This window comes from Pelobates fuscus, chromosome 4, assembly GCF_036172605.1.
Source record: "Pelobates fuscus isolate aPelFus1 chromosome 4, aPelFus1.pri, whole genome shotgun sequence".
Classification (NCBI taxonomy): Eukaryota; Metazoa; Chordata; class Amphibia; order Anura; family Pelobatidae; genus Pelobates; species Pelobates fuscus.
In genome coordinates, this window is record NC_086320.1 from 78,012,954 (window position 1) to 78,131,797 (window position 118,844).

At 43.6% G+C, this 118,844-nt stretch overlaps 1 protein-coding gene across 3 annotated transcripts; it reads right to left on the reverse strand.

The window, feature by feature from the left end:
• Positions 1 to 43,214: 43,214 nt before the first annotated feature.
• On the reverse strand, positions 43,215 to 115,050 carry LOC134607815 (lymphocyte antigen 96-like). 3 transcript variants are annotated; one of them, XM_063450379.1, is made up of 7 exons: positions 114,931 to 115,050; positions 99,532 to 99,606; positions 97,141 to 97,253; positions 57,860 to 57,946; positions 50,760 to 50,888; positions 45,079 to 45,131; positions 43,215 to 43,345 (listed from the first exon to the last, which is right to left on the reverse strand). In XM_063450379.1, the coding sequence occupies exons 3-7, from the start codon at positions 97,247 to 97,249 to the stop codon at positions 43,256 to 43,258; spliced, it is 468 nt and encodes a 155-aa protein (XP_063306449.1). In that variant the 5' UTR covers positions 97,250 to 97,253; positions 99,532 to 99,606; positions 114,931 to 115,050; the 3' UTR covers positions 43,215 to 43,255. The 3 variants fall into 3 exon arrangements, with proteins under 3 accessions (XP_063306449.1, XP_063306447.1, XP_063306448.1); XM_063450377.1 differs by having other exon boundaries at positions 97,141 to 97,269; XM_063450378.1 differs by lacking the exons at positions 97,141 to 97,253; positions 99,532 to 99,606; positions 114,931 to 115,050 and adding an exon at positions 62,184 to 62,313.
• Positions 115,051 to 118,844: the final 3,794 nt, after the last annotated feature.

Here is a 118,844-nt window from a genome sequence, read left to right on the forward strand (position 1 = left end):
ACATAACATTCACAATTAATTTCGCTACATTCTCTGGTCCTTGATATGCTTCTTTTTAGCTGCTTCCATTACTTAATTTTTTTAACAGTACCTGTACCTTCAACATTTAACAGAAGCATCCAGATGATTTGTTTTGTCTGTTTGTGTGCCTAGGTATACCGTATGCTTTCCCAAAATCCTATTTCACATGGACAACGATATCCCTGGACACCAATATCCTGAGGACATCGCAGAAAAAGTGCTCTGTCGTAGTATGCATAATTCATACTCCGCAGAAAGTAATCAATTAGTTAATCAGGATAGAACGGCCTTGGTTAATATACTATTTGCTCTCCAGCAGTAATTCAATTATTTTGTGTTTTCGCAAGTGTACAATAATACCTGTCAACATGAAAAAGTGATGTGTGTCCGGGAGAACATGATGAACCTACATCCAAGTCAAAGGAGTTATTCTCTAAAGTTACAATCCGCATTACAAATAGTAGGGGAAAGGATATGCCTATAAGAGTTGGAGAATTTTCTAGATCACCTATTCAGAATATAATCTGCTACATATTGGCATTTAGTGAAAACCCAGCTTGCATTTCATCGACTCAAAAGATATGTTATAAAGTAAGCTTTTTTTTTTTTTTTTTTTTTATCATTCTTTATTTATCAGTTTTGTGTTTATAACAATGTTCAAGGGAAGGGATCCACTCAGGTTTGTACCAACGCAGGGTACGGTTTGTGATACTGTAGTACAATGGTAAATATTGAAAGTTTGACTAAGATAGCCATTAATTATTGACACATTGTTCGTTTGCAGCTGTGAGTCTATGGCCATCCAGTCTGGTACACCTTCAGCGTGGTGGGGTTATTGAGGTGCAAGTCGCGAGAGCGGCTGGGGTGGGGGTATATTGTCCTGTTGAAGTTAGCCATTGGATCCCAGTCTAGTGTGTTGGTCCGAGTCAGCTCATTCGGAAGTGTGTCCCCGGGCCGTGACTCAGTGGTCCCCCGGTTCGGTAATGTGGGTCTGGGGTGTTGGGGGCGGGTTTCAAGAGTTGTCCTGTTGCATCTCCCGTTGTCGGGCCCGTCAGTCTTCTGTCAAGTGTGGGGAACCACTGCTGGTGTCTCCCATGTACCAGCAATCGAGCCCCAGCAGTGGTTCCCCCCTTTCAGGTCTGTCATTGCTCTCGTTCCTGAGGTGGTCGTCGCAGTGTTTCCCCGGTTCTAGGGTGTGTGGTGCTTCTGGTCATGTTGTGGATGGTTGGGACGATGGGGTTAGATCCATAGGTTGGTGGTGACGTAGGTGGCCTGGCTATAGTGGGTTGGATGGAAGGTTAGGGTCGCAGCCTGTGGACCGCCCAGGGCACAGTGCCCCCACGTTTGGGTTCGGGAGGGGCCGGAAATCAGTGGGGCAAGTGTAAGAGTCATGGTGTAATATGTTAATTGAAAAGTCACTTGTGGACGGCTCAGTTATCAGCTGTGTTGTCGGCTGGTTCTCTGTTTGTGTGTGCAGGTTACCAGGGAATGGTTGTGTCTCCCTCTAGCCATGGGTCCCAGACTTTGTGAAATTGTTTGGGGGTGTCTCGGAGTTGTGCTGTCAATTTGTCCATCTGTGAACTCTCTAATATTTTTCTAGTTATCATTTCTTGTGAGGGGATGCGGGTCGTAGACCAGAGTTCGGCTATGACTCTACGAGTAGCTAGCGCGATTCGGGCAATTAGTTTATTTTCTGATCGTGTGAAAGGGTCTATGGGCTTGGATAGCAACAGGGCCCAAGGGTCTACTGGGCATGGTTTGTGTAATAATTTGGCGATTAATTGGGTGGCGCTTTGCCATAATGGTCGGAGTTTAGGGCACGTCCACCAACAATGGAGGAACGTCCCCGTCTCTCCGCATAGTTTCCAGCATGTGTTGGATGGCGTCAGGTGCGTGGTTGCCAGGCGTTGTGGTGTGAGGTACCACCGAAAAAGCATTTTATATGCCTGTTCGGTGTGAGTTACGCAGATAGAGACGGAGGCTGTTGCCTCCCATATGTCTGACCAGTCTGTCGTTTCGGTTGGTGGGCCCAGGTCTGCCTCCCACGCTGATATGTATGGGAGGGAGCGTTGTGTGGGGTGGTTAGCTAAGATTGTGTACAGGTCCGAGATTTGACCTTTTCTGTTGGGGTGGGTCGTGCATCCGCGCTCCAATTTGGTGAGCGGTGCCGTCCCCGCTTGTTTGATGCTCGGGATTGTTGCAAAGCTACGTAGTTGGATGTAACGGAAGTGGTCAAACGTTGTTAGGGACACGGAGTCGTTGATTTCAGAGTATTGGATAATGTTGTTGTCCCGATAGAGGTGTCTAATCCTGGAGATGTCCCTTTGCTCAAACTTGGCGAAATGTTTGGGTGTGAGACCCGGGAGGGAACAGTTTGTTCCTCCAAATAGGGGTCATCGGGGAAAGGAAGGATGAGAGATCAAATTTGTCTTTCGTCTTATCCCATTGATCTAGTGCGTGAGTGATCGCGGGTGCCGTCGGCGGTGGTAGGGGTCTGTGTGGTCTGGGTGTCCACATGTATAGGGACGGGTGGTCCCAGCCGAAGATCAGATGTTCTAAATCTACCCATCTTTTCCTCCCCAGTGGTACATGCCAGTGCTGGATCTGTGCTAAGTGTGCCGCTGTGTGATAGTGTAGGAAGTTCGGTAGGCCTAGGCCTCCGGACTTCTTAGGGACATATAGCGTACTCCTGCGCACCCGCGGCTTGCGTCCGTTCCATATGAACGTGTCGATAGCCGATTAGAGGGTTTTGAAATCTGGTTTGTGTAGTGGAATTGGGAGGGTTTGGAAAAGGTAGAGGAACCTAGGTAGGAGGTTCATCTTGATGGAGGTCACGCGTCCTATCCAGGATATGCCCAGGGGTTTCCATTTGGCCAAGTCTTCGTGTGCTTTGAGTAATATGGGGGTGTAATTCCTGGCGTATAGGGATGTAACGTCCACTGGCAATTGGATCCCAAGATAGGGGATTGACGAGTGGCAGATCCGGAGAGGGAATGTGCGGCGGATCCTGTCTAGTGTCCCGGAGTCTATTTGTATAGGAAGCAGTTCAGATTTGGTCAGATTGAGCTTATAGCCCAAGATTTCGGAGTATTCCTTCACTATGTCTAGGAAGGGTCCTAGGGAGCTCGCTGGGTTGGTCAGGGTCAATAGGATATCGTCGGCATACGCCGAGATTTTGAATGTTTCCCCCCTAACCGTGATCCCCTCTACCTCTGTGCTGGCGCGCGCCATCTGGAGTAAGGGCTCCAGGGAGAGGGCGAACAGCAGGGGTGACAAAGGGCATCCCTGGCGCGTGCCATTAGTGATGGGGAATCGTGGCGGCGGGATATTGGGCAGGAGGAGTGCCCCTTGGGGGGTGTGGTATACTGCCTTTAGGAACGAGGTGAATTCTGGTGGTAGTCCTATGTGTGTTAGGGTTTGGTGTAAGAACTGCCATGTTAGGCGATCGAAAGCCTTTTCGGCGTCGAGCGATATGACTGCAGTTGGGATGTGTCTGTGGTTGGCGAGCCAGATGAGGTCGATGGCTCTTCGAGTGTTATCTGCTGCCTGTCTATGGGGTATAAACCCCACCTGGTCCGGGTGTATAAGTGATCCTAGGTACGGATTTAGTCTGTTCGCCATGACCTTGGACATGAGTTTGAGATCAATGTTGAGTAGGGAGATCGGCCTATAATGGGCAGGTTCCAAATGGTCTTTTCCGGGTTTGGGGAGGAGGCAGATGTGAGCACTAGTCATGTCAGGCGGGAGGGTTTCCCCCCTTAATGTGGCGTTGAATACCCTGCATAGGTGGGGGAGTAGGATAGGGCTGAATTCTTTGTAGTACAAGGCCGAGTAGCCATCGGGACCCGGGCTCTTGTTGGGCTTGAAGGATCCGAGGGCTAACGCCATCTCCTCCACCGTGACCTCTTGTCCCATCGCAGCCCTGGCTTCCTGGGTCATGGATGGCAGGGTCGCTTTTTGTAGAAATGTGGCTATGCGGGTGCGTAGGGGCTCGAAGTTGGTTTGGGTGTGTCGGGTATGGTTATATAGATCGGTGTAGTAGTCTCGGAAGATGTTGCCTATACGGGTTGGGTCATTGCTAACATCGCCGTCTGTGGTGCGTATAGCTGAAATCCGTTTGGATTCGATCCGTTGCTTGAGGCGGCGGGCCAACATAGTGTCTGCCTTGTTCCCTTTTTCATAAAACGTTTGCTTTAGCCACATCAAGGCCCTAGAGGTATCTTGTTGTGTGAGGGTTTTGATTAAGTCCCGAATTGCCGTCAGTTTAGTTAGTGTGGTGGGGTGAGGGTTCTTTTTAAGTAGGGTTTCTAGACGGCGGAGGTCCGTCAGTGCGTTGGTGATTTGTTGTTGTGTGCGTTTTTTTTTGTGTGAGGCTAGGCTGATGAGGGTGCCTCTAATGACCGCTTTATGAGCGGCCCATATCATTGCGGGTGCGGTGTCTGCCTGTGTGTTTAGCTCTAAGTACTCTTTCAGTGCTTTAGCAATTTTGTCGGTGATTGATTTGTCGTGCAGAAGGAGGGGATTCAGTTTCCACGTCCATGGTCGGTATATCGACGGTAGGGTGAGGGTAATGGCTATTTCCGCATGATCGGACCATGATATGGAACCGATTTCTGATTTGGTGATTTGGGGTACTAGATTTGGGGTCACTAGAAAGTGATCTATGCGGGAGTACGTGCCATGTGGGTGGGAGAAAAATGTATAGTCTCTGGTTGTCGGGTGTTGCGCCCTCCATATGTCTATCAGATTTTGCGACGTCAGGAATTGGTAGAATAGGGAGTCGTTCTGCGATGGGCGTGCGCGTGCGGTAGTGGTAGAGGTCCTGTCAATGACTGGGGTGTGGACTGCATTGCAGTCGCCCCCCACCACTAGGCGTGTAGTTGAGTAAGTGTTGAGGTGTGTTGTCAGTTGTTGCCAGAATGAGGTATCTGGTGCCGTGGGTGCATAGATTGAGGAGAAGGCGTAGGTTGTGGTGCCCACTTTCCCTTGGATTGTGACATAGCGTCCCTGTGGGTCCCTGTTGCAGGTCACATCTGAAAGGGGGCAATTGGCTCTTAGGATGATGGCTACTCCTTTCGTTTTGGAGTCTGGGGAGAGAGCCATATAGCTCTTCATGTAATATCTGTTTGTTAGGGGGAAGGCGCGCTGGACCGTGAAATGGGTTTCCTGTATAAGAAGGATATCTATGTTTTGTTTGCGTGCCCATCTCAGTATGCTGTGTCTCTTGGTGGGTGAATTTAATCCTTTTGCGTTAATGGAGACGCACCGTAAGTGCGTAGGCATTATGCCTGCGGTGTGCCTGTGAGGCTCAGGGGCGGGGGGTGTGGGTAGAATGGGGCCACGTGCCCGGGCGGTCCAAGGCTACGGGGATGGGGGGAGGGTGGAAGGGGGGTGTAGGCTCTCTTGTCCAAGGGGGATAGAGGCAGGGAGGGAGGATCCGATGGGAGTATAGGGGTGTGGGTTGGGGGTTAGAAGGGATTGTCTGCTGGGCTTATATCGTTGCCAGCAGTATACGGGGTGAGCGTCTATCCGCTCGGTGGGTGTACTTGTCCTAGTGGTGTCGTGTTGTCAGGGGTTGGCGATCTCTCTAGCAGAGTCGTCGGCAGGCAGTTTGGGTGTGGAGGCGTATACGTTGGTAGGTGGTGGTCGGTCCGTGGGTTGGATGTTACAGTTAGCGTTATCGTTCCTCACCTCTTGTGAAGGTATAGGCGGGAAGGTCAATGCGTCGGTGCCGCCAGGACATGGTGACATATTTGTAGCGTCCAAGTAACGTCCGTCAGGTCCATTGTCTGTGTTGCCCCCTGTGTGTCAGTGGGTACCGTCCTTGGTGCGGTCGTTGCTTGTCCTAAAGGGGAAGTTGTAACACAACAAGGAAAAACAAGACATTGAGGAAAGTAAACGTAAACATGGCATGTAGAACAGTAACAATCATTGCTTCAACATTGTGGGTGTATCATAGTATGATTTGACTTTATATTCGCTGTGCGGTAGGAGCCAGAGTATCCCGGGGGCCTGTCGGTACGGAGGAAAGGTGCCCATGGACGTCTAGTGCAGAATGTCCCGGGTTCATGTATGGAGTGACTAATTTTCGTGGGCCCCCCAGTAGGGTTAGCCTCATTAGGTTGGTTTAGCTCCAGTTTTGTCTGTGGGGAGGCTTGCTCATCGATTGGGGATCGGTGGCCTGTTTTGCATTTATTGGCTCATGGGCAAGGGTGTACAGATGCGTAAATTTAGATATATATCTATATGTTTAAAAAAAATATTTTTTTATATCTATATTTTTTGTCATTAAATACATATATATACTTCCTTTTTTTATGTATGTTTTATGTATATTTTTTTTTTTTTTGGGGGGGGGTGGGGAGGGTGGTCCCATATAGTGTCTGATGCGCTGTGTGTCTACCCCTTTGGGTTGCGGTTCATGTGGCTGGGGTGTAGTGCCCTCAGTGTGGTGTGGGGTTATGGGGCTCACTGGGTCTATGAGGAGGGTCCGTGCTCCTCCGTGTGCCTGGTCATCCGGTAGATTATGCGTGTGAGGATCCTTGGGTGCCTGAATGCCTTTGGTCTAATGGCGATGTCGCCTGTGTGTGCGTTGGCCCGTGGGTGAACCCCTTGGGGTGTGTCGGATTAGCGGGTTCCCATGTTACCGGTGGCTAAGTGATGTGGGTTCATGCAGGCGTTTCTTGTCAGGGTCACTAGCAGGTAGGCCCGTAGGTTCAGTTGGTGTTTTTTTTTTTTTGTTTGTTTTTTTCCATTTTTGTCCCTCCCTCTCCCCCCTCCTCGGTCTCCCATCTAGTGAACGACTGTAAAAATAAGACTATAGTCAACAATTGGAACAATTAACGTAGGATTGTCACATAGTAAGAAATAGTGCTTGTGTGTTTAGTGTCAGGTTATATCTTATCTGGTTCTGGACGGTGGGGATTCTAATAGTTCGTAAACTCCTGGCGGTTGAGCCCATGGTCTCGGTGGTCTTGATGGTGCATCTTCAGTTGTCCTGGCGGTGTGATGCGGGTGAGGTTTGCTGTGAAGGTGATAGTCCATGTCTCAGTGTAGTGGCCGTCTGGTTGCATTTAGTTGGCCGGTGGAGGGCAAGAGCCGCCGGGTGCTGGAGCCCTATTCGGGTGCGGTGTTGGGCCCCTGGGAGAAAGCCTTCCTGTAGGTCGTCTGTCAGGCGGTTCGGTAGTGAGGTCGATAGCGGGAGGCCCAGGCGTTCCCCAAATTCTGTTGCTTCAGAGATATTGTGCAGGGTGAATACACGGTTATTTTGTCTGACTTGCAGCTTCAAGGGGTGTCCCCATGTGTATCTTATGTGTCTCCTGGTCAGTTCCAGGGTTAGGGGTCTCAGTTCCCTTCTTTGCGGAGTGTGCTTGGGGCTAAATCTTGATAGAAGCTTACTTGATGTCCCTCTATCTGGAGTGGGGTGTCTCTCGCCGCTCTCATCAGTGCTTCTTTGATGTGGAAATAGTGCATACGGATAATAATATCCCTGGGCTGGGTTGCGTTGGGGAGAGGGGCTTTAAGGGCCCTGTGGGCTCAATCTAATAGGAGCTCGGCCGGTGAGGCCTCTGGCAGTAGGCCGCAGAAAAGCTCTCTCAGTGTGGAGGCCAGTGTGTCGATTCCTACCGTCTCTGGCACCCCGCGAATCCGTATATTGTTACGGCGGGAGAGGTTATTGAGATCCTCCTGGGCCTCCTCCAGCAGGCGTACCTGGTCCTGCAGTGCTGAAATGGCTGTCTCATTTGCCTGGACCGCGTGGAGGTTCAGTCCAGCTGGTCCACAATGGCGGTGGTTCTGCGTGTAAGATCATTGAGGCTGTCAGTAATGGGTGTCAGGTGCCTTGAGAACTCTGCTGCCATGTTTAGTTTAATCTCTTGCAGCAGGTGCCTTAAGTCATCTCTGGTGAGAGGTGTCGAGGTTGCTTTGCGGCTAGTATCACTTGCCGCTGAGTCGGAGTCTTCCTCGCGCCCATCTTCCCCACGTGTGGAGCTCTCCTCCCTGCGGGCGCGGAAGATCGGAGCTACCTCCGCTCCATGCTTCGTTTTTCGTCCTCCTCCCATATCAGGTCGGTTGGGTGCCTTGGTAGGGATGTTTTGGACCGGGTTTGCTATTCGTTAGTCGGGTATACGTGCCGTTAGAAGCTGTTATAGTGCCTGCCGGGTTGGAGCTCTATCAGAAAGCAGCCATCCGCACCGGAAGTCAGGCGCCGCCCCCCCATAAAATAAGCTTTTTAAAGGGCAGCTTTTAAGTAAATTCCTTTTTAAAAGATGGGTAATTATTTTTCACTTTAAACTTTCACTTTTTTATCTGACTGAACAGCCATGTTGGGTCAGATTCTGCTGTTATCTGACTAATTGCTGCAAAACCTAACTTGCCTGTTGCTGCGAGCAGAGCTGCCATCAGAAATTTTGCGGTCCCTTAACCAGTTCAAAGTCTTGGGAGTCCACCCACAGAGACTGCCTTCAGTTCCACCCACAAGGAGGCAGTGCGCGTAGTAGAGTGGATACAGGATGTGTGTTTGTGTATTGGATGCAGTGTGTGTTTGTTTATTGGATGTGGTGTGTATAAAGAGGACACGGTGTGTGTTAGTTCATGTGTAGAAGATGCATTGATGGTGTGCAGTAGATGCAGTGTTTGTAGGGTGGATACAGTGTGTGTATATTGTGTATTTAAATATATATATATACAGGTGATACTCGAAAAATTTGAATATCGTGAAAAAGTTCATTTATTTCAGTAATGCAAAGTAAAAGGGGAAACTAATATATGAGATAGACGCATTACATGCAAAGCAAGATAGTTCAAGCCGTGATTTGTCATAAGTGCGATGATTATGACTTACAGCTCATGAAAACCCAAAATCCACAATCTCAGTAATTTAGAATATTACATGCAATCAATAAAACAAGGAGTGTACATAGAACAATATCGGACCTCTAAAAAGTCTAAGCATGCATATGGACTCAGTACTTGGTTTGGGCCCCTTTTGCAGCAATTACTACCTCAATGCGGCGTGGCATGGAAGCTATCAGCCTGTGGCACTGCTGAGGTGTTAAGGAAGACCAGGATGCTTCAATAGTGGCCTTCAGCTCTTCTGCATTGTTCAGTCTCATTTCTCATCTTTCTCTTGGCAATGTCCCATAGATTTTCTATGGGGTTCAGCTAAGGCAAGTTTGCTGGCCAATCAAGCACAGTAATGCCACAGTCATTGAACCAGGCTTTGGTGCTTTTGGAAGTGTGGGCAGGTGCCAAGTCCTGCTGGAAAATGAAGTCAGCATCCCCACAAAGCTCGTCTGTGGAAGGAAGCATGAAGTGCTCCAAAATCTCCTGGTAGATGGCTGCGTTGACCCTGGACTTAATGAAGCACAGTGGGCCAACACCAGCAGATAACATGGCTCACCAAATCAACACAGACTGTGGAAACGTCACACTGGACTTCAAGCATCTTGCAGTGTGTGCCTCTCCATTCTTCCTCCAGACTCTGGTTCCTTGGTTTCCAAATGAGATGCAAAAGCTGCTCTCATCAGAAAAGAGGACTTTGGACCACTGAGCAACAGACCAGGTTTGTTTTTCTTTAGCCCAGGTAAGATGCTTCTGACGTTGTTTGTTGTTCAGGAGCGACTTGACAAGAGGAATACGACATCTGAAGCCCATGTCCAGGATCCGTCTGTGTGTGGTGGCTCTTGATACACTGACTCCAGCCTCAGTCCATTCCTTGTGAAAGTCCCCCACACTTTTGAATGGCCTTTTCCTCTCCAGGCTGCGGTCATCCCTTCTGCTTGTGCACCTTTTTCTTCCACACTTTTCCCTTCCACATAACTTTCTATTAATGTGCTTTGATACAGCACTTTGGGAACATCCAACTTCCTTCGCAATTACCTTTTCAGGCTTTTCCTCCTTATGGAGGGTGTCAATAATGGTTTTCTGCACAACTGTCAGGTCAGCAGTCTTCCCCATGATTGTGATTCCTACTGAACCAGACTGAGAGACCATTTAAAGGCTCAGAAACTCTTTGCCGATGTTATGGCTTACTTAGCTGATTAGATTTGGACACTATGAGCATAGAATATTGCACCTTTTCACAATATTCTAATTTACTGAGATTGTGGATTTGGGGTTTTCATGAGCTGTAAGCCATAATCATCGCACGTGTGACAAATCACAGCTTGAACTATCTTGCTTTGCATGTAATGCGTCTATCTCATTTATTAGTTTCCCCTTTTACGTTGCATTAATGAAATAAATTAACTTTTTCACGATATTATAATTTTTCGAGTATCATCTGTATATATACAGAACAAAAAAAATCAGCACTCCCAGGTCCTTTCACACAAAACTTCTTTACTGGAAAAGTGTCAACAATCAACGTTTCAGTTCTGACTAGGAACTTTCATCAAGCTGCCCCGTTCGCCTTATTGGAAGCGCCGGCAATGCCCTCCTGTTTCTTGCCTTTTGGGTACAGGAGGGTGGCTGGGGCTGTTGGGAATCTGTCTGGCAGCTGGCTATCCCCTACACACTGCCTCCTCCCTCCCACGTGGAGTAAGCTAAACACTAGTTATCAGTTCCTTCCAGCACTGGCTGTGGCAGCCATTTTTAAAGGGGCCCAGTCAAACTATTAAAGTGCCGCAGCACTTACCAGGTCCCTTAAGACATATGCCCATCGAGTAGTCCTATAAGTGCATGGGCCACCTGATGGGCCCCATCTGTGTGCAGGCCCTGGTGCAGTTGCACCAGCAGCAGTTCCACCACTACAATTCAGGAATGTGGGACTAAGGCAGCCGGGTCCCCCAGGATTGCTGGGCTCATGACAACCGTCATGGTTGTCACCACATAATTACGACCCTGGCTACAAGTGCTTTGTGTGGAATATCGGTAAGTTAGGTTGAGCATCATTTGGCCTGATAACAGTAGAGTCTGACCCAACATGACTGCTCATCCAGATTTTAAAAAGTAACATGTTCTCAAAAATATCAAGTATACATCATTATTTTAAAAAAAAATATTACGTTTTTTTAAATGTAATAAACTTTTAAAAACAAGAAATGAAGTTTGATGACAGTGGTCGTTTGCAACATTTATGCATGTAGTTAAATGGAGGCTGCTTGCACATATATACTACAGTTATATATAATCTCCCATTTACTAGATTAATGTGTAAGGAAACAGCTGAACAAGTGAGTAGATGTCGCCAATTTGTAACCTAGTACATACATGTTCACTAATTCTTCCGTCGTGTCACAGTCGTTCTTGATTAGAGCAATAATGGACTGGGTTAAACGAGCTATCGTAAGCCTGCCGGAGAAAATATGAACATAATTTAGTGTGTTTGTAAAATCAAAAATATATTTTTAATGTATTATTATGAAACTAATTTTGAAATCTTTCATAGAATATCCCTTTAAATACTGCGATAGCATAATACCTGGCTATAAAGTGTTCGATTCTTATCCTTTTCTTAGTTGCATAAGTTGAAGATTTACATTTTTTTAATTGCAGAATGTTTTTTAATAATAATAAAAAAGTGCAAGAACAAGTGGCCGTCATTTAAACTTATCGAATTGTACTTGGCTAGGTGAGGAAGGCTGAACTTGATGGACACAATGTAACAATATGTAACAATAGCTGATATGAAAAAATTCTGCAACTCAGCTGTAGTTGCAGAATTTTTGTGTAAATGTTGCTATTTGGGATTCACTTTGCCACAGTTTGGACTTTAGTGAATAACCGTGTTATACAACAACATATATGCTTCTGCAATGGTAGTGCTGGGGATGAATTGTGTGTCTGTGTGTGTGCTGGGGATGTAGTATGTGTCTGTGTGCATGCTGGGGAAGTAGTATGTGCCTGTGTGTGTGCTGGGGTTGTAGTATATGTCTGTGTGTGCTGGGGATGTAGCGTGTGTCTGTGTGCATGCTGGGGATGTAGTATATGTGTGTGTGTGCTTGGGATGTAGCGTGTGTCTGTGTGTATGCTGGGGATGTAGTTTGTGTCTGTGTGTGCACTGCAGCCAATACTCTTATCTATACACAGTGTCTGTGTATATGCATGTGTGTCAGTGTCTGTATCTGTGTGCCTGTATCTGTAGGTGTGTCAGTGATTGTCTCTGTTTGTCTATGTATCTGCATGTGTGGCAGTGTGTGTGTGTGTGTCTGTATATCTGCATGTGTATCAGTGTGTCTGTGCAACTGTATGTGTGTCAGTATATGTATCAAAAAAGACACACTAATATGCCTGCAGATACACAGACACACAGACATACAGACATACACACAGACACATATAGACACTTACACATACAGATACACACACTGCCATCACATGCAGAAACACAGACATACAGATACACACACTACACACACAGGTACACATTACACACATACAGTATACACAAACTACACACATACAGACACACACACACACTACACATACCCAGATACACACTACACACACAAACACACACAAAATGCACATACACAGAGACACACATAGAAGCACACACTACAAACATTATACACATACAAACAGACAGATACCCACACTACATACAGATACCCACACGACATACAGATACACACACTGCACAAAAACACATATTACATTCATACAAACAGATACATACACTACACATACACGGATACACACATTCAAACACACACACAGATACACACACTACACACACTTAAACACAAAGATACCCACACTACATACAGATACACACACTACCCATATACACATACAAAACACACAGATACACACACACAAACACACAGATACCCATACTACATACAGGTACACACACATTACACACATACAAACAGATACACAAACAAAGACAAACACACACACATTAAAAAAAATGAAGCCACCCAGCAGGTTCTTACCTTCTGCTGGCTGTGGCTGGTGGGAGTTGGGGGCCTGCTCTCCCGATACGGCCCCATCCTCGCGGCTTCCTCCTCCTCCTCCCACATGGTTGTGTGAGTGAACTGGGAGGAAGTGATACGCTGTCACTTCCTACCAGCTCTCTGTGCACGATAGAAGGGGCTCAGTTGCGCCGCTAAAGTGCCACAGTCCACGATTGGGCCCCTCATTGCATATGTCCATCGGGTGGCCCTAAGGGCCCTCACACAGGTTCCCAACCCGTGCGGTGCTGCTGCACCACCGCCAAGGGTTGGAAAAACCTATTTTAGATTATGACAGGGGCGGCAAAATGCCACCCCTGTCAGAGTGATGCCTGGAGCCGTGGCTCCAGCGCGGTCTATGGACGAGCTAGCCCTGGTTGGGGAGGTTTAGAGTTCTAAGTGCTCATGATCTGTATCAGGGGGATTGGATGAACCAAAATAAAAGAAATTTGGTTGCAATTTAGTAAATTGAGTATATTTATATGGAGGTTCAACTAATTTCGGCATACAACAAGGTTGACCAGTTCCTTAGCCCTTCATCACCAAACTGTAAAATAAACCAACCCCCTAACTCCATACCAGACTTCAAAATCATATTTAAACTTATCGCTTCCTTTAAACCTAATATATGGACTAGGGAAAGACACAGAAAAGTGGGTAAGATACACAAATATGTCAAAAGGATGGGTAAGAGGGCAAAACTGGGTAAACAAACACACAGGCAAAAAGGTGTGGAAATGTGTCTTCACCTGTGTAGCCAAAAATCCTTGGACTGGTTAGGTATGCTCTTATAGATTGCTGATGACATGCCATCAGTTCACAAGATAACACCTACAACTGGATCTTCTCCCTTTCTTTCCAAATGCGCATGCAGGGGCCGGCGGTAAACTGGCCGAGTTTCGAAAGCTGTCTGCGAGTAAGGGGCAGGGCTAAGTACATGGTGTGCGGAGCTAAAGGGCAGCAGAGCTAAATGCAGCTTGGATCCACTGCTCTGTTACTGCTGCACACTCTGCACACTGAGGGGTAAGCAGGAAGGAGTCCATGCTTCCCCAACAACTTTACACCAGGGACTCCAGTGAAACTCCAGTGAAACCACTCCCTCCCCCAGTGCCCAGGAAAGACGTAACTGTACCTGTGTGCGTGACTTTCTGTCTTTAAATGTGTGTGTGCCTGTGTGTGTGTGACTGTCTGTGACTATGTGTGTGACTGCTTACAACTGTGTGTGTGACTGCTTCCAACTGTGTGTGTGACAGCCTGTAACTGTGTGTGTGACTGTCTGCTTGTAACTGTCTGTGTAAAGGTATGTGACTGTGTGTGTGACTGTATGCTTGTAACTGTGCATATGTGACTGTCTGTGACTATGTGTGTGACTGTCTGCCTGCAACTGTGTGTGTGTGTCTGTATGCCTATAACTGTATAAATGTCTGCCTGTGACTATATTATTGTCTGCCTGTAACTGTGTATGTGACTTTCTGCCTGTCCATGTGTGTGTGTGTGTGTGTGTTTGTGTGACTATCTGCCTATACCTCTGTGTGTGTTGTTTTTGTGTGACTGTCTGCCTGCCACTGTGACTGTGTGTGCTACTGTCTGCCTGTAACTGTTACTGTTAGTCTGTAACGTTGTGTGTGACTCACTGCCTGTAACTTTGTGTGTGTGACTGTCTGCCTGTAACTGTTTGTGTGACTATCCTCCTGTAACTGTGTGCATGTGGCTGCATTTGACAGTATCTGTGCATAGCTGTGTGCATCTGACTGGGTATCAGACTGTAGCACTATGTGCATGTGACACTGCAAAAATGCACATCTGCATTCACACAAAGCCTACATGCATTAGTTTTATCTGAATTAAATACCCATCACAAAGGGAAGGGGGAATTATTATTAGTTCTTTAAAAATAATTATTAATTTAATAAATTCCTATACAAAAACGCTATACATGGATGAGAGGGTGTGACCAGGGAGAGGCGCTGTGAAGATTTTAGCACAGGGCTCCTAAAGGCCTAAGGCCTATTCACTGTTATAAATATCTGTTAGGGCTCCTTCCTTGGAGTGTGAACCCTATTGCCATGTACTGGGTTTCGTTTTGTTGTACTGATCCCTTCACCAAAAGCCAATGGCTGTCATCAACTAACTATAAAATAATTTCTATTTATTAACTAACGCTACTCATCCTTGTTTTTTTTCAACAGTCCTTACTGACAATTAACTCGGAACGCATCCTCCGGTCTTCTTTTCCCACAGATGCTACATTTCTAGTGGATATGATTTGTGCATCTGCAAACCTTACTTGGAATAGGTGATCCAACCCACCTTGAATCCTGTGTTCATTTATCCCATGGGTGCTTGATGTCCAATACTTTTTCTTTCAATAAATCCCTGCTTCGATCAACTATCTCAAAGTTGTAGGTCTCAACTCACTTTGCCAGACTGAGCTAAAGTTGTTTCAAGTCAAGGCAATATAACAATCACTTGTGGTCGGTTAATATCGATACTGTGAAATACCTTGTGATTGGAATTAAGTGTGGTGTGCCAGAACCGACATAGGGGTAGACCTGTAAAAGGGGGCCCTCCCGAATGGATTGTATAAGAGTGTGAGGTGGTTGGGGTGAACAGCGTGCATATCTGGAAAGGTAGGAAGGGGGGAGTAGCGTTTATATAGGAACGCTAACTCCTCCCACAAATACAGGCCTTCGGCCTTAAACTTGTCACACAGGGATATTTCAGCATGCTATATAGACATGAGCCAATTAAAAACATTTGTGCAGAAAAGATCATATATATATATTATTTATTTATTCATTTTCAATGAAATAATCTTTAGATAAGTCAACATAGGCATCAAGTTTTGGGATTGTGGGATTACTTTCCTGATTTTGCATCTTGCAGCTGCAGGAAGTCCTGCGTTCTTAGAGAAATGTCACAGAAAGAGACAGGAGGAAATAAAACGCATTCATTTGATGAACTTTTTGGTAATTTCAGCAAATCGAAATACACTGATCTATAATTCAAATTATAGCCAGAGACTATAAAATGCACACACAAGGACAAACTGAGCATCCTCCAGGCTGTTATCATAATGCTGGCTTCTTGGATAACAAATTGAATAAACAGGCACACAGCATGACTTTCCTGTTCATTTTTCTCTTGTAATTGTTTATTTGTAAGTAAAATTAACTAGAATTAAAGCCTAACTCTCACTTGAAATTCTCTTTCTTATCTGGCTTGTCAGAGTGTGAGACAATCATACTCCTGTAATGCGAGAGGTATCCTGGTAAATTTTCGCAAGGTTTAGCAAAATGGTTGTGTTTATCCTGCTCAGATCAGTGACCTGCACACAGGTCATGCAATCTGCTAGATACACAACACGGACACATAGCAAACACAATAACAATGACAATGTAAAGGCACTGCTCAACAAACAAGTTTCAGCATTCAGACATTCAGTGTCTCAAATATTCACAACCCTTCCTACTCTTCTGGCATTAGTCTAGGCACCGGATATAGTGTGCCAGTGTGATTTCTAAAAGAAGCGCAGTAACTGCGCTCCAATGCCAGATGTTGCATATTTAGGATTTCCAGACAAACTTAGCTTTTATCTCAGTAGACGCTGTCTTGGAGGCCCCAAGGTTTGCATTTTTTTTACCACGCCAAAAGTGGTAAAGCGAGTGACAACTGCAAAGTATCTTTCTTTGAACTCTTTTTTTATTTTATTTTCTGAACCATCACTGACAGCTGTAGAACAACAAAAACAACACACACATAGATGCATATGCTAAGCAGTAGAAAAATAAGCTGAAGTGCTTTTGTATTCTCTAAATATTTTAGTGTGTACGCTGCTAAATGTCAGGTGTTTCACTTCACTTATTTACTTGATCCTCTCTGCAACCATCATCACTGCAATATAGGTTCCCACTTCCAAAGGCATCCATACGTAGCCTTGTTGAGAAACACAGCTATGGCATGAACTCCATTGGACAAACAGGGTCATGTCTCCAGTAAGGACACATAATACAGATTAGGTTACAGTGCACACATAAAAATGCATTTATAAATCTTATGAGGCTACTTAAAATTGCCTATCTCAGCAAACAAATATGGAGATGTAGTTGCAACATCTGTCCATATTGTGTTAAGCCCACCATTACTTCACAATACCCCAATGTCGATGGGTGCTACACTAATTCCAAATGTGGAAGACAAATTAAAAAATGCAAGTGCTAAATAAGTTAACATGTATTTAAAGGGACACTGTAGTCACCAGAACAACTACAGCTTATTGAATTTGTTCTGGTGAGTAGAATCATTACCTTCAGGCTTTATGCTGTAAACACTATATTTTCAGAGAAAATGCAGTGGTTACATTACAGCCTAAGGATACCTTCAGTGGCCACTCCTCAGATGGCTGCTAGAGGCGCTTACTGGGACAGTGCTGCACCCTCAGCATGGAGACACTGATCTTTCCTCGTAGTGTTTCAATGCATTTCTATGAGGGGATGCTGATTGGCCAGGGCTGTGTTTTACTTCTGCTGTCTCTGCCCCTTATCTGCCTTCTTGACAGTCTCAGCCAATCCAATGCTTTCCTATTTGAAAGCATTGTGATTGGCTCAGAACACCACTTTTGATTATGTCAGCCAAGCAGGCAGATCAAGGATAGTGCCAGTAGCAGCAGACTGGGTAAGATATATATTTATGGGGGCAAGGGAGTCCAGGGGGGCTAGATCGTGATTTTAACACTATAGGGTCAAAGCATTGTGAGTATATATAATGCAAAATTAGTGTGAAAAAACAATTAAAAACAGTGTCAAAACTAAACTATTAAATGATAGTGCTTGGCTGAATATACTCACAATGCAAATTATATATCTGCTCAATGAAAATGACATTACTATCCCAAAACTCCTCAAATATATACCTGAGGTCACCTCCAAAGGGGGCTCTGAAGCTGGGGGCTGGGTGGGGTGCTTAACCCCAAAGAGAATCTGGTCAGGATTCCAAACTTACAAACTTACATAGTAAAGACAAAAAGGAATTGAGGGCACACTGGGTTATGAGATTTTTGAATCACTTTTTTATAATTAGCCTGGTTTTGAACATGCACCATTTGCTATTGACCTCTCTCTAGTGCACCAAAACATAAAAAAAAAATCTGAATCTATTTATCCCTTTTCCATTTTTTTTTTTTAAAAAACATTTTTTTTGCTATTTTTTTCTTGATGATTTTACCATTGATTGTATTCATAAAGATAAACAGATAAGTAATGTTGCTAGGAAAAAATAGTGCATAGATTGTCGCTCAAATATATTTGCCTGTCTATTGTTTTGGTTTTATATCACTGTTAAATAAATTGAGCTTTGCATGTATGCATTAGATGTGCATACATTTGCATTACTTACAATACCTATACCAGTAAGATCCTAAAATAATAATTTAGGGTTATTCATTAGACGGTGATTTTCCTTATTTTAATCACATTGATTTAGGCCGATATGGCAATGTGGAAATATAGCATTTAACAATGTCACTGTTTTGCAAATAAACCCTTGGACATCCATAATGGTGATGTGTCTGTTATAACAGCTTTACTAATACCAGCAAGATTATGCAAAACCCACTTTGTATTTGCTATCAGATCACAATGGCTCAGTGTATTTAGATGATTTCCCTAATCTTTACAGTTGTCTCCTAAACTGACCTTACCCAGTCTAATATTCTATTTTAGAATTAAGCATAGCTTTTTTTTTCATTTTTAGAAAAAAAATAAAAAATGATATGAACTGCCATCTAGTGGACGAACGGTGAACTCGGTTATTCCAAGCGTTAAAGGTATTACTCAATTTTTTAAGGTTTTAGCAATTGCTGCTTTACCCAACCTCTCTCTTTCTCCATCCTTGCCCCTTCTAGTAAATACTTTCATCTAACTGTGTTTTCATTTTAATTTCTGTCTGTAGGCATGCTCCCATCCACCAAACCATAAACAGAAAAAAGGAAAGCTTTATTTACCTACCTGCCCTTTATCCTACCTAATCCCTTCTTACTTTATAGCATGCTTCAGTAGCTGTTTGAGATCTCACTTAAGTATCTCCTCATTTCCTTTACATGATTCAAGTTTCTGCATTGATCCATTTAATTATCTCGGGCCATCACCACCACATTCCACTTGCTACCTCTTGTCTCACATCTTCATCTTAACCTTTAGACAGTAAGCTCACAGGCTACCTAGCTAAGTAAATTGTATAATTGATTTTTAACTGCTAGATCTCAGCTCACAGGTAGGTATTAGTGTTGGTGCTTTATAAACACCAGTAGTAATACTACTACTACTAATAATACTAATACATGAATTATTTATTAGTCAGATCATAGTAGAATGACTTTCAGCAAAACTATATTTTTCTCTGTTAGATACACTGATTACATGCCAATTTAGAACACATGTTATGCACTAAATGGCCCTGTACCAAATAGGGCAAAACCATCCGGCTGCATACAGGATCATTTAGAATGCAAAATCTAGACATTGTTATGGAATTCCTTAGTGTACAGATTTTATACATGAACATGCCTGAATGGGACAGATTTCATCTGGACCGAATACCGCCAGACAACTGAAATCCAGATCAAATGTTGGAAAGCTGGGCCCAAAGAATTGAACTCCAGACCCTGATTTAAAAAAAACAACAACAACAAAAAAAACTGTTTGCTAGCGAGCATGTACAGTTGGAGCCATATCTATTAAACATTAAAAACAAGTGACGACCAGGCAGTTATGAATACTTGCTTGAAAAGGCCCCATTGGGCCTGCTGGTCAGGGCTACTTTAAATATTCAGAGGTAGGACCTAGTGTCCCCCCCCACATGGGATGATGGATGTTGTCTCCAATATTCATAGGGGGGCTAGTGTCCCCCACACATGAGTGGCGGACCATAATAAAAAACTAAACAAATGTTTCTTAAACTAGATCTTCTCAGTACCAGGGCCATGAGACCCCGATGAGGACGACGAGCATGCAGATGAGCCTTTGGAGACGGCTTAGGGTAGAGAAATGAACATTCAATTCACGGCCAACAGCTCTGGTGGACATTCCTGCAATCAGCATGCCAATTGCAGGCTCCCTCAAAACTTGCGACATCTGTGGCATTGTGCTTTGTGATAAAACTGCACATTTCAGAGTGGCCTTTTATTGTGGCCAGCCTAAGGCACACCTGTGCAATAATCATGCTGTCTAATCAGCATCTTGATATGCCACACCTGTGAGGTGGATGGATTATCTCGGCAAAGGAGAAGTGCTCACTAACACAGATTTAGACAGATTTGGGAATAATATTTGAAATAAATAGGCCTTTTGTGTACATAGATCTTTGAGTTCAGTTCATCAAAAATGGGGGCAAAAACAAAAGTGTTGAGTTTATAATTTTGTTCAGTGTACATATGAAACCAGGAGGCTGTACTCCCCTGAACATGCATACATTGCATTGTATGTTATATATATATATCTCATAAGCTGAATTTAAAATTATTATAACACTGATGCATTAATATACAAGTATAAATGAAGGGACTGTGGAGGCAATAGTGAGGAAACTGGCCTTGGGGTGGCAAGGAGGATAAATCTGTCCCTGCCCAGCACAGCTGCTGTCAAGTTATGTGTTTATTATAGCACCAATCCTGGTAGTGATGCTTCGTCCTTTGTGGCTGCATCACTGAAATGATTATGTTAGAGCTAACAAGTGTGCACGTGTCGTGGGCTTACAGTTTTAATTTGTATATTTTATTCTCAGGTTGGGTCAGCATACTCAGATGTTTTATTAAGTTCAATAGAATGCTGTAGCAGATGTTACAGATCAAATAATTCTGCAGGTCATTTTTGTACTGTAGGATTTCCTTTTTTGCAAGTACTTTGTATAAAAGAGCATTAATAGCTAAAGCCCAGCTCGCAGCATGGCTCTCTTTACCTTTTGTATTAGTTTGTGTGTCTTGTACTGTCTTTCCCCCCCCAATTGTAAATCACAGCAGAATTTGTTAGTAATTTGTTAGTAAATGGCTGTAATAATAAAAATAATAGATGTAGATTTCCGTGTTGGTCAATTCCACACTCCCACCTCTGATGCTCGCCTCTAAGACTTCTCCAGGGCTGCACTTTTTCTGTGGAACTCCCTTCCCTTCTCCGTTTGACTTTCACCCAGTCTCCACTCCTTCAAAATATGTTTGAAAACACACTTCTTCAGGAAAGCAATCAATTAAACTGTTAGTGGGTTTTCATACCCCCCCCCCCCCCCAGGGCCGCCATCAGGGGGTGAAAACCATTCATGGTTGTCACGGGCCCGGCGGCCCTAGGGGGCCTGGCCACCTGGGCCCCACGTGTAGCGGCGGAACGGCCACCGGTGCAGTTCCACCGGGGCCCACACGCTGATGGGGCCCATCGGGTGGCCCACGCACTTAGGGCCACCCGATGGGCCCTATATCTTCAGGGGCCCGGTCAGCGCTGTGGCCGTGGCATAGCGCGACCGAGCCCCTTTAAAAAAAAAAAAAAAAAACGTAGCCACAGCAAGTGCTGCTGGGAGGAAGTGGTCACTTCCTCCCAGCTCACTCCGCGCGGGAGGAGAGCCAGTGAAGAGGGAGAGCCGCGCCAACTCCCAGTCCCATCAGCCCAAGCCACCCTCCTGCAAAGAAAAGATAAGAAACAGGAGGGTGGCTGTCTGTATGAATGTATGCATGTCTGTCTGTATGTATGTATGTCAAAATGTATGTATATATGTATGTCTGTATGTATGTTTTAATATGTATGTCTGTCAGTATGTATGTATGTATGCCAGTATCAATGTATGTCATAATGTATGTCTGTATGTCTGTCAGTATGTCTGTCTGTCTGTATGTATGCAAGTATCAATGTATGTCATTATGTTTGTCTGCATGCATGTATATATGTATGTATGCCAGTATCAATGTATGTCTGTATGTCATTATGTATGTCTGTATGTCTGTCAGTATGTATGCATATATGTCTGTATGTCTGTCAGTATGTATGTATGTATATATGTATGTCTGTATGTCTGTATGTATGTATATATGAATGTATGTATATATGTATGTATGCAAGTATCCATGTATGTCAGTATGTATGTATATATGTCTGTATGTCTGTCAGTATGTATGTATATATGTCTGTATGTCTGTATGCATGTATATATGTATGTATGCCAGTATCAATGTATGTCTGTATGGCATTATGTATGTCTGTATGTCTGTCAGTATGTATGCATATATGTCTGTCTGTATGTATGTATATATGTATGTATGTCAGTATCAGGGGGCCCAGACACTGAGCTGAGTTAGGGGCCCCAACATTTCTGGTGGCGGCCCTCCCCCTCCCCCCCCCCCCATGACTCCTCTCCTGCAACTGTCAAAAATAACCAAAGTTCTCAGTAAATACTTTTCATTACCCCTACTTATACCCTTTGTGTCACTGTATCCCATTCCCTCTAGCACGTAAGCTCATTGAGCAGGGCCCTCAATGCCTCTGTTCCTGTGCATCCATTTGTCTGGTTACAATTACGTGTCTGTTAGTCCACCCATTGTAAAGCGCTACGGAATTTTCTGGCGCTATATAAATAATAAAATAATAATAATTAAAGCTGCACTGTTATACAAAGATGATGGAGCATGAATAAAGATTTGGAACAAAAAAGTGTAATAATTAATTTACATAAGAATTATATAGTAGACTGTGTTGTTTTTATTTATTTATTTATTTATTTTTTTGGACAGTGCAGCCTTGAGCTAAGTGGTCTCACACTGGATAATAACCTGCTTGCTGCCGTGGATGAGTAGAAGATTTGATTATGAGAAAAACACACAAGACAAACATTCATTTGTCATTCCGTTTCTTTTGCCATAGGGATATATCCACATTACTAATCAGTGAGCGTTAATGAGTCACCAGCAACATGTTCCTTCATCCAACTCCCTTGTCCTCAATTAAAAAGCTTCACTATATCCCATGGAGGGATGAAATCAAATGATATAGATTTTGCGTCAGTTTAACCTCAGCTTCATTCATGGTTACTGAAGCTTGCATGGCACCACTAGTGTTATATTTCTGTAGGGCATTTAGCTTTATGCAATGTTTTTGTATGTGGGGTCAGACAAATTCAAAGGTTTGTTATGTACAAGTGCAACCTGGGATGAATTTACATTATTGTAGTTCAGCATCTAGGAAAATACCTATAAAAAAATTCTTTAGGTATTGAAAGTTTGTATATTGAATGTCCTACAAGCTGCCAAAAGTAAGGACGTAAAAGGAAATGTATTCACAGAAATGAGTCTTTAACCCGATTTACTTTAATTTCTTACCATTGCATTATCATATAGTAAGTTGTAAAAAGATGTTTATTGGCTAAACTTTGAGACACTTGAGATTTGCCCATCCAGGACTATCTCTCGACCCAAAGTTTAACTAGATTTGATCCACAATTTTATTCTTACATGAGCATTTTGCTAGGTTGGTGAGTTTCCCAGGAGGAGGCACCAATTCCTAATTTGTATTCCATACCCATTAGTTGTGCATCACAGCATCACAGCTGATACTACTGACTTTCCAGCTATCAACCAAGGGTAGATCCTTGCATTACAGCTCTTACATCAATTGAAAACTAGAAATGGAATTGGCAATATTTAATGCATGTTTATCTTCTTGAATACAATTCCATTGAATTTAATACAGACCCCGCGATTAACATGCTGGATGAGTAGACTGGCTGGAGGGAGGATGTGCTGTGCCCCCCTAACGTCTTAAAAGACCTCCTTTTGTAGGACAGCAGAGCACACCCTAACACCGGGGAGGGGTTAAGAAAGTTCTTTGTTGTGAAAAACAAAAGAAACTTTAAAAGTCCAAAATATAAATCCAAACGTATCCATATAAATATGTCAAAAACACACCTGATTCAATAAATTTTACAGAGTAGCAGGAATGTGCAAACTAATTATACAATAAAATAAAAATAGATGTCAATAAATTGCTAGTTTTCTTTGTATAGCGAATATTAATTGATAAATCAAATGGTTGTTATTATGGTACAAATGTCACAACTGCACAAATATAGTCATAGAATAAAGCTGTTTTAGAATAAAAGACAGATTCCATAGTTAGACATAAATATACATGGATTACTTTAAAAAAAAACTATCGGGATTAATTACAAAAGTTGTTAATAACAAAGAATTAACAAGGGGTGAAAAGTTGAAAGTGGGATATTGTTGTGTTAAATATATGCTGTTTAGGAGATCCGTTGGAGATATTTGGTATCCTCAGTTTTCTTGCTATACATCCTGGCAAAAGCTTATCAGACGTGTTCATTTCTGTCAAGGACATAACATGTTGATTAACCTTTTATTGATCCATTAGCAATATTTCGTATTGTTTTTATGTAATAGTATTTGAACATTCTCCAAAGAGCAGACTGGACAGTTATTAACCATTGTTTTATATACCTTTATAGTGTTGTACAAGCGTAATGCTGTCACACAATGCTGTCAGAATGTAAGTTGAATTATTTGAGTAAGTGTGTTCATTGTTTGTCAACCATCTGCAAAATCTTCCTCTTTGAGGTCTGTGTTCTGACTGTGAAAAGATTGCTTTGTCGTGGAATCTGAACAATGTAAACTTCCTCACAGCTGCCATAGTATATGGTAATTTTAGATGTACAGGATATCTGGTCAAAATAGAAGTGTTCTTATCACATGTTCATCCCTACTTGTTAGTTTTATGAAATTATTTAACCCCTTAAAGCTGGACGCAATTGTCCAAGTTCTGAACCAAAACAAAACCTTTAAAGGGACACTGTAGGCACCCAGACCACTTCAGCCCATTGAAGTGGTCTGGGTGCCAACTTCCATCTTCCTTAACCCTAAAAGTGTAATTATTACAGTTTTTATAAACTGCAATAATTACCTTGCAGGGTTAAGTCCTCTTCTAATGGCTGTCTAACTTTTGGTTGTCTAAACGAGGCTGGACGTCCTCACGCTATGCATGAGGACCTCCAGCGTCGCTGGAATCCCCATAGGAAAGCATTAAAAAATGCTTTCCTATGGGGAGGTCTAATGCGCACGGCCATTGACGCGCATGTGCATTAGGTCTCCCATGCCGGCGGAAGTCGGCAGAGGAGGAGCGTGAGGGCGGAGCCTGACCCATTGCTGAGGGACATCGGCGCTGGATTCAGTTAAGTGACTGAAGGGGTTTTAACCCCAGGGATGTGGGATGGGGGCACTCCAGGATTCTACAGTGCGAGGAAAACATGTTTCAGAAATTATTTTTTTTTGTTATATTCTATGTTGATCAGCTCTGAAAGGGTTTTTAAAAACTATTCTTATTTTATTTTTTATTTTTTTGTTTGGGAGACCCTTGCCTCAAATCAAACTGAAAAAAGAGAGGGGCAGAGAAAAAAATAGAAGGAATTTTGTAACAGTGATCGTAGCACGCCCTAACATCAGGAAGGGGTTAAGAGAATTCTTTAAATGTGAAAAAAAAAAAAGAAATTTGTCTCCATATAAATATGTCCAAAAATAAGAACACACCCGATTCAATAAAGAATATATAGTAGCACGAATGGCCAAATTAATTACACAATAAATGGATGTTAATGAATTATTATTTATTAATTTTGTCAAGTTACAATAGTAATTAATAATCAAATGATTCTCTTTGTGGTAAAGATGTCACAACTGCACAAATATCCTGGTAAAAAACACATGTATTACTTTAAAAAACTATTGGAATGAATTACAAAAGTTGGTAATAATAGAAAATTAACAAGGGGGTGAATAGTTCTAAGTTGAGAGTGGGATATTTTTTCAAATGAACTTGGCCTTTTTCAAGTTCTCCGCAACTCCCTCTGAATTAATTTATTTCTTGTGATTTGCAAAACTAGGGCAATAGTGGCCGGTGGGAAACACCTAAGTGTTAAGCAGTTGTCCACTGCAGTTTATTGTTTCATTACTGGTTCATTCAGAAAATGGAAGCACATTTTGCAAATAGATGAATTCCTATTTTTTTTTTCATGAATGGAAGTTCCGGCAGCAGCACATTCACACAGCTGAGGTCCAAGCTCCTAAGGAACGCTATGAGCAAATCCACGTAAGCCACATAACAGTTGTACAATAAGTGGAATGCAAATGCCATATAAGATTTCATATGAGTCAAGGAAAAACAAAGCTCCCTTCATTACATTAGATAACGAGGAAATGAGTCAGTCTTTATAGCATAAGTTGTTATGGTGCTTGGAGAGTTCCTCTAATTCGGCCTAGATAAGAATACAATGTTGCAAGCTATGTGAGCCAGGCAATATCTTCCATAGAAAATTTTACGCAGTTCCATATTTAGGTTATAATGTCTAATGCGATTTGTTTGTAAAAAAACAAAAAACTAAAATGCAGTATAGAGTGAGGATCGATGCATTGTATTGTTAAATAATGTGAATTGGGGATGTTAGCATTGTTCATTTTATTATTATACACTCGTCTTGGGTAAATTATTAAAAGCTTCATACGTATTATATATCCTATACATGAAGCCTGTGTTGTGTTTTTTCAGATTTTTGAGGAAACACTTGTACAGTCTAATGAAATATCTGTTGGACGATGCACATGTTGTCAGCACCCAGCATTGAATAGAACAGTTGCTACATCCAGGTCATTTGATGATAAGAGCAAGGTCACTAGATTACACCATGAGCGTGTGTGGTCAATGAGTTAGAAATGTCGATATCTCAGCATTCAGTGCCGGGAGCCAACGGAATGTGTGACAAGTAACACTGTGAGTGTCAAAATAGTGTGCACGAAAATATGCTGCTTAACTTGATGGTATACTCACAAGGCTATTTATTCACTAAAATGAGAGTTCAAAGTGAATTCAACATGCATTTCTGATATAAGGCAAGAGGAGCCGGACTGGAAGCATAACTGACTTAGAGAAATTTTCCACTTTGACAGCAAATTTGAAACGAGTCTGGTTGATAATGTTTATAAAATGGTCCAATTTTCCACACTTTTGAATACAGGACGCTGATACTCTATTTTATATCATGATTGTATTCATGACACCTTGATGTTTTGGCAGCTGAATTGAAAATAAATAAATTACAAATTCATCAAAAATATGTTTGCACTTTTTTGTTCAGTATCTCATTAAAAAATTATGGGCATTAAAATTAATGTAAAGTCCTCTTGCGTGCTATAACAGCCTTCACTCTTGAGAATACCTTTCACAAGATTTTGTAATAACGCCTTAAAGCCTCCTGGATGGACAAGCAATGTCTGAAGACTTTCTGGAGGGTGAGGCATGCAATGCCTGAAGACATCCTGGTGGGGGGGGGGGGGGGGGGGAAGGTGGGAGCGCAAACAATGACTGAAAAAATCCTGGTGGGCAGGGCATGCAATGCCTGAAGACTTTCTCGAGGGTGAGGCATGCAATGCCTGAAGACTTCCTGGTGGGTGGGGCATGCAGTGCCTGAATACTTCCTGGTGGGTGAGGCATGCAAAACAGACGACAGCTCTGCCTCACCTCACCAAAATAACCAAACTATAACAACAAAGGTCCAGACTCAGAATGATCCTTTATTATGTTGTTAAGATAATAGGTCATGTTTCAGCCTTGCAAGGCCTTTATCAAAACTTTAGATGAAGGTTTTGTTTGGCTGAAACATTGCCTTTTACCTTGACACCACAATAAAAGGTTATCCTGATGATTGTACTGGATTTTCGTAGTGTTTTTGCTTCTGAGATAAATACTCAAAACAAAATGTGCACAGTAAATATCGCACAAAATAAGTGTTTTAGGACACACCAACATGTTAAAATAATTATAATCGGTAAATCGGTTTGGGCTGTTATCAAATTTACTAAATTCTTCCTATTGAATGAGCAGATTAGAACTCTAGCATTTGTAAGTGATAATTTATTAGTATGTATTTATTTTATCATTATTAGTATATGTCTTTGTTTCCTGTAACTTGTTCTAAAGATCTATGAAGCATTTTCTGTCTTTTTTTCCTTTGCTGTTTCCTCTTATTAAAGACAGTACCAGCAGGAAAACTACACTTCCTGATGATCAGGGTGATGTTAATGTCCAAAGTTAGTCTTCATTCTCTTAGCACATATGTTAAACTGCTCTTAAAGTCACCATCAGTCTGGAGGAATCCTGTCAGATTGTAGTTTAAATCTCCCTAAACATTATTTAAAAATTACTGAAAGAATTTTCAGGGCTATTCTTTCAGCAATCTTTAACATAGGAACATTTGCCAGCTGTGTATATTATACGTCTAAAACACAAGGATTTTAGAGGAAGTATGTGAAGAGCCCTGAGGAATTGTACTTCCAACCCCATCTGTGCCGTTAGTGTAGGAAATATTCCTGTCATTCTAAGGTCTAATTTACCAATAGCCTGAGGGTCTTTGAAATTATTCATAAAATCAGCAATTGTTGAGAAATAACAATTATAATACAGGGCATATTAAATTGGCTCTCTCTTCCAAAAAAAAAAAAAGGCTTCAAAAAGAATAAATGCTCATAAAAACTGGGTTGAACTGTCATTAAAATTCCAAAACAGTCAAAAGGTATGATAAAACAAAGTAGGGACTTATGGTAAATCTCTAAATTGAGAAAACTGAAAAAAAGCAAACCTACCGCTGTCAGGTTTTGTCACTTCCAACAGCTATCGTTAGCAAAGGCTGTGAGTGTGAGAGTAAGGCATTGTTTTGCTCATACTAAGAGAATATCTCGTGGGATTCTCCAGAGACATCTGTTCTCTTGCAATTGTGCCAGGAGCGGAATACATAAGTAACCGGCCAACACTCCCCAAGCAAAGATGACACTATCCAGGATTTTTGCACTATATGCAAAGACCCCAGAAGGTGACAGTGCCGCTTCAACAATGCTACAAATTTGTATACTGAGAGATCGGGTTTGAATTCAATTTTACATTTAGAATTTATTCGCTAAACACAAGAATGTAGCCCCATGTAGCCAAAAGCACAGCTTAAGCGGAACAGGGCCTTGACAGGGGTTAGGAGGCGGGCCTAGGAGGAACAGACAGGACAGGTGGGTTGTGGGATATGGGGGTTTGGCTATTTAAATGAGGAGCCATTTTGTAGTGTTCCCTTTTAATTTCCTACCCGGTTTAGTTTGTGTGCATCTTGTGCTCTCTAAACTTGCTGGGTAGGGCCTTTTTCCTCTTTTGTCTCCTCTGCAGGGCCATGGATGATGTGGAGAAGCTCTTGGAGGGGATCAGAACAGCGGCGCGGCAACAGGGAGCGGAGTGGGTGCAGGCCCAATAGGGCCCGGTCCTTGCTGCAACGGCCAGACGGGATGCTGGAGGTGCGCGCCCGGCGCGGGCCAGGAGGCCCCCGAGGCGTTTGAGCCCAGGTGGAGAGCCAGAGGTCGGAGGCACAGGCGTGCGGGAGGCGGCTAGTGAAGGCCTGTATTACACTCAGTATCTGTATACTACACACCGTATCCCTGTATTACACTATTTCCTCCCACCTGGCCCCCACCCCTGAGCGGCGGGTGGGGGTCCTAAATACTAAAAAGGGGGGGACCTAAGGTCCTCCCCCCTGGCCCCCATCCCTGAGCGGTGGGTGGGGGCCCTAAATACTAATAAGGGGGGGACCTAATGTCCTCCCCCCTGACCCCCACCCCTGAGTGGCGGGTGGGGGCCCTAAATACTAAAAAGGGGGGGGGGACCTAAGGTCCTCCCCCCTTACCCCCACCCCTGAGCGGTGGGTGGGGGCCCTAAATACTAATAAGGTGGGGGGACCTAATATCCTCCCCTCTTGCCCCCAACCCTGAGCGGTGCGTGGGCGCCCTAAAAACTAATAAGGGGGGGCGTAAAGTCCTCCCCCCTGGCCCCCACCCCTGAGCAGCGGGCGAGGGCCCTAAATACTAAAAATGGGGGGGGGACCTAAGGTCCTCCCCCTGGCCCCCACCCCTGAGCGGCGGGTGGGGGCCCTAAATACTAAAAAGGAGGGGGACCTAAGGTCCTCCCCCCTGGCCCCCACCCCTGAGCGACGGGTGGGGGCCCTAAATACTAAAAATGGAGGGGGGACCTTAAGTCCTCCCCCCTGGCCCCCACCCCTGAGCAGCGGGTGAGGGCCCTAAATACTAAAAATGGGGGGGGACCTAAGGTCCTCCCCCCTGGCCCCCACCCCTGAGCGGCGGGTGGGGGCCCTAAATACTAAAAAGGAGGGGGACCTAAGGTCCTCCCCCCTGGCCCCCACCCCTGAGCGGTGGGTGGGGGCCCTAAATACTAATAAGGGGGGGGACCTAATGTCCTCCTCCCTGGCCCCCACCCCTGAGCAGCGGGTGGGGGCCCTAAATACTTATAAGGGGGGACCTATTGTCCTCCCCCCCGGCCCCCACCCCTGAGCGGCAGGTGGGGGCCCTAAAAAAAATGTCTCCCCCCAGGTGACTAGTGGTCCCCAAACCCCTTGTCTCCCCCTCCCCCCCCCCAAAAAAAAGTATCCCCCTACCTACCCCCATCACCCTAAAAATAATGAGGGGGGACCTTTAACTAAGAACCTGTAAAGAAAAAGAAAAAAAACTTACCATTGGATGTTTTCTTTCTTCTAAAATCTTCTTTTTTCAGCCCCAAAAAAGGCCAAATAAAAAACCATAATAACCGACGCAATTAAAAAAAAAAAAAAAAAAAAAAAAAAAAAAATTAGCCATCTTCACCCATGGAGGGCTCTGCGCAGACCGAGTTCGCAGGGCGGGGGAAGGCTTATAAAGCCTTGCCCCACCCTGCAATTAGGCTCAGAGCACTCTGATGGGTGGGTTTAAGCCATCCAATCAGAGTGCTCTGACAGGTAAATGAAGAGATTGACAGGTAAGTCTCTACATTTACCTGTCACAGCACTCTGATTGGTTGGTTTGAAATCCACCAATCAGAGTGCTCTGTGTCATTTTACACAGCGTGGGAAAGTTCTTTGGAATTTTCCCACGCTGTGTAATTTGACTTATAACACTCTGATTGGTGGATTAAGTAACAGTCTGCGCGGAGCCCTCCATGGGGGAAGATGGATTTTTTTTTTTTTGCACTCGTTTTTTTTTTTTTTTATTGCGTCCGTTATGTTTTTTTATTTGGCCTTTTTTGGGGCTGAAAAAAGAAGATTTTAGAAGAAAGAAAACATCCAATGGTAAGTTTTTTTCTTTTTCTTTACAGGTTCTTAGTTAAAGGTCCCCCCCTCATTATTTTTAGGGTGAGGGAAGTAGGTAGGGGGATACTTTTTTTGGGGGGGGAGGGGGTGACTAGAGGTTTGGGGACCCCTAGTCACCTGGGGGGGACGACGTTTTATTTAGGGCGCCCACCCACCACTCAGGGGTAGGGGTCAGGGGGGAGGACATTAGGTCCCCCCCCTTATTTTTGTTTAGGGCCCCCACCCACCGCTCAGGGGTGGGTGCCAGGGGGGAGGACATTAGGTCCTCCCCCCCAACTTGTGTTTAGGGCCCCCACCCACCGCTCAGGGGTGGGGGCCAGGAGGGAGGACATTAGGTCCTCCCCCCCTTACTTTTGTTTAGGGCCCCCACCCACCACACAGGGGTGGGGGCCAGCGGGGAGGACATTAGGTCCCCCCCAAACACAGGTTACTGGCTATGGGGGGATAATGTATAATAAACACAGGTTACTGGCTATGGGGGATAATGTATAATAAACACAGGTTAATGGCTATGGAGGATAATGTATAACACAAAAAAAAATAATAATACAAAAAAAAAATGTATGCAGCTGCCGAATTAATCTAAATTGTATGCTGTCTAGGAGGTGGGAGGGTCTGGGAGGGAGGGTCTGCTGCTGATTGGTTGGAATGTGTCTGCTGACTGTGAGGTACAAAGTTTACTCAATGATGACGAATAGGGGGCGGAACGAACATCGCATATGTTCGCCATCCATGGTGAACGCGAACATGCTATGCTCGCCAGGAACTGATCGCCAGTGAACCGTTCGGGACATCACTAGTTATCATTGTCTCTTGGGAGAAGAAGATATGGGAGATCAGACTTAATTATATGTGTTTAAATCCCTCATGTCATGTGATATTGTCTTTCTTTTGGTTCAGGTTGGTGTCTCACACATTCTAGATCAAGCCCCTACAGTCTTACTGCTCAATTCTCTGCCATTTAGGAGTTAAATCACTTGTGTTTGTTTATGCAGCCCTAGACACATCTCCCCTTGATCTGACTCCAGGGTCCTGCAGGGTCTAGCAAGCTATTAACAGAGCAGGAGATAATACATTTTAAATAAACAGAATGTGCAATCAAGGAAGTTTAAACATTAGATGACTCTTTACAGGAAGTGTTTATGAAGGCTGTGTAAGTCACATGCCAGGAGGTGTTACTAGAGCTGCATAAACAAAGCGATTTAACTCCTATATGACAGAAAATCAGTAAGACTGCACTGGCATGATCTATACACCAAAACTGCTTCATTAAGCTAAAGTTGTTTTGGTGACTATAGTGTCTCTTTAACTTTCACATGTTGTAGTTGTGGAAGCTTCCTCAAGGACCTGTTGTACTGTCACCAAATGTTTTGTATGACCTCTTTCTTTTTAGTTGCTTATTGTAATGGCTATATCCATGATCTTGGACTTGGTCACCTTCAGTGCTACTTTTTATGCTAGCACTGTTTTTTTTATTACTACCTATTTTTCAATTATGTAAAATTTTGTATATATTGTGCATTAATAAAATAAAATAAATAAAATAAAAAATAATATTATTTTTGTATTTTATTGTACCCTAATGTATCAATGCAATATTTTGTGGACCCAGGCCATACTTGAAAATGAGAGAAACCTCAATGTATCTTTCCTGGTAAAATATTTTATAAATAATAAATAAATAAATAAATTAGATTTCCATCAATTGCTTGTTGGTCTTTTTACTGTAAATTCTTATATGGGGAAGGATTTATCCAGCGTTCCCATTTTTTTTCAATAGGTTGTGGAACATATTGCGTATCAAGTCTACAATGGTCATTTAGGATCCTGCCTGGAGTTACATTTACAAGGTTTTAAGGGGTAAAAGTGATACTACTCTATGATGATGTATTCTTAACTTCACAGATTACTGTTTTCCTCAGCTTACATTGTTTATCTAAAAACCATTAAAGGACCACTCTAGTGCCAGGAAAACATACTCGTTTTCCTGGCACTAGAGTGCCCGGAGGGTGCCCCCACCCTCAGGGACCCCCTCCCGCCCGGCTCTGGAAAGGGGAAAGTGTTTAAAACTTACCTTTTTCCAGCGGTGGGCGGAGAGCTCTCCTCCTCCGATCCTCCTCTTCTCCTCCCCGTCGGCTGAATGCGCAAGAGCTGCGCGCGCATTCAGCCGGTCACATAGGAAAGCATTCATAATGCTTTCCTATGGACGCTTGCGTGCTCTCACTGTGATTTTCACAGTGAGAATCACGCAAGCGCCTCTAGCTGCTGTCAGTGAGACAGCCACTAGAGGAAATAGGGGAAGGCTTAACCCATTCACAAACATAGCAGTTTCTCTGAAACTGCTATGTTTATGAAAAAATGGGTTAACCCTAGAAGGACCTGGCACCCAGACCACTTCATTAAGCTGAAGTGGTCTGGGTGCCTAGAGTGGTCCTTTAAATATGTTTTATTGATATTGATATTAAATGATAAAATACATATTTTAGCATTAAAGATTATTAACCTATAATCTCTGCTTGAATGAAAAGACTCTGCCTTTGTGATCATTTTCTAGATGCCAGTGTAGAAATTATCACCCATGAAAGACTGCCATCTAGTGGAAATTATAATGTAATGCACTCAAAGTGGAATATCACAAAGAAATTGCCTTTGCCGAACACAGCAATTTCATATAAAAATTAAGCAAAAAAATATCTAAAATGTAATTGTTCTTATATTTAAAGGATTAATCTATGCACCATAAGTACTTTGTATCATTTCGCAGTGCAATCTGAGCCCACTCTTTTTTTTGAGAGTGGTCTGTAGCTGCAGCAATTTGTCTCTATGACTAGTCTCAGTTTTTCCGTGATTTAATCAAGTCTACTGATTTTGAGCTAGCTAGCTCACTGTAATGCAATGTAAGAGACCTCCTGTTCTGCTCCACCCAGAAAATAATCCCATGCTTTATGCAAATATACACTTTTGTTTAGAATGATTTGTTCAGTTTACGGTACTTTATATTAGGGCTCAGAGACTGCCTGCTGGGTGTTTTATATCCTTATATCGTCTCTATATTTACAATAATAATCTAGCCATGCTTGGGAGCACATCAATCACATTTCATCATAGGTTTGTCATATAATATTACTTTGCGACCACTATTAAAGTATTTTAGTCTAATTGTATGAAATAATCAAAATTTCAACGGAAAGGGAAATTATTATCTCTGTGTTTGAAAAACTGAATCAGGTCCTGGCTCACTTCTGGTTATTGAAAGAAAACACCTGCTCTTTGTTAACTTTTCTATGAAATTCATTTGAATTGAAGCTTTGAATTGCCCACATTTTTTGGCCCACAATTGCCACAGTGTTTCATTATTTTGGCATGTTTTTGTTGTTTTTGAGGGAAAATGGCATGCACTAAAATGGTGATGCTGCACAAACAGTGAGTGTTACTCGCCAGCTCCCTTGCTGCTCTCCCTTCAAGTTGTTGGTACGTGCATCAGTCCATCCTTGCATGCTCACTGGCTGATTCCAGCCTCATCTTTACTCCTCATATCAGGTCTGTGGCCAACTCTGGCCAATTTCACATTAAAAACATTGCCCGCATCTGCCCTGCATCCACTGCTAATGAGCTTGTTGTGCTCTTGTAATTTCTCACATTGATTACTGTAATCTCTCTTAATTGGTCTTTCCACAAACCATACTGCCTCTCTACAGTCCTTAACTGGATCTGTGCAATTTTGGGCACCTGTTCTAAAGAAGGATATCATGGCACTAGAAAAAGTGCAGAGGCGGGCTACAAAATTAATAAAAGGAATGGAACATATCAGCTATGAAGAAAGGTTAACAAATTTAAACCTATTTAGTTTAGAAAAACGTCGCCTGAGAGGGGATATGATAACATTATACAAATATATTCGGGGCCAATACAAACCATTGTGTGGAAATCTATTCACAAACCGGACTTTACATAGGACACGAGGCCATGCGTTTAGACTGGAAGAAAGAAGATTTCGTCTAAGGCAAAGGAAAGGGTTTTTTACTGTAAGAACAATCAGGATGTGGAATTCTCTGCCTGAAGAAGTGGTTTTATCAGAGTCCATACAGATGTTCAAACAGCTACTAGATGCATACTTGCAAAGACAGAATATTCAAGGATATAATCTTTCAATGTAGGGAAATAACTGCTTGATTCAAGGATAAATCTGACTGCCATTCTGGGGTCAAGAAGGAATTTTTTGTCCTAGCTTGTTGCAAAATTGTGCTTCAAACTGGGTTTGTTTTTTTTTTTTTTTTTTTCTTTTGGATCAACAGCAAAAAACAGGTGTGAGGAAGGCTGAACTTGATGGACGCAAGTCTCTTTTCAGCTATCTAACTATGTAACTATGTAACTATAGTGCCAGGAATACAAAGCTGTATTCCTGGTACTGTCTCTCCTTCTACCTCCCCCCCTCCCTCAATCCCCCCTCATCCCCTGCCTGGGTAAATAAAGGGTTCATTTATTAAAATTGACTTACCTTTTCCCAGCGCCGATGTCGATGCTCTGCCTTTTCTGACATTCCACAACAAGTGGGCGCTAATGCTCATGTGCGGCATATGCCGCACGCACATTAGACCTCCCCATAGGAAACTTTGAATCAATGCTTTCCTATGGGGAAAACAATCTGAGGCTGGAGGTCCTCGTGCAGAGTGTGAGGACGTCCAGCGTCAGATACCGGACCAAAATCCGTTTCGATTCCGGAAGCCCTCTAGTGGCTGTCTGGTAGTCAGCAACTGAGGGCAGACTTAGAGCTGCAATGTAAACATTAGAGTTTATCTAGAAATGCAATGTTTTACATTGCAGCACTGAGTGCAAAACGGACACTGCACCCAGACCATTTCAATGAGCTGAAGTGGTCTGGGTGCCTACAGTGTCCCTTTAATAAATGCTGCTGCCAGGCTGATTTTCCTCTCATCGATCGCTCCTGTCACCACTCAGTCAATCATTAGATTCTCTTCCTGTACCCAATTGGATTCAATTATAAATGTTAACTCTTGCATACAGAACTCTCAACAACTCAGCCTCCCACTACATTTCCATGCTAATATATAGATACATCCCTTCTTGGCCACTCCACTCTGCTGGTGACATTCTCCTGTTCACTACTCATACTGCTAACTTACATTTACAGGATTTATTATGGAACAGCCTGCTATCCCCATCAGACTCTCCCTTAATCGTCAACACTTTAAGAATTCCATTAAAATCCACCTCTTCAGAATAGGCTGTGGGCTCCGAGGGTAACTGTCACTCCTGTGTGTCCATTCTCCACTTTACTCTCCATTCTCCACTTCACTCTCTGTTTCCAATTCTTTTACTTTCCCACCCTGTCACTTTTTTTATACCCCACCTTCTCTAGATTGAAAGCTAGTTTCATGCAGAGTCCTCATTAATCTAGTGTCCCTGTAAAAATTGTAATAGTTTGTCTCATTTGTTGTTAAATCCCCCTCTTTATAACATTTTAAATTAAGTGCAGAGGAATAAGTTGGCACTTTTTAAATGCTAATAATAAAAACTGGGTAAAAAGTGGGGTTGACTAAATTGTTAAGTTCTGAAAAACCACACTATTGCAGAGTATGGAAGCTGTCCTCTGAACAAAGACTGGGACACCTAGAATGTACATTCAATCAGTGGTGGATGGTGAAGTTTTAAGATGCCACCACTCTTCTCCCAGAATTTGATTATGCCCCCTTAACTATGTAGGCATCTTGTTATGACCAATTGCAATTGCATCTGTCCACTTACCCCTATGTACTCAACATCTAATGGTAGTTATTCATACTGTGCTCAAAGCTAGGTAAAATAGAGAGATTCCGATACAATATACAGAAATGACAACAATACAGAGATACCCATACAATATGCAGAGAAAGATACTCTTACAATACACACAGCTGGGCACTGCACCAAGATAACTATAAAATACACAGAGTTGGTACAATACAGATATTAGACATGTGCAATTCGTTTCGGTCCGAATTTAAATTTTGATGAATTTCGGCAATTGGGACATTCAGATGCATTCGGAAGTGCCGAATTTCGGAAGTGCCTAAACAAACCGAATTGCCGAAGTGCCGGATTTCTGAAAAGTGGCAAAACAGGAGAGGGAGGGAAAATTAAGGGAATGATAAAAGGAATCTAACCCTAACCCTACCCCCAACCTAACCCTACCCCTAACCTAACCCCAACGCTAACCCTACCCCTAACCCTAGTAGAGGTCTGCTGGCGGCCGCTGGGGGAGGTCTGCAGGCGGCCGCTGGGGCAGCTGGCTGTTCTGGCTCTGCTCCCCCGCCCTCGCGCACAGCTTAATGAGACCGGGGCCGGAATATGCTGACGGCCCACTGGGAAATTTCCCAGTATCCCGGTGGGCCAGTCCGGCCCTGCCTGACAGTCCCCCTCCCTCCCCTGCACAGATCCCCTCTTTCCCTGCACAGCCACCCCTCTCTGTACTCTGACAGTCCATCTTCCTCCCTGCACAGATCCCCTCCCTCCTCTGTACAGACCCCCTAACCCCCTGCCTCCCCAGCACCCTGACAGTCCCCCTCCCTCCCCTGTTGAGATCCCTTCTCCACTGCACTGTCCCCCTCCCTCCACAGATCCCACTCTTTCCCTGCACCCTCCACACACACCCTCCCTCCCAAAAATGTGTTTCTTTTTACCCCAATAAAAAGTTAAATATACTGAAGCGATTCAGTAACAATAATTATTTAAAGGAACACTCTGCCCAAATGGGCAAAACCCCAACCCCCCATAAAATCCCAGTTTAGTAGATATGCCCCCAATAAATTACATGCATGATTTTTTCATGCATGTATTCATTGGGTGTATATCTTAAAATAGCTTGAAAAGGTTGTAAACTGTGTGGGACTAGAGGCACTGAGTACTTAAAAGAGGTATGTCTGGTGCAATCACGGACGTCCACGACTGCACCGGACATGACATGAGTCGAGATAGGGGCGGCAAACTCAGGGACAGCCCCAGGTGGCAAAAGCTCTAGCTACGCCACTGTCTCTCTCTCTCTCTCTCTCTGACTATCTTCCTAGCCCTTTGGTAGCTCCAGTGGTGTATTTAGGATTTGTGCTGCCCTAGGCAGGATGGTGCCCGGGCTCCCACCTCCTAATTAAAATTTTCCCCACCCCTTCCTGTCAAGGCCGCACTTTGACTGACAGACGCACACTCACTGGCAAACGCATTAACTCATTGACAGACACACACTCTCATATACACTGACAAACAATGACATACACACACACTCACTGATTTGACACACTGATAGACAGACACACACTATTACTTGGACACACACTGACAGACTCACACTCACTATATGAATAGAGTAAGGAGCACAACCAAATCTTTATATATACGAAAAAAATCTTTATTAAATGGGTATATACTATAGGAATGTCTCTATAGATATTCTCAACAAGAATACAAAGTCATATTATTGTAAAGTATATAACAGAAAAAAATTCTGGACATGTATAAACACGCAATGTGTGATATGTAAATGAAAGAAATAACATGCAAACAGACCACTGTAGTACTAGTATAAACAAAACCCAAACATATAACAAAATACAAAAAAGCATACCAAGTTCAGTGAGAAGCAGGGACAGAGTTATGTATTCTGGGTTCTTTAGGGGATAGAGCCTTATGTGGGTGAGCACCCAGTACTTACTTAGTTTAGCCTCTTTTTTGGGGCCATTTTTTCGTTTAGTCGAGTGTGCCCACCTTATCTCAGACTCACACTCACTGACAGATGCACACTCACTGACAGACGCACACTCACTGACAGACGCACACTCTTACTGACAGATGCACACCCTCACTGACAGACAGCCACACAGTGACAGACATACACACAATCACTCAGATACACACTGACAGACATACACACACAACCACACACACACTGACAACCAGACACGCACAATTACTCAGACACACACTGACAGCCAGACACACACAATCACTCAGACACACACTGACATACACACACTGACAGCAAGATACACAATCACTCACACACACACTGACAGACCCCTCCCCCAACATTAATTAATAAAGATAACTTTTTCTATTTTCGTTTAAATCCACCCAGCCTCCCTACCTTTGGAAGAGCTTGGAGGATTTTTTTTACCTGAGGTCCAGTGGGTCTTCTTGCAGGGAGGGAGGCAGGCATTTGGGCAGCTAAGTAGAAATCTATGTGGGCGGGCGGCACTGGCGACAGAGCACTGATTAGTGAGCTGTCTCTGCTCAACTCCCTCACGCGCTGCAGAGTGATGCCCGGAGCCGGAATATGACGTCATATTCTGGCTTCTGGCATCACTCTGCAGCGTGCGAGGGAACTGAGTAGAGAGCTCACTAATCAGTGCTCCGTCGCCAGCGCCGCCCGCCCGCCCGCATGGATTTCTACTTAGCCGAATGCGCCAGGCTAACAAGGTATTTGCCTGGGCATTTGGGGGCGGCGTTTTTTGCCGCCCCCTGGAAAGTGCCGCCCAAGGCAAATGCCTCGTTTTCCTTGCGGCAAATATGTCCCTGGGTAGCTCTCCTTCTAATGATCTCATCTTCAGTGCTCCATAGATTCCCAGGACTGATGAGGAAGGGGGGGAATTACTGCTGCCCATAGTAAAGAGTGAGGTAGTTAGGGATACAATGTTGCAAATATTGGACAAAATAAAAAGAGAAAGGATGGGTGAGAACCCCACAGTTGGAAGAATAAGTGTAGTGATCTGTTCTGTTCTTTGCTTTGTTTCTGCCAAGTATCTCTAATAATTTTATTTTTTTAAATCTCAATTTAGAATAATTTTAGAGCAGAGATCTCTTTACCAGTCTGCTGTCAATGTCTGTGTAGTGGTAGGAATGGCTTCAGTTTCCAGTTTGGGGCAGGAGCTGAATAAGGTTTTCAAGGATGGCGGTAGTAGGGCCAGAAGGTCCAGTCCTCCTATGCACCTTTTTCTGAGCCTGGTTTGATGAACTGGCTCTGAATCCAGTGGGAGAGCCTGGAGAGACTGCAGTGTATTGGGTAGCTTATCACAGGCTTTCAGAAGGCAACATCAGGCAGAACATTTGGCCATGATGCAGGGCCAAGATGGCGGAATAAGGCCGAAGCGCACCAGGAATCCTGCTTCTTTTATGGTCTAGATGGAAATGAGGTTAGTGCGCAGGATGCCAGTCACTGGAAGAAAGTAATTGCCGGAAGTGACATGGGAAGTGTACGTGGTGTTGACACGTCAGAGTGTTCTGTCGTCACAGGTTCGGCCAGTTTTACACCCAGAAGTTGGGCCAAATAGGGGATCGGAGCTCCCGGGGAACGTGGAAGAGAGTGGTGAAGACAACCGGTGGACCAGGCGGCTACAGATGGAGGAAGGACAAATGTCAAATTCGGAGACGTAGCAGGAGGAGCGCATTGAACACCATGCTGAGTGGGTCACTGCTGCAGCTCAGCTGATGGATGAGATGGCCTGCACTAGCTCTTGGGGGAAGCATAGATAAGAGTAATGTTGGGTGTAGCGGACCTTGTTTAACCCGTCTGGTTACCTCCGCTATTAATAAATGAGGAGACCCATTTTCCCCCCAGTAACTGGACGACACACAGTTCCAGGGGTACAACAACACTTTATTGGCCACACTCGGCTTTTATACTCTCCCCATGCAAGGGTGAGATCACAGGTAAAATGTCCTCTCCCAGGGTTCTCCCCCACCCAAGGGTCGCATAATGGAACCGGAACCCCAGCCCCTTTGTACCCTGTTCCCGCCACTAAGTGTCCCCTCCCAGGGTCCCTCCCCTGCCAGGCACTTCCTGGCGGGAACGGAACACTAGTCCCTTTGTCCCCTGTTCCCGCCACTAAGTGTCCCCTCCCAGGGTCCCTCCCCTCCCAGGCACTTCCTGGCGGGAACGGAACACTAGTCCCTTTGTCCCCTGTTCCCGCCACTAAGTGTCCCCTCCCAGGGTCCCTCCCCTCCCAGGCACTTCCTGGCGGGAACGGAACACCAGTCCCTTTGTCCCCTGTTCCCACTACTTAACGTCCCCTCCCAGGGTCCTCCCCCTCCCAGTGATCTCCTTCCCAGTGACAGACGTTCTAATTGATTGGTGTGAACATTCTAATGGGCGCTGGGGAGGCGAATGCTCCCCCTGGATGGCGTTCGTCTAACAAATGGACTGGCACCCAAAGGGAGGCACACGCCGAGGCTTTCCTTGCGGTCTGCGGTTTTGACACCTCATTATGAGGTGCAAACGTTCTAAAACCACATTCTAAATGGGGTTTTGTGGTGGTCCCTGTTCAGGAGGTGAACAAAGGGGTTAGGTACACAGCAACTTCACAGTAGCCCAATGTCGGTGGGTACTACACTAATTCCAACATGGGAGACATATTAAATAGTGCTAGTACTAAATGAGCTAACGTGTATTTTAATAATCTGTTGTAAGAGCATTGGGAATATATATAATGCAAAATGAATGTGATTCAAAAAAATATGAAGTGTAAAAACTAAACAATTAAAGTGATAGTTCTTTGATGCAACCAGCACACCCCCACCGCCCTCCTCCCCTCCAGCTTTATATTCCCTTTTGAAGGTTAGCCCAATATGGCTGCATTCTTCTTTCTCCTGTGGGCACTGTTACTCCATTCCCTGGTGCTATCAGAATACGATGGCCCATGAATAGAGAGGCCAACAGCATGCCTCCATTGATGGGCAGCAGGCCCTGCTGCCCAAATGACAATTGAATGAAAGGCTCCTGAAATTCCTTTTTAAAAGAGACTAACAATGTGCAAAACTTCTGAAACAGGGCAGTTTTCAACCTTTTTTTATTTTTGACATTCCTAGTTGGCCTCACGAATGTTTCTCCACATAGCCACCAATGAGGGTGCGAGGGCCCCTGCACTATTGAAACTTTTTACACAATAAAAGAGACACAGATTTGTTTTGTTTCGTTTTTGTTTCTAAACTATTGCAAATATTTTTTCCCCACCTAAATTTGGTGAGGCTCTTCCACAAATGCATAAAAGGCACAGAATAGTGTGGCAAGATAGGGGCGCTTTAAACTCTTTAGTTTATATTTGGTTTAGCAGCTGGATACACTCCGTGCCTCTATGGAAGAGCTTCCACTGCATTCAATAACTAGCAATACACTGTGATTGTAAACGAAGAATATTGGTGGTCATTCTGTTGCATTCCTCATTCCTATATCTTTGCTCTGCAAACATTCTACAATTTGCAAGCAGTATTACACCATCAAAAACATCTTTGATGGAGTCAGGCATTTAAGCCATTAGCAGAAACATGGCTTAGAATAGATGAATTCACTCACCATTGGTTTAATCCAAAGCAATAATTAAGTCCAAAAAAAATCTGAGCTTGGTCATTGTACCAGATTCCCACACATTGTCTTTCCCAAAACATGTAAATTTTAGGATATTCCCATGACTACATTAGCTAAGCAAAAGGAACCCTACAGTGTTAGGAATAAAAAGTTGTATTCCTAACACCATCAAATCTTACTGCCCACCCCACCCTGCAGTACTCAAGGGGTTAAATAACCCTTCAAAACACTCACCTTATTCTAACACCGAGGTCTCTTGACCCTGGATCCATCTATGCCTCCTCCAATGTCATCACTAAGGGGAACTTAATGTGCACGCAAGAGGCCTTTCCCATAGCAAAGCATTGAATCATGGGGATTTCGAAGACCTTGATGTTCTTATGCAAAGCAGAAACATGCTTTGTATGAGGATGAAGATGCCCAGCTTCTTTTCACATAGTTAAACCTTATGAAACAACAGACAGCTACCAGAGGCAGTCTTAACACTGCAGTGAAAACTTCTCGAAACCTGCATTGGTTTACATTGCAGGGTTAAGGGGACAGGGACACTGCACCCAGAGCACTTCATTCAGATGAAGTGGTCTGGGTGCCTTTAACTGTGGGAACCTGAGTAGCTTTACAAAAGATTAAACATAGGTATGTAAGCTGAAGAACAATCTGTGAATCCGAGAAGCTCTATCAAAGGACTATATTATAGAGCAGGCTTAGATTAGTTACACATTGAGAGAAAATACATAAATATATCATTTTAAAGCAATCTTTATTTACTTATTTATTTTCCATTTCAGACTTTGATGGTTAAATTAATTGTACCACAGAAAATACATTCTTCTTGTTCACCAGCGAATGCATTAAAATTGATTGTATATGTGCCCTAAAAAAAAACAAATATTAGAGAAACATTGGTATTTACAACTAATTGCATGTAGTAAGTCGATAAGTAGTAGTATAATTCAAACGGTTATAGTAACCAGATGTTACGTTCTGTTGCATCTGTTTGTTTATTGTATGGGTATATATAATACAACTCAAGCATGCAAGTAATGTAATACATTGTTTATAAAATGCTTCATAAACATTCTATAAAAAGCTGGCTAATGTAAAATGAAAAATAATAAAAAAAAACCATAGATATCATCCTTTCCTCTGCGTGGACTATAGTGGTTCAGGGCCAAAGAGCCCCACATCCGAGATTCAGCCCCCAAAGACCCACCTGAGCAATGCATATGTGGGAGGGAAGAAGCGTGCAGGGCACTCCTGGCTCCATAGCCACTACAGTGCTCTGTAGTAGTTATGGTGTTTGGAGTGTTCCTTTAAAGGGACATTCTAAGGTTAAAAAGAAAAATATGTTTATTTTAAACTTAGTTTGTTAATTTGTGTCTGATTTCAAGGCCAAAAGGCAAACAATTTTCACCCAGGATGCTGTGAAACCCTAAATTAGTGCTAATACCTAGGTATATTTTAAATTTAAATGTTTTTGTGATGAGACCAATCTCACCACTGTGCATTGGAGGAGCCTGGTTGCCCGCCTGCTGCCTTTAGACTATGGCCCCATGTTGAAACGCTTCATTTTCCCCTGCAAAGACACGAAAACCGGGTCATTCGGTACTTGCCCTATTTGAACAGTGATACCCCAGATAGCTATGCCATGGAGCCCATTCGTATAACGAAAGACTATGTGAAAGACTTTGGCTCCATGGCAATTGAACTGTATGTATGTGATCTGAGCGCCATTCAGTAATAATGTGCGCTCAGATCTAAGCAATCTGGGGATATGTTGAATGAACCTGTTTTATGCAATAGCTGCACAGTTATATATTTTTATGTATTTTATTGTCTTTTGCTACCATGTGTTCAATTGAGTTTTGCCTCTGTCCTTGGAGATAATTGGATTACTTCCCAATTATCTCCAGGATAGAAGACTCTGTTGAACTGGTTTTGGGCAGAAAAGCCATGCTTTATTTGGTCACAAAGGACTTCGATCTATCTTTTGAACCAGTGGACCAATTTGGATGATTTTGACATATGTTTGTATTGGGAGTGTGCTGATTCTGAAAATGTACATGTGAATGAAGTATGTGAATGTGATGTATACTTTTAAAGTTATGAATAATGTGGAAAAACTGTATTTCTCTGCCTGTGATAATTACATTAACCCATTGTGTAAGGTAATTGTATCACAGGCAGAGGGGAGGATTTTGTGTGGGAGTGTCTGAGTGTATTGTATGTGTTTATTGGTTGTTTTACAAAACCCTGTGGGTGGTACTAATGTGTAAGAATGTGTATATAAGAACAATAAACCCACAGCTCTGTCTGTTCCTGCTTGACCCTCCAAACGGAGCCTTGTCTCGTTCTTGGGGGGGATTTATTGTATGCTGTTCCAGTTCAACTGCTAGGAGTGTAAACCTATTTGCATGGTTTTTCCTATTCGGCTGTTTACAGCATTCGGATGTTTGAGAGCATTCGCAGCATGCTTTTCCGGCTCGGTGGATTGGTGTCTACAGTAGCTGCCTGTATATCTGGAAGGGAATATCTCCTAAACGGCTGTTAACCCCTTTTATGCCTGGGGGTGCCGTTACAGTTTTTAATTATAAAGTTACACAGTACCTTCGCAAAATTGAACTGTTTAAAACGTCCTTCGATCCAAGTGTGGACTGTTTCTGGAGAAACAAAGACATAATTAGAAAGATATGGAAAGAAAAACTTACAGAAACAGACAAATATGTAAGTTTATCTGGACAGACATACAAATTCTTTACCCATATGGTTTTATATATACCTGGCCTGAGTCAGGGACTAAAGTGCACCTGTAAGCAAGGCTGATAAAGTATAATTGAAGTATTGAAACTTTGGGGTAAGATTTAGCAAGCTGTCGCAGATAGTGTTATGATGTTTTTTTTTTAACAACAATTGACAATTTGATGGAGCAGTATATAAATCTGTATGGTGTCATTTGTTGCTTCTTTTGTTCCCTAATCTTTTATATATTTTTGTTTATCCTATTTTGATATATCAATATTTCTGTCACGTGTTTCACCAGAAAAATTTTCTTTTTCACTTTTTTTTCTGCCAATTTATTGATCTTTACTGAAATGGATACTTATGCAAAAACTTGCATCATTTAGCCAAAAATAAGCACATTTTAAGCCATCTTTAGAACAATTTAATACTAATGTTGCGATTAAAGTTCAAAAGTAAAAGATACTTCTGAGTACCGTTTAATACATTCCCCTCATTTTGTTAAATGGGTACATGGTGCTCCATTTGTTGGCTACATAAAGGCACAGTTTTTAGATTGTGGTTCCAGTTATAAATGGGTGTAAATTGTATAGATTGAGTAAATAAAACCAATTTATTTTAAATGTGGTCTTGGTATTATTATAGAATGTGTTACATGGAGCAGCATGGAAGTGGTATAATGTTCAACATGGTGTTAGGTTTGTTTATTTATAGGGACATATATAGCATTGGCAAATCTAATCTGTGAGTTCAGCTGTTTCTGGGCTGCAGAAGGTATTCACTGAGGCTCTCCTCATTCATGGCTTCCTTTGAATCTTTGGGAAATAGTGATCTGTTGTCATATTATTATTATTTTTATTATTATATTTATATAGCGCCAACAAATTCCATAGCGCTTTACAATGGGTGGACTAACAAACAGGAAACTGTAACGAGACGAGTTGGACGCACAGAAACAGAGGGGTTCAGGGCCCTGATCAATGAGCTTACAAGCTAGAGGGAGTGGGGTAAAGTGACACAAAAGGTAAGGGAAGTATTAGGGAAGTAGATTGGTAGAATAGTACTCAATGAAGACTTAGTGTGTTTTTTTTTTGGAGCCATTAACAATTTAATTGATATGCTTTTGTGAAAAGGTGTGTTTTTAATGATTTTATGAAGGAGTGGAGACTGGGTGAGCATCTAACGGAGAAGGGAATGGAGTTCCACAGGAATGGCGCAGCCCTAGTGAAATCTTGAATGCGAGCATCAGAGGTGGGAGTATGAAAAGAGGATTGACACAGGTCTTCAGCAGAGCGTAGGGCCTAGATGGGACATACTTGTGTATTAGGGAGGATAGATAGGTGGGAGTAGCATTATGTAAAGATTTGAAAGCACGAACTAGAGTTTTATATTGAGCCCTATATCTTACGGGAAGCCAATGCAGGGACTGACAGAGGGGTGAAGCATGAGAGGTGCGGGCGGACAAGAAGATGAGCCTTGCCGCCGCATTCATTATAGACTGCAATGGGGCAAGTTGGGAGCACATAAGACCACTGAGTAGCGGATTGCAGTAGTCAAGGCGAGAGGGGACAGTGGCATGGACCAGCACCTTAGCCTCATCTGACGTTAAGTAGGGCGGATGTGCGCAATGTTTTTGAGATGGAAGCGGCAGAATTTTGAGATCGACTGGATATGAGGGATGAAGGAGATGTCGGAGTCAAAGAGAACACTTTGGCAGCGAGCCTGAGTGGTGTAGCTGATGGTAGCACCATTAACGTGGAGGGAGGCAGAGACGGGAGTAGCAGCACTTGAGGGACGAAAGACCAGAAGTTCTGTTTTGGGCAAGTTGAGTTTAAGGAAGTGGGCAGCCATCCAGTTAGAAATAGCAGAGAGGCAGTCAGAGACACTAGTCAAGAGGGGCAGCGAGAGATCAGGAGAGGATAGATAGATTTGCGTGTCATCTGCATAGAAGTGATAATGGAAACCAAAGGAGCTGATGAGTTTACCAAGGGAGGCAGGGTAGATCGAGAACAGTTGGGAACCAAGGACTGAACCTTGGGGGACACCAACAGAGGAAGAGGCAGAGCCAGAGAAAGAAACACTAAAAGAGCGCTGGGTGAGGTAGAAGGAGCACCAGGAGAGAGCAATATCTCATAGACTGAGTTTACGGAGGACGAGAAGAAGTTGTTGATGATCAACAGTATCAAAAGCAGCGGAAAGGTCAAGTAGAATTAGGATAGAGTAATGACCATGAGATTTTGGTAGGAAGTTTAATACTTTGGTCAGAGCTGTTTCCACAGAGTGCTGAGCGCGGAAACCAGACTGAAGTGGGTCAAGCAGAGAATTGGACTCAAGGAAGTCTGTCAATCTCACATACACAAGTCTTTCAAGGATCTTGGACACAAAAGGCAGTAGCTTGATAGGGCGGTAGTTGGGGTCAAGGTTGGGCTTTTTTAGAATCGGGGTTACAGTCCCATGTTTGAAGGGTAATGGAAATATGCCAGATGAGAGGGAGAGATTGAGAATTTTAATGAGAGGCAAAGCAAGAGAAGGAGACAGAGTACGGATGAGATACGAGGGAATAGGATCAAGGGAGCAGGTGGTGGGGTGGAAGGAACGGATTTGACCAGAAGCCTCTTCCACTGTAGCAGGTGCGAATGAACATAGAACAGCGGAGGGAGTGAGGTTGGGGTAAATATTGTAAGGGGAAGGAGAGAGATGAGAGATCTCTTCCCTGATTGTAGAGATCCTGTCAGTGAAGTGAGTTGCAAAGTTTGTGGTGGTTAAGTCGGTAGGAGGAGGAGGAGCAACAGGGTGAAGAAGAGAGTTAAAAGTGTATTTTTGGTGGTATCAAGTCAGCTTGGTGTGCCAAGGTTGTAGTTGGGGGCGCTTGCTGCATTTAAGTATATGAGGTGCCATGACGCCTAGTTGAGAGGAGAGGGTGGAATTAAAGAAGGAGATTGCAGAGCTAGGGCAGGTGAGGCTTGAGATAGGTAAAATGAGAGTTTGGAGGTTAGTGGAGAAGCACTCTAGGCCAAGACATTATGTGATATTGATGTGCTGAGGGTGATGTCAGTTGGGTCTTGGGTGTGCTGATGTAAAAAGTCAGCGGATGGCGGTCAGATAGAGGAAAAGGAATATTGGAGAGATTATAGGCGGTACAGAGGTTGGTGAAGGTTAGATCTAGAGTGTTTCCCGCTGTATGGGTTGCTGAATAAGACCATTGCGTGAGGCCAAAGGAGGAGGTAACAGAGAGCAGACCAGAGGCATCAGTGCAGTTGGGGTTTTTAATTGGGATATTAAAATCACCAAGTATAAGGGAACGAGTGCTAGAGTGAGGTAGCCCGGAAGAAAAGTGCTCAATAAATAGCCTAGGATGTCCGGGGGCGGGGAGGGGATTGATGACAGCAATTCTTAAAGGAGTGGGTTTAACCCCTTAAGGACCTAACTTCTGGAATAAAAGGTAATCATGACATGTCACACATGTCATGCGTCCTTAAGGGGTTAAATAGGCGGACTGTGTGAACTTCAAAGGAAGTAAAGGATAGGGCAGTAGGAGATTGGTTGAAAGGTACATTGGTGGGAGAGAAGGATGCCTATACCACCTCCTTTACAGTTGTTGGGTCTGTGAGTGTGGGAGAATTGTAGTCCACCAAAACATAAAGAGGCAGGAGTAGCGCTATCAGAGGGGGAAAGCCAGGTCTCTGTGAGCACTAGTAGTGTGAGTGAGTTTGAGATGAAAAGGTCGTGTATGGCTGTTGATTTCAGATTGCTGCAGGCAGAACGGCCGTTCCAGAGTGCACACTGAATGCTGGCAAATGCGGGTAAAGGGCAGAGTATTGTGATGAGGTTTATGTGGTTTCTGGTTGTCTTAGTGTGTGCAGAGTAGGTAACAGTCCCTGGGTTGGGAGAGACATCACCAGCTGCTAGAAGAAGGAGGAGAGATGGTGACAGGAGGTTTGAGTGGGTTTTATATGCATGGAGTTCTGGATGAGATCGATTGTGGATAGGAGAGAGGGAGCAGAAAAATGAGTGCAGGGCATGAGTTGAGAGAAGGGGGGGTAGCTGAGAGGGGGAAATGTAAAGGTCATTGGGGGGGTGAGGAAAGTGGGTGTAAGGAGAAATTTTGATACTGAGGGAGAGGGAGTAAATGAAGAGGAGGAGAAGACAGAGCATTGCTAAACTGGGAAAAAAACAATTTGGATAGAAAAAAATGGAATATTAAAAACAGGAGTAGGAAGGGTAAAAAAATGAAGTTTTAGGAGTTAAGAAAGTGCAGCAGTGCACTGATAAGGAAGGTGTGTGCACCTGCTGTTTCTGCTTATCTAATATTTGTGTGTGACAGACTATCTATAAATGTAATAATGAGCTTAGGGTACAATAATGAGCTTGGGGTGGGCAGGTATCAGACTTTCTTTCAGCAGTAATGGGGCTGGAAAGTTTGGAAATCAGGTTGTGGAAGAAAGGTATGTGAGGGTCAGATCGGCCTGCAATAAAGCTGAGGGAGGGGGATATGCATCTAAGCACAGAGATGAGGGGATGGTTATTCAAACAAAAACATTTGAGTTGATATCAATAAAAGAAGCGAGGGGTCAGAGGGCAAAAAATGAGAGGGTAATAGAGATATGCATATATGTGAATAAAACAATTACATACAGGGCTAATAAAACTACACTTTAGCATTGCATACAAGACATAAATGTAAGAAAATATGCAATACACCAAGAACGTATAAAATAAAGTTTACAGGGTGGTTACGTTATAATTAAATGAAAGTGTGCAGGATAGAGTCTTAGTGTGGTCCTCCAGAAAGCTACGTTGGCTTATTGCAGATCAGCAAATGTATCACTGACTTTCTTGCAGCAGTAATGGTCAGTCTCCAGACCTTAATCCCATAGAAAATCTGTGGAGCGAGCTGAAAGTTTGAGTTGCCAAACGTCAGCCTCGAAACCTTAATGACTTGGAGAGGATCTGCAAAGAGGAGTGGGCACAAATCCCTCCTGAGATGTGTGCAAACCTGGTGGCCAACTACAAGAAACGTCTGACCTCTATGATTGCCAACAAGGGTTTTGCCACCAAGTACTAAGTCAAAGGGGGTAAAATACTTAATTCAATAATTGACATGCAAATCAATTTATAACTGTTTTGACATGCGTTTCTGGATTTTTTTTGTTATTCTGTCTTTCACTGTTAAAATACACCCACTATTAAAATTATAGACTGATCATTTCTTTGTCAGTGGGCAAACGTTCAAAATCAGCAGGGAATCAAATACTTTTTTCCCTCACTGTATCTGTCAGGGCGGATATTAATTGCAGTAATCTACAAACTGTGGCCATGTAGCTTTAAAACTTTTTGCCATGTTTTTGGCCACGGATATCGACCAGCTGTTAGCAATAACAACATTGTTAATTAGTACTCTGTTATTTAAAGGGTAATTAATCATTTTAAACAGTAAAGCAAACCAGGAGAACTGTGTCCATGTAAGATAAATAAGATGATCTAGTAATAGGTTGATTTGATGATTTGCTCAATTACAGGAATGATTTTATTAACATAGCGTATAGTACCTCCTTTCAGTGTTCCACAAAAGTCAAATTCATCATGCTCTCCTGAACAAAGAATCGTTCTTCTTTCTGAAACGGTCATGGGTCCATACCATATGTCAACAGAAACTGATAAGCGATGTAAATTCATTTCTGAGAAAAAGTACAAAACTTTCATGTTAAACTATTATTAATAATTACTTTAAAGGAACACTCCCACCCCATAACAACTTAAGCTTATTTAAGTTGTTATGGTGGCAGGAGTGTCCATTTCTCTTTGTAGTGTAATAAGAGCAAGGGAGAGCCGGATGCACACTCTCAGCCTATCAGTTGAGAAAAAGCCATCAGCCCCAAATTTGTGGTTACACCATTGTCAAACTATTTAACCCCTGATAAGTAGATGGCGCCCAGACACTCCTAACTACAAGAAGATAACTCTATATCCCCGCTGTTGATGTTAATATTGTTTTCGTTGTTCCACACACTCTGTTAGCGCAGTTACACTCCCCACTTCAGACAAGGGCGGACCAGCAGATATTCAGGGACACTACCCCTCCCTACAACACTCCCCACAAACCAAGGGCTACAGCATCCCCCCTCATAATGGGTCGAAAGGAACCCATAAGGCTATCTCAAGCACAATAGACCATCTACATAACTTAAACCCAAACGTCAGGAACTCCTTCACCTGGCATAGACTTTTCACCCTTGCGGCCCTAGGAGTCATGCCACTGGAGCATCCACCACACACACACCCTGCCCTTCCTGTGGTATACTGGCCTAGACATGCCGGACAACACCCTACTAGCTGGGGCCTCACACCCCACGAGATATAGGGGTTGTGAAGGACTTTTATGCAATTGCCTATATGCTTCAGTTTAATTATCTCCCTGCTATTTTAAGGTCTATATTGTTCGGTTCCAAATGTCAAGAATGAATGTATTTTAAAGTGTTTTATGTCTTTCTGTAACCATGTGGTTAATGGAGTCTGCCTCTAGCCCTGGATAATTGGACTACTTTCCCCTTTGTCTCCAGGGCTGAGGCCTCTGTGGGACCTGTCTAAAACAGATTGCCATGCGGCCAGTGGGGGACAAAAGATACTTTTACTAACTTTTGAACCCCTGGTCTGATTCATGCCATTTTTTTATATGTTGTTCCCCTGAATGGATTGATTGTGAATATGTAATTTTTATGTGAGTGTGATGTATGGTTTTAGAGTTATGAATGTTAGGTAAAAAGTATGTTAAACTGTAAATGTTCTGGCCAGCAGATAATTGAGCTATGTATATTGCTGAGACTCAATTATCTAGCCTGGCCCAGAGGAGGAGTTTTGTGTTGCCTAAATTGTGAGTTCTGTGTGCCAGTAAATCAATCAGTCTTGTTCCAGCATTAAGTTTTGGCTCATGTGTGGATTATTCGGCGATTCCAGGGATATTTCTACTTGTGGAATATTGGGTGATTTTACTTTTATGGGAAGAAGAGAATGCTTGACGGGGATATTTTCTACTACCGTCACAACTGGTTGGCAGCGGCGGGATTTTCCCTTCTACTTTCCTTTACACCAGGATTCCAAGCAGACACTGGGAACAGTGAATGGAAGGCTGGTACACCCTGCTTAAAAGAAATACACTGAAAGAACTACTGGAAGTCCGTGGAAGGATTGCTAGCAACAAAACCAAGCGGGTCATCATAGCAGAATTAATGGAGCTAGACCAGGAGAACTTGGTTGCAGCAACGCCAGCAGTACAAGAGATGGAGACACCAGTGATTCAGGAGGAGGAATCACCAGCCAACAAGGCAATGAGAGAGAAGCTAGCATGGTTCAGTCCGAACCCAACAGCGGATGTGGTGCTGAAAGTGATGAACCTGTTAGCGGAGGAGGCTAAACAAATAAGAGACGCAAAGCTACAGTTAGAACTGGCAGCAGTCCAACAAGCAGCCACACATTCTCCAAACAGTGAGTACAGCACAGCAGACACAAGGAAGATTCCGTTTAGCGCTTTTAAAGCTTTTAATGAAGAAGACTGTGAAATTGATAATTACCTGGCAGATTTTGAGTGACAATGTAACCTGCACCGAATAGATAGAGGAGAGTGGGTTTCAATATTGTCCGGCAAACTGTCAGGCAAAGCTTCTGATGCTTTCCGGACCGTGCCAGAGCAGGAGAGCCATAGCTACACCAGGGTTAAAGAAGTGCTCCTGGCTCGTTATGCAGTAACCCCAGAGTCCTACCGACAAAAGTTCAGGGACTCACGCAAAACCACGAAAGACTCTTACGTGGAATGGGCATGCCAGTTATCCCTGTCGGCCTCTAACTGGGTTAACAGCAGCCAGGCCACCACCACAGAGGACATTTTGCAACTAATGCTCCTGGAGCAATTTTACGATAACATCCAGACGGATGTCAAAGACTGGGTGAGAGATCGCAGGCCCATGACTCTACCAGAGGCCGCTAAGTTGGTGGATGAATATGCGGATACCCGCAAGACAAACCCAGTCACGCCACGGGTACAACCTCCACGACCAACGGTGCCCTACCACCCACCAGCCGCTAGATACCAACCTCCTAACAGACCGGTGACATCTAACCCTCGCTATCCACGCCAGGAGGACAAGGAACAATGCTGCTTCCAGTAACAACAGCTGGGTCACATCAAGCAGAATTGCCCCATGGACAACAACACCAGGTCAAATTGGTCTCGACCTGGTTACCGCCCACCAGCAGCAGCCCATTGTGTAGACTCGGCTTGGGATCCCCAGGAGCTGGGTCAGGAAGAACCATTGGGCACCCTTTATGAAGCCCTCATGGTACAATCTGTTATTACGGACAACAGGAAACACCATTGTCAGCTGGTCATGGTTCACGGAAAAAACGCCCGGGGATTAAGAGACAGTGGGGCGACCATCACGTTGGTACAAAGACACCTTATTAAGGCATCAGAGAGACCGGGGAAATCAATTGCTGTGAGAGTGGCAGGGGGGGCAGTATACCGTATTCCTACTGCACAGGTACACCTAGACTGGGGTGCGGGAGCTGGCAATGTTCATGTGGGCGTCATGAAAGACTTACCTTCTGAAGTCATCTTGGGCAACGACATTGGCCCCCTGACTTCGACGTTCACCTCTACCCCCGCTCAGGAGGCCCAGACAGTAACCACCCGAGCACAAAGTCGCGCTGCCGAGAGCCATCCGATTCCTACTGAGACCCAGGTAAGCCAACCCAACCTACCCTTGACTGTAGAACCCCTACCCTGGGACACCCCAGAAGACTTTGGGCGGGAGGTGACCAGAGACCCTTCCCTCAGAAAGTATCGAGAGAAGCCAGAAGCCAGGAGGGGCCAAGGGGGGTTGGAGAAGGAGCAATTTATCTGGGAGAAAGGCCGCTTGTACAGGCTCACCGAGACCCGGGGTAATGCACCAGGGCCTAAGCAAAAATGCCAGCTGGTAGCTCCCCGGAAATACCAGCAGGAGTTGTTGAGGATTGGGCACGACGTACCCTTGGCAGGCCATTTGGGAATACGCAAGACAGGGTATCGGATAACCCAGAATCTTCTTCTGGCCTGGCGTATCCGACGACGTCAGGGCGTATTGTCAAACGTGCGAGGTATGCCAACGTATAGGTAAAATGGGAGACCACCCAAAGGCTAAACTAGTTTCCATGCCCATTATTGAAGAACCATTCACAAGGGTAGCCGTGGACATTATAGGGCCCCTGGCCCAACCTAGCTGTTCCGGCAAGCGGTATATACTCACCATAGTAGACTACGCCACCCGTTACCCCGAAGCGGTAGCTCTCTCGAACATACAGGCTGAGACCGTAGCAGAGGCCCTAGTTAAAGTATTTTCCCGAGTAGGCTTTCCCAAGGAGGTTCTGTCCGACCAAGGTACCCAATTCACGGCCGGGATAACCCAGCAGATATGGAAAACCTGTGGAGTTAAATCCCTGACTAGCTCCCCATTCCACCCCCAGACTAACGGCCTGTGCGAGCGCTTCAACGGAACGCTAAAGCAAATGTTGAAGTCGTTCACGGGGGCGTACAAGGATTGGGAGCGATTCCTGCCACACCTTCTCTTTGCCTACCGAGAGGTGCCGCAGGAATTGACCGGATTCTCACCCTTCGAACTTCACTATGGGAGGCGGGTGAGGGGGCCCTTAGATCTCATCAAGGATCACTGGGAGGGGCAGACAGAGATTGAGGGGACCCCGGTTGTACCTTATGTCCTGGAGCTGAGGGACCGCATGGAGGAATTAGCCCAGACAGTGCGAGAGAACCTCCAGGCGGCCCAACAGCGCCAGAAGGTATGGTATGACCGACGGGCTAGGCACCGGAGCTTTCAGATAGGCCAAAAGGTCATGGTATTAAGGTCGGACCGAACAGACAAGCTCCAGGCCGCCTGGCAGGGCCCCTATAAAGTTCTAGTTCAGATATGCGACACTACCTACACGATAGCCAGCTGCGAGGATGAAGATGTGAAACGAACCTTTCACATCAACATGCTCAAGGCCTCTCAGGAACGGGCAGAGGAGGTAGCCGCTATCTGTGCACCAGCAGGAGAAGACACAGAGACCCTACCCCTTCCAGACCTATTGGGCAGTAACGAAGGGATGACCCAGATAGAGAAAGTCCAACTAGGTGAACAGCTGGAGCCGCACGAGCGGGCTCAAGCTATCCGCTTACTAAAAACAAAACAGGCCACATTCTCTCAGGAGCCTGGATACACACTCCTAGCCATACACAAGGTGGAGACTCCAGGACAGGCACCCCTGAGACAGCCTCCCTACCGTATCCCCGAAGCAGTCCGGGAAGGGATGCGGAAGGAAATAGATGAGATGCTTCGGCTAGGCATAATCGAACCCTCAGAAAGTCCTTGGGCCTCGCCGGTAGTCTTAGTGCCAAAGAAGGATGGGACAACCCGCTTCTGTGTAGACTACCGGCGCCTCAACGACAAGACAGTTACGGACGCCTATCCAATGCCACGGATGGACGAGCTGCTTGACCGTATCTCTGCAGGGAAGTATCTGATCACAATAGACCTATGCAAGGAATATTGGCAGATTCCCCTAGCAGAAGATGCCATACCCAAGTCGGCCTTCATCACCCCGTTCGGTCTATACCAATTCCGGGTTATGCCGTTCGGGATGAAGAACGCCCCGGCCACCTTCCAACGGATGGTGGATCAGTTACTTGGGGGTCTCCAGAGCTTCGCATGCGCTTACCTGGATGACATCGCCATCCACAGCGATACATGGGAAGCTCACCTAGAGCACGTAGGGGTGGTATTAGATAGGATCAGGGGGGCCGGGCTGACCCTGAAACCCGACAAATGTCATTTGGGTATGGCGGAGGTACAATATTTGGGCCACCGAGTAGGATGTGGTAAGCAACGGCCGGAGCCGGCTAAGATCGAGGCCGTTGCCAATTGGCCCACTCCCCACACCAAGACACAAGTCATGGCTTTCCTGGGCACAGCCGGCTATTACAGATGCTTTGTACCCGACTATAGCGCCCTGGCCAAACCCCTGACCGACTTGACCAAAAAGAAGCTACCCCGACAAGTCCTGTGGTCCCTGGAATGCGAGGTGGCTTTCCAAGCACTAAAGACTGCTCTGGTTAATGCTCCGGTGCTGGTTACCCCAGATCCTAACAAAAGATTTATTGTCCACACAGACGCTTCAATGTTTGGACTGGGGGCAGTACTAAGCCAGATCGGGGAGGATGGAGGAGAGCACCCGGTGGCATACCTGAGTCGGAAGCTGTTACCAAGGGAGGTCAGTTATGCCACCATTGAAAAAGAGTGTTTGGCCTTAGTATGGGCACTCAAAAAACTCACACCTTACCTTTATGGCCGGGCTTTCACTCTCATCACCGATCACAACCCCTTGGTGTGGCTTAACCGGGTTTCAGGGGACAACGCCTGGTTGCTACGCTGGAGCTTGGCCTTACAGCCCTATGACTTTACGATTCATTATCGCCCAGGCAAGCAAAACGGGAATGCCGATGGAATGTCACGCCAAACGGATTTATCCTCGGACTAAAAGCTCTGAACCCGTCAACCCTACTGGACCAGGAAAGGTCCAACCGAGTTGCCGGAGCAGGGAGAAAAAGGGGGGCCATTGTGAAGGACTTTTATGCAATTGCCTATATGCTTCAGTTTAATTATCTCCCTGCTATTTTAAGGTCTATATTGTTCAGTTCCAAATGTCAAGAATGAATTTATTTTAAAGTGTTTTATGTCTTTCTGTAACCATGTGGTTAATGGAGTCTGCCTCTAGCCCTGGATAATTGGATTACTTTCCCCTTTGTCTTCAGGGCTGAGGCCTCTGTGGGACCTGTCTAAAACAGATTGCCATGCGGCCAGTGGGGGACAAAAGATACTTTTACTAACTTTTGAACCCCTGGTCTGATTCATGCCATTTTTTTATATGTTGTTCCCCTGAATGGATTGATTGTGAATATGTAATTTTTATGTGAGTGTGATGTATGGTTTTAGAGTTATGAATGTTAGGTAAAAAGTATGTTAAACTGTAAATGTTCTGGCCAGCAGATAATTGAGCTATGTATATTGCTGAGACTCAATTATCTAGCCTGGCCCAGAGGAGGAGTTTTGTGTTGCCTAAATTGTGAGTTCTGTGTGCCAGTAAATCAGTCTTGTTCCAGCATTAAGTTTTGGCTCATGTGTGGATTATTCGGCGATTCCAGGGATATTTCTACTTGTGGAATATTGGGTGATTTTACTTTTATGGGAAGAAGGGAATGCTTGACGGGGATATTTTCTACTACCGTCACAGGGGTATATACACCCCATGGCCCAACAGCACACAAACAGAAGCGTAGGGGTTTAATACTCCTTCACTACTCTCCACTCACATTTAACGATACTATTCTTCTCACTCAACATCAACCTAAGTAACTAAGATGGCAACTGAGAATACACACCGAAGCCCAACAAAATACAGATAGACGCATAGAACACAACAGACCAGGTTGCTAAGTATTGCATATAAACACCTCGTTTCCTCAACATAAAAATGTGCAGGCTTGGATTTGCAAGCCTGTTTATACCACCACGCACAGAGAAATAAAGAATGATAAAAAAAAAGGGTGTTTATAATAAATGCATACTTGGTATCCATGATATTGAAGTCCTGAATTTTCCATTAATGCTGTAGACACATGGTTCAAATAATATAATTGGTGGATTCCTTTCATCTAAAAACAAACAAAAATGCAATATAATTAAATGTTTTTATTTTTCTATTATTTGCTGCCACATAACATCTCCCTGGATTGCTTATCATGTCGTACAATACTTTAGAATTAGAAATGTGTAGACTCTATTATTCCAGTATGACATTGAAGTACTTAGAAAGTACACTATGGAGTACAAATATTTTAAGATTGCCACATAATATGAAAGCCACATGGGAAACTCAAAAATTATTTTCTGAGGAACTAAAACTCAGTTTACTGGTAGTTGTCACAGTGAGAACAACTACAAGACCTTAAAGGGATTTGATTATGTATTGAATACAGTTGTAAAGAGTAAAAAAAATAACCTTTAGCCTTTTGAATATATTTTCAGGATGCAATATGCATAATTAAAATGCATCACATTGCTATTAACAACAAATCACTGGTAAATATTGTGTTAATACGCCAATGATTCCATTTCAATCACCCAGTGGTGAAGAACTGAGAAGACTAACAGTTTGACTCCATTAAATCTTCATGCTTCGATGTCCAGCATTTTCAGAATCCCGATAGGAAAACATTGAGTCAATGCTTTCCTGCGGGGAATGCCCTGTTTGGCTGACATTGGCAGAGGAGGAGCCTGATTCACCGCCGAGGGACATTGGCACTGGAAATCCGAAAGCATTTAATCCTTTATATCGCCGGGGGGAGGGGGAACTATGAACTAATGGGGTTCTTGAAAACTGGGTTGAGGATTGGGATCAACTGCCATTGAGTGTTCTGATTCTGCAACTCAGATCTATGATGATGACAATTTATGTGCAATACTACCTTAAGTCTGTTTAAATTTTGAATCGTTATAGATAGGCAACTCTAAACTGAAGTTTTCCTTTGAAACTTAAAGGGACACCATATGCACCAAAACAAATTTAGCTTAAAAAAGCAGTTTTGGTGTATATATCATGTCCCTACAGTCTCACTGCTCAGTTTGCTGTCATTTAGGAGTTAAATCACTTTGTTTCTACAGCTCAAGTCACACCTTCTTGCATGTGACTGGCACAGCCTTCCTAAATACTTCCTGTAAAGAGAGATCTAAAGTTTAAACTACATGTATTGCATTTTCTGTTTAATTTAGAATTTATTGTCTCTTGCTCTGTTGAAAGCCTTATAGACCATACTAGTGGGTTAGGAGTACTAAATAGCATGAGTGTAGGTGGAACAGTTGAGACTAGCAAGAGAGATAAATGCAAATCTCAGCCTGGGCTGTTTGGCAGTTAGTTAAAGTGACATATAGGGGTTGAAACCTTTTTTTGTTTTTTTACAGTGGGATTGATGCTGAAGATTTTTTTTTTCCATGAGCGTCAGGTGGGGTCCGTAAATGAAAAATTTAACCCCCCAGGAGACTAGGGGTCCCCAAGCCCCTAGTCACCCCCGCACCAAAAAAAATGAATAAACCCCTAACCCTAAAAATAGGTAGGGGGAACAATAAAACTAAATCCCTGTAAATTAAAATAACTTACCATTTGATGTCTTTTTTCTAAAATCTTATTTTTCAGCCCCAATAAGGCCAATTAATATCCGTCAGAATTTGAAAAAAAAATGTAAAACCCGAGCGCCCCCCAAAAAACGACGAAGAAAAAAAACCTAATCCTAAACGCTAAAAAAATTATCCATCTTCACCCATGGAGGGCACAGCGCAGATTGAGCTCCGCAGGGCGGGGAAAGGCTTATAAAGCCTTTCCCCGCCCTGCAATTTGTCTCAGAGCGCTCTGATTGGTTGGTTTAAGGTAAATGAAGAGACAGACAGGCAAGTCTCTAAATTTACCTGTCACAGCACTCTGATTGGTTGGCTTGAAATCCAACAAGCGTGGGAAAGTTCTTTGGAATTTCAAACAACCAATCAGAGAGTTATGAGTCAAACTACACAGCATGGGAAAATTTACTAAGGATTTTTCATTTTTTTGGGTGGGGGGGTGACTAGGGGCTTGGGGACCCCTAGTCACCTGGCGAGTTAACATTTTAATTTAGGGGGCGGAGCCTGGACACTGAGATGAGCAGACGCGTCTGATATGAGCTCCTGCTCGACGGGCTGAAAAAGGGGGAAAAGCGGCGGCCATATGGCCCAAGGAACCTCAAGGGTGCACCTCCCATGTCGGGGGGGCACCGCAAAACAGAAAGACACCACCCCGGGGCCTGCCGGAGCAGAGAAAGCAAAGATGCTGATCCCCACTGGACCAATCGATCAACCGAAAAGCGGAGAAGCTAGCTCTACAGCATGCAGGGGCATCAGGCCACCAAAGCTCTACGAAAATGGCCGCCCAGCACAGACCTCAAGAACGGAGCACCCACTCCAAGCCGTTTACACCTCTACAAGAAAACCTTGAATGGCTCTGCAAAAGGCTATGGGACACACTGCACAGCCGAGGATCAACCTACCACCAGACGGAAACAATAGTGGCCTCATGGATCAGACCGGTGGCACAACGCAGCCACTACAGGTGCTTACCCCGAGCCTCCAAAGCGGCGGTCCGGCAACGCAGGTTCCAGCAGTCCTTCAGGCGGGAAAGAGTGCCATGTCTATCCAACGCACGCTCCTACCTGCTGACACACAAACCTGGGACTACCACACAAGCTCCACGTGCGGGCATTCAAAACCAGCGCAACAGGATCCAACTTAGTACCGGCAACGCTGTAGCAACAGGGTCTGTGCGGCTGCACACCCCACAAGGTATAACCGGAGCTGACTTCCAGCGTAAAGACACCAGGCCTAGGGGCCTAGGGACTCACAAAGGCAGTAATCAGGACTTTTCATTAAAGGGAATAGGCTGAAACACCAACCGCTCAGCCTCCTAAGAGCCACACATTAGATCTAATGGGGTTAATGCGGACTGCTACTTTTTGCCTTAAACTCAGCCCGGTGTACACCTAGCCATCATACCCACTAACAACCCAGATGTTGATCCCAATAGCATATCACACGAAGCTTAAGCCCCCCTGCCACAAGCCAGAAAGAACATAGAAAGTCAATCTTGTTCAAACCAGATCCCAGTGGCTATGTACTCACTGTCTGACTAGCTTTTGACATAGCATAATAATACACTATCTAGAAAGCAAAGCAATGTTATGTTATTTTTATTTTATATTATGTAATGTTTTCAAGATGACTAAGCAACATAAATCTGCACTGTTTATATCCTTACTCAAAATATGTGCTAGACCTACCATGTACCTCTTATTTTAATCTGTTTATAATGCGCTTGCGGACTGCCTTCGGGGTACCTTTCAAGCAACTGTTATAATCATACGCACTACAAAAATAAAGAATAAAAAAAAAAAAAATTCATTTAGGGACCCCACCCGCCACTCATGGGTGGGGACGGGGGGGACAATAGGACACCCCCATTTTTATTTAGGGCCCCCACCCGCCGCTCAGGGGTGGGGGCCTGGGGCAATAAGTAAACTAAATTTACTTAGTATTAGTAAATTTGGCTGAAAGACCAATTTAGGTCTTTCAGCCTTTTGGTAGATAGCTCCCTGATACCGTGGGAATTAGGGAGCTATCTACTAAGCGGCTGCAAGATGCACACTTTGCTCCTCCGCTGGTCAAAGCTGGTCAGGCTTAGGAAACCTCGATAAGACAAAGTAGTCCCTTCTTTGTCTTATGTTTTATGGAAAACAAGAGCAGACAGGAAGGAATGAAGAACAGATCCTAACAGAGGGAGAGAAGAGGAATCAATAGGGGAAAGGTAAGTTCGGCATGACAGTGCCGCTTTAAGAAGCCAGCACTCAACAATATACTGACAAATAAAAGAGCATCTTCCACGGTCCCTACCTTCAGGCCATAATTTTTGATTTCACATTTTATTCTACAGTATATGAAAATAGCTATGAAGATACAAGTTGAACATGACCTTTGCGTCGATGACTAGACACTTACAGTAGTTGGAACAACAAGAAGTGGCTTGTTCAGACAAGTAGGCATGCAGTGTTTGAATTAAAAAGGAAACTAAAACACGTTTAGTAGGAAATAACAAAATTTAAAAGTACTCAACCAATGATTGTAATATCTTCAAAATCAATGCAATGAAGAATAAAAACAAACAAAGTTAACTCTGCCTAAATGAACCGTGAACAGTTTCTGAAGATAAAGTGAGGTGAAAAAGAGAATAGAAAGGAAACACAGGAAGCTGCAATAGAATTATAACATTTATACTAAACATAAAACGTATTAAACATAAAGTTATTTTATACCCACCGCACAGTGTGTAGCTGATATCCATGGTTGGAGATTGGCAAACCATGTACGTTTTACATGTCGCCAAAATGAAAACACCAGACAGAGACAGCCACCTTAAATATAATAACATGTCTGAAAGATTAGATGTGAAAAGATGGGGATCCTATCTTGTTATAAAATAGATGAACGTTAAATTTGCAAACAGGAAGGATGTGTGGTATGATTTCTGTGATATCCCTTTTTATAGTATCGCTGCGGACTATGTGATGAATATTTCTTTATAAGGGTTGGACAGCAGTATGTGCAATCAGGTGGCAAGTCACACATTGTTAGATATTCTGGGGAAGGACTATTTATCATTTTATTTTTTTAGGCGTAATAGGGTAGATCCAAACATCAACTTACCGTCAACTAGTGTTTTTGTTTTTTAGTTAACTTGTTCAACATTTTAACCATTTTGTAGACTAATTTTAAAAAAATCATTATGTGGACGATGCAGACCAAATAAAAAAATATATATTTTCCAATTTTCTGCATTTGTAAGTGTATATTCTAATGTACCACATTGAACTTTTATACTAATTTATAACTGTACATTTTATTTTTACTCGTACTCTTAACAACTTAACTAGAAATAGTAAATTTACTATATCATCCCTTAGCATAATTTTGTTTTAGATACTGTAATTAAAGATTTTTTATATAACTTCAGTTGCCCACTGTTCTCCCAATATTACTTTACAGTGATTTCATGTGCTGGGTTGTATGCACTTATTAACAATTAATGAGGCTGAAGCACTTGAACTCAATAATTAGAAGTGGTGTCCACATGCTTTTGTCCATATAGTGTATGTTTTAATTTGTTTTATGAGAACAAATAAATGCACTGTACTAGTGAGTTTTATTTAAAAAAAAGTGTAAAAATGTCCTCGTAAATATTCATTGCCTGTCTGTGTTACAAATATGCAGTATACAGACAAATGCATAGTATCGATAATAATAATAATATGCAATTATTATATCTAACAAGTTACAAAACTTCAAAAGTAAATGTCTATGTAAAGACTAAAATACAGATTTTCCCACAATATGGGTGTACTCTAACTGTTACTGATACAAGGTCTGTAGTTGTCAAGTTGGGGCAATCCCTACACACAGAGAATAGGGAAACAGTAGCTAGTATGAAGGAAAAGATAACGTGATACGTATACCGGAACTGAGAGTGACCGGGTTTAACATGTGCCCAAGACTGGTGAAAATGCAGTGTCAGAATGTAAGCCTTTGTCAAGGATTCCAGACGTATTCATGAAATGATTAAACAAGGTTACAGAAAATAAGAATGGTCAACATGAAGCCGGGTCAGTAACAAGAACACCAAATAATCAGAGCACACTCTTGGGCAATTATAATCCACGACAGGGTAATAATCCCAAGGAAGAGGGAAGTATATATTGGGATAACCCCAAAGCTATGGGACAGCATCATCACCCTTCGTCAAATCAAACAAAGGGGTGTGACTTGAGAAGGGAAAATGATGTGTCCCACAAATATGACCAGATGAAATGTTACTATAAATTAATTTAGAATTACAGGGTCCTGTAACTTTAAGGACTCTTGTAGAAACATAGAAACATAGAATGTGCCAGCAGATAAGAACCGATTGGTCCATCTAGTCTGCCCAAATTTCTAAATACTTTCATTAGTCCCTGTACTTATCTTATAGTTAGGATAGCCTTATGCCTATCCCACGCATGCTTAAACTCCTTTACTGTGTTAACCTCTACTACTTCAGCTGGAAGGCTAGTCCATGCATCCACTACCCTCTCATTAAAGTAATACTTCCTGATATTATTTCTAAACCTTTGTCCCTCTAATTTAAGACTATGTCCTCTTGTTGTGGTAGTTTTTCTTCTTTTAAATATTGTCTCCTCCTTTACTGTGTTGATTCCCTTTATGTATTTAAATGTTTCTATCATATCCCCCCTGTCTCGTCTTTCCTCCAAGCTATACATGTTAAGATCCTTTAACCTTTCCTGGTAAGTTTTGTAGGCGGTACAAGGTTGCCATGATGACTCAGCAACCTCGCAAGATCATTGAAGTGCAGAACATGTTCTGCTCATGAAGCAGAGGAACACCGCGCAGCCTCCGATTCCAACTGGAGCCTGCAAGTTCCACATGGCAGCCGGAGGTATGACCGTAGTAAGGCTTTGGTGCCAAGTAAAATCCATTTATAACTCTTTCACTAAGAGGACCTGTCACGGCAAGGGTGCATAATTTATTATTACACCCTTGGAATATTATCCTTTAATGTAATTTGTGTAGTAAATGGCACAAATTACAGAGATGTTATTGCTGAGGTCAACAGGGGTTACATCTTTTGAAGCTGGGACCCCCACAGAGGTCAGTTGACAGTTGACAGTTGACAGTTGGCTCCCAGACTTGGTGTTGTCTAGTCATTGGGGAAGAGGGATTATTATTACGCTGCCTGTGTTTTACCTGTTTTTATCCTGACTACCAGCGGAGATACCGTGATTATACTGCTACTCCGCTACAGTAATTAGGACTTCTGTATTTTATCCTTTTTGTTTTTATCTGTTGTTGGTGTAAATAACTTGTTTATCATGTATTGTTATATGCACTGTGACTATTCTTTGTTCATAATAAACATTCATTTATTAAGTTCTGCCTTTGTCTGGTTAAGAATCACGTTACCTGAAGAGACTAGTTAGTATTTTTGTAATTCCTAATATTGTACTAAGTAATATTTGGTGGGTTTTATTGTTGATTAACCTGGGGGACCAATGCACCCCATTTATAAATTGTCTTGGTGGTGGCCGCGTTAAAATAGTAATGGTTATATCATTATGTTTAAGTGTGGGTAGTGTTAAAAAGGGGGATTTTGTCATTATTTCCGGTCTAGTGAAGACAAATAGTGTACTTTAACCCTTTCACCACCACAACTACGTCACGCACACTCTTGGAGTAGGGTGCGTTCGTGACAGGACCAATAGGAAAAGAACATATCAGAACAAGCACAGGAATGAGTGTCAAGGAAGGATCAAGCTCCGCAGTAATGGGGGTCAAAAGAAGTTTATTAAGACATGAGTGCTGAGACAATACAAGTGCAGTACAGGAAATTAGGATTATTTGCATTTATTTACACTTTCAAATAACACTAAAACTCTAAAAAGTCACTCCCAAGTAAAATGATATTTGCTAAAGATGTGGTGCACAGACTGCAGATTTTATTCACATTTGGTGGAAATGTAACCCACCCCAGCTTTTCTGGCAAATGATTAGAAGAGGAATAGAGATTTTAATGGGCAAAAAAATTAGACTTTAAACAAGAAGTGTTCTTGTTACACTTGAATTTAAAAAAAAAAAAGATATCAAAGATAGAAAAATAATTCATGATACATATTTTTATTGCGTCTAAATACCGAATAGCAAAAAATTGCAAAACAACATTTACACCTCGTTGGTCTATAATTAAAAGCCAAATAATAAATCAGTTTACCATGGAAAGTGGTATTCAACAACAACAACAACAAAATGAGAAAAATGGCAAGCTAAGATGTTTCGATGAGTTTGTCTGTTAAATGATAAAAATAACTAGGGATTTTTTTTTTATTTTCCAGGATTGATGGTTGTCTGTTTTGGCATTTGGCTCCTTTCCCCTCCGCCCTCCCTCTCTGATACATCTTTTGGCAAATTGTCTTTGTTAAATGTCTTTCTGTATGTCAGGATTGTGTAAAGAAGGGGGCGTGGCTAACTGGAGAGCCACATGGACTTGTCCTGCTGAGCTCCCGGCTTACAATGCTAAAATCCCGGTAATTGAAGGGCTACAGAAGTGCCATAGGTAACCCCAAGAAGGTCCATTCAAGCCACAACACCTGAGGAAAGACCCCCAATGCTAAAGGGGGCTCCCCTACTAAATATTTCCAAGATTCCTCGGACCCTCACTGCCGTACCAATGGCAAATATACTACATAGTCCGCATTTCTTCCCGGTTACTATGCTAACAAAATATTTTATAATTCCTGTTCCATTCCCTATGGTTTTGCATGCCTTACAGGCCAAACAGCCTATGAAGCCCTCAAATTGGTAAAAATTTTTGTGATTCTTTCTGATATGTTTAATACTGTAACTCGTTAAGGAGTTTTTTTTTATTTATTTTTATTATTGAAGGGTGGTCAGGGAGAGATGGACCTAAGATCCTATAAAACTCTGCCTCCATGACATCTCCTATGGTGACATGGAAAGCCCACAAACGTGTGATACGTGGAGTCCTGATTGCCATAGCATCCCCCCCTCCCCCCAAAAAAGCAAAGAAGAGAAGCAGAAGCAAAAAATTATATCTCCATGATCAGGGACCTCGAAAACAAACACCAAGCCATGCTATCACTAGCAGACTATAACAGTCTGATAACGTGAGATCCAAACTACAAGTTCTGCTAAACGCCCAAACAAAGCATAAGTTATTACTAACCGGGGGGGACGGAGCTAGCCAGCGAACAAGGCAGACGCACATGCCTAGAGCTCCGGCGAGAACACTGATAATAACAACGATAAATCGGATGAAATTGTCTGACTGTCACCCAAAAGAGAGCCTGACACTATGGGGAAGAAAACTAAATAAAGGAAAATCGATATGACCTCCTCTTCCCAAGATATCGTCACTCTGCTCGGGGTCACTCCACGGCTGCAGCCTGCCAAGATGGTGCCTGTGAGAGGGGACATCGACAGCGGTTCGGAAGAAAGTGAAACAGAAGCCGTCCCACACCCCACCATACAGGGTACCCACCTGAAGGGCGACAGGCAAGATCTACCCTCAGCCTGGAACAAACGCCGGCAAGCAAAGCTGATATACAAAACTTGCTTAGGGAAATGAAGACCCTATTTGCTGCAGACATTGCACTGGTCCGGAAGGACTTGGGGGTAATCACTGCTCGAATTGCTGGAAGACTCTGGTGACATTGCACAATGCCGGCAAGATGCTCAGCAGTCCGAGCTGGACAAGCTCAAGCAAGCAAATCTCCTCATGGAGAGCAGAATAGCAGTGCTGGAAGACTCCAAGAGACAGTGCAATCTTAAGACTTGGGGTGTCACTGAGGATGTTACGGACTCCGAAATCCCTCACTACCTCCGCTGCCTGCTAAGCAGCATACTCACAACATCCAAAGCCAAAGCGATCCCGCTGGACAACTACTTCAGGATCCCAAAGCCAGCTAAGGCCCCGGACGTGGCTCCCAGGGACTTACTAATATGCTTTCAATCAATGCGCAGTAAACAGATGGTACAAGCAGCCACCCGCGACGCTCCTTCATACCATTTCGAAGGAGCCGACCTTACCTTCTTTAACAACCTGATGCGATCCACTATGGTCTGGCGGCAATCACTCTGTCCAGTAACCCAGCACTTGAGACATCACGAAGTGGTATACCGCTGGGGTCCTGGCCGCAAGCTTACTGTGCTCCACGACGGGAAGAGAGTCCAGCTACAGCACCAATCGGACGCAGGGAAACTCTTCAGGACACTGGGACTGCCTACCCAAGAGGCCCTACAGGCAAACACTCCAGGTGCGGACCCCGAACCATCGACCCAGATGTGGGATGTGAGAAATGCCCTTCTACCTGAAAGCCAGAACCGCGGCAGCGGAGTCAAACCTGGTCGGCACATGAAATTCGTCTCCGGTACAGGGAAGTTCTAACAACCCTCGGACGCTCACACTACTAATACAGATTGTCTTCAGTTTACTACAACCTATTTCAATGTTATTTGTTCTTGCTAATCAATGTTTCTCCATAATTGCTCTCACCTGCGAATCAACCTTCTCTCTCCGCCCCCACCCCCCTATTGCAAGCAAACTACTTTAGAGTATAGGCTACTCGTACTAAAAAGTGCAATGTTAAATTGAAAAGAACTAGACTTATGACAGCCTCACAGCATCGTATTTTATATATCACTTGATATCACTTGACATGTGCAGCTGTTAATGATTTTCCTTGTCTGCACAAATTTTTTTAGCATTATATGCCTTCCACAGTCTGTATGGTTTCTATATGCTACAATAAAATATAAATAAAATAAAATAAAAAAGTTATTACTAACCAAACATAAATACTGCACACAAGGGGGCAATTGTGGAAACTTACTAGCTAAAGCCCTGCTAAAGACCTGCTTTACATGGTCTCCAATCCAATAGACAGAATACCACACCTCTTCCAAGAAATCACAAGCTATAACGAATTCTCGAACTTCCAAGTTAACTTTGCCAAGAGTAAACTCCTGGCACTAAACATAACGTCAGATACCAAAACAGACATCTTGCAAAATTGTCTCTTTAAATTCTGCACTTACTACAAGCGCTTCAAATCTCTTTTCCAAAATCTTTTTTCACAGAATATAAAAAACTTTCACTTCATTAGTATGGGCTGATAAACATCCCTTTCCTCACTCTGAACAGGCCTAAATCCCTAGGGGGCTGGGCCCCCCTAACATTGAAACATATCAAAAAGCAGTATGTCTAACAAGGGTTTATGAGTGGTCAATCCCTAATACCACAAAAAAATGAGTGAGACTGGAAGCCTCAATGTTCCGGATACCAATATACACAATTCCTTGGCATAAATTGGGCAGGGCATTTGTACACCCACAACACTCCACTCACCCAACTATTATTCCCACCCTGAGAGGCTGGATGAGCATGAGAAACCTAAAATCGATCTCGACACACCCATCTCCTATATATCCGCTAACCCAGAACCCTCTATTTCAACCAGGGCTCTCTCCAACCGCATCTGAAACATTTTATACCTTGAGATGCCTGACTCTGGGAGCTCTGCAACACACCTCAGGGATTACCCCGCTTACTACATTACTACCAGATGGGAATCCAACTGCGCTGCAACAGTTTAGATACACTCAACTGACACATTTCCTCATGTTCACACCTGACATCACCCAGTTCGAAACATATTGTACAACACACAAGCCAACCTGTAAACACCTCATCTTCTATGCGCTGATTTGTCAGGACTCTTTACCATACACTTCCATCATACACCCAATCATGGGCCAAAGACCTAGCGATGGACAATATATTTCTTTGAATACAAAAATCATCTACCAATATGCCAAAAAATAACTCATGAGATGGCACTACGCGCCAGCTCGTTTACACACCCTGTTACCAACAACGTCCGACAAATGTTGGCGTTGTAATCAGGATAATAGCACTACAACTCACACCTGATGGACATGCCAAAAAATGACTCATGAGATGGCACTACGCGCCAGCTCATTTACACACCCTGTTCCCAACAACGTCCGACAAATGTTGGCGTTGTAATCAGGATAATAGCACTACAACTCACACCTGATGGACATGCCAAAAAATAACTCATGAGATGGCACTACGCGCCAGCTCGTTTACACACCCTGTTACCAACAACGCCCGACAAATGTTGGCGTTGTAATCAGGATAATAGCACTACAACTCACTCCTGATGGACATGCCCCAAAATTGCTAAATATTGGGAACACATAACTAAACTTCTCCACACCATTGCCGGGGTCCATATCCCACTTGACCCGAGGCCTGTGCTGTTCTATCTATTCCAAATGCAACTGCCTAGACACACATCAATGTTGATTATGCACCTCCTGTCAAATGCCAACCTCCTAATTCCCTTGCATTGGAAGAAAACCCGAAGCACCCACGATTCGGGAATGGATCCAAAAAGGATCCTAATATGTCATGATCTATCCTATGTTCCCTCCAGACAGAGTCTTTGCATATTCCTATATCCCTCTGCCCTCACACCCACCCTCCTCTCTTCGTTCCTGCTCTCGTCTAAGACTCACAATAGTATGGTTATTCAGATAATTGAGATTGATTATTATTATTATTATTATTGCCATTTATATAGCGCCAACAGATTCCGTAGCGCTTTACAATATTTTGAGAGGGGGGGGATGTAACAATAAATAAGACAATTACAAGAAAACTTACAGGAATAATAGGTTGAAGAGGACCCTGCTCAAATGAGCTTACAGTCTATAGGAAGTGGGGTATTAGAAACATTAGGATAGGAAATATCAAGTAGGAGTGAAGCAGAGCTGGAGGAGAGAGCAAAGCACTATCCCATAGGGACAGGTATGTAAGGGAGAGATTACTCTGGGAGGCCATACGCTTTCCTGAAGAGATGGGATTTAAGGCCCTTCTTAAATGATTGAAGACTAGGGGAGAGTCTGATGGCAGTAGGCAAGTTATTCCATAGGAGAGGAGCCGCCCGTGAGAAGTCCTGCAAGCGTGAGTATTGATGTATATTGATGTATTGATGTATATATATACCTGATAGCCTACTTTCCTACCTCTCTACGCTATTGAACTGAACTTCAATACTTAAACTTTTTCTTATACTACCCCCAGCCCAGTACTATATACATCGTTGTCTAGGTTACAACATAAATATTCAACCTCTGTCAATCATTACTCAACACATTAAAGACATAGGTTACTCGAAGAACACACTTTGTTATGTCTCAAGCACCAATTACTGATTGTACAGATCTTCCTTTGATAGGTCAAGTTGCACTTGATGATGGATGCAGACAGATGTATGTTTTATTCCTCTTGTAATCATAATTCTTTACCACAATAAATGTATTTATTTTTTTTAATGTGTAAAGAAATATAATGATAATGGATGAGATAATTCTCTAATAATGTTTTATGTAACTTTATATATTATGTACAATTTTTCTACACTTAGCATTAATTAAAGTGAAATAATTTTAAAAAATGAACACTAAAACTCTAAAAAGCCATTGTCAAGTAGAAAAAGAGAATAATAATGTAATGTGAATTGAAACTACACAAAGAAGAGGAAGTAGAGACAACAAAAAGCTTTCAAAAAATAGAGTCACACTGAGGTCATGCTAGGTACTTCACATGCTTATTAAATTAGTGTGATATGTTATATTTCTTTGATTTTTGTTTTGGTTTTCAAATTCATATTTTATTGGCAGTTGGGATGTATAACAGAGGAAGAGAAGGCAAGAAAAATAAACACATTGGAAGCATCTGATTATAGGGCACTGTCTCACAAAAAGAGAAAGGCATCAAAACAAATTTGTCACGTGGTTTGTTCCAAAACAAAATATCCAAGAGATTGTAATCTTGATTGCTCAACTCATTCCTAGCAGTGGATAGTAGAGTGAGACTCTGTGTCAGCTTAAAGGAAAATTGTAGGCACTTTAGGGACACAGCATCAGTAGTAAAAGAACAGCATGAAGGAAAATGTCTGTCATGTGTCTTTAAACTTAAGCTAATTGAAAGAAGAATATTGCAATATACAATATGTCACTGGTTCACAACTCTATCCTCACAAACACAAGGAATTTTGGCTTTCGTAATTTCTCCATTTTCTCACTTAGGCTGGCTCAGCATCATGAGAAGCATAGTTGACAGACATCTGGAGTGCCAAGGTTAGCTACCATTGTTACAGAATCTGAAACAAGAGACGCATGATATTAAATGTATGCTTACTAATGCAAGGAGCCTAAATAACAAAATGGGGGAACTAGAGGCATTAGCATACACTAAACAATATGATATAATAGGCATAACTGAAACATGGTGGGATGAGACACATGACTGGGCAGTTAACTTAAATGGGTACACATTATTTAGGAAGGATAGGAAAAACAAGAAGGGTGGTGGGGTATGTTTGTATGTCAACCATGATTTAAAGCCAAATCTTAAGCAAATTGAATGCGATGAGGAAAATGTGGAAGCTTTATGGGTAAATATCTGCTTGGGGGAAAAGAAGGGAAACCAACTATTGGTTGGGATATGTTATAAACCACCTAATGTTAATATTGACGAGGAACAACAGCTGTTTGAGCAAATTGAGAAAGCTGCAAATCTTGGTAACACTTTAATTATTGGAGATTTTAATTACCCAGACATAAATTGGGACATAGGGACTGGTAGCTCAGCAAAGGGAATTAGGTTTTTAAACTTGTTAAATGACAACTTCATGTCACAACTTGTACAAGCACCAACTAGAATGGACGCTTGTCTGGACCTGGTTTTAACAAACAACGTTGATCTTTTGACCAACATTCAAGTAGGTGAGCACTTGGGAAATAGTGATCACAATATAGTGTCCTTTGAAATAAACTCAAAAAAACAAAAGCACATGGGGTATACTAAAACATATAATTTTAAAAAGGCCAATTTCAATAAGATAAGGGAAGCTTTACAATATATTGACTGGCATAAACTCTTTAGTGAAAAGAACACTGAGGATAAATGGATCATCTTCCAACAAATATTAGAAAGGTACATTTCTCAGTATGTACCATTGGGAAATAAGTATAAAAGAAACAAATTAAAACCAATGTGGCTTAGTAGAGAAGTAAAACAAGAGATTAAAAATAAGAAAAGGGCATTTAAAGCATTTAAATCAGACAAATCAGATGCATCTTATAAAAGATATAAGAAAGCAAATAATGCGTGCAAAAAGGCAATTAAACTTGCTAAACTTCAAAATGAAAAAATGATAGCTAAAGAGAGCAAAACCAACCCCAAAGCATTTTTTAAGTACATAAATTCCAAAAAACCCAAAAATGAAAGTATAGGTACACTTAAAACTGAAACGGGGGTGTTAGTTAATGAAGACCAAGAAAAGGCAGGAATTCTAAATAACTATTTCTCCTCCGTATATATTAAAGAAGAACCCATGGCAATAGATGTGCAAATGATTGCTACTAAAAACTTGCAGAATAATTGTAATTGGTTAACTCAAGACAATGTGCTGCAGCAACTAAAGAAAGTTAATATAAACAAGGCTCCAGGGCCTGACGGTATCCATCCACGTGTACTTAAGGAACTAAGTGTAGAAATAAGTGAACCTCTGTTTTTAATCTTTCAAGATTCTTTTCTTTCAGGAAGTGTTCCGGAGGATTGGAGGAAGGCAGATGTGGTTCCTATATTCAAAAAGGGTTCAAAATCCTTGCCTGGAAATTATAGACCTGTGAGCTTAACTTCTGTGGCTGGTAAAATATTTGAAAGGTTATTAAGGGATAATATTCAAGAATTCCTTGAGAAGAATATGGTTATCAGCAAAAATCAGCACGGTTTTATGAAGCACAGGTCATGTCAAACTAACTTGACTGCGTTCTACGAAGAAGTAAGTAGAAGTATAGATCAGGGTGTTGCAGTGGATGTGATCTATTTGGATTTTGCCAAGGCATTTGATACAGTTCCACACAAAAGATTAGTGTTCAAACTCAAGGAAATCGGTCTCGATGAAAATGCTTGTTCTTGGGTAGAACATTGGCTTAAAAACAGAATACAAAGAGTTGTCGTTAATGGTAAATTTTCAAGCTGGACAGAGGTGGCAAGTGGTGTCCCTCAGGGGTCTGTTCTGGGACCCCTTCTATTCAACATTTTTATAAATGATCTTGAAGACAGCATTGAAAGTCATGTTTCAGTGTTTGCAGATGACACAAAACTTTGTAAAATAATACAATGTGAGCAAGATATTACTTTGCTGCAGAAGGATTTAGATAGACTGGAGGACTGGGCACTCAAATGGCAGATGAAATTTAATGTTGAAAAATGCAAAGTTATGCACTTCGGCGTAAAGAATACACAAGCAACGTATACCCTTAATGGAAGCGAATTAGGGATAACAACACACGAAAAGGACTTGGGAATTGTTATAGACAACAAACTATGCAACAATGTGCAATGTCAATCAGCAGTGGCCAAGGCCAGTAAGGTATTGTCATGCATGAAAAAGGGCATTCATTCTCGGGACGAGAATATCATTTTGCCTCTCTATAAATCACTGGTAAGACCACATATTGAATATGCTGTGCAATTTTGGGCACCTGTTCTAAAGAAGGATATCATGGCACTAGAAAAAGTGCAGAGGCGGGCTACAAAATTAATAAAAGGAATGGAACATATCAGCTATGAAGAAAGGTTAACAAATTTAAACCTATTTAGTTTAGAAAAACGTCGCCTGAGAGGGGATATGATAACATTATACAAATATATTCGGGGCCAATACAAACCATTGTGTGGAAATCTATTCACAAACCGGACTTTACATAGGACACGAGGCCATGCGTTTAGACTGGAAGAAAGAAGATTTCGTCTAAGGCAAAGGAAAGGTTTTTTTACTGTAAGAACAATCAGGATGTGGAATTCTCTGCCTGAAGAAGTGGTTTTATCAGAGTCCATACAGATGTTCAAACAGCTACTAGATGCATACTTGCAAAGACAGAATATTCAAGGATATAATCTTTCAATGTAGGGTAATAACTGCTTGATTCAAGGATAAATCTGACTGCCATTCTGGGGTCAATAAGGAATTTTTTGTCCTAGCTTGTTGCAAAATTGTGCTTCAAACTGGGGTTTTTTTTTTGTTTTTTTTTTTCTCTTTTGGATCAACAGCAAAAAACAGGTGTGAGGAAGGCTGAACTTGATGGACGCAAGTCTCTTTTCAGCTATCTAACTATGTAACTATGTAACTATGTAAATGTATTTCACAGACGTGATGCTGGATGTTTGCAGTTTGTTACTTCCCCCCTAGATGTTTCCCCTTTTCACTCAGTAGTTCTGTAGTTATTGTCTGACCCTGACAGCCAAGGGAGCTGCATTGTTGACTGGGTTGCGGAGAAGAACTTGCATATTTAGAAAGAAAATAAAGAAGTAGAATAATATGGGTATGGGAAGTTGGATCATTCCAGCACTGTTATGTATACATATTCACTGCACAATGCCAAGCACACAACTTTTGACACTAGTTTAAGAAAATGATTTGTATATTGACAGTATCAATTCAACCATTTTAATACATTGTGTGAGATGAAGGGCCATAGCTGAAGATTTTGATGGACTTAAAATGGTCTGGATTAAATCAGTGCTGGATTACGGTTACCCATGGTCCAAGGCAGGATGCCAGATTGGGGCCCACTCTTATAGTCCTAAAATCTGTTTTTGAGTATTTTTTGTTTGTGATGGGGAGCGTAAGAGTTGTAGGGGAGTGTCCCTATGTGTGCTGGCAATGGGTTGACATAAATAGAACAACAAAAGAATAAATGCTTAATAAATATTTATTAGTGAGATAAAGCTAAATGCAGAACATTTTGCCCAAAGGATGAGGCATCCAGGCAGTAATGTTTGACATGTGTTGGGTGAAGACCATGCTGCAGGACATCAAATAGACTCCCTAGAAGTGTCCGCAAAAGATGCTCAGGAGGTTGAGACAGCCCTAGTAGAGTAAGCCTTAATGCCTTTAGGAATGGGTTTCCCTGCCACTTTGTAGGCCCTTTGAATAGGTGAAGTTATCCATCTTCTAATAGTCGCGACTTAGGCCACTAACCCTATGCGCTGCCCAAATAGAGGAATAATAAGGTAGTCTTTTGGACGTCTTTAGTTCTGTCCAGGTATATTCTGGTTATGACTACATCAAGTTTCTGCCACATCATTTTCTCTGTAGTAGTGGGGTCTGTAAAAAATTAAGGAAGGACAGTTTCTTGATTAATGTGGAATTAGAAATGACCTTCGGAAGAAACTCTGGGACCAAGCAAAGAACTGCAGACATTAAATATAGCTATCTTTCAGGTGATGGGGAACTATTTTGCGCTTATCGCTTGAAAAAAAACCATATTTAATCTCCACTCTCCTGGATCCACATAATTCTGGCTCAGAAAATCTGCAATGTCGTTGTCTTTCCTGGAAAGATAAATTGCTGACAGACTTTCTAGATCCATTTGGGCCCAGAAATGTATTTATTTTGTTTCTTGCTCCTTGTCCCACCATGGTGTTGATATACGCCACAGCTGTAACGTTGTCTACCTGGACTTTGACCCATTTGTAGATGTTTGAAGTCCATCAAGGCCTTTTAAACTGTATGGAGTTCCAAAGTGTTTGATTGCAGATTCTTGAGCTAAGTGTTTCTGGTACTGTGCACCCGAGCCTTTCCCACTGCCATATGTTGTCACAATTTCCTAATCTGGGTCCTGTAGAGGGAAACCTCTCCTGATATTGAAGTCTTTCATCCACCAATGCAGTATTAGTGTTACTTTTAACTTACGTTAGTGTGTTTTTCTTGAACAAATTGATTGTAGTTTTCCTGAATTTGTCTGAGATTCCAGTGAGCCCACCTGATTAAAAAAATTGTAGAGAACAGAGTTCCCAACAAGCTATTATATCTGGTCTCTAACATACCCCAGAATATTGCCACTGCATTCACCTCTTCTAAGAGTCTGATGATTCTGTCTTCTGTCAGTGAGCACTTAAGAAATGCATCTCTTGGGATTGTTCTAGTCGACCTTTCCTGATGTTCACTACCCATCCAAAGTTTTGTAAGGCTTGAACAACCAAATATCTTTGTCTAGTTAAATCCAGAAGACAACTGTTTGCTATTAGAAGATTGTCAAGATAGGGGAAGATCTTCACTGCTTTCTCTCTCAGGACTGCTATGATACAAAATCATACAGTTGAAAAAGTTCTGGGGGCAGAAGTTAGACCCAAAGACATTCCTCAAAACGCCCACCAAAAAATCCTGATGTAATTGAAAAAAAAATCCAAGTTGGTCCATCGAAGGTTCCAAAAGGTTGAGTTTGCATAGCATAGAAAGTCTGTTAATGGCTTTTCCACACTATGGCGTTTTAGTCAGTGCGCTCTGACTGATTGGGGGATATTGCATTTTTGTCTATGAAGCCAAAACTCCATGCACTGACCTTGGTTTCATTTTTAGGTTTTTAGTTTTTCAGGATAATTCACTAAATTCCAGATTTTGTGGACAAAATCCTGTGAAAACAGCCAAATTCCAACCAGACTGGCAGTTCTCATATTTACTAAAGGTAATTCAGGTTGGAATTTGGCCAACTCAACTGAATCTGCACCAATCGGCAGGATGCATTTAGTGTCTAGTTTAAAATCAGTGCTTTTTGGGACCACGTCCTATACAAACTATAGAATTTGGAATATTTCTAAAGCGCTGATGTTAAAAAAGATTCAGGACCTTTATATTAAGATTACCGTATATACTCGAGTATAAGACGAGTTTTTCAGCACATTTTTTGTGCTGAAAACCCTGCACTCGTCTTATACTCGAGTTAATGTCTGTATTATGGCAACTTACGTTGCCATAATACAGACCAGGACCACCGGGCTCATTACAAGCCCGGCGGTCCTGTTGGGGGCTGGCAGAGAGCTGTAACTTACCTTCACAGCAGCTCCTGCCAGCTCCCTTCTCTCTCCTCCGGTCAGCTCCCTTGCAAGTCTCGCGAGAGCCGCGGGGTCAGAGAGTTGCCATGGGTTACCTTGGCAATGCTTAGCGCGGCCGCGAGACTTACAGTGGAGCTGACCGGAGGTGAGAGAAGGGAGCTGACAGGAGCTGCTGTGAAGGTAAGTAACAGCTCTCTGCCAGCCCCCTCCTGCACAGCACATCCACTGGACCACCAGGGAGTGAGAGCCCCCTCCCTGCCATGTATCAAGCAGGGAGGGGGGACGAATAAAAATATAAATAAATACAAATTTAAATAATAATAATATAAAAATAAAATAATAATATAAAAAAAATAATATTAAAACAATAATAATTAAATAAAAATGCCCACCCCCCACCAAGGCTCTGCATCACACACACAAACACACTCTGCATCACACACACACTCTGCATTCATACGCACACACTGCATTCATACACACACACACTGCACTCTTACACTGCACTCATAAAGACACACTGCATTCATACAAACACACTGCATTATATACACACACACACACTGTAGCGGAGCTGCAATATTAAATCCCACGATCTCTGCTGGTATAGAAGGTAATCCAAAGTAAAGCGCTGGAAAAGAAGGCATTATCCCAAATCCCCCAGTAACCGGACGAAACACAGTTCAGGGAGTCAACTGACAATTTTTTTCATGGCTCCAGGAGTCAACTGACAATTTTATTCACGGCTCCAGGAGTTAACTGACAATTTTATTCACGACTGTTAGTCTATGCATGCTCTCTATTCTAAAACCTACGAATACATTTTTACACTAGGCTAACACAGCTATTTCAGACAACCTTTAAATGTTCTGCAATATGACCTAAAGTGGCTAGGTTTGCCACAATGCTCCCCCAGAACCAAGCCGGCATACACAGTCTGATCCCAACGGATCGGCTTGGAGATGTCCGGAGTACTACCCATACAAATAGGGTTGCAGCTTTTTAAGGGCCCACCCCACGCTGATCTCTAGGACATGGCTGAAGGTCCAGGTGAACAAAACCTGGAAGTAGGTATGCTAATGTTTTCCCTGTGCCCGTCTGGGCGATACCAATAAGGTCTGTTCCCTGCAGTATAACTGGCCACGCTACCTGAACCTCAGAGTGATCGGATGGAGCCGTGGTGTAGGCCTGCTGTCGAGTAATAACAGGGTATGCTTCTTGGACGGTAGGTTGGGAAACAAAGGCGGATTTGAGCTCCCCCAAGTCGTTTCCCAAGTTCACACCAGCTGGCAAATCCTGCATAATCCCCACCTCCACATTCCCATGCCCCTTCCCAATCCAAATGTACCTTGGCAGTGGGGACTTTGTAAATTGCTCCCACTGCCACTCGTATGGCCACACAGTCCCCAGTGAGATTGTTCTTTGGAACCAGATGATTCCATACCAGAGTCAAGGTGGAACCAGAGTCACGTAATCCTTGTATACTCTTTCCCTCCATGTGTACCACCTAGCGGTGCCCCTGTCGGTTGTCTGAGGCGGCTTGTATGGGGTTCACTTCGTGCAGGGGTCCCAGAGGTTCTTCTACGGATATGGCTGTCGTGTGTGGGACAAAGGGTTCTTTTTGGTAACAGTGTACCGCAGCTCAGTTATGGGGTGGTGTCCCCTGGTTATGCCAGGTTGGTCGGTTCCTGTTCCGTCGGCAATCTCTTTGAATATATCCTTGCTGGTTGCAGGTATAGCAGCGGGTTGGCGGTCGTGTATTGTACCTGGGAGGGTACGAGTTGTTGCTTACCCCTGGTCGTGGATGGGCCGAAGTGGTCACTGCTGGAAGAGGGGTGGTAGATCCATAAGCGGACCGGTGTTGCCTGTTGTCTGGGACTTGTACCGACATCACATCGTGTAGTATCCCCAGGGGCTCTTCGGTCTGATTAAAAAGTATCTCCTGGGTTGCTAGCTCCGCTTGGTAGTGGTGGGCGGCTGCTCTTGGTGCTGGATTCTGCCGTACCTGGCTCCATGCTTGGCGGCTCTGGTTCTGGGTACACTCTCTCGCCATGTGGCCCCATTGTTTGCACGTATGGCACTGGATATTGGCTCTGCCTTTATATCTGGATGGTGGAGTGTGCCCCCCCCCCCGGGGTTGGTCGGAATAGGGTTGCTGTGGGTGCAGTATGGGTAGCTGTATGAGGTTGAGCGATGGGTCGAGGGTACCCTCGGTTGAGGTTACCGTGATGCCTCCTGGCATCATAGTGCTGGTCTGCTAGTCTTGCAGCTTCTGTTAGGGTGAGGGGTTTTCTATCTCTCACCGATTCCTGTGCCTCAGGGGACAGGCCATTGAAAAACTCCTCCATGGTGGTTGCTTGACTGGCTTGTATCCACCCCTGGGAGGCTTGGTCTAGTTTGTGGGCCCACTCTGCGTGAGAGTCTTTCTCTGGTTTGCGCAACCCTCGAAACATGCGCCGGTATGCCTCTGGGGTAATGGCATATCTTTCTAGTATAGCCTGTTTTACCCGGGCATAATCTTTACTGTTCTCCCTGGGTACAGCCCGATAGGCTTCGGCTGCCCGACCTGATAGTTTGCCTGCTAGTAACGGTACCCACACTGCCTGTTCCAAAAATGCAAGTCACATAGCCTCTCAAAGTCTTGTAGATACCCATCAATCTCGTCTTTCTCTTCACAGAATATTTTAAACGCATGGTATGGGATCTTAGGCTTTACCTGGCTGACGACTGAAGCAGTAATAGACTCTGCTCTAGGAGGAGCATCCTGCAGTCCGTGTGCCATCACATACTCCTGCACATCCGCCATCAGTACTGTCAGTATTTCCAGGGGTACTGGCTGGGGTAAAAATTCCATCCTGGTCCTCATTTCCTTTTGGAAGGGGGTCTCTTCCATGGCTGGTGGGGGTGTAACACTGCGAGCTCTGTCTCCCTCCATCAATTCAGAAATCAGCACAGCTTTTGGCTTATTGCTGGCTATCTTACCCCTGGCTTCCAATAGTTCCTTTAACGTCTGCCGTTTCAATGCAGTGTAGTCTGTCTCCATTCACCTCTGTGTTCGGTTCTTTGTTGTATCCGAATTGCCATTCACTTTCCTGTTCGGTAGTTTCAATTACCCGAACACCACTTTTCGGCTGTAAGGTTGGATCCCGTCGCTTGCCACCAATTGTAGCGGAGCTGCAATATTAAATCCCAAGATCTCCGCTGGTATAGAAGGTAATCCAAAGTAAAGTGCTGGAAAAGAAGGCAATATCCCAAATCCCCCAGTAACCGGACGAAACACCGTTCAGGGAGTCAACTAACAATTTTATTCACGGCTCCAGGAGTCAACTGACAATTTTATTCACGGCTCCAGGAGTCAACTGACAATTTTATTCACGGCTCCAGGAGTTAACTGACAATTTTATTCACGGCTCCAGGAGTTAACTGACAATTTTATTCACGGCTGTTAGCCTAGGCATGCTCTATATTCTAAAACCCACGAATACATTTTTACTCCAGGTTAACACAGCTATATCAGACAACCTTTAAATGTTCTGCAATATGACCTAAAGTGGCTAGGTTTGCCACACACACTGCATTCATACAAACACACTGCATTATATACACACACACACACTGCATTCATACAAACACACTGCATTATATATACACACACACACTGCATTCATGCACACACACTGCACTCATACACACATACACACACCGCATTCATACAAACACACTGCATTATACACACACACACACTGCATTCATTATATACACACATTGTAAATAAATATTCAATTAATATAATTTTTTGGGGATATAATTTTATTTAGAAATTTACCAGTAGCTGCTGCATTTCCCACCATAGTCTTATACTTGAGTCAATAAGTTTTCCCAGTTTTTGGGGGTAAAATTAGGGGTCGACTTATACTCAAGTATATACGGTAAGTACTACTTCCCTGCTGGTAACAGTTAAAAAAAAAACCTTGGTGCTGTCTGCTAGCCACAGGTGAGGAAAGGGAGTGATCTGTCCACTCCTATTATTTAAATTAATGTCCCCCAGCTAAAGCCGACACACCCCCAGGTGGAGGCACGCAAGGGGCTACTGGCCCCCCCACCCCCCATCCTCGATATTTTAGAAGCCTTATCCCCATGTGACTTGGACTTTCTAGTGACAGGAGAGAAATGTCTAGTAGACCCGCATGCCATGTTGGGGAACAAGGGAGGTCTACAACCTCCCTTATAGTAATATAGGGGTCATATTGACCTCCATGGGCTTTTTTTCTTTTTATTCTTTATTTTTTCTGTGCACAAGATAATACAGAGGTTCACTATGCCACAACAGCATAAGCAAACAGTGATAACAATGTAGAGCATATAAAGTGGCACATTTTTAAGTATAGTAATAAACAAGCTCAATTACAGGCTTAACAATGTTTTACTGCATTGTAGTGTAGTAAGTAAGTAGCTTGGCGGTGCGTTGCTAAATACTACTGCAGTGAATTGGGTGCTGGGACTTACTCGTCTGTGTGGGAGCTAAGACGTGTGATTTGAAGCAACGTAACAACAGACAAGGAGTTTAGTATTTACATGTAATTAGTGAATAACTAGCTGAGCTGGTAGGTTAACACAGTATACCCCCACGACTTTGTTCCTTTAATCTTATTTGCAGTATAGAGATTACCCCTGCTTGTGGGTGAGTGAAGGCTGTCTATGTGTTATGCATTGCAGCCCTGTGGTCCGTACATAGTGGTGTGTGAGGACATATATATATGAAATGCATTCAACAAGTAGATTAACTTAGCTTGATACATTGAGTCTCGCGTACTTGGACTGCTTTGGCAAACTAAAATAACAAGGAAACCTTAACTAAATAAAAAGTTAACTTGGCCAACTTGTGAGCAGCTGTGACAGTTAGCGGTGATGTTCTCTGTGGCATGGGGGTACTCGAGGCAGCAGACTGCGGTTACAAGTCCCCTAGAGTCCTGCAATGTCTGCGGTTCAGCCTATACCTTGTGCAGTCTTCTCCCATGTTAGTGGCATGCCGTTCTGCTTGTGTAGGCTCCCAGATGTGGGGGGATGTGGATCCCCAGGGTCGCGTGTAGGTTTAGTTGTCGATGTGTTGGTTAGCCTCCGGGTTGTGAGCCGTGCTGGGGTCACCGGCCTTGAACTGGGGCAGCTCCATGATTGCCGGACCGACGCGACTGCCCTCCTGAGTCTTGCGCCTCTTCGTGCCATCTGTTGGGTCAGGTTTGGTTTGCCCTTCTGGGGCTTAGTTCTTGGGTTGGATCGCCTGCAAGGGTGTCGAGCCTGGGTGTCTTGTTGCTTGCCTGTGAGTTCGGGCGCTGTCCCAAGAGGGCCCCTTGTCGGAGCAGGGCATTTGCGGGTGCAATGGTGGGGGCAGCTTCTGCTGAACTCCGTTTGGTGCCTCGTGATGATTTGCATGGTTGTTCTGTTTTCGGCGGTCGCATGTGAGCTCTCAATTGTTTCCAGAAGGAGGCGAAGATCACTTAAGCCGGTGCTCAGTGTCCCGCCATAAACTTTGTGGGTAGTCTGTGCGGACGGTATCCGCCATCTTGGGTTCCTTCGTGGCGGTAGGATTGGGGCTCCGTGTGTCCGTTTCTTTGTCTCCAGTCTGCAGGGAGGGCTTGTGGAGGTGGACCGGGATGACCCTCACCGGTCCAGAGGGGGGGAACGAGGGCCCAGTTCCTGGTGCCTGGCCGGTCGCGGCAGCAGGAGAGCGGCCGTCCCTCCCGCGCCCGCCATTTTTGTAGGCCTCACCATCGTGTCGGGTGATCGGGGTTCGATATGTCGCTTGTTTAATATATGCTTGCGTACCCCGATGTCCTTGCTCACTGGGTGCCTTTACTATCTCGATTTTGTGCCTTTTGCCAATAAAAATAAGCTTTGTTCGCTGTTCTCAGCAGGAGCTGCTTTAGTGAGCGTCCGCTCTGCTCCGAGGTCAGGCCCCGCCCCCCCATGGGCTTTTTTTTAACACTTATTTAACGTGGCGGCAGGCTAGCTAGTGCAGGCCAGCTGCCACATGATTAACTTTAACAACATGGAGAGTTTTTGAACTTTTAGCCCGCTGGCTGGTAAATAGTTCCGATTTGTAAAAAGCATCATATCCAAATTTCGGCTGTCTGGCATGGTTTGTGTGACTGAAATACAGACCTATTTTGGGCTTGTTCAGAGCCTGCTCTGCAAAATCTGGAAATTGTTACATACTGTGAACAATGTCTGGATTTTGCAATCCGAATGGCCCCATATTTCACTGATTGGTTTCACACCATTGAGTATGGTATATTTAGCTTTAGTTTTTTGTGTAACCTAAAAAACAGTGTATTATAGAGGCATAAATACTGATGGATCGTACAGCAGCTCATCAAACCCTTAAAAATGGCTTAAGAGGTAAAACCTGGTATTGGTATTGGCTTCTTGAAGTTTCCATAATCTCACAAAGTGTTCAAAAACAAAACAGACTAAAGTCTTTCATGGGTACTTTACCCAATAAAAAAACACAAGGTCATTATTTTACATTTATTTAATGAAGATCTAGGGACCAATTGGATGCTGATAGCCTTAATATTGGGTTGGGATGGAAGTTTTTACTTGTGACATATTACTAATGGTATGTCCAACCACTACAAGGTTTGTTTTACATCAAAGGTCAATGTACAATGTACTAAAACTAGATAATGAGATACACACTCACTGTTAAACCAGATGGCAGAATAACATGCAAACAATTGGCAAAGTTGATTAAAAGCTTTTTATTAACTATTGTGCTTTAAAAACAAGAGTAGCTGTTCCACACGCCACAAGCTCTATTTGTTCGCCAGCATACACGTTGAAATTTACCAGGAAAGTGCCCTGAAAAATAAAAAATAAATTTTTTTTTTTTTAAATTACAAATTACGTTTGTTTTTAAAGATGCTATATTTTTTCAGTAATGCACATAGTTTGCTTAAAGGATAGGTCCACAGAATGGGGTCAATAAGGCTTTGCTTGTGTAACTTTTCAAAAAATATTTTTTTCAAGCCTGAATTGGAAACCAAGCCAGCCTAAACTTACCAGAAAACATTTAACCCCTTAAGGACCAAACTTTTGGAATAAAAGGGAATCATGACATGTCACACATGTCATGTGTCCTTAAGGGGTATAAAGAAAACTCCTATTACCACAACAACTTAGGCACATTAAGGTTGTTATGGTGGGCAAGAGTGTCCACGTGCCATTCCAAGCATTTTGCAATGCTTCTGCCTCTTGGTTTCCTTGCTCTCTGCCTATCACTGGGTTCCCATTGAGAGCCATAGTGCGTTAAATAAATTTAAGTTGTTATAACAGTGGGAGTGTGCCTTTAAACCTTATGCACAAAATCAGTACAGCAGCTAGCAAAATAATGAAAGGACCTGGTCGCTAACATTGATTCCTTATATAGGGAAATATAGTACATAAACTCCATGAGTGTACGTGAACAAATCGAGTACACTTGAGTAGCATAGGGAGAATATCCATATAGAAGATATTCTCCAGCAGAATATCGAAATTCAAGCGCTAGAGCCTCACACATTAATTAATGTTATGAACAATGCAATCGAGCTGGCAAATGGAGCTCATTTAGAAGATGTCATGTTCCGTAACTAGTGAAACAAATCTCCGTACATTACGCATTCATTGTATGTAAAATCATTGAAGTTTGCTCAAAAATAAAAAAGTTATTGACTTCTCAAATCCTACTCTCAATTTTGGCTCACCCTGGTATATATGTATATATATAAGGAACACTATAGCAGCTACGAAAGATTATATTGGGTCTTTTATGGAGAAAGACGCAAAAAGACAGTTGACATAACGCAGTTGGGGTCATTTTTTTTTAGCTCTGAATTGAGGCTTTGTCCAACCAACTAATAGTTTGCAAGTTTTGCAGTTAATACTACTCCTCTACATATAGAAAAACAGCCCCAAATTACAAAAAAAGCATTTCCAATTAGTAAAACTTTAAAAGTGTAACAAGCAATAAATCTTGTAAAAGTAACAATCCAAGCATTGACAGTTGTTATGGTGCCAGGAGTACCCTGACACCCTCCCATGGTAAGCAGTCAAATGGTTTTAATAATGGTGTGAGGACATCAGTCAATTAAAAACTATTTTAATATAATAATGTATCACATTTTTAAAGGAAACAGTCTTTTATTTAACTGAAGTATATATAATTTTTTATTTTTTTTAATTAATCATACCGCTAGTATGTAACAGAATTTTTCAGCCCTATACATACACCTTGGGTCACAAAGTGTTGATTTACATGGCTTAGGCTGTCTGATGATGCCATTGCTCTGTGCAGGGAGTGAAGCAGGGCGTGAAGCAGGGAAGACCACAGAGACTATATAGAGGTTTGCAAACACTGTGTGACCCAAGGTGCATGTATATGGCTGAAGGATGCTGTCATACACTAAAGGTAGAGATCAGTTTTTCAAATTTTTGCATTGAAATGACAGCAATTAAAAAAGCTCAGCAATATTCCTGACCACTGATTTTCACAATACCTTCAAAAGAGGAAATAGAGCAAAACTTTTTTCCATCATAAGGTTTATAGTTTCTAGGGGGAAAAAAATATGAAAAAAATGTTTTAAGAACGGAAATAAATATAGTAACAAGACAAAACATAGAAAGTTCTCTCCAGGGCCCACTGGCAGTCTGTAATTTATTGTGAAGTGCATAAATACAAAATAGAAATGCATGAACCGCACCTTTATAGATGTGTATACCACCTTACAAAGTGATAAACATCACTTCTAATTCATTAAACTGTTTTCACCTAAACAGAGTTTAAACTTTTTCATGGCCCCCACCATGTGTATGGCTGGGGATTATGTATTGTGTAATAAGATTATTTCGTTCTGAAAATATGTAAAACTGGAAAAGTCACCAATAAAATGTGTCTGATATTTTTACTGGTTTCCATATTAATTGCCCCATTTTCAGTACTTTAGTATACCTCACTAATGAGGCCTAGCAAGTCCGAAACAATTGTCTCTGCTTGCTGTGTCTCTCGTGCAGAGAAAGCCGGCCTGCATTTTGGATCTGAACCACCCTTTTGGGGTGGGATCAGTCTGATATGCAAATGCCCAAGGTTCTCTTTGTAGTGGCGCAAGATGAGCTAAAACTAGCTTGATATCTGAGCAGGGACCCACTAATGGAGGGCAAGCAACTTGAGCTTTTATATTTTGCACTATTTTTTAGAGCAAGACACTTTGGCAAATCTGACCCTGTATTTGTATAAAATGTGCTTTACCAGGTTAACCATTTGCCTAAACATTTAAAATAGAATTTTATTAAGACACAGAGGCTCCTATTATGCTGCACTCTTTCTTTATTTCCTTAAGCAGCAAAGAAAAAAATATAACATTCAAACGGTGTGATAACAATAAATAGCATGAGAGTTATATCTTCCTAGCGACAGGAACAGCCAATCAGATTCCACTCTTCAGCATACTAGGCGATGATGAGTGATCTACTTCCTCTTTCTTTGCTGCTCCCTCAGTTAAGTAACACCAGGTCCCACGGTTTTCTTAACTGTGGGATCTTTTAAATCTTTTAAAAAAATGTATTATCTGCTTTTAATATTTGGTAGTATAGTTGATGTATTTTAATTATACAAATTTTAATTATACGTGTAGACGTCACCAGAGGAGGCGGAGACAGCTGTAGCTCATATCATCGCGCGGAGATCCAGCTTTGTGAAGCAGCAATTCAGCTCCAAGCTTTACGTATCGAGGACAGTGTCTCCAACACCATACCTAAACCAGCCGGGCAGTGAGTAGTGGCGTATGCCGTGCCTAACTCACCACTCTTTTCTGTAAGAGTCAGTTTGTTTGTTGCACAATTTTTAATACCTGTTTGGTCAATAAATTCTTTGTTTTAATCAATTTGAGCTAACTCACTTTGTGAGTGTATTTCTTTAGCCCTTCATTTGGGTATAATTTTGTGGGAATACACATAATATTGTAACGCTTGTACAATCTGCACCATCATTTGTTTCTTGTATATTTTCTCATGCATGTACTGAGGAATTCCTAAATGAAGGGCATCTCTTGAACAATAAGTATTATTCTTGGTTTGCCTTAATTTCCTCACATGTTCATATATATTTAGGCTATATCACCTAAATAGTTATTTTATGACACACTGCTCCACTCCCATCTACTCTTTTTTTCTATGTATATTAAGTGTGTTTGAGGGCATCACATTTAGAGTGTTTTGTAGCAGTAACTTTAAATCATACCAACTTTGAATAGTTTCTAAAATTTCCTTTATTGGAAGGGCGCTCCAGAATTACTATCTTGCTTGTATATTTATTGATTTATGTTGATCTATTGATTTATATTGATTTATTAAAATTTAATTTAGCTATTTTGTGTATGTAATTGCTTGTTTTTTATGGCCCTCCCCTAGGCCCAGTTTTATAAATAGGGCTCAGACACGTCTTCAGGGATTTCTGCTCCCTGTTCGTGAACCATTTACTGTCCAACCGCCACGCACTGGATTCAAACGTGCGCGTTTCATTCAGTTCTAGCGTTCAGGAGTTTTTTCCTGCAAACGCAGCGTTAGGGAGTTTGTTCTCGCGAACGCATATAGTGCCTTATACGTACGGCTATTTTATTTTATTTTATTTTTTTAATTCTTTATTTTTACTTGTGCATGAAGTAACAATAAAGCGTGCAGCGCCACGACAGCTTCTGCAAGCGGTTTGTCAGCATTTCAACATGTGGCAGTTTAAACAGCACAATATTTTTGTTTTAAAACATGAAAATTTCAGGATATGAAAATAACAGAAAATAACAGGTTATAAGACATCCGCAATTTGCAATAAACATGCTAGGCTACATGTGTATACAACAAAATTATTCTCGCTTAGTGTTATGGTTAGGTATGCAGCCCTGCATGTTATGAGATGGAAGACGTTTGCACCTAGGTCACCATTACGGCAGATCAGGTTCTCGCTGTTTTAGTTATATTTGTTGCGTTAAGTCTTGCTGCTATGTGGTTGCGTTGTGCTAGTTTGTGCGTTGCTTGTGATGTAGTGGGTGCGTGTTCATGAATGCCGTGCCGATTTTGTGTACATATGGTCACCACATAAAACAAGCTATGTAATAGAGGGAGTCCCACGCTTAGCCTATACCTGCTCTGCTAGTTTCGTGTTGCAGGGAGCGAGCTTCCATCAGAGTAGGTATCCTAGCATAGTCCATCCATGCAGTTCTCTGGGTTCCCAGGAGGAGCAGCCAGGTGTTGTTGAGCCTGCCGCTTTCAGTCATCTGGGGGCTGTTGTCAGGTATGGCTGGGAGCTTGGTGTCTTTTAGCTGTGGGGGTATATAAGGGTTTTTCTGCCTCACCTTGTTGCAGGATCGGGATGTTGGAGCCCCGTTGTCCGTTAGGAGCATGGTGCACAGAACCCCTTGCTTCCCACGCACATGGCGTCCGCCATCTTGGGCGCTTCACTCGGACCCCTCGGCTCGTTGTGCTATGGCGTGTGCAGGGCCACAGAGTGTGGACCGGGATAACCCCCACCGGTCCATAGGGGGGGGGGAACGGGTCCGGAGCCACCTGGATATGTGCCTCAGGCTGGGTTCTGTGTTGCAGGATAGTGGGGCAGCGGCCGTCCGCCCCACTCACCGCCGGAGAAGGCCTCGCCTGGGGCAACGAGATTATCTCTGCCCGGGGACTGAAGCTCGTTGAGCCAGCCTCTCCCTGGATCCAGCAGTCCCTGTGCTCTAGGTATCTTCGCTGGTGGTCGGTGTTAAAGCAATTAGTCATGTTTTTTTTTTTTTTATTGTCGCTGTTTTGCAGGAGCTGTGCTTGTGCGCGACCGTCCAGCTCGGCGGTCCGGCCCCGCCCCCGGCTATTTATTTTTTTGGGCTGCAAACACGCCAATAGACTTGCGTTCGTTTCTACAAACACTATTAGTGTGTTTTGCCTCTGCTATGGGGGTAATGTCTGACTCCCTGTCACAGAAATTTGCACAGGCCTTACTACAGGCACAGAGATTGGCACAGCTGACCACTACTCAGACATTGCCTTTAATGACTCCTGCGCAGCCTCATTCTGGCCGCAAAGCTCTCGCTAAGGTTCCTCAATATCAAAGATTGGACAGAATTACACCTGTCACAGATGGCGCCACTATTCTGCCACCGCGCAAAAGAGCCACTAGGCGGGCAAAATCAGCTAGATTATGGAAGAGGGCAAAAGCCCAATTAGACTCTGAGTCAGATCTCAGCGATATTGAGGAGGAGTCCAATATGGATGATTCAGAGGATCCATCGGATCCTGGTTCTGACTTTGGAGTCAAGGAATCTGACCCTTCCCAGGACAGTATAATGGTGAAAACTGCTAAAATTGATTTGGAGCATTGGGCTTCAGGGGACACAGGTAAGATTTAATACCCCCATGGCGAACCCCTATTTGACCACGATGAGCTGCGCCACCCACGGTGAGCAGAATGGTCTCCCTCAGATGACGTAGTGAGATATATAGCATCACGAGTACGCAAGCCTTTGGATAAGGCGACCAGATACAAATTAAGGGCAGAATGCCCATGCCCTACGGTCCCAGAGGATGCTTGCAGAACACCTGCAGTTGATCCAAAAATAATAAAATTTCTGGTAAAGACGGGTTGGAAACCCAATAAGGGTCTAGATTTCTCTTTATGGAACTGCCAGGATAAGGTCCTGGATATCTTGGGCGATGGAGAGCTAGATCGTGCCACCATACATGGTTGAGTTCAGAGAGTAATTTGACTAATTGGTAATGCCAATACAGCAATGGCCACAGAGTATTGCAAATCTATACTTTTAAAAATGTAACCTAAATTAGTTAACATGGCTCTGAACAAGACGGGCGCTCAAGCCAATGGTCTTATATTCTGAGACAATTTTGTCAAAGAACTTGGTTCTTTCGTACACTTATTTACTGCCTTGGATAAAGCACAATGAAATATGTGCAAAGTTTTTACCCTAGGGTTTTTGGTGGGGCCGGAAGAGCCATGAGTCGTCTGTCCAGAAGTTTGTTTAGGCAGAACCGAGGCTTCTATACAGGGCGGGCCAGTTTCCTGGAACACCGCAATCCACCTACCTTCTTTCCACAACATGGTTGACCCTGGGTTGCCCGTGGACTATGAGGCGCCCCTTCAGGACAACGACCTTATGGTAAGTGCTCTCAATCTACATTCTTCCCTATTGGTAGTGGGGGGGCAGACAAATTCATTTTTTCCATGTATGGTCTCTCATTTCTTTGGATATTGGATACTAAAGACTGTGAAAGGTTAAGATGTAGACAAGATGCAGACCTGGTCACCAAAGAAATATTGGATCTGATGCACAAACAAGCCATAATAGAAATTCCAATGTCTCCTCCAGGTTATGTGAGGAACCTCTTCCAGGTTTCTGAAAAAGGTGGAGGTGACAGCCAGTGATAAACTTGAGACAGCCCAACGCTTATGTAACCTACCACCATTTCAAGATGGAAAGGATACATTGTTTGCGAGAATTTCTCCAACCATCAGATTGGATGACAAAGTTGGATCTACTGAATGCCTACCTCGAATGCCAATAGCATTACAACACCAAGATTTCCTGCAGTTAATTTGGCAAGGAAAGAAATGGAGGTTCACATGCATCCCATTCGGGCTGTCTTCAGCCCCGTGGTGCTTCACCAAACTCACGAAGTCTGTGATCGCGCTGTTACGGAGTCGAGTAATACGTTTGATAATATACTTAGACAACATCCTCCTCATTGCTCAGTCTATTTAACTCCTCAAAACTCATCTGTACTGGACTTTGACTCTGTTACAAAATCTAGGCTTCCTAATCAATTGGAAAAAATCCATCTTGGCTCCTACACAACGCAATATCTGGGTCTCATCGTATATTCTACTCTTCAGACCCTGCATCTTTCGATGTGAAAACAGACCAATATCAAGAAGGAAATCAGGCGCAAACTGGCGCCCCCCCCCAACTTACTCTCAAACAATTGGCAAGAATGATCGGTCTCCTGGCGGCTTCCATACAAGCCATTTTTCTGGGCCCTCCTCACTATTGAGCCCTACAGCACTTACAGACTTTCCATCTGAAGGAAGGCGCATCCTACACAGATATGGTCATTCTGGACTCAGAAGCGAAAGATGAACTGAAATGGAGGCTTCTTCACATGGAAGCGTGGAACGGTTGCGCCATCTTGGGTGCAGCACCAGATTTGGTAATAGAATCCGACGCAAGCTTACACGGTTGATTCTCCATATCAACTGTCTGGAACTCCTGGTCGGCTCATTCGCTATCCGCAGCTTATCCTCAACTCAAGACCAGTGCTCTATTCTCCTGAAGATGGACCTAGGAGGTACGAAATTAAAGGTCCTAGCGAACATGGCACAGGATTTTTGGCAGTGCTGCCTGGCACAGGGCATATCTGTTACCGCTGAATATATCCCTGGTCTCTCCAACACCACAGCGGATTGGTATTCACAACACCTCAGAGATTCCAGCGATTGGCATCTGGATTCCAGAGCATCCAACATTTATGGGGCCCACTGGACAAGGACCTTTTTGCTGCCCAATTGAATACACAGCTTCCTAGGCTCTTCAGTTGGAAACTAGACCAAACGTCAATAGCAATGGATTCTATACACCTGAGATTGGTAGTCCGCAAGGAACTATGCATTTCCACCCTTTGCATTGATTTCCTGTTGCCTACTGCAACTACGATGCCAGTCCGGGACTCTGGTGATTGTGACTCCCTTGTGCCGTCCCTACTCTTCTAGAGATGGCTATCGACTTACCATGTCTCCTCCCATCGCTCGACTGCCTCCTTCAAGATCCAGATGGAATGTCCCATCCCCTGGTTCTTTAAGACCTTCTACATATCATGGTGTGGCTGATTTCAGGGGACCTTGGTCAATTGAGGGAGTTTCGGAATCAACTATCCGTCTTCTCAAGGGAAAATGGGCACCCGGCACAAGACAGGCTTATAAGTCTACTTGGAGCAGATGGCATGTTTGGTGCCTGGAACGAAACATGGATCCCATATCGACTCCTCTGACTTCAATCCTCCAATTCCTCACCTCACTCTTCGATGATGGTAAGGCCTATCGCACAGTGAACCTCTACCATTCTTCTATATCTGCTGAACACCAAGGTTTGGATTGAACTCATGGTGTGTAGACACCCTATGGTGTGTAGACTCCTCTGCGGAATAAGATTTCCCCCTTTACCACATTATTCGTTTTTTACGGGACGTTTCTATCATCCTCAACTTCTTTGAATCGTGGCCGACTAATGCCTCACTATCTCTGAAACAACTATCAGCAAAACTAGTCATGCTTCTCTGTTTAATATCTTGCAAGAGGGTTTCTGACGTCAGAGCTCTGGATATTAATGCTCGCTCATATACTCTGGAAGATGTCCTCTTCGATATATATCTCAGAGAACTAAAACTCCCTATAAGAAGGTTTTATATCCATCTTTCCCTGACAAACCACTCTTATGTCCGGTCACATGCCTGCGAACATATGAACTTCGCATCTCTTCACTACGGAACTCATCGAAACATGATTGCTTTGTTTCCTTCCAGAAACCGCATCTGCCGGTATCTACTCCTACCCTGGCTTGTTGGGTCAAATGGATTATGTCTCTGGCTGATTGATTGATTGAAGCATTGATACTTTACTATTTTTGCCTCACTCAGTTTGAGGGGCGATGGCCTGTAAGGCCTCCTTGATTGTTTGCCGCCTAGAGGACAATTTTATTTTTTTTCATTTATTTTTTTTATAATTCTTTATTTTTGTTGTGCAAGTAGGTACATTGCATGAATAAACGCCACAACAGCGTACACGTTTTATGCAGGCAGAACAGTGATATGAGTCTGTGCACAATTTTTTTGTATATTTTAACAGGCTTAACATGAGTTTACATAACAACTTGCAGTATACATTTCGGGTTAAACACCAAACACACAAGGGCTATGCAAGGTAAGTCTAGCTAGAGTGAATAGCGTATAAGGTGAACCATGAGCTCGGGAAATAGAGCGTCCTGTGTGTCTTGTGTTCTATAGTGTAAACGTGATGTATGGACTTAATACTGCACTTTTTTGTTGTAATACTGGCTAAAACTAGTTGTGTCTGACAATGCGAAGGCAACAAGCGTTATCGAGGCATACTGGGTAGGCTGACATTAACATGTCAGATGATATGGGATACTAGTGTAACGCATTAACCTTTAGTTTATTCTGTAGCTTAGTATCTGCTGGGTACTAGTCCTAGAGATGGAGCATGTTTAAGAAACAATTTGTAGGGTGTGGATTAAAATAGCATGCTCACCCCAAGCTTAGATGTTTCCGCAGCTGCGGGAGGGGGCTGTCAGTTAGGCCGGTGTGCTCCGGGATATTTGCCTCCACGGGAGGTATCTCGCCTTGACCAATCTGGCTAGTGCATCACTAATTAAGCTCTTGTCATGCTGTGGGAAAAAGGTAATGAGCATTACCTTTCAACAATGGGGCACAATTTCAATGCGAAAAGGATGTTTAGGCTATCTTATCTTGTAAATCAAGACCTACAGGACAGTCTCTCACAGGTAATATTGCAGATTTGCAATTTGTCAGTTATGTGCAGAGAGTGGCATTTTATATTAGCTGACATATAAACATAAGAGGTGGTAAAGTAAAAGTTAAATCAAGCTAGCATATAAACATAAGAGATGATAAAGTAAAAGTTAAATCAAGCCCATTAAGCATTAAGAGCAGGCTGTACATTAAGGGCTCTGTGGTCTTCGTATGGGGCTGCTTATCCGATGCCCATTAATGGTGGGCTGCTAGGACTCGGAAACCTAAGTCCACCACTCTGTACAGAAGGGGGCCACCAGCCCCGAGTGCCTGTGCGCTCCCATCCCTCCCCGGCCGCCGAGCAACTCAGTCCAGATAGAGGACCAGGCCTTCTGTGACCTCTCCGGGCTCGTGGTCTGCGCTGCCAGGTGCGAGTCAACCGACGGAGCGGCTTATTCGGGTATTTTCAGTTCTCCCCAGGGCGCCTAGCAGACAAGTGGCGGCGGAACGGCAAGGCAGTCTTGCAGTGGTGTTGTACTGTTATCCTCTCCAGCGCCCAGAAAGACCTCCGGTATGTCTGTTGGCAAGGCGGGTGTGCCCCGGCGTTGGATCGGCGGACAGCAGTTTCAGCTGTAATCTTCTGTGTAGCAGGTGAGTCCTGAGGGGTTGGTCTGTGTTCTAAACGCCTCCAGAAGTCTTGACAGATTTGGTCAAATCGGGCCTCAATGCTTGGATGTCTGAACGCTCTCGAGATTGCTCAGGTTGGGACTCAGCGGCCATCTTGGGCTCGGCCTGCAGTCTTCCCTCCAGCAGAGGGTCTTTGTGCTGTAGAGGCAGAGGTTTCCCCAGCCCAGAGGGGGGGGGGGAGGATGCAGGGTATCCACAGGGCTGCTACTCAAAGTGGTCCCCAGTGGTCCCTGTCATGAGGCCACCTTCTGTGCTAGGCTCAGGTGGGTCCAGCCATTACGGGTGTTGCCAGTGATGCAAGTTGTTCACTGGCGACTTTCCCATGATGGACCATCTACCCGTCCCAATTCCTAAAACTCCCGATGTTGAGAGGTACGGTCCTAAGGTTTTTGAAATTCTGATGGCACTGTATTTTGAATTTGCATTCCTAGAATTAAAAGTGGATTCCTTGGAACCAGGAAAGGTTAAAGGATCTTAACACGCATAGCTTGGAGGAAAGATTAGACAGGGGGCATATTATTGAAACATTTAAATACATAAAGGGAATCAACACAGTAAAGGATGAAACTATATTTAAAGAAGAAAAACTACCACAATAAGAGTACATAGTCTTAAATTAGAGGGGCAAAGGTTTAAAAATAATATCAGGAAGTATTACTTTACAGAGAGTGTAGTGGATGCATGGAATAGCCTTCCAGCTGAAGTGGTAGAGGTTAACACATTGATGGAGGTTAAGCATGCGTGGGATAGGCATAAGGCTATCCTAGCTTTAAGATTAGACCAAGGACTAATGAGAGTATTTAGAAAATTGGCCAGACTAGATGGGCAAAACGTTTTTTTGTTTTTTGTTTTTTTATATTCTTTATTTTGGTGGTGCGTGGCAGGGTCATGGTGTTACATCACAGTTTAGCCAGACGTTGGCTGCAAGATTGTACAGTAGTAAAGCAGTAACAATGCACCTTTTTTGTTTTTATAGATTAGTTAACAAGATGGGACAGTAGTTTTAGATGAAGGGTAGAGGGTTAAAACAGGTAGTAGAGGCATGAATACAACATGAGCTATGATCACACTGAAGCTTGTTAAAGTAAGCAGTTAACTCTTGTCAGGCTATATATTCATGTCTAAGTACTGAACAAGGCAGATGTAAGTAGGTAGGAAGAGATTAAGCATACATGGTGATAGTTGAACGATAGTTAATATCAAGTTTTATACCCAGGTAGAGACCACTGAAATGGAACACATAGGTAAGCTAACGTTCAAATTTAAATCATAAAGGTCAAAGCCGAATAAAACAGGGGAGAGTCTGCGAGATCTGCATGGACTTAGTGATAAGGCAGCAGTTCATCACTTGATGAGGCAACTAAAGTCAGCCGACTCCCATAGTCGGTAAGGTCAGGGCACTTACAGGGGAGTCACGGAGGAAAGGTGCCCCTCCGACCTCGGGCCCCTCCGGTGCAGTTATCGCCCAGTCCTGGACTCGGGAGCGCTCTGGGTCCAGGTCCCTCTTCAATGGGGAGCAGCAGGAGACTTTGACGGACCGTTGCTGCTTTCGGGTTGCTGACTTCTGCTTGCGTCACGGGGGTTAAGCACCGGTTGGCCCCCGGCCCAGGCGAGCCTCTGATGAGGGTGACAGGTGGTGTTTTAGCTGCCCTGTTCGGTGGGAACCCCTCCTGCTTTTTGCTCTTCAGACCTCTCTTCCAGGGCAGTGGTGTTGCCGCTGCTGCGCAAGCTTCTAGTGCTGCCCAGAAACAATCAAAGATTTCTTCGATGTGTAGCAGGGTTTTGTCTATGCGAGTTTGCATATCGCTGTTGATTTGATTCAGGCTCCACATTTCAGGTGCAGGTCCGCCCGCCATCTTGAGGACCTTAGCCGTCACCATGTCGCAGATATTGACCTGTCGTTTGGAGTTGGATATACCGCTCCAGCGGGGACCGGGATAACCCCCGCCGGTCCAAAGGGGGGGGGGGAGACCTGCAGCCATCACCTCCGATGTGCCAGAAATCAGCAGACGGGAGAAAGGTAAGGAGGCGGCCGTCCACCTCACCCCTCGCTCGGCTAGGCCGCAAACCTTGAGTGGCTTCAAAGTTGACCGGAGCTTCAAAGCTTCTGCAGCTGGGTTATTTAGTGTTCCCAGCAGCTTTGTGTACCTTAAGGCATAGCTTTTAGCGTCAAAGATGTATATTAATCGATTCATAAAGCCATAGACCTCAGGAGCGCAGCATACATGCGGCTTCTCGACATGGCGGTCCGGCCCCGCCCCGGGCAAAACGGTTTTTATCTGCCGTCACATTCTATGTTTCTATGAACCAGTGCATTCACTTGTTGTTTAGTTTTGCATGTACTATATTACAATATATATGATAAAATAACTATTTCTATGAAAAGGTTTGTTATAATACAAATAGACAGAACGATACACTAAGAGCAATGCATGTTTATGTGTACAGTCTACATACCTCCTTTTAGATGTCCACGAAAATCATACTCATCATGATCTCCTGAGCAAATGACCATTCTTGTCTCGGAAACTTTCATTGATTGATGCCAGAAATCAATATCAAGCATTAATCTGTGTATATTCATTGCTGCAATTAAAAATGTATATGTATGAAAACATAACACATTTATATAGCCAAAATTATTTTGTTAACTACTTGACAGTAAACTACTCTTTTTTTTTTTTTTTTGTTTGTTTGTTTTTAAACTTGGGGTTAATAAAATTGTACAGCTGTTTTCCTGATAAAGATTTGCTTTGGGCAGTGGGCAACACTTGGCACTATTATTATTAAGATTTGTATACTGCTAGCATAGTCTGCCTTTGATTTACAATGGGGATCTGCAAACAATACATAGATGACATACAGTTGTAATCAAAATTATTCAACCCCTATTGAAAATCAGGTTTATTGTCAAAATTAACAGACTTTCTCAGCTGTTTGCAAAGAACAAATCAAACAAAGGAAATTGAAATAGTTTAACACAACAAATGCTTCAATTGGTTTTCCCAAATTCAATTGAAAATACAACTTACAACTGTTGTATAACTTTGATTACAACTGTATATTACAGGCCAAAATAGTCACATTTTGCAGGCATAAGGCGGTATTATCCCCACCTACGGACATGGCTGGCTCACAAATTCTTCAACAATATTTTGAACCAGCTAGTTTTTTTTAATTATTATTATTTTACTTTTATCTTTATTTAAACTTCATCTGTTCCTGTCATACCCTGAAGCACAAGGATTTGGGTCACTACCATCTAATCCACAGTGGAGATTGTACCACCCATGTTGTCAAAATAAAGCAACTTTACTGCTCCAAAAAGAGTAAGTACATTTCCATCTACTTTTATATGTACTTATATGCACAGAGCACTATATATATCATTTTTTCCCTTCCACATATGCAAGCGCTGTTGAAGAATTTGTGAACCAGCCATCTCCCTGGGTGGGGATAGTACCACCTTATGCCTGAAAGATTTGAGCTGTAATAAAAACTCTACGCTTGTGAGAGTAACTTTACGTTATCTATACTGCACTATTTGATATTGTTTTTGTCTTTACATATTTCACTGTGACCCATGGAAGAGAACAATCCCCATTAGTGGGGATTGTACCACTACACGCTGTCACTACCAGAGCTTGCATGATAGCTCTATTACATGTGAGTGGGCACTTACACACTTTATGTTGTTTGTATCTCCTCTGTGTATCTCCTCAGTTTATTAAACAAACATGATCAGTATTCCCTTCTGTTTTTTTCTTTCGCATATGCACCTTATGAGGCTGGATTCCACCACAAACGTTTTGAGGTAATCAGAAGAACATTGGGCCTATATATTTTTTTTTTATATATAATTCTTTATTTTTAGTTCAAATTTTAGATAAAAATGTGGAAGCCTAAGAATATGGAATACACTCTTTCTTTCTGGGGATAACCCAGGTAACTGAGAAGGTTGCAATGGAAAAGCAAGGATTGCCCTAATTAAAGTTAAAACATAACTTTTATTAATTCTCAATAAAACTAAATCCATAAGAGGAAATAGGGTATGTTTGATTATAATTGTAATTTTGTGCTCAAAGTGATAATTAAAAACAAGATCTTTATTTGATAAACAAGTTATGTTAGCCTGCCCAGTTCCTAAATGTCACTGGCAAGTCAGTTATACACTATGTATCGATGTACAATTAGTAATGTTCTCACGGTAGGATAACACAGTTGTTATTATTTGTAGTGCAAAGTTATACCTAGGTTGTTTAATGATACATTTCAATCTGTACTCATTTAGTCTGCTACTTAATTATCCTGTAAGTGTTTCTTTCTAATAGATGAACCAATCTGTTGTCACATTGAAAGTATATAATATGGGATAGCCAGAGATTGCCACCTGTTGCTAAATATAAGCAGCACTATATTCTTGTTAATCATAGATTGCATGTTTTTTTTTTTTACTAAACAGTTAGCAAGCCTGCTTAGTCAACCAATCCCATCCAAAAATGGCAAAAAAAAAAATCATAAAATTTGATGTAAGAGGAACTTCCATGTTAGCAATCAACAAGCTGTGATCATGGGTGCATCAAAGATACCTGGTATTGGTCAAACTGTTCAAAAGACAAAGGATGAAGCCTGCAGTCTACTAGGACAATAGCTGCAAAATCAGAGCATAGGTTATGGTGCAAAGACTGTCCCTTTAACCCCTTAAGGACACACAACATGTGTGAAATGTCATGATTCCCTTTTATTCCAGATGTTTGGTCCTTAAGGGGTTAATTGTGACTTTGTGAACACTACATGACAATAATAATTCACAATAAGCAAGTAAAATGCAGAAAAAAAAACACTTACTTGGAATCCAAGTGAATGAAACATTGAAATTGTCTTTTCAAGGCTCAATATGAACAGTGGGTGGCCTCCTTTCATCTTAAATTAAAAGGTGAAGTATTATCATTATTGCAGTTACGCATTGTGATGAACAACACTCTTTTGCATATTGCTAGTGATTGAAGGACCTAGCTTAAATAAAGCTTAAGGCTGGGCGACCGTACTCTCTCTGGCTGTTTTTATATATTGCATTTTAATGTGTAATATACACAGTATGTACATTGTGTTGCTGTGACGAGACCAACCTCGCCACATTGCATTGGAGGAGCCTGGTTGCCCGCCTGCTGCCTTTGGATTATGGACCGGCAGCTAAAGGGTTAATTTTACTGTGCAGAAGGATTTATTTCTCCCTTTCTGCACAGCCGTTCGGTAGATTCTATCTACCGAACAAACAGCCTGTTTGCAACCTCCCCAGAGCCGTGGGAAGCCGGCCGGCGCTGTTAATTGGCCACCCAGAAGCTGGAGTGTGCTGCCAATTTACCTCCCTGAAGCTGCGGTTAACCGCAGCTTAATTGCTTGTTACTGGGTGGCCGCTGTTACACTTAGCGGCCGCTAGGTGGCGGTGTTCTGGAGCTCCCCGGGCAGCCAGCGCTTTTCTGCCCGGCTTTCATGCACCAAAATCGGACACTTTTACGTGCAGGCACCGCTGAACCTCCAGCCCCTGGTTCTAATTCGTATGGATTTGGTGAATGCATGGAAATTCGGTATATTGTGTTGGAGGAATGTTTTAACCCAGATAGCCATGCCATGGAGCATATTCGTGTAATTAAAGACTCTAACTCCATGGCAATTAAACTGTATTCGTGTGGTCTGAGTGCCATTCACCTAATAATGTGCACTCAGACCTGAGCTTTCTGGGGATATGTGACATGTCTGTGTTTTATGTATAAAATGTGTCTTTATGTATTTTAAAGTCATAGTCTGTCTTTGTGTCCCCACGTGTGTAATGGAGTTTTGCCTTTGTCCTGGGAGATAATTGAATTACTTCTCCAGGGCAGAGGGGAGGAAACCAGGATGCATTGTGGGGATGTTTTACTGCTGTATATCTGTAATTGATACATGTCTGTCTGTGTTACAGTCTTCCATTTGGTCCCCTAGGGGAGTGTCCACCAGGTGGGAGACCTGCATAAATACAGGGGCAGGTAGCCCTCAATAGACTGACCACTGCTTGACCCTCAACACAGAGCCTTGTCTCGTTCTTGGGGGGATTCACTGTATGCTGATAGGGACTGACTGCCAGGAGTGTAAGCCGCTTGGGAGCTTTTCCTGTTCGTCTGCTAGCAGCTATTCGTGAGGTTCCAATTCGGGAGTTTGGAGTGCTACTGATGTGGGATTATTAAAAATCTTTATTGTACTTGTATTGAATTATTGTACTAACTCCATTTTAACTCTATACTGTGATGATCCTCCATTTTGTCCTCCTAACCTGACTTCTTCAATCCTCCATTTTGTCCTCATGCATTTTTAAAACTACATTACGTGACTGAACTTCTCAACCCAATTAGTATAGTAGACAAAGACTGTGTTTCCTGCAAGGACAAGCACCAGGAGGTGCCGGCTACTCCTTAAACCTTGCTGGCTACTCCTTAGAACTTGTAAGATAGTATAGTTTGAAGGCCACAGAACACAGTAGTAATGAAATGTTCTATTCATAAGAGACCTTGCACCTGGACATGAAGCCTGATATCATTGACCGTGTAAAATGACGCTTAGGACCCCCTTATCCCCACCCGTGTCCAGAATAATCCCACCTCTGGTGGGTGGACACAGGACTAACCTCTTAATTTTTTGAACCAATAGGTAAGACACTAACACCGACACTTAACAATTAATCCAATTGATGATGTTTATTTGCTGATATTCTAATAATCAATGATGACGCAAAATGCCTCTTAAAAGGGCCTGCGCGCCCGCTTTTACTTCACTTGCCAATAAACTTTCTCGAAGTTATTTTAACCTGAACCTTGTGTGTCAGACTTAATTACTTCAGCGTATATACGCAATTTAATTTTATTGATTTGGACAGGAACAGATAGACATTTGAACATTTTGGTTTACTTTCAAAAAGTACCATAACAACTTGGCGCCCAACGTGGGGCATCGGGCTATGTCCGGCCGGTGAGCCGTCCTAAGGAAGACAAGGGTGGACGGAGGAATCCGGGGGGAAGGAAAGGAGATTGATCACCTCCAGGTACACGGTAGAGACTTCTGCAGAGCCACCGGTATGTTCCGGCCCCTTTGATTGACCCGTCCACGTGTCTGTGACTGCTTCCCGGGAGGACATCAAAGACAGGTAATATCTTGCCCGGTGTCTCGTTACTCACTTATTTACCTGCATTTTAGTCTATCTGTTGCCTGGGTGTGTTTGAATTGTTTGCCTGTTTCCCCTTTTTGGGATAAAGGGGGGTGGACCTGCGGATGCGTTCCTGGGGGTCTTCTGTGTGACTGTCTATCTGTTTGTATTTTACCCCTTTTGGGATAAAGGGGGGTGGACCTGCGGATACGTTCCTGGGGGTCTTCTGTTGCCTGTTTTACTCCTTTTAGGAACCACGGTGCTGTGGTTGTAAGGAAAAAGGGGGGGTGACCCGCGGATGCGTTCCTGGGGGTCTTCTTTGCCTGTTTACCTCTTTTAGGAGCCTCGTGGCTGTGGCTGTAAGGAAAAAGAGGATTGTTGGAACTGTGGATTTTGTGTAGACTCATAATTTCCTGTGATCCTTCTTGTGTCACTTTGAGAGCCTAGCTAGCTTCTTTGTGCGCGTGGTAACCCGCAGCTTCAAGTGTGGAGGCTGAGGGAATTCCAATTTTCTTTTGGTAACCACAACCCCGAGCGCTGGGGCTGGTGGAATTCCAGTTTTCTGTGTATTTGTGGTAGGGGACTTAGTCTTGTGGCAGGGGACTCTGTTTCCCAGGGGGGACTCAAGTAGGCATTGCTTGTTTTCCACATCACGTGGTAGTGAGACTTATAAAGTGGGTTTTATAGGGGCACTACGGGAGTGAGGATAGAGGTGGCCACATTCTTGTGGACTGCTGTGTAGAGGGAGGCTGACGGAATTCGGACCGGTGTCAGTTGTTTTCCGTGGCCGCTGGTAGTGAGACTTATGAAAGTCGTTCTCCGAGCGGGGACACTACGAGGTTGAGGGAGGTGACTTTGGAGTAAGCACACGAGTAAAGGAAAGGGATTATTGTTGATTTCATTTGAACTGTGATGCATGCACTGTATTTCAATTGTATTGTTGTCTTGTTTGTCTAATTAGGAGTCTCATGAACTCCTGTGTCTGTCTCTAAGGATTTTCCTTGCCTTTCATCTTTTCTGTACTTCCTATATTATTATACTATCCACTCCCATTCCTCTTAAAAGAGAAGTGATTGGTCACACACTTCTCACCTCGCTCCAATCCGTGTCTACCACCCCGGGTAGGCGGATTCAGTGACTAGTCTACGTTTTGGGAAGACGCACCTGAGAAAGTCCCACGGTTCTCGGGTGGCAGTCGAGCATTGTAGACGTTCTTGTTCAGTTTTCCCTCTCTCTCTCTATATCTAGGACGCTGGTATAGGGGTAAAGGGATTATGGGGCAGGATTTAAGCAAGCCCAGTAAGGGCTGGTTAGCATGTGATTTGGTAGAAAACAGAGAGGGTGAGGAGATGGTTAAAGGTGTTGAAAAGATTGCAAAAGTATGTAAAATTACTGTACCAACGGGTGGAAGATTGCAACCAGAAAGTTGGCGCAAGTTACTGGCAGAAATGAAAGGCAAGCTTACAGATAATGGTTTATTAAAGACTGCTGAAGCATGGTACAGAGTAGCGAAGGCTATTCAGCTAGAAGGTTGGGTTGAGGAAGAAATAAATCACAAAGGTGTGAAATTGTTTGTGTATCATAATAATTGTGTTACTGGGGTTTACCCTCAGCCAGCGCCCCAAAACGGCGCCCAGGGGATATCTATCCCCAAGGTTCAGTCAGCCGTAGGTGATAGCCAGCTGACTATGTTCCCCACTCCCAATCCTCCTAACACCCATCCCGTCACCTCCCCTGTTTGCCCGGTCCTGAATTCTGATGGATCTTTCTTTTCCCCTTCCCCGTCTCTAACATTCCCATCATCCTCATCCATCCCTACGCTACCTGCTGTACCTCCCCCTAACATTTCATCTGCCATTCCTTCCCTACACTCTCTCTCCGTTAATGATCCCCTCCCCTCTTCCTCCGCCCAGCTAACCACCTCTTCCACCCTTGCCCCGGCTCCTCCCTCTACACCCACCCCTACCAATCCCTCTCCGTCCCCTCCCATCTCCACCCCAGTTCAATACCCCACCTCCTTCCCCTCCCCAGCCTGGCCCTACCCCTTCCCATATCCCATGGCCCTGCCCTATCCCGGATATCCACTACCCCTTCCCCAAGCCACTCCCCAGGTCCCGGTCATGCCCAATCCGGCACAGTCTGTCCCGGATGTGCCCACATTCAACATGGCCGCCACTTCTTCCCTTAACCCTAATGCAGTACCTTTTCCGGCCACCAATATGGCGGCCCCCAGTACAGCCCTGATGCCGGTAATTCCCGGTGACTACCTATCTAGTTATGATCCGCTAGCCACCCCCGCATCCGGGACCCCCGCTCATCCTCCGGTCCTGTCACCTTACTCGGGCCCTGCACGTAAGAGAGCTCAGATCATAGAATTAGATGAGGGAGAAGAGGATAGGTTATCCCAGGACTCGTTGGAGGCTGCAGGAGCCGCTGCAGGAGCCTCAACTCATCGTTCTATCGATGATCCCTTTGGACACAAGGGTCGGGGAGAACGGACCCCTCCTAAGTATGTTGCTTTTAACCCCACTCAAGCTAGTGCATTAATTAAATCGCTCCCTGACCCAGAAAAACAGCCTATGCCTTTTTACCGAGGGATAGTTCAAATTCAAAAGACTTATTCCGCCGCATGGCGTGATTTACTGAGCATTTGTGCTATTAAAGCAGGGGATGCATATTGGCCGAGCATGGCCCGTCACCTCAGTACAGATCTGCTTTTCAGTGATGTTGATTACCCCTCCGGGGTAACCTTTTGCACCCAATTAAGAGAATGGGCTAAGGATAAACTTGCAGATCAGGCTGCTGGCCTTACTGATGTTATTCAAGATAAAGGAGAATCAGTGGAAAGGTTTCATGCGAGACTGTATCAAATGTTCACAGATTTGGGGTTTGATCTTACTGACAAAATTCATTCACAAATGCTGTCAGGTGCGTTTGTCCAAGGCGTTAAAGACTCTATACGCAAGGGAATCATTGCTGCACGCCCTGAATATAAGGTTGTTCCCCTGGATACCCTGCTTTTAGTTGCTAGAGGTTTGGAATCTGTTCAGACCCCAAGAAGACCCACTTCAGCTCCTCTCATGGTATCCCGCTCCACTCCAGTCCCAAGAGGTACCAGACCAGAGGAGGGGGGACATTGCTTTAATTGTGGAGCAAAAGGGCACTTTAGAAGTGACTGTCCAGAGCCAAAAAGGGAGCAGAGGGAATCCAGAAAACCACCCAAGCCTGCCCCGGCTCCCAAAGCCACCAAACAGGTTCCAATAGTTGAGGAACCCGATGAATAGGAAATTGGCAAGCCTGTGTCTGTGACCCCTGTCATGGCAGTGTCTACAGGGGATAAAGGGGGGCCACTTGCCACAGTGACTTTACCCATTGAAGGCCACCCCACCACATTTCTAGTTGACACAGGTGCAGCCCGTAGTGTTCTACGAGAACAAGACCTGTCAGACCCATCCTTCCTGTCCAATATTGATGTCTCTTGTGTTGGAGTGGATGGCCAGCCAAGACATAGCCCTTTAACAACTCCACTACGAGTTGGCTCTAGCCTGCTTGCTCGCTTTGTGGTATCCTCCACATGCCCAATTAACCTGTTAGGTGCTGATGTCCTCTCACGCCTGCAAGCATCCATCACCTTCACCCCAGACGGGCAAGTAGAAATGTTCACACCTCTATCTGTATCAGACACCTCAGCCCTGTGCTCCTTGCCTCTGATGCTGCATTTAGAAAAGCCCCGTGAGGAAGCAGCAGAATTAAGGTCCAATTTCCCAGAGGAATTAAAAACGCAGGTGCCCGCCAAGTTATGGTCCTCAGGCCCAGAGGACATAGGTCACCTAAATGTTCCCCCTGTGGTGGTAAAGCTTATTCCAGGAGCTAAGTTACCAAGAAAACCACAATATCCATTAAAACCGGCACAGTCTGCTGCCATTTCTGTCCACATCAAGGCACTCTTGGAGAAGGGTGCCCTGGTAAAATGTAAATCTGAATGCAACACCCCGTTATTTCCTGTGAAAAAGAAAACTCCAAAGGGTGAGCCAGAGAAGTACAGGATGGTTCAGGATCTCCGTGCTGTCAATTAAGCTACCGTCCTGGACACCCCTCTTGTACCAAATCCCCATACTCTGCTCTCTGGAGTCCCACCATCTGCAAAATTCTTCACAGTTATTGACCTGGCCAATGCCTTTTTCAGTGTCCCACTGGACCCATCCTGTCAATACCTGTTTGCTTTCACTCATGAGATGCAACAGTATACCTGGACTGTCATGCCCCAAGGGGCACAAAATTCTCCAAGTCAATTTGCAAAGGCCATGGGTACCATCCTTGACCCATGGCAAGCTGAGCACCCAGAAATTGTCTTGCTTCAGTATGTGGATGATCTACTGCTGTGTGGAGATGATATACCCACTACTGAAAGGTGTTCAATTAGTCTTCTTTCCTATTTGGCAGAACAGGGATGCAAAGCTTCACTCATCAAGCTACAATTCTGTCAATCTTCAGTGATCTTCCTTGGACATTGCCTATCTCAAGGTACCAGACATCTTACTCGGGACCGGGTAAGAGCTGTTCTGGACATTCCACCTCCAAGGACCTCAAAGTCTCTTCATGCCTTCCTAGGCCTCATTTCCTACTGCAGAGCATGGATTCCAGAAGCCTCTCTGCTTATGCAACCTCTCTATGATGCTCTTAAGTCTGACCCGTTTTGTCTGACCAATGAAGCTCTGGACAATTTCGATGCTTTAAAACGTGCCATTGCTTCTGCTCCTGCCTTGGGCCTACCTGACTACTCCAAACCTTTCAAATTATTTGTCTCTGAAAGACAAGGCCATGCAACAGGAGTTCTCACCCAAACTAATGACTTAAGAGGCCGCCAGAGGCCTATTGGATATTTCTCATGTCAACTGGACATTGTGGCCAGAGGGACCCCTTCCTGTCTCAGGGCTGTTTTTGCTGCAAGAGAGCTCATAGAAAGAACCTCAGACCTGGTCCTTGGCCACCCTCTGGTTGTTTTGGCCCCTCATGACATTTCGGCTATCATCAACCAAGTCCAGCTCAAGCACGTGTCTCCAGCCAGACACCTGCGCCTACAGTGTCATCTTCTTTTGCCTGACAACATTTCCATCCAGAGATGTCAAGTGCTTAATCCATCCACTCTTCTTCCACTCCCTGAGGGGGGTATCTATTATGGATTTATCACGGATGAAACCTACATTTACCTGCTCTGTGGATGTATCAAGAAAGTCATGCATCCACATTTGTCATTTTATGAAGATGAGACACCTCTTTGTGAAGGCCCGGATTACGCCTTCTGTACCATGTGGTACAAACCGAACATTACTCCTGAACCCTGCTATGAAGATGAGCTTTATCACTGGACCGATGTAAAGCTCACTGCACAAGATTTCTATTGTGACTCTGAAGGCAATAGCATGGTCTTGGTCCAGCTACCTCAACAACTTAACTACCTTTACCGCCATTGGGATACCGCTATCCCACATATTCCTGTTACCAAATTGAAGACAAGGTCATGGAATGATCTTGGGCCCATGGCAAAACTATGGGCCACCATGAATGAAGAACAGCTACAGGAAAATGGTATTGCCAAATACCCAACAACTGACCTTCTAGAAGCATGGCCACGCCATTTCCTGGAAAAGGAATTTCAAGATCTGGTCATAAAGAATGATTATGACCCAGAAACACCTCATGACTGTTTCGAACAGATGAAAATGGAAACAGTGCACTTACCAACTGTGCATGAGAACCCATTACCAGATCCGGATTTTACCCTGTTTGTGGACGGATCAAGATATGCCGATGAAGGAGGAACATATCACACAGGATATGCCGTAACCACAACAGACGAAGTCATCAAATCATCATCTTTACCGCCAGCAATGTCTGCGCAAGAAGCTGAATTACAGGCTCTGACTTCAGCATGCAAAATTTCTGAAGGAAAACGTGCCAACATCTATACAGATTTAAGATATGCTCTGGGTGTGGCACATGACTTCGGCCTAATTTGGAAGACAAGAGGATTTCTTACCACCGCTGGTACACCAGTCAAACACAGCACTGCAATCAAGGAGCTAATGGATGCCCTCCTACTTCCCAAAGAAGTGGCCGTTTTGAAAGTCAAGGCCCATGGGAAATTGGATACAGATGAAGCAAGAGGCAACCATTTGGCTGATCAGGCTGCTAAGCTAGCGGCCAGGGATCTGCAGGAAGTGGATGAAGAAGTGTCCGGACAAGAAGAAGAAGAAGTCCCTATTTTTGCTCTGCAAACTCTTCCTACTGATTTGCGAATTTTACAAGAACAGCAAGCTGCAGTCACTCCTGAAGAAATCCAGAAATGGAAAAAGAAAGGAGCTGTCCAAAAGGACGGAATATATTACAACAACTTCAAATTTTGTCTTCCCAGAAATTTGTATCCAGCAGCTGTCCAATGGGCACATGGGCCTGCACACCTGTCAAAAGAATTGATGGCCGCCCTCATACAGAAGTATTATGAAGCACCTGGAATCACAACATTGATCAATAGCTTCTGCAAGGCCTGTGTCATTTGTGCAAAATGCAATCCAGGAAGACCAATTAAGGTGCCTGCGAAACACCTGGCAAAGCCCATGTACCCCTTCCAGCGAATTCAAATTGACCACATCCAAATGCCCAAGAGTGGGCCCCATGAATATGCACTAGTAATAGTGGACATGTTCTCAGGCTGGCCAGAAGCCTACCCAGTGGCCAATATCACTGCAAAAACAACTGCAAAACGCCTACTTACAGATATTGTATGTAGATTCGGACTCCCAGAAGTCATTGAGAGTGATCAAGGCCCAGCCTTTACAGCAACTGTGACTAAAGAAATTTGGACTGCCCTAGGGGTGACTCTAGCCTTCCATACCCCTTACCACCCACAAAGTAGTGGTAAAGTGGAGCGCATGAATGGCACTCTAAAAACCAGAATGTTAAAAATGTCACAAGAAACAAAGATGCCCTGGCCAGAAAGCCTACCAATAGCTTTATTTAGTGTTAGGCACACACCTAGAGGGAAGCATTCACTGTCCCCATATGAGGTTCTATTTGGGACAGCACCCAGGCTAGGTTGTTATTATCCGCAGCAGTTGCAACTCCAATCAGATGTTTTAGTAGACTATGTAACTGAACTTGCAAGTGTCCTAAACAAAATACATGCCCAAGTTTTCTCTTCAATTCCAGATCCCGAATTGGATACAGGTTCCCATAACCTACTTCCCGGAGATTGGGTCCTGGTCAAGAAGTTTGTGCGGAAAAATACCCTAGAACCGAGATTTGACGGTCCATTCCAAGTTCTCCTGATTACCGCAACCTCCGTCAAATTGGCCGGTAGGCCAAATTGGATCCACGCTTCCCACTGCAAGAAATCTCCTGCCCCAGAGGAAGCGAATATCGCACAAACATGTATCTCTGGTACATCTTCTCCCTAATTAGCCTTATAAAGGCCCAGCAAGTAGCCATTACCAAAGATATTAGTGGGTACACCTTCTGGTATAATTCATCGTGTACCCAGGTGGCTACTTATACCTTTGACTACTGTGATATTGTAGAATGCCCATTTCCCACACCACAAATCCAGAGCATCTATAGAGATATCCCTCATTCGAAAGACCCATATGTTTGTGTAGTTGACAAGCAATGGGGGCACAATTGTGACCATTGGGGGGCGGCGGGATGGAATGCCGGGCCTGCCTGGGGTTACAAACCAAAAAGTGCCGTATCTAAAGTAGATGATCATGGTAGATCCCTCCTCCAGAGAATGACTTTGAGAAAGCCTGGGGGGAGTACACCAATGAAATTAATTCTTAACATTGAACATCCAAGCCCAACAGATGCGGACCAGTATGTGATGGGAATGTATTGGAAAAAGGGTTCCTATAAAAAGTTAGGGCATTTCTACCTTAAAGATATGTGCAACTCTTCTGAGTGGCAAGGGGCCACCCATATGGTCCCTAACCCATTAAAACCTCATATCCAGACCTTTCAAGACATGATGGCCATTGCTAACCCCACTTTTGAAGATACCATGGCCGCTGAAACAGGTTTTAATGATGTAAATCTATGGTTAGAATGGATGAAATATAATGCTAATAAGCATAATAGAACTGCATGTTATGTGTGTGGCGGTGCCCGGCCTCACCTGGGTACCGTACCTTTAATCCTACCAGTAGACATAGAAGAATGTGTTTTAAGCCTTTTTGCCTATCACTATAATTTTAACAGGTCCATATGTATTGCATGGACAAAGGAGTATCCTCTCCTAACCCAGGATGTCAAACCCCCAGATGGTATTACCGTGTATAAAGGTAATTACACTTGTTATGCTAATTACGATGGAATAGGTAAATTCTTGGGTAACTTCTCCAAGGGGTATTGTGCTACCTACAGAAATGTCTCTATGGACTTGTTGCAGTTTCACACCAGGTCATTAGGGGATATTTACTGGTTGTGTGGGGATTTACAGCTAAGATCCAGAATGGACAAACAGTGGTGGGGGGAGTGTACTTTGGCTAAAGCTATTATGCCTATACATATCATCTCTGACACACACCTCGTCACTCATGGGTCCAAACACACTAAGGTTAAGCGTGACGCCCCAGTGAAAGGAAGTTTTGATCCTCATGTGTATATTGATGCCATTGGAGTGCCTAGGGGGGTGCCCAATGAGTTTAAAGCAAGGGATGAAGTTGCCGCAGGATTTGAATCAATTTTTACCATAGTTACCGCAAATAAGAATTTAAATTGGATAAATTACATTTATTATAATCAACAGCGTTTTGTTAATTACACCAGAGACGCCCTCCAGGGGTTGGCCGAACAGCTGCAGGCCACATCCCAAATGGCTTTCCAGAATAGAATGGCCCTAGATATGATCTTAGCCGAAAAAGGAGGGGTTTGTAAAATTTTGCCCGACACCATGACATGTTGTACCTATATCCCAGAAAACACAGGCCCTAATGGTAAAGTTACATTAGCCATAGAAAAATTAAATGACCTGTCTGAAGAGTTAAAAAGGAATTCTGGGATAAAAGATCCCTGGGAAAGATGGTTTGGTTGGATGACAGGATGGCAAAAGGCTTTAATGCAGATTGGTATGGCTATACTAATTTTTCTTTTTATTTTTGCTCTTCTCTTTTGTTGTATCCTCCCATGTCTGAGAAAATCCCTCATGAAGACTGTTGACCAAGCGGCACCCACTTTCACCCATCTCGAAGTTGATGACCAAGATTTCCAAGACGTCAACTCACCCTGTCTGCCGCTGCAAACAATCCCTTTTGTTGATAAAGTGCAGGAATTCTAGGAAGGGACTAGCTTAGGGACAGCATCTGTCAGTGAATGGTAAAGGCCCCGTGCGGAGAAGTGGTGGGTTAGCTGCCATGGGACACCCATGGGTGTGAAGTGTTCGAGAGCCATACTGATGGATGAGTTAGCCTATTAGGGTCAGCTCTAGGGACAGACTTGCACTTTGCATTAACACCTAGCTAGCGGCCACGGGGTTTCTGTGCCTTTGGGTTAACACGTCTTCCTGGTACTAACCTAATAACGTTTTTATCTCTTAGAATCTAACATTTCATAGGGGGGACTGATGTGGGATTATTAAAAATCTTTATTGTACTTGTATTGAATTATTGTACTAACTCCATTTTAACTCTATACTGTGATGATCCTCCATTTTGTCCTCCTAACCTGACTTCTTCAATCCTCCATTTTGTCCTCATGCATTTTTAAAACTACATTACGTGACTGAACTTCTCAACCCAATTAGTATAGTAGACAAAGACTGTGTTTCCTGCAAGGACAAGCACCAGGAGGTGCCGGCTACTCCTTAAACCTTGCTGGCTACTCCTTAGAACTTGTAAGATAGTATAGTTTGAAGGCCACAGAACACAGTAGTAATGAAATGTTCTATTCATAAGAGACCTTGCACCTGGACATGAAGCCTGATATCATTGACCGTGTAAAATGACGCTTAGGACCCCCTTATCCCCACCCGTGTCCAGAATAATCCCACCTCTGGTGGGTGGACACAGGACTAACCTCTTAATTTTTTGAACCAATAGGTAAGACACTAACACCGACACTTAACAATTAATCCAATTGATGATGTTTATTTGTTGATATTCTAATAATCAATGATGACGCAAAATGCCTCTTAAAAGGGCCTGCGCGCCCGCTTTTACTTCACTTGCCAATAAACTTTCTCGAAGTTATTTTAACCTGAACCTTGTGTGTCAGACTTAATTACTTCAGCGTATATACGCAATTTAATTTTATTGATTTGGACAGGAACAGATAGACATTTGAACATTTTGGTTTACTTTCAAAAAGTACCATAACACTACCTTATTCCCTTGTATGCAATTCGGGAGTTTGGTGCATTCACTTATATCCAATTCGTGAGTTTTGGTGATTTTACAGTAGCTGTGCCTGTTTTTGAAAAGGGGATTATCGCCTAAACAGATTTTAACCCCTTGTCTGCTGAAACGGTCCTTTTTTTTTTTTTTTTCTTTTTTATTCTTTATTTTATTCGTTCAAAGAATTAACAGGCAAGTTTGCCCTGCCACAATAGCTGAAGTAACCCAGATGATACACAGAAAGAAACAACACTATGGCATGGAAAGCATTGCACATTTTTAGGGTTAAGTGAACAAGATAAACATATAATATAGCTTGACATTGTAATCTGCATGGTTATTGCTTGGATCATTTAGTGATTAATCATGCATGGCAAGAGTGGTTCTTTTAAGGCATATATTAACATTCAGCTTGGGTATGTTGTTTGCCTGAAATCACTTTCCAATTATGCACTGCCCAATTTCTAAGCATATATAGAGAGAGGCATGGGATTGTGTGGTGATATTCTTGAGATTGTATATATGTCTAAACTCTGAGCTTTGGACAGTTAGTGGCAGGTTATTTCTAGACATGAGTTAATGTGGTAAAGGTGGAGACCTACTGGCTTCGCATCTATACAGCATTAGAGTATGTGAGGCAGATATGTGTGAGGCCTAGGAAGCATAGAAAATAACAAACAAAACAAAGTCAGCAGCCCACCCCATGGTGTAGTGCAGAAGGCTGTCAGGCTTCGTGTTCTAACAGGGTTAAACGGAAAAGGCATGCATCATGGTACATTGGGAAGTGGTAGGTCTTGGCTTAATGAGCAGTGAGTAATCTGTCCCGGTGCTCAGCCCATACCCTTTGGGGGTAAGAGGTAATCATGCTTACGATCGCCAGTTCATGACACATGACCCATTTGCGAGAGTCCCATTCCCAGTGGCATATGTGAGTGAGGGCATGCTGTAGGCATCCTCCCGTCAGGAGCCCGGCATATTATGTGCTTCAGGCACCTTGCTTGCCTAGTAGGGCGGCAGGCTCTGTTTTTCTTGACCTGTTGCTTGGTCGCTGACTTGCATCTGTAAACGCTGGTAAACCAGGTCTGTCTGGCCCCCAGAGACTGTCGCTGGATGAGAAAGCTAGTAGGTCTCTGCTGGAACAGTAGTTGGAGCGCGGGTCTCCTCCGCCGCCTGTGTTGGAGCGTGGTCTCCCGCTGCTGCTGGAGTTGGAGTGTAGCTCTGTGTTTTGCTAGCTTGCGAGGTGTTACCCTCTTCCCTCTTAGTGTTTGGGAGGGGGTCAGGCCCTGGTTGTCCCGTGGCTCGGGATCGCACTTTAGGAGGGAGGCAGGATGCTGTCGAGGCCTGTTTCTCCGAGGTGGACTGGACGAGCTTGGTGGGCATCGGGGAGGGTGAGGTGAGTCGAGTTGCGGGTTTGCGGTTTGCGGTCTGCTCTCAAGCTTCCTCCAGAAGAGCGCAAACAGCTTGTCGAGTCGGACTTCGAGTGGCTCCAGTAGGCCTCGTGTGGTGGAGGCCTGCATAGTATCTGCCATCTTGTCCGTGGCTGCCCAACATGCTGTTCGTTGTCGGGTTACCCCTCCGTCGCTAGGTAGAGGGCTGTGCGCAGCCGGGACCGGGATTACCCCCACTGGTCCATAGTGGGGGGAACGTGGGCCAGATCTCGTTCTGTAGGTTGTCGAGGGCAACGAGGGAGCGGCCGCCTCCCCCGCGCCAGCCATGCTGGTAGGCCTCGGACTGCATAGCCAGGTTTTCTGTGGTTGGTGCCTTATGCTTGGTGCCAGCACGTAGCCCCTGTCTTCAGTTCCTTGTTGGTGGCCCATGTAGTAGGTTTTATAGATGATTTGTGGCTATTAAGCATAAGAATTTGCCGCATGGAGCAGGAGCAGCACTGTCTTGCGTCCGCTCAGCTCTGCGGTCAGGCCCCGCCCTCGTGTTGCCTCCTTTTTTAACATGCAATTTATTTGTGTATTGGTGTGAGTTAGTAGGTGTGAGCAGACCAAATGTATCTCAGTCATCTTAACAGTGGTTGATCTACTTTTAAAGTCCCATATTTGCCACCCCCCTCAAACTAATACACAAGCAGCCCATAGATGGCAACAGTCCGACTTTGCTGGAACAATAACTTAAATTTGTGGGGCAGATTTCATGATGCAGGAGAGGACAGGGCACTAGGACTATGCACCATGAGAGCTTGAGCTATGAGGGGGCAAGCTGTGAGTCAGCCTGGCCACCCACTTTAGTGGCGAACACGTCAACTTTATGTTGATTATTGTAACGGAGCTTCATCTAGCAGGGGACGCTAGAGCACTCCAGATCTAATAGCCAGAGCTGCACTGAGGGTCTCTGGATACCTCAGTATTGGGCAACCGTGATTATAGGTCCTTGTAGTGGTTATAGTTTTCTGCAGTGGTTTCAGCTCTGTAGACTCTTTTTCCTGTAAAGCAGTGATTATAGTGCAATGCATTGGCCCTTAGAATAGTCCCACTCCAGTGCCACTCTGTCTGAGGTCTTGATTGCAACATCTCCAGCTAATCTGCTCTTAACAGTGTAACATCCCCTTTAACGTAAACATTTCCAGTAAATATTAGGCTAGGTCGCTCAGGCTTTAAGTTTGTGTTTCTAATATACATAGAAATTGTCATGCTGGTACTCACTGTCTCAATAACAGAAAGAAACTAGTTTAGTACTCACCACATAGTGTGTAATGTATGTCCATGGTTGGTGAATGGCAGAGTGTGTACATTTTATTTTTTTGGAGATCCACAAAACTGATCAGAGACAGCCATAACAAGTATACAAACATATCTGCAAAATCAGACTACTACAAGTTCTAAACTGTTTTGTAACAATCGATCAATATGAATTCTAAAAAAAGGAAACGTACCGTGCTGCTGTAGGAAGTTCCTCTTTCAATCTGTTTGCTCTTTAACCAAGGAGCGTGAAAAACAGGTCACCCTATATATTTCTTTATTTTTAATTATAAGACTTTAAAAGTTATGGAGAATTTTGTGAATGTATTACTTAAAGGGACACTATAGTTACCAGAACAACTACAGCTTATTGTATTTGTTCTGGTGAATATAATCAGTCCCTTCAGGCTTTTTGCAGTAAACATTGTGTTTTCACAAAAAGGCGTGTTTACATTATAGCCTAGGGATACCTCCAACGGCCACTCCTCAGGTGGCTACTAGATGTGCTGCATGGTCGCTGATTACACCATAGAGTTCACATATATGATTTATATAGACAACAGTCTAAGGGAGAGAATTGGAAAAAAAAATAAACTTAATGTCGCACCTCTAGCACCCCGTTTTTCCAATCCTGTTTTTCAAAAGCCTTGGGGTAATGAGTGTAGGAACAGGATTTGGCCAAAAAGGCCAAAATAAATGTCATGTCAAATAACAGGGATTTGCAACTGTCAAAGTATTCGGCTGGCATAAGCTGTACCAGACTTTCCAACACCCCGATGGAAACCGACCTTCTGGCATCTGGGACTCTGCAACCCCTACAAAAACTCTTAATACTTTGTCGTATCACAAAATGTTTGACAAAGACCAGATTGGTCGAAACGTTGCTTTTGCTGTGGATTAAATAAATTGCCTATTTGTTTGATTTCTGGAGTGCCTGGACCTTTCTTCTTCTGTTACATAATTCAACTGGTTGCTTGGTACTGTGACCGATCCTGAACTAAGGGATTGAGTGCGGTTCCACATCTTTACCTTTGGAAAAATGTTTGGTCAAGTCATCCCACCCATACAGTTTGAACCAAAATGCAAGGCCACCATGTTCCTATCAACCACCGGTGGGGAAGCATCGTTAACCAGCAGCTGAAAGGTAAACCTCAAGAAAGCATCTAAGCAACATCCCTCTCCAAACCTACCCACGACTGTTCCGAGGACTCCCAGACCTTACTGTAAGCTGACCATGTGCCGAGGGCCAAAGAGGTACTCACAAAAAAATCCCTCAAGCAAAAAATAATGGGGGTTTATTGAGGGTACAAGAAACGTCAATGTACAATGTCAATGTACCCCATTCTTGGCTGGTCCTACTCAAGCATCATAATGCCTGCTAATCCTAATGCCTGCTCTAATTCTAGTAACACATATGGATGTAGAGAATGTGTTTGAGGAAGGCTAACCTTGAATTGTTTTTGAAGCGCCATCTCCATTTCTATATAACTGTAAATTATTTACATATTTTCACTATGTTAAAAAAAAATGAATTACAAAAAACATTAGAAGGGGGCACTAAAATCAATTATAAAATATAACTTTTATTAAAAATGATTCAAATAGGGGCGGGGCCTGGCCGCCGAGCTGGCCGGTCGCACGGCACAACAGCTCCAGCGAACCTTGCACAAAATAGGGACCTATTGGATCCACTTGTCGACCTACCGCGTTGGACCGGCACCTATGGAGTCACTGTACCCGGGGAGAGGCTCGCAGCTGCTGTTTCAGTCCCCCGGGGAGGTATGCAACGCTCCCTCTGGGTGAGGCCTACTCAGGCGGTGAGTGAGGCGGACGGCCGCCGCCCACTATCCTGCCTGATACTACTCAGTCAGATTCCCAAGGCTGGGCGGACCAGGCCCTGTCTCCCCCCCTCTGGGCCGGTGGGGGTGATCCCGGCCCGCACCCTATGGCCCTGGCTAGGACCAAAACTCCCAAGGCCCCATCAGGTCCCCAACACGCAGCCCAGACCGCATCTAAGATGGCGGCACCGCGACCCTGCTGGCTCACACGAGCATTTCAGGCTTCCGAGGAGATGTAACCCTCCTGAATTATACGCAGGCACTGAACGCCTGCATGAAACAGCCCAGTAACAACTAACCCTCAGCAACCGCCGGACAAGCGCTGCCAAAGCCCACCCTCGACAAAAGGCGGGAGCGGTTGCTTGCTGACCAGCGAGGCACTGACCCATCAACTTAGACCCAGCAATCGACCAGCACAGAGTGCACACCCTAACTCCGTTCCGAGGATCTGGCAGGCGCTGCCTCCACAACGGCACATCGACACTTACCAACCAAACTGCTGAGACGAGGTACTAAACAGCCAGGAGAAAGCGGCGGAAGAGTGCTCCACATCGCAGGGGAACTCACAGGCCTTCAGCACCCAAGCTACGACCCAAGGCAGCAATGACTAAATGAAACAGCTCTGGACTCACTGGGGACACAGAACCTGCATAATATCCCTCCTTGGAATACAGATGCCTGGCGGCCTGCTACTGGGGTGCTTCTATAGCATAAGCGAGTGAACCCAGAACACTTATTGTATCTCACGATTACATGTCTGCATCTACTGCCTGTTTAACTTGCACTTCACAGATATGAAAGTGTTGTAGCTACCATCTACCTACTGCTAACCAATGTATGCTTATGGCCTGCTCCTAACGTTATAAACCAGAATTGTTAATGCCTAACCATAATGCTTTCGTTTATCTTCACGAGATATATTGTATGTTGCATAGATCTAGCCTAAATTTGCCAAATAGCTACCTACACAAGCGACTGTTTCTCGAGTTATCATTAAATATTATAAAATGTGCTTATTCATCTTATGCCCCGCATGTTGAGCGTGGGAAAAGCTGGAGGACTGCTCCTGGGGCACCTCTGACCTGTCTGTGATATATTTTATGCACAACAAAAATAAAGAATTAAAAAAAAAAAAAAAAAAAATGATTCAAATATATGTGTGATACTGTAATGTTTACAAATTTAGGGTTCGTTTCCAATGTTGTTGCTACATTTTACTGGTAGTACCTGCCCTGTCTTGTGTTTTTATTTAGAAATGGATTAAAAATGAGAAAAAGAAAGACAGAGTAGGAATGAAAAAGAGAAGAGGAAGCAATTGAGAAAAGGAAAACCCAAAGTACATATCAGGATACCTTCCCTGCCCACATTGGATTCCTTATATACATACACTACATTCCCTAAACACACTGCATCCCCTACAAACACAAACTACTTCCTCTACCGCATATCTAAGTGCCTGCAAAATAGTGGTAAAATGGGGGCAGGGAGGGCAATAAGAGGTCTTGGGAGAGGACCCTGTGGTCAGATTAAGGGCAGGCCCATAACTTGAGCTTCAAAATGTCTGGTAGCAGCACTCAAATTATAGCACTCCAGAGAGCAGTAAAATAAATTACGTTGTCTCTATTTTTGATCACTAGGAGGAACCAAACCCTTCTTAAGTTGATACATTTCCTTTACAGCTATATTTTTCTGAAATCATATTGATTAACAATACAAGTCAAAACTTACAAGGATAAAGATCTAAGCAGCTATAATTAAAGTCACCAGAGTTATAAGAGGATCTATCTGTAGACAAAGTTTCACTCTGGAAAGAAAGGGGTAACAAGGAAGAAGTTGTAAAAAAAAATAGTCTTGAAGAATGACCTTGAAAAATATTGACCGCAAAAAGTGGACAATAAATGTTTTTTTTTTATTTTACTATTTGTCCTCTAGAAGCACCTACAGGCAAGGTGTAAATAGATTTTAAAAATCCTATGGGGGTAAATATGAACTAGACATTAGTATAAGGGAGGTGCCAAAATTAAGGGCATGTCTGCTAAACAGCAAACAGCTTGTGGGTGCTCATTTGCACAAAGCA

What these genes read in the sequence shown, in the direction of transcription:
- LOC134607815 (XM_063450377.1), bottom strand. Translation starts at nt 97,267, where the DNA reads ATGAATATACACAGATTAATGCTTGATATTGATTTCTGGCATCAATCA. An exon ending in TTCAATATCATGGATACCAA is followed by an intron (nt 50,889 to 57,859) that starts GTATGCATTTAT and finishes ACTTTTTCTCAG; the next exon opens with AAATGAATTTACATCGCTTA. An exon ending in AACAGTTCAATTTTGCGAAG is followed by an intron (nt 43,346 to 45,078) that starts GTACTGTGTAAC and finishes GTTTTTTTTTAG; the next exon opens with GGCACATATACAATCAATTT.